Source organism: Ammospiza nelsoni, chromosome 8 (assembly GCF_027579445.1).
Source record: "Ammospiza nelsoni isolate bAmmNel1 chromosome 8, bAmmNel1.pri, whole genome shotgun sequence".
Taxonomy (NCBI): Eukaryota; Metazoa; Chordata; class Aves; order Passeriformes; family Passerellidae; genus Ammospiza; species Ammospiza nelsoni.
In genome coordinates this window covers 29,238,976-29,383,154 of record NC_080640.1, presented here as the reverse complement: position 1 = coordinate 29,383,154, position 144,179 = coordinate 29,238,976, and the positions used below count along the sequence as shown (strand labels likewise).

Here is a 144,179-nt window from a genome sequence, read left to right as displayed (position 1 = left end):
CTCTGGCACTGCACCAGGTGCTCTGGAGAAGCATGGGAGAAGGAAAGGTGGGGATTATGGTGTTGCCAATGCTTTTTTATACTAATGAGATGGATGGGTGTGACCCTTTCTTCCACTGACCAAAATATAAATAGTGAAAGTTTTCCACTCCCTGATGCTGAGTGAGCCATTCCCCGCTCCTTGCTGCAGTGACACCAAGGGGAGAGCAGGGCAGCTCAGAGATGCCCCCTGCCCCAGACATGTACCCTAAATCTGGATATTACCCACTCCACACGATGCAGTGGGTTCCTTCTCCACATCGCCAAGGTGTCCCTGGCGATATGAACAGAGGTGGCTGATGTCCCTGTGCTATGGCTGAATCCACCAGGAAAGGGCAAAGTGAGTCCCCTCATCCCACCTCGTGCAGGGCAGACAGCAGCCATGGCAAGCTGGCAGAGCTGGACCTAAGGAAACAAAATTAGATTTTTAGAAAAGGGCAATGTGTCTTGTATTGTCAATGTTAAAATTCCCACTGCTAGGACTGGGAACAGGATTGGGCCCAGGCTGCTTCCCCGTTCTTTCCCAGGCTCATGAAGATTTAAAATTCTAGATTTTAAATGGTAGTTTATTTCTGGCTGACCTGTTTGGCTTGAACTGTTACATGTTTTCAGCTTATTTTTATGCTCCTGTGCTAGTACACAAACCTAAGCAAGAACAAGAACAACACTGTTCAGCCTCCACTGGCTGCACAGGCTGAAGTCCCTCAAAACCATGGCAATCTCCCTGTCCAGCTCCTCTTGGACCATGTGAATTCCTCAAGGGGAGTGAAGGGGTGAAGGCCAGGGCTCATGGGCACATCCCTCCTCAGCAATGCCCCCTGCAGATCTGATACCTCACAAACCCCTGTGGGGTGACAGGGATGAACCGTGAATGGTGTGGGGCATGTTGGCCAAAGAAACCCCTCATGCACAGGTTTGGATCAGATCATGTCACTGGATGTCAGTGGCAAACTCTGTGACATTCCTCTGTGTTAATTTTTTCCCTTTCCCTGCTATTTGAAGGAGATTTTATCTTCCCTTCCCACACCCCTCCCATCACCCCATGCCTGTTTCACTAAAACCTGCCTTTCGGGTCAGCATGCTGGTAAGAGATTAATTTTACACTGCAAGGAACACCAAGCAGAGTATTTCAGCTTTGACATATGAGATGTCTGTTACCATACTGCAGTTTTTCTAAATTAAATATTAGGAAAAATTAAACCCAATTGTGGTCTGTGTTCTTATGGAAAATATTTCTCTTCCAAACAGTTCCTCCATGCTAAATGACTTAACTAACTGAAAACACAATAAATATGCAGCAAGTTAAAAATCTATATTATTCAGGTTTTAAGGCTTATAACTAAAAGTGGTTTAATGTTTCATGCCTAATAATAGATTACTCCTATCACATTTCTAACCTTTATTTCTACCAGCTTTGAAGTCCAGCCATATAAAGGCTGTTTGTAGAACCACACGAAAGTTAAAGCAAATATTACTCAGAGTGATTCATATGAACAAGAATTTGCAATGAAGGCAGAGGGTTTTTTGTGTCTGTATCAAAGGAAATGAAATGTTTGCAATATTTTCAGTTGATAAATGCATTAAAACATTTTAGCTGTGTAGTATGAACATTGCTGACATAAACAGACTTTGACCTGAAACAGATTGTATTAAGCTCTGTGGGAGAAGCAGCATTAAAAGAAATAAAAATAAAATTAAATAAAAAATAGACATTCCTAGATTTCAGAATCTGCCACAAGGTCACCGCAGTCCTTAATTAGCTGAATACATTAAGAGAAGGCTGGAACACAGATTCTGTAAAGAGAGCAAATGTATGTTTAATCCTCTGTTCTTTGCTTACAGATTACCCTTTCAGAATGAGTAACCTTATTTTCTTTTTAAATATCTATTTACCTTTTTGAGCTTTGCATAGCAAAGCAGGGTTTCTTTTTTTTATTTCCTTCCCACTGTTGCAAAAGAAATTAATTTGTTGCTAGTTGCTATGCATTGGCAGGATTTCTGCATAAAGAATGTAAGCCATCTATCTTTGTATTCAAGATATAGTTAATCTGGCAGTTAAAATACTTTGGAAACATTTTGATGACTTATCTGGAAAAGTAGCTTTGCATTTTCAAAGAAAACTCAGAACTGTATTGCAAGAGGAATATAAAAGATATATGAAGGGTTTGTTCCAAGCGATACTGTTCATTTAAAGATCAGAATGTAACCCCACCCAAGCAATTATTGTGGAAAAACAAGACAAAAATCCTTATACAGCTTTCTGACACGGTCTTTATTTGGGAAACAAAATAACTATATTACAGTTATAGCCTAATGGATTGCAAGCTGTTTTATTAGAGTCAGCTGAATCCTGTTTAGCATAAAAAAGAACTCTGTTTGCTATCAAGAACACATTTACATTAATATGACTTTGACAAAGTAAAATAAAATCGCATTAAGATGATGTAAGTAGATAAGACAATGAAATCTCTGTGAGATAGTTTTGGCACACCAATTAGAGTCAAGTCCCTACAGGAAAGAAACATATTTTTATACCAAGTATCCATGTGTTTTTAAGTCGTAGAGTGGCCAAAATTAATCCCATGCTTAAAATACTTCCAGCCAGGGAAAAGAGAAAGTTTATTATTATTATTTTTATTTTTCCCTTGAAAGGTAAAATTTCTGATAAACGACATTTTTATTTGCAATAATACAAACAAGTTTTGTTCTCTGCACTAGCCTGTAATCATCCTGATTATTGCAAGGGACTTTCCAATATAGAGCAGCTGAAAACAAGGTTTTGGATTACATGGTAATTTAGGAATGCATGAAAAGCCAAGCAGTCACCATAATAGAGCACTGCACAAACTTCATGGCTTTTACAGCAAAACATAACATATGTTTTGTGATTCATTTGAATGATTTTTCAAGTTTTTTGGTCAAAAAATATGTCGAGCTCTACTACTGGTCCTATATTTAGGGAATCTTACTCTTGAAAAACGACAACGACACCACCCCCCCACTTTGATGTTTCTCCTTTTAGTTTGGTCATTAAAGCTCGGCAGTGATGGATGGTGATAATGCTGTGGGGTTTATGAGTAATCAGGCCTTGGCAGCCACAATATTTCTTTTGTAGTGAAACTTTAATATTCCTTTGGCCGTGCATAAACTTTTTCTGCTTTTGGAATTATGCTGCATAAGCTACCCACTAGGCATTACAAAACAGATAATTGCCCAAAAGCTGGTGTTTTATTTAACACCTGACAGGGTGAAGCTTCCCCCCAGGACAAGAGCTGGGCTGTAGCAGCCTTTCTGTGGTCAAGGCAGGGCTATATTCACAGGGGGAGCCCCTGCAACCGGAGAGGAATTTTTTGGCTGTGTCCCAGGCAGGGCACCCCAGACAACCCTGCTCTCCTCCTCCCCTTTCACATATTTTTAGTGAACTTGCTGCAGCAAACACCAGGTGTCTCCACTTAGCTGGGCTACAGCTTAAAAAGGGGGCCTGCCACCAAAAAAAAAAAAAAAAAAAAAAATTTAGGGCTGTTCTTTCCTTCTTTCCATGGCTTCTATTGTGCTTGTTGCAATGCTGCATGTGAGGATGAGGACGTACAGACACGACATATTCATATTTTATTTTGTCACTCAAGACACCTCTGTCAGGCAAGGCAGGACTTTCCAGAGTTTGAAATAATCCAAATTCAATCACTTTAAAGCTGCTACAATATGCAAGTCCTGGCAGCCGTTTTAAATTAATGGAACATCAGATGTGCTCTGATCCTCTCAATTTCCTTAGGCAAGGGAAATTCTGCTGCGGTGGTAGCGGGAGGGGAAATATAGGGCTATCAGTAAAATAAATGTCAGCTTTTGTCTGCTGATAGAAAAATGCATGCAGCAAAAAAAGATACAGTATTTATTGCTCTGTAATTAAAATCTATTTCTATATGTGGTAAGGTTTATCTTAGTGGTTTGGACAAGTGAATTCTGTGCAGTCTGATCCACAGGAATGGACATTAAATAAAGCCAAAATACAAAATTGTTTTTTATTTGGCATTTTACAAATACAGCTCAGTATTTTGCCTGCATGTAGCTATTTATTTATTGTGCCTGCTCATGTTTTTATTAATAAAAACATTAACATTTCCATCTTGGAAGGACAGATTGGATTTTTGTGAGAACTGGGGGAAGGGCGCGGGGGGGGGGATAAAGGAGGGGGAGAGGAAGAGAGAGAAAATCTGAAAAAACTCGATAGCAAGATGCCAGCCTATGGTTTGGAGTTTACTTAGAAAGTGTAAACATTCATTGGGTTTGTCAAAAGGTTTGCAGACTTGAGAACCTTTTGATCAAACCTGGGCTGTGTTTTGAGGATACTTGCCCTGAAATGTGGTTTTCAATATGCAATTCAGTAGCTTTTGCTTTTGAAATACAAACAAGCCCAAAAATTCAAATTAAGGCTCTGAACCCTGCATAAAAGCACAGGCTTTTATGGTGCATGGTTTCTGCTGATCTGTAGGGCTAATCAGCCAGGGCTATGTCCTGGCTACAAGGGCCCACATTTCATAAAGTCTTTTTCCTGAAACAAAAATACAATACAAGCTGTCAGAGTTAAATTGAGGACAAGGTATTTCTTTAATTCAGATTTTTCAGTTATTTGATTTATATGAGGAGAACCTGGCTTCTTCCATGCTAAGTGGGACTCACATTGCCAGACAGTATGCTTAAAAGTTATTTTTAAAAATGCTGGGGTTTGAAGGCTCTTAAATCCTTTGATGTAAATGAAAATAAAATCATAGTCTGGAACCTAACAGAGACTTTTAATCTTGATCTTAAAAGCATGAATCATACTACAGCATAGAGTAAAACTATTTTCTGTCCTCTGCACTCACCTTCTCTACACATACTGATATTTGATATTTATAGGTGGCAATTAGAGGTACTCTCAGGTAGTCCCAGTGCCTCCTGCCAAGCTCTGTATGCAGTTCCTGCCTTGCAGTCTATGGCTGAGATTTCTACAGCCTTGCTGCTTTTCTCATTTCAATATGACATTTCAAGGAAGTCTGATTAAAACAAAGCAAAGTAGAAGCAAAATGTCTCAAATTCCAGGTGAGTAATGTTGTGGCAACAAAATGTACACCAATTACTGTCTCAGAGTAGGAAAACTAGTGGCAAGGCAGAGATGTTGCAATAAAATTACAGAAAAACTCTGAGAGCCACTGTGGAAAACCCAGCCACTGTTTTCTGGCAGATGTGGGGCAGAGCCCCAGTCCAGCCCATCTCCAAAAGCTGCTCTGCTGGGTCTCAGAAGTGCAGCCAGCACACAGATGCCAGGTTTCAAATACTGGATGAAGAAAGGCCAGCTGAAATATGGGTTTTAATCAGATTTTCATGTTGTAAAATTTCAGCTTGATGCTAAATGGAGAGCATCCCATCCCAGATCTGCCAGCAGAGGCTTTCCCTCTGCCTGCCTAGAGCACAGGTTAGTGTCTGCCAGGTTGCTCCCTCAGGATGGACACTAAGCAGGGAGAGAGGCACTGAAGCCCAGGGTGTCCTTCAGTGCTCCCACACAAATGCAGCAGTGAACTTGGCTGAGCATGCTCTCCTCAGCCCAAAGGGCTCCCTGAGATCTCCTGCCAAGCCCAGTGCCTGGCATCTGCAAGGGTGCAGCAGCAGCAGGGCTGTGGCAGCCACAAACCTCAGTCCTTCATCCCAGTGGTCATCCCAAGGGAGAGCTGTGGGAGGTGGGACACAGCCTGGCTGTGCCCCTGCTGGCGAGCAGACACGTGCTGTGGTGGCAAGGGGCACCATGGCCTTGAGGGGTGCCATGGATGTTACCACATCAGGCTTCTATTCTCCAAGATCCTGCCATGGTTTTTGTCCCAGAAAAGGCAGGGATCAGCAAGAAATAAATTCCAGATTTATTTACTTTCTACAGTCTTGTCCTGGTGAATCTGAAGGCAATGCAAGATGCTTCCCACAGTTATACCCACCATCAAATCATGACAGGAGAAACAACCAAGATGGAAGTTCATCCTACCTTTATGAACCAGGCATTGAATCCCCATGTCTGAATCTTTCTGCATTTGAAATTCTCCATTGCCTTCATTGTGTTTTAAGGCAAAGAATTTGAAGATTTGTCCCTAAATAAAAAGTACCAAATTAATATAACAGCATGGTGGAGTTTCCATTTAACTGCACGCAACAGTCAAGATATTCAGACTTATGGCTCCCACTGCAATTGTAATTCAGTTTCCTTGCTCATACATAATGCTTTTATCTACTCTGAATGAGGTTATTTTTAGTTCCTTAACAAGCCTATATAATTCAGCTGTCACAGCTTCCATAAGAACAATACCTTGGAATTTCCTGCCTTTAATTTGGACTAACTCCTGTCTATAAGCATCACATTAGCAATGTTTCCAACTTGTGTGGTGACTATGAAATCAATCATTACATACATTCACACTACATATATATTTGTAATGTTTGACTACCATTGGCAGAGGTAACATCTCAAAGTAATGTTAGGATATCCTCTGGATAAATGCACCAGCCCCAGCTGGGCTGCCTCCTCTCTGTTCCAGCCTTTGCAGCTGGGCTGTTGGCTGTGAAGAGAATTCTCCTGCCCATGCAGGAGGAGGCACCAGATATGAACCTGCCTCAAGTCCTTCCCTACCTTTTCTGCCCTGAGGACTTCTCCTGTTGTCTAACCAGAGGAAGATGATGGTCCTCAGGACAGAGATGCTTCTGTCACCCACAACAGGACCCCAGAAGTGCTGCAGAAGGGCACTGGGGGAGCTCACCCAGACACCCCATCACTCCGAGCTGTGCCCAGCCCATGAGGGGAGATTGCTACGGCCGCCCCCATTCCGTGACAAAACCAGGCAGGACGTTCAGCAGCTGAGCACTGAGGCTTCCCAATTAGCCATCCTGGTGTGTGCTGACAGATGGCTGGTTCTATTTTTGCCTCCCTTACTCCAGGCCCATTCATTCAGTGCACTCCTTTTGATTACACAGACCCATGTGCTGAAAACCTCATCCCCTTTCTCCTGAGCATGTCAGCTGGTCTGACAGGAGATGTTATCTTTCTCTAAACCACCACTCTTGATCTGCACCATTTGTTTTGTGTCGCAGAAGAACAAGTCCAGTTTGACTGTGCTCATACTTGGCAGTTTCTGTGAGCTTCAGACCAACAGCTGTTCACAGAAGTGCAAATTTTATCTCTCCCTTGCCCCAGGGCCACCCCTCCTACAGACCAGCAAAGCCAAGCTGGTGAGGAAGGGCATCAGGAGGCAACAAAAGGCAAGAAAGATTCTGCCCAAGATCTAATAAACATCCTTGTCTAGGTTTTCTCCCTCAAAAGCACAGGTCCCCAGAGTGCAATATTCAGCAAGGCCAAAACATGCATAGGCAGAGCAACCCAAGAGTGACAGGTTATTATATCCCTTCTCAACTGGCTCCACATTTTCTTCTCATCCCAAAAGTTTTCTAAAACTTTGCCTGTATTTTCAAATGGAGAATGTCCTAATTTATGGAATAAAGAGAACCAGGGTTCAAAAACAAGACCAACATAAGGCTGGGGTAGGTTATCTCCAGCATAGCTCTGGGGGACCAAGCTGTGCTCTGTGGGAAAGAGTGGTGGGAGACCAGCTGAGGGACTCAGGGCTACCTGAGCAGAGCCAGCACCACACACAGCCATTTCTGGAAGGATCTCAGCTGGAACCCTAAGTTGTTATGCTGCTTAGGAGAACAGCTCTCACATATATATCTCCTGCTCACTTGTGATCAATGGTTTCATGGAAAAACAGCATCAATAATGAGTACGTAGCAAAATATGTGCTCTACCTTTCCAGCCCTGGCCATTAACAAAGACTATCAGATGGTCCAAAATTACTTCACCTTAGTCATGTTGATTTTTACCAGCTGGGAATCTGGCTCAGGTTTCCTCTGGCTCCTCAGGGAAATAAACCATATACTATCATGGCTGAGCTGACAACACAGGTAGACCACAATTTCCACAAAATGAGGCTGGAGAGAGGATAAGGCTGTTTACATTGACCAGATGGCACAAGCACAGTTTAGCAAGTGAGGAAAAATCATCCAGCCACAGAGGGCTGCTGCTGGCTTGGTTGGGGCTCTGGCACCAACTCCCTGCACGAACCCCAGCTTTCTAGAGAGTCTGTGAGAAGATGCAGTCCAAGGTGGAGGAGGCAGTGCCAGTGACACAGTGGATGCATATGTTCCCAGGAATACTGAGGGGCAGCCTGGCACTCTGGCAGGGGCTGGAAGCTGCACAGCACATGCACATGCAGCCACAGCTATCATTAGAGTTTTGCTGCTTTGGCACATCTTCCTAATTTACTTAATTTCTATTTATGCCATTCTGTTTCTGTTTTGAGCCTTTATCAGATGCTGGCATGTTTTGTGCAGAGCCAAACTTTGAAAGAAGCAATTTTTAAGGGGAGGATAAAAATTGTCAGAGCACTGGGAAGGGCCATTCCCTAGAGAGGGGTGACTGCTGTAACTGCAATAAGGTAACTAGACCAGTCCCTAGGAGTAGGCCAGTGCTATCCTGCCTGGAAATGCAGATTTCTGAGGATTTGTGGAATGTACTTAGAGAGTCTGTGAAACTTAATGGGGGAAAAACCAACCTTGCTGACAGCAGTTTTCCACACCTGAGTCTAAACCTGCACTGGAAAATGGAGGGAAAGGTCTGCAAAGCAAGAGAGGTCAAAACCTGCAGCATAAGCATGTTGCAGCTCTGTTTCTGAGGCAGCCAGTAATTGTGTCCAATTTATGAGTACTTCTGAAATAAACCACTTCATTACTGCAGTCATTCTGCAAAGCACAGGCAGGGGTGGGGGGGAATACTCTCTTTTCCTTGCCTCCACCTGTGACCCAGTGATGTGCTTGGAGGGTGCACAGAGGGAGCTCCTGAGAAGCAGCTTCCAGGGAAGAGTTACACACAGCACCATGCCCGAGCAGTGCTGGTCAGCAGTGGTGGTTAAACTCTGAGAGCTCCAGTACAAGTAGCAGATGAGAAGAACACAGCTGTTGATGTTGACATGTTGCTGGCCTTATGGAAAGATGATAAACAGCCGGAAATGCACACAATGAACTGGGGAATAGGGATCTAGAGAAGAATTTCAGGCTCACTGGAACATCACAATTGAAAGGGCAATCAACTGAGGATGCTGAATTCTTCCTTTACAAATAATTTGTAGATCCTTTCACTGCTTCTTACTACAATGGGCACCAGTCCCCTGGCTTTTGGAATATACTCATGGCAGGGCTGCAGGCTTCCAGACTGACACTGTTTCTCTTAGTGAATGATGCAGAATAGATCCACAGATCTTCCTTCTTGGAGGAGCTTGCTTTCTTTCCTCCCCAAACAATTACATGGTGAGTGAGTGCTCTGCCCAGCAGCCCCAGGCTTCAGACCACACTGCTCCCTACACATTTCCAAGGCCAGGTGGGCACTGAGAGCTGTCGGATATCACTTCAAGTAATTTCCCAGTGGGACCAGCTACTGAAGGACTGAAAGCCCTTCTAGAGCTACCTTAAAACTGGAGAGCTTGTTTCTGTATTTCCATGGCACCGGTGTTGTACTCTGCCATCAGCTTTAATTGTTGCTGCTCTGAAGAAAGCCTTTGTTCAGTACAATTGCCTACTCCACAGTGACATCATCCAAGTCTGTGTAAAAAAAGCACAGCCTGGAGTAGTCAGCCATGTGATGATGTATAAATAGCACTGACAGAACAATATTATAAACTCTATTGGTACAGCTGAGATAAAGCTCACAAGTTGCTGATTCATCTAAGATACTGGCTTGAGGGATGGCATGAGGTTCAGCTACAATAAATGTTCTCAGCTAAAGGCATATTACTTCACCATGAATCAGCTGTTCAGATCTTTCATTCCTTTCAGAAAAGCACCTGTCTCTTCCTGCCTTGGTCCTCCATTACTGAATACATGAATTATAAGGCCTGATTTTATTTCTGCTTCCTTTATGCTGAAATATGCCACAATCAGAGAGTTCTCTAAGGTTTTATATACACACAGGAAAAGTAAAGCATTCCTAAAACTGCTTGCTGAGTGCTTGTATTTCAATAAACCTGGAAATACTGAACCATACTTCCAACATACCCTGAGTAGGTAATGACTAAGTCCTGTTATGGCTTTCAATTAGATCCATGAAAGGTCACCTACATGTCCATGCACAATGTGGTTTTAAAATGGACAAAGTGAAACCTCACACCTTCATGCTGGATCTCCATGGACCATGGGTGACAGAAATGAGCTCTACCAAATGTGATTACTTTGCAGTTTGGCACCCATGATTGCACTTACTGGTAACTTACTGAATTTCTGTTTGCCAGAAACTCAAGTCCATCCTGTGTTCCTCCACAGTACAATCCTACACCGTGATAATCACCCACATGAGCACCAACTACACAGACGTCCTGCCCCATTGGAGCAGCTTGCTCAGTACAGGCAGAACACTTCATCTGCTGCCTGAGTCTCACTTGCATCAGAGCTGCTCATTCAGGACCATTAAAATGAGCAAGGCTTATACAATTACAGAACTTTATATTAATTTTTAAAACTTGCAGATGTTGCAATCTGTACATATGGGAATAGTGCCAAATGTTATGATGACAGAAAAGAGTTTTATTGGCCAGGGTTTAAAAGTAAGGAAGCAGGAAAAGAAAAACTCACCCCACCACTATCAAGGCACTGCATGTATCTGGTTTTGCACACAGCTTCTGGTTAGCAGCTTTGCCTTTCTGATAGTGAGTTAATCAGCTAAAGTTTTTATGAGCACAAAACCAATAAAATGGTGTGGGGGAAAATGACAATAAAAATCCCTTATTTGCTTTAGATGTGCTTTTATGTCCACTAAATCCTTCTTGCTCTGTCCAGAGAAGACATTTCTGCATTGAGTTTCAAACAGCAATGCCAGCATATGATCCTACATATCTGCTGCTTGTGTCAACATCCTTTTCCAGGGTGTGCATCCTTTGGGATGCTGCTGTGCAGTGGCTCAGAGAATGTGCAGCTCTTGGGTTATTTTGGCTGAGGCTGCTGGAGGATCAACAGGCTGAGGTGCTTTGCAGAGAGCACTGAAGTGACGCTCAGTGATCTGCATAAGCAACATATGTTTTATATAATCAACATCCCCTTTGCATTCCAATTGCATGTCAGTACTGGTAGAGCCCACTGATGCAAAAGATCAGCTCCAGCTTTGAAGCTTGGGACAATAACAAAATAACCTATTTGTTTATGTTAGTAATAAAATCTACCATCAACTACTATTTGATTGTGGCCTCAACAAGAAACCTGGCCAAAGGAAACCTCCTCAGTGAGCAGGAGATGAAGGAAGTGGATGGGTTGACTGTGGATTTTCTAAATCTAGTCCAAGAAGCTGATGGTTATGCTTTAAGTTTTCAATTATTTTAGACCCCAGCTTTCCAAAAGACTGCTTGGAGGACTAAGAGAGATTGTAGCATTCACTTTGTTCCTGGATACAGGCTTTGAGAGATGGTGCAGAGCCAAACACACTTACAGTTTTTCTGAATCCATCAGAAGCAGCCAAGGAGCAAGGGCACTTGCAGTGCCTCAGCACAGCAGTCTCTCCCAGTTGCTGGCTTCCCCAGGCATCCCTCCCTGCCTCTCCTATGTCCCTGCCTCCACTCCTTCTGCCTCATGGTCAGCTGTGTGGGTTATCCTGTGCCTTGGGGCTGGGAGGATGTGTGCCCTTGTACTGTAGGAAGCCATCTGGGGGACTGCAGCTGCATGTGCATAATCACCAGACAGTTCTGAACTGACATTTGTGCCACTGCAACTATAGGCATGGTATGTGGGAAGAGATCAAAGGTACCTTTTGCACACAATCAGTTTTTATGCGTTAAGGTTACATTTCTGAGGTAGAAAAAAGCTGGTTTATAGAGCACACCTAAGCAGGCAATTTCAGCTCCTGGCATCTCTTCCCCAGTATCTCCACCACTGGTGAGCATGGGAAGGTAGTGTTGCCTCACCCAGCCACAGATTTTTCCACAGATCATTCCAGTAACACCATAGACTTCCAAAATAGCAGCCCAATTCATTCCCATGCCCAGTTCAATGGAACCTTTCTGATTATTTTCACAGCATTCTGCAAGGGCTGTTTCTTTTCCTGCTGCATGAAACAGAAAAGCTCCTCATGTGTTCCTGAAATGCCTTGTGAAGTTAACGTGACCTATTCCCTATCATCAAGAGAATGATACTGGAACGAAAGAAAGTGGTTTTTTTTTCCCTCCAGGTTTCTTAATATTCAGTCCTCATATGGCATAAGGCAGTAAACTCTCAATTACACGAAGGCAAATACCAAGAAATCTGTCAAAGCCAATAGAGTTATTCTGGACACCTGAATAATTTCTCCCTTGGTATGATTCAGTCTCCAAAATCCACTCTGAATATCCTTAATAACTGTTTGCTATTCACCTACATTTTTAGCTCTCTTATAATTCTAACGTTTTTCCATGTTTCACAAATAGCCGGAGTCAGTTTTTTTCAGATGATGCTGTTTCCCCAACTTGGCTTCCCTATGAATAACCTCCATCATCACTATGCTACTTTTGCTTGAATGTTTCATTTTTAACAATAAACATCTATCCCAGATGCCTTATTTTCAGCTTCATTAAACGTTTTACTAGTTCATCCTGAGTCATGTCAATATTTACCTTGGACAGGGCTCCGTATCCTTTCGTTTCTAAGACCAGAATTCACCAGACAAGCTTATTGTTCCTGGCTTGACTTCCACAAGTCACAGCTTAAAACTTTTTTTGATGTATTAAACAAGATGCAAATTCACGCAGCCATTCTCTTTGCTGTGTGCTGCCAGCTATGCCTATTCCAAACATCTCTGAGCTGATTCACTTCAACTTCTGTGTACACACAGGCCCCAAACCTGCACTCAGTCACTGTAAGGTAATTTCAAAGCCATTTAAAAGCAGCAATTAGCAGTAGAGAAAGCAGCAACCAGACATCAACCTTTTGGGCACAGAACCACAACAGACCATTTCCAGTGACCTTCTGCATTGTAGAAAAAGGTGTTAGGAAACAGAAGGGGTTGCCAGGCCCTGCAGGGCTGTGTTGGCCTTCACTGTACAAACCTGGATGTTCTCCTGGGAGATGGGACTGAACTTCCTCACTCCAGCTCTCTGTCCTGCTCCTGAGGAGCAGGGCTGACTTGTTCTGAGCCATGCAAGGGACACCTGAGGCATCCCAGCATGGTCAACCCCAAGCAACCCTGAGCTGCTGCCCACAGCCATCCACAGCCAGGCTGCTCCTCACTGCTGTCAGAGCTCCTCATGCTCTGAGGAGAACTTCAGGGAAGTTCTTTATTTACAAGACCACAAGGAGCAAATTTGATAAGTCGAATTTTCTTGATAATTTTCTGGATCTTTACACTGAGTTTACTTCAGGTCCTGTTTCAAAGCAGTAGCATAAAAAAGGTAGTTTGGGGTTCAATAAATTTCTATTTTAGATCCACATTATGTCCTGGAATATAACATTTTGAATTTTATATTGGATAGAAAAAAGTAAAGGTGTCAAGCTGGGAAAGTGCTTTGGAAATAACAAAGGACTTTATGTGGTCATTTTTGAGGTCATTTTTTATGTTGTTCCTGACTGTATTTAAAATACCTCCTTTCAGTTTGAATGTCTTTGTCACTCACTGAAATCAGCAGTGCAGACTGGCAGGGCAGCTGGGCATGCACCACAAAGGGATATACATGGAAAAAAGCACTCAGAGTTTTGGACACCTCCAAAGTGAATATTATACCTGTGCCATCAACCCACATTTGTCAAGAGGTGTCAACACAGCCTAGAGAAGCAGTGAGCCACATTCTTGTGAGAGGGGAGGCAATTTCACATCTTACCAACCTCCCTGAGCTAGGTACTCCTAAAAGCAGGTCAAGGAGATGGCTTTAGATGTTACTCCAGGTGTGCAACAGTTTTCATCAGAAATCCAGGATATGAGCTGAGTTCACAGTGCAACCATGTCAGTGACAGCAGATACATGGGGCTAGTTTAGAAATCCCTTGCCTGGGTGCTTTGGCAATAGCAGCACAAGTAAATAATTGCTGCAGCCAGCCCACATGCTGCTGCCAACATCCCAGAAAGAGCATGTCCACACAGGAAAATGAAGGTAATATTTCTGTACACCCCTGAGCCCACTCCAGCTCACACACTGCTCCCCCTGTGCTGTGACCCAAAGGGCTGTACTGCTGACAGGACAGCTGAGGGTTTATTTGGTTTGGAAAGAATTTGGTCAGCTCTAAAGAACAGGTGATCATTTTCCTCTTTTGGTCTAAGCTAAAATCAGAGAGATGAGCTTGAAACAGGGCTATTCAAATTCCCTTCTCTGACCTATGTCCCCTGCACATTCACTCCAGTGATTAAAAAGCAGCTTGAAGAACCACTGTCTCTCACAAACACATGGAGCTAGAAGATAAAAGGGAATGGTTGAATACTAGATTAAATGCAAGTTTCATGTTAATGATCACTAACAGAGACCTAATAAATGTTTCTGTGCAAGGTATTGTCAGAGGTTTTGCTCTGCCATTTTTTGTTTTGCACCTGTATTTAGGAGCTTTTTCCCCTTAGAGGATAATGTTCAGGTTTTAAAATTTATTTTAATCTCTCACTAAATTCATCTGTCACTCTTTGAAAAAGCTTCTTTTTTTAATAAAGTGTCTTTTCTTCTTTTTCATGTGCTGCTATATCAGAATGGAGTATTTAGGATAAGGCCTTTCCACAGCAGTGCTGCACAGGATGAGATGACATGTAGGAAGGCAGCTTTTTTATAGCATATGATCTCTTTTGACCCAAACAACTAATCAGAGTTTTAGAGGTTTTGTATTTACCCTGGCTGGGGACTGACAAAGGGTCTTCACTGCAAATCTCTCTGCTTCATTTCCAGAGCAAAGAACCCACAAGGGACAGAGGTTTTCCTGATAGACCCCCTGCAAAAGCTCTCTGTGTGGGAGTTTATTTGGGTTTTTTGTTGGTTTGGGTTTTTTCACTCTATTGGGCCTAGGGTGCTACTTCAAAAAAAAAAAAAACAACTAATGAATTGCTCCCTTCAGAGCAAAGGTGTTTGACAGGCTGTGCTGGGCATCATCAGGTGTCTTCTCCCAGCTCTCCATCCCACCTTCCAGCCAGAGGATACCCCAGGCAGCAAGTACCCAGCTCCACCTCCCTGTTGGGTGTGGCTGTGAGAATCCCCCTGCGAGGTGCAGCCCCAGCCTCCCACCTCTGCCTGGAATATGGACATGCTGAGTGTGCTCTTCCTTGTGACCCAACTGAAATGACCTCAGGTTACTGTGCCTGATCAACCAAGCAGTGTGTTTGCTCCCTCTGCTTCACTCTTTGCCTCTATACCTTCACTTATGTTATCCTATTATCCTCCATTGTTTTATTGTTTACATCAAAATACCAGTAACTTTTTCTTGCTGCTAAATATGAGCATTTTGGTTTTTAATACACTTGAGCTTTCCACATAGTATTTCACACAGGGCCCATGATTTCAGTGCTGACTGCAAGACAAAGCCATGCTATCCCACCTGTTTGAGTTCTGTTTTCTCCACAGCTCTGGGAATTTCCATTTCACTCATATTCACTCTCCCCAGCCATCCCGCATTTGGCCATATGATTGCTTTCCTCCTAGAACAGAGGGGACAGTCACTCAGCCTGCAGGTCATACCTAGATTATCTCTAATCACTGTGCAGCTTTGCTGACTGCAATCTCATTTCTTCTTTCAGAATGAGGGAAAAACCCTCAATGAAAAGACAGGCAGTCTTTTCATAGATACTTCTGAATTGGTCACAGAAAAAAAGGTTAAGGGCTCAATTCTTATTACCAGTCTCTCCAGTGGAAACACAGGGTGACTCCAGTAAAATCAGTGGGACTGCAGTGGTGTATCCAAGATCCAGAGCAAGACAGAGGTCTGGAAATAGGCTACTGTGAGCATTTCTTTTTATTAGACATCTCATCTCCTGCTTTATGAGTTATTTTGAAGGTTTACTGTATTCAAGCAGGAGTTCAGATTATGAACTTTAGTCGCTTATGGTTTATTCAATATTTTTAATAAAGTTTGAAAAGGTTCCCTTCCATCAAAGAATGTCCCCTTTGATAAATGAATTGAATTTGATTTTTTTTCATGGAGAATACAAACCAGTGTACTCCTTTGCCAGTTGTTTACAGGCAGCTTCATAGCACACAATAGAACAATTATTTTCTAAGTAAAAGAGCTGTGATCAGAAATGTTAATAAACTACTCAATACTGCAGAATCTTTTGCTTCCTTTAAAAAAAAAAAGCCACACAATAAAGACATATCAAGCCATTTTTAATATAATCTGCATACTTTCCAAATAACATAGTCAGTGAAACAGTTGTCTTAAATGGCCTTCTTCACATTTACAGCTGTAACAGCTGCAGTAGCAGCTCTGTCAGGCTTGATTTTATTCAGTGTGCAGGATCAACATAAAATCTAGGCTGAAAATTAAAGGAAGTAAATGTCCCCCTGACAATCAAGAGAATGATTTTGGACCAAGAGTATTTCTGACCACAAGTCACTTTCAAAAGCAACTTTGTCATTTGTGCCTGGCCTTATCCCAGTAAGAACTATCATGATTTATTACATTTTCTATAGAACCAGGAGACCATTTATTAGCCCCAAGGTATTGTATTGAGCTTCAATTATGTAATATACATTATTCCACTGAATATCCAAAGCTTTGTAGAAAGTTTTAGTTCTGGAAAGAAATGTACAAGGTTCTCAAATGATTTTGAGGAAGATCAAACTCCCCCTTTTTTTGCTAGTTGAAAGAGGAAAGGTTCCTTCTTGATAGAAATCATGAATAATTTGAATAGATTTTTTTCTAAAGGAAAAGACCTCTTTTTTCTTTGAAAGCCATTGATGGCTTGGGATTCAAGTAAAAAAAGAATAAAAGAAGAAATAATAGTTTCTTGCTAGGATAGAACGCGATAGGTATGCTGCCAAATTAGTGAGATTTTAATTTAATTATAACTGAGGAGTGCATATGTGATTTGCCTGCTTGTGAGTGAGGAATGGGGGTCTCCCACACGTGGCAGAGGAGGGGCAGGTCCTCAGCCCTGCTAAGGCCCCCTTGGGGCTGGGTTTGCAGCTGGTGCATGACGCCCCCAGCCTGACTTTCTGTTGAGTGCTCTTCATGATTCAACAACACACACAGACCACTGATACCTCATCCAATCCCAGCCATCTGCATCTCCCAGGTTAACTGCCACTGAAGAACTGGTTAACTAGTTACCTGGTTGCCATAAAATAACTATTACTGGACTGCCATAAAATAACTAATAGCCAGTTATCTAGCATCACCCTCCTTCTATCATCCCTTAAGAGTTTGTTTAAAAAAACCCATAGATTTTAAAAAGCACTGACACCTAAATAAAAATTGATCAGCTCCAAGCAATTTCACCCTTCACAAGCCATTTTACATGATGGAAGGCTTCAGCTCCCAGTTCTCAGAGGCTTCTCCAGCTCTCAATCATGTGTGAATTTTCCTCTGCTCTCTGTCAACAGCAAAACGCAACAGATCCTGTAACCACCAGGTGAAAGTCAGTCCAGCTGTTGCTTCTGATTTTTCTTCTTTTTAAACTAATAACAAATACCCTGCCCCACACAATGCAAATACAACACATACATGCAACAGCTGTTCTGCTTCAGAGCAGCAAAGCCAGTTACTCCAAGGTATTCTCAGGAAATAGAAAAGCAATATTCCTGAGGCTGACAGATTTCTGAAATGATCTTTAATGTATGCTCGGTTTAACTGGTATTTTAGTAAAATGACTCTTTATGCCAGCTGAGAAGAAAGTAGAAAGTAAATCAACAAGCCTTTTTTCAGATAGACTTCAGTATCTCAAAAATTCCAGTGGTAATGTGCTGCCAAGGTTGCCCCCCCTGCTCATTACAAACCCACTTCTATCACTGGGTGAGACTACAGCTGATGCATAGGTGTGCTTGCATCTATGTTTTGCCCTCTGTGAGAGCAAGGAAAGAAGGTGATGGACAATGCATTTTAACCATAAACATGCCATCCCATGGTTATTTTTGCAGTACAAATGGGCTATGTAGTGTTGAGCTGCATTTGCATGTCATTCACCAATTCCACTCAGAGAAGCAGTTAAGCACCCTTATTTTTCACAGTAAGACAAAAGAAGCTGGATTCCTAGTTTATCTTAAAAAACGTGAACTGAAGTAAAATTGCATGTGCAAGCAGCACATTTATTGCATCAAGGGAAATAAGGCATCAAGCCAGAACCTGATCTTGTTTGCCACTATGTAAACGATGAGTAAGTCTGCTAGGGTCAGCAGAGCAGCAGAGTCACATGAGTCACAGCACAGTGCTCTTTGGAAAGATTGCTCCATGGCTAAATATACCACTACAGTCGCTTCAAGAAAAGCTCTGCGTCAACTTCGAATAAATGCTGGCAGTGACATCGAGCTCTGGGCACTCACAGAGCCAAAAGAATGAACAGGAATAACAAGTGGCCTTAAAAACATATTTAAGGAATAGAAGTTTTGTCTGCACAAGAGCTGAAGGATCTGACCTTTGGTAGAGAAAATCATCATTAGTCACCTAATTTTTCTGCCACACACATTTAGCTATTCTTCCAGTGGGTCTGGGGGGACATAGAAAGGTAGAAAAGACCACTAAACTCAACAGACCAATTTCATGCAAGTTACCATTCAGCTCTGTGAAAACATGGAGATTGTTTCACTATATTTGTTACCAGGCTTGTCCCAGCAAATGATGACTTGTTCCTCCCAGGGAAATGCAATAATGAATCTATTGTTATCAGTGAGTATGGGCAGCCACACTGACAGAAGCCAACCCAACACCACGTCCCTGTAATTAAGCAAAACAGTAATTCCAATGAATACTTTTATATCTCCATCTGATACACTCAGTGCTGAATCTGGAAAAATAAGAGCTCAATAAACCATAAAAGAAATGGCCTTTGATCTTTTCTTTTTTCAGTGGGGCCATAATTTAGTGCTATTACAACAGTAGTTTCAAGTAACCACAATTGCTTATCAACTGAATGTTTCAAATGCATTCTGTATCAACAAAGTCCTGAATTAGAAGAGATTTCATAATTCCTTATGAATTGCTCTCCTACCCAGTCTTTCCACTGGAAGCCTGATTAAATGAGTATTATTTCTTCTTAAGTGGTTTTACAGGTCGTTTATCTTAGATTTATGAGTATCAACCTACTTTAGAAGGTATTAGACAGCTTTAACGTTTGACACGTATTCTCTAAATCATTTACAGTGCTCTCCATTTGCACTAGACGATTGGTAATCTTCTCAATATTAGGTTTTATTGACAATGCACCATACAGAGTCCTTATTATATGGTAATGATTTAAGATAGGTGCAGGATTGGGAACTAATAAATCCAAAAGCTCATTTTTGATTGTTGACACAGAGCTGAGGAATAATGTGCATCTGTCTAAATCACTCTGTTTCTCAATACCATCACACACACACACACATGTTTAACCTGCTCAGAATGCAATGCAGGGATGTGCAAACAGATCCCAATTCTTGCTTTGAGCCCAATGGATTCATGCTTAAAACCCTGTTTTTACTCAGAGAAGACCCCCAGCAGAAGTGAGGCTCCCCATGGTGTGGCAGCCACCTTTCAGCATGTGGGAGTAGCGGGGCTCATCCCGGCTGTCCTGGCTCCTGCCCAGCTCTCCCAGCTCCTCACTGGCTGCTGCTGCCCCAGCACAGCCCCAGCACACCTGAGTCACACCATGGTAAACATGGTGAGATCAAGCCTAGTGAGATCAAGCAGCATTTTGTCTGAGTAGGGATTTAGTAAAACTGAGATCACAGGCTTAAAAATCATCCTCATAATTTATATTTGGGAGACAGTACTGAAAGCTGACATATATAACAAAGACATACCTTCATGTAGCCCTACATAATAATAATTTCACAGAAATATTGGCATTGATAGTAACAGAATTCACTTGAATAATTGATCCCCCTACTTCAATAGAAGATCAGCCCCCATATCTATATTACTCACAGAAAATTAGAGTGGAAGATAAAAAAAATTAAAGTGAGAGGCTTTGGTAGCAAATGAACATATTTCCACTGAGTTGTACAGAATTAAAGTCTCATCTGCAACCCTGTCATCCAAAGGTATGCCTTTGAAATGCAGTCAGGAGATCTGTATCAGTCCTGCTTTTGTAGTATGTCACTGAAAATGGTTTCTGGGGCATCGGAACTGCATGATCCAGCAATTTGTTAAGTTGAAATGTGACATTTCAAAAGGAGGCTGGAATGGTCTCAGAGCAAAACCAACACAAAAATCTGCATCCCTCTCTTATCCAGACAGATGCCAGGTAAGAAAACTCTAATGAAACACTGGGGTTAGTGACAAAACTGCCCTGTGGCAGTTGCATACAGAAACTACCAACAGCAGTGAAGCACAGCAAAGGGGTGTCTTCCTCTCACCTTGTTCTTTCAGAAAACACCCCAAAATCCTCACTCAGGCTGGAGGCCTCTCAGGCTCACTCTTCTGTTTACAAATGAGTCAGTAACAGAGGAAGTGCTGCTATTAAACACTGAACCCCCCAAGCTCTAATCAATGTAAAATACCTCGTTTGAAGCAAAGCATTGCTGTTACCTTGTCTTACTTTGGCGAGAACAGGCACAGATTTACTGGAAAAATAAGGAGAAAAGAAAAATAAACCAAAACCAACATCCTCCCAAATCAGGGCTCCCTAGGGCCATACACACACTTCTGCCATCATCATAAGGGAGCACGTGCAGCCTCCCCACCTACCCATTAGCAGGCAATTTTCTAACACTCTGTCAAACAGCAGAATTATCACAAGTTTCATTTTCCTTACCAGTGGAGCTAACTGCATTTTGAAATGTGCTATCTACATATTTTTAAGCTTGTTTCATTCACTCTGTTCCTAAATCAGCAAAATTTAGCAATCTTCAACATCTCCCTGCCATGAGTGAAATTTCTTTTACTACTGGAAAGGAGGGAGAAGGTCAAGAAGGCTTGGGAAAATTTGTTAGCATGATCTGTAATATGAATTTGGCAGTAAAGAAATTGAGAACATTTCTTTGGAAAACAATCAAAGGGCAAAGTTTCCTCTCAGAGCTGCGTGGTAATTCATGACTTACATGCTCCAAGGAAACTTGCTGCTCTGATGATTAGAATAGCAAACTATTTGCTGTCTGCCTGACAGACCAAAGATGGTAATTTTTCCTCCATTTGTCAGTATCTTTCTGTCCAGGCAGGGCAACTTTGTGTGTCCCTTGACACACAGATGAACACTGAATGATGCATCTCTGCTCAGGAGGATTAATCCAAGTTACATATGGCACAAAAAGAAGTGACAAACAGTAACAGGGCATAAATGCTGGCTGAGTCTTGTAGAGACTGACAGATGCTTTCTCTTACCTGGGTCTCTGCTGCTCCTGCTGTATATGCAAAGTCAGTGTCTTCCTGGTTATCCACTCTCAGGACATACAAGCCACCAATACAGCTGAGGATCTTGAAAGCCACTGAGCTGAGGAAATTTGAGCCATTGGTATCCACTGCAGCTGGGGCTCACCAACAACACAAAAATGACAGTGAGAACTTATTGCCATTGAATAGTATTGTGGGCAGGAGCACAGCTGAGGACAAAAAAGGGCTGGACAAACTCCTTCCATTTCAACCCATGGGTGCATACTCTGGCTCCACAAGTTTCTAAAGCACCAGTCCATGGCAGGAGTATGCCCTTAGGATGCCCTGTTCCTATGCTCTTTGCTATGCATCTCCCACAGCCAACTCCAAAGGTAGCAGCTTGGGATACTTGGATCCTGCTCTACCCAGATAAGACATTTTATATGCTACAATCAATACAATCATAAAAATAGACAAGAAAATTGTCTTGGCTGAAATTTAAAACATGTAAGATTCAAATGTCAAGGAAATGTTGTATGAAAGATCTTCAGAAATGGCTGGAAAGAGAGAAATGAAAACTTTGAGATATTCATGTAGACCAACCTCAGTGAAGGGAGGCAAAATCCTGCTGCCACCTTTGCAGTCACCAGAGGAACAGGATCACCTTGAAAGTGCTGAAAACAACCTCCAGAGGCTCCCACCATGAATGACCATGCACATCAGCATCCTGAAGTGATACAGCTCCACCAGCCTTTTTCCAGTAACACAGAAGTACCATGCTTATTTAGGAGAACAACTTTTTTGGACCATTCTTCCTCACAGCCTCCTGATGTCAAGGCCACAGGTCTCCCCACTTGTTCCCTCTACCCTATCTGGTGGGGTGCTTGTAACAACTCACCTTTTCCTTTTCTGTTCTTTGAGACAGCTGCAGAAACATTCAAAAATGCATTAAAAATAAACAACTCCATCAGGCCTAGTGAATGAAGAATTGTGCATGAACAAACCTCCTGTTTAGTGCACCCTCTGTTGAGTCAAGGACAGCACAAGCTTTAGAGTAGCACTATTGCATTTAAAGCAGTTCACTGTGTAAAATGTCAGGTTGTTTCTACTCTGGAAATATTTTACATTCCGTTCTTTCTGCAGCATTACTAATCCCATGTCCTCTTTAAGCTCTGCATCTGAATGGGACTCGCAATTACATGAGTCACTGCAACTATCCTTTGAAATTTTTTTTTTGGTACATGTGATCTGAATCCACAACTGCTGGAGCCCAAAGCTTGCTCTGCACACTCAAAGTGCCACAACAAAATGGACTGAAATGCTCATTCCAAACGTTCAGTTTGGAGCTGCTTGTGGAAAGCAGTTCAGAGTTTTGTCACTGCTGTCACTTCCTTGTGAAGGATGGTGGAGAAGCAGAGGGCATTTCACCTTGAACACAGCCCTCTCTGGACTGCCAGCTGACAGAACTTGGTGGTTCTCTCTTCTACACCCTTCTGGGTCAGCCCAGGACCAAACCTGTACTCCAGAGGCTTTTCAGGTAAGTACAACACGCCCATCTGGATGAACATGTGTGAGTGGTCAGCTGGATCATGTGCTGAAGAGCCTGACTGAAACAGGCCAGTGCTGACTTTGCCCATGTTCTGTGGTCAGGTTGGCAGTGTAGGTTATTGAAGAAAATGTCTTATTCTCACTTATGAAAAACTGAATTTGAAGCCTACGCACAGTGGCTTTTCTAGGAAAACAATTTTTCCAGGAATGCCAGTTGCAATTTTAGGAAAGAAACAGTGTGGCAATTTTCAAATTCAAATCAAAATTCGGTGCAAAAGAAGAGAAGAAAAGCTTGAGAAGAAAAGGTCATGATAAAATACTATAAAACAGGTAAAAAACTGTCTTCTCTTTTTGTCTCCTCTCCCATCACTTTCAAGCCAGTTTCTTACTAGAAAAGCTGCTTTCCATCTAAACTTCCATCACACTGACAGTGTAATGAAGAAAAGCACTGCCTGAAAATAGAGCTTTTCTTTCACAGAGGATAATTACTAGTTGTGTGCTGTCTCATTATAAAATGCTAGTACAGACCAAGATTTTGCCATGAAGATGCTAAAAAGCATCAATATTATACCTTATATAGGAGAAACTATACTGTTTCATCTGTCCTCTGCCCCTGGAAAACCACCACTTCTCTGGCAGACAAGGTAGAACACAACATCTCTTCATTTCTACAAGATCTATCTGCTTTAAATTGAGAGCTCTGTAGGGTGGGAACCTGTTAAGAACTATGCTATGTATGTGCATTGTAAAGAACTTTGTTAGATCAACAGTGTGGCAAAAAACCCCAAAAAAACTCAAAGATAGTAATACCAAAGCCTCAAGTGTAGGTCCAAGGAATGACAGCATAATTATTTTTAGAGATGACTACAGCAGTAACTCAACATGACATGAGAGACTGGAGAAACAGCAAGCTTGATTTAAACCAATGGGAAAGCCAGGAATACAGAATGGAGACTGTTCCTAATGCACCATATTGCATCTGAACATTTTGTTCTTACCCATCTATCCAAAGCATGATGTTTTGCATTTCATATTAACATTCTGAAGACATTAAAGAATTCTTCAATTCGATGTTCATATGCTGTGTCAGAACTCACACTCTGACTGCTTAGAGAGATGCTATGTCTACCTTTTACTCATCTTCCCTCCCTCAGGCTCCTAACCATCCTCCTTCCCACTCCCAAAAAATCCCAGGGTCTGCTATTCTTTATTGGGAGCATTATTTAGTTGAGCAGAAAGTTGGTTACGAAAATGGTTTGTGGGATTTGGACTTCACTCTGGATTTCTGCACTACCTCAGCTGTTATGCATATGTACTAAGATTGACTGCTAACAAATCATCACAGTAATACTTGAGGTTCATATACTATTTTTCATCTTCAAAGCACTTTAAAATTTCCCAGAGGTTCGACAAAATCTGGGAGAGGGAGAAAGAGCTATGGGCAAAAGTCTTTGTTTAGCATTGGTCTTAATATAAACCATAGTTAGTCCCTTTCTGTTTAGCACTACAGCAGGAATGTTGCAGCCCTCAGATTTAGGTCTGAAGTGCTAAACAATGCTAAATTGCCAATAACACATTTTCACTAAAAAGTATTTTAAATACTCTTTGTCATATGGACAGCTCTCTTCAAAAGTTCTGTTCTCACCTTTGAGTTCAAAACTAGGGAAATGGTGACATTAGCATAATGTCTTGGGAGATGGATTTATATATCAAAATAAAGGACATTCTGATTTCAGAAACTTTCGTTAACAAAAAAATCATATTTCATAGGAATAAAATAACAAAGAACATAACCAGGAATCAAAATTTTTTTTGAAGACAAAACTAATAATGCTTCAATAATTCCTTCATTGTTCAAAGCAGAACAGTCAGCTTTTAACAGCTGAATGGAAGCTCTCACTAGTTTTCTGGCCAGCACTGGAAACAGCAATCAAGAGAACTTGGAAGTGAATCATTACAGGCCTTACTTCTCCTTATCACATACCAGGGGAAGAATTTTTCTTAGTGCATGAGACCAAGCAAAATGCTCTGTGCCTTCAACCAGTGAACCACTGGTTTGCAGGAGCTCTGTGCCCACACTGGGCACGCTCTCTGCAGAGCACACCCAGGCTCCTGGTGCCCAGGCACAGCTCCTGGGTGTTGTCTGCAGCTGTGGGACCACGTCCTGCTGGGCACATGGCAATGACCCTTCCAGCTGCACGCTCAGCCCTGTGCCCACCAGCCTTGAAAGTCAGGCAGCATCAAATCAGACCTTTTAGGAAAACTGCTACAAGCTGTTTTCTTCTTTGGACTGGCTGAGTCAGGCTTGCAAATTTTTTTCATTTACCACCATCAAAAAATGAGGATGAAATTAAACAAAATCTAACTTTCTACTTAGTGGTCAATAAATATGAAAATGCAATGAATAAAATACTCTGTTTCTCATGTATTCCACTAAACATGCAATCCAATCCAGCCTTTATGCTTCAAAGCATGACTTGTATTTCACATGCTTTCTAGGGCACAGAGTTCTGTGACACAACAAATACAGACTGCAAGTTTGAAACATAGATGTTCAACTGGTTCTTCTGAGGTCATTTATTTGGTTGGATTCCTTTTGAGCATGAAACATTTCTATAATGTCTGACAAAATATGGAAACATTCTCAGATGAAAGGATACATGCATTCCAGAAAATAATCCACTGAAATCTAAAGAACCTCTTCTTGGAATACTTAAGTGCAAACTCTTCAGTTATGCAATTTTAATATGGTGGAAAGAAAGAAGTGTAAGCTATTAAATTTTTTTTAAAGCATAGGAAGCAAATTAAAACAAAATAACATACATATTATTAATGAACAGCTACAGTGCAAGGTGCGTAATTACATGTTAATTAAATTCTCCCCTTATTATAGTTACAGTGCCTCAAAATAATGTTTTCCCTCTATGTATTTTCCTTGTAGCAACATTTCCTGAAAAAAACCATAGGTGTAAAGCAGAAACTGTTAAGTATTTCACAACTGGAAGATTAAAACTGCACCTTTTTTTTTTTTTTTAAGTCAGAATTTAAAACTGTATTCAGAAATAAACTGAACTTCAACGTGTTTTAATTACCTGCCCTTCTGTTTATAATCTTCAACTTAAGTCTAAACTAAACAACAACGCTGGCAGAACACCATAAATTTGAGGAACTGGGATGAAATACTTCAAAGTAAATGTTAACAGAACCATTTTCCTCTATACAAAAGTAATTTGATTCAGGTAGTGAGCCAGCCTTTGTATGTGCCATCCCCTACTGCCCAATTCCTGCAAAACCCAGCATCACCTTTCTTATCTGGCTATTTAGGACTTTTCAATTTTTCTCTTCACCAAGTCTAAGCTTCTTCCTGCATTTGCAGCTTTTCTTTTAAGTCTGCCTGTAAAGCAAATCAGAAGAAAGAAGAGGTTATGATGGAGCTATCTTAGGGTGCACATTGTCTTTGTGGTCTTGACACAGAGTGGAGCAGCAAGGCAGCCATTATCCTCCACACCTTCCTGTTTTGCAGACAGACCGGTGTTGCCGTCTGTCCTTAGGTGATAGCGCGTTATCACATTGCCCTGCACCATTCCGATGGATGGCACGGCTGCCATGAGCAGGAAGGGATCTGGGACAGCCATTCCTCACCTAACCTTGTCTTGGAGATAAGCTAATTTTCCTCTATTCCCAGACAGCCTTTACCAATAGACACCAAATCAGAAAAATTGCTTTGGGACCGGGCTGTTCCTAGTGTTTGCCTTTGCTGCAGATGTTTGTTCTCTAGTGTAATGTGTTTTATTGAAACAGTGCTGGAATTAAAAAGCATTACTGAAAATGAACAATAAAAAACCGTATTTCTGTGATGCTGCTTGTCTGTCTTAATTACAAACACAATTATGAATATGCATCTCATTCTGGAAATCCAAACTGCTGTAGACATTGAGTGTTTAATTTGCAATGTAACATTTGTGGGGAAGGTACAGGGGTTGTGATGTATTCTAATGAAATCTTTGGCAGTGATAATGCATAGCAACCTCTGATTGTAGAGCACTTGGAAATGTGGGATCACTGGAAAAAGGGGCCACAAACACTGGTGTTTTATGGGTAACTTGTATATTTTTCAGTATGAGAATTGCTCACTGCAAAAAGACAAGAGACATGGAAAGAGTGCAATGACAGTATTTCTAAGAGTCATAAAGTTTTGTTCAAACAACTGGGACAGGCTGACAGGTCTTTTACAGACTCTACATAAACTGCTCCAAAACTCAGAGTTACACTCTTAATGGAATTCAGGTAATTTTGATAAAGCAAATGGATTTGTACCAGAAGCATGGATTTGTACCAGAAGCACTTGCAGTAACTTGACATTTTAGGAACTTTTGTGGCTTGCCAGTCCTAGAAATCCCTGTTAGTGCTATTCTGCAATATATCAATGGGTAACCACAGCTGAAAGGTTTTCAAAGTTCTCAGTAGCTCAGATTAGAACCAAAAGGCTGGAATTTGTCTCTCAACTTTTAATCTTTGGAAATGGTCTTCACCATATTCAATTCAAGAATCTACAAATACGTCTTCATCCCTTTATGTGATGTGTATACTTGGTTGCTGGAACAATGATCCTCTAGGCTAACAAAGATCCTCAACTCCCAGCCACTCCAGATGCCTTTTCTTCTCCAGTTTTTACACACCTCTGGCTCTGGTCCTGCCTCTACTGAAAATCATCTGCCACCACACTTTGCTATGGCTGCTGCTGAGACCACTCAGTGTCAGCACTGTGATACCAGACCAAAAGTTATTTTCTAGACTCAATTAGTGCAACAGTTGCATTGTTAATGCCTATATTGAGACATAATGAAGATTGTGAAACTATATTTCACACATAACAAAGGACAGTATGAGTTTGATCATGAATCAGGTAAAAATCTAATTATAAGACTGCTTTGGAGGTCAAAAAACTGAGAAAACAGGTGAAAATGATACACTGGTGAAAGAATTAAAACCTGAGGGGAAATTATTTTTTTTGTATACAACCAGAGTTGCAAACAAACAAACAAACAAAAAAAAAACCAAAAAAAAAAAAAAAAGGCATTTTTCTCATCTGTGCAGTCTTGTAAAGAAAAAACCAAAAAACCTCCTAGCACTGATGTTAATGGCATGAAGGTCAAGTGAAAACCAGATATTTACTCTTTTCTATTGATAGGGACAGGAATGAGATAACACAGGCCAGAGATTCCCTCCCATTTCTAAAGACATGTTGAAATGGAATATGAACTCAAATAGGTTCATCTAATGATCTAATCTAGTCTAATTTATATAATAATTCATACAATTATTCTAATTCATATTTCCCACTGATGCATAGTACAAGCAAAGCAATTTACCAATACCATAGTATTTTCAGATAATATTAGGTATTTATTAAACTGCTGCTTAGTCAATAGTGTCTAATGTGCTGTATCTGAAGTTCAAAGTGCCCTATGCCACCTGGTTCTTGCCAGTAAGACCAAATTCCAGCAGCTCCTTGGTGCAAATCTGTCCTAGCAAATCTGTTCTTTGGCTTTCAATCATTTCCTGTTAATTCCAGTGACAGCAGCTTCCTTCTCTTCCATGAACCTCACAGAAAGAAATCATAGACTCCTCAGAGTCTGAAGACCACATACTGACAGCTGATCTGTTTCATTAAGGCAGCTCTTGTGTAGTCACACACCTACCAGACAAAGCCTAAAATTGGCATAAGTGAGTCATTTCTTACACAAATTGAAGGATGTGTGACATAGATGCATCTAACAATTTATATTAAGCACACATTGCATATACTCCAGTACAGCAGCTGGTCCTGAACCCCTAAGAAGGAATTTTATCACTGACATCACTGAGAGCAGGATTTGGCCTGTGTTTTTGACACATAGTAAGGCTGAAGATATATGTTGTCATATTACTGAGTATTTTTTATCTTATCATATGTAAGCTGACTAAACTAGGAGTTATTTATAGAGGCTAATTCCCATTTTTACAGCATATGGATGTGCTTTTTGCCAGCTTTAGCACAAACACAGTTTATATTCATTAAGACTGAGCTAGCTAATTAACCATAGACAGAATTAGTGAATAGCTTTCTAGTAATAGTACCTCAAGGTTGCCAATAATTTCATTTGGGATTTCACACACTGCAGACTTCTCCTCTTCAGCAGTGACACCAGCTACAGCCTCGGAAGATTCTGCCCCTGGACAGGGCTCTTGCAGGCAATCCCCCTGGTCAGTCCCCTAGCAGCAACCAGCCAGAGGAAACACTGAGTTAGAACATCCTCCTGTCCTCTCTGAGACCCAGCAGCACCAGCACGAAGAGAGGCAACAACACAGAGCTGCTTTTGGGAAGCACTGCCTTGACAGAGACCATCGTGGCTGTCTCACACTGCCCAGGCCAGCAGACACATCCTCCCACAGGGTGAGAGCCCAGATGGGCTCACTCAAATAAATGTTCTCTGCTGACTCATTATTGCATTAAATGTCTTTTCATTCAATCTTACAAGAGAATGCGTGCTATGTTCTAGAGAATAAATGCCATCAGTGACTGGGATCCAATGGAAATTCATAGAAAAACAGCTTAAACACACCCCTCCCCCCTTGCCCCCAATAAACTAAAAGGAACAAAACTGTACCTGAGATTCTGTTGCTGAAGCTGAGGGGGAAAGTGCAGGTCGGTCAAGTTCAATCTCATCCTGGTAGTATTAAATAGAAAAAAAAAAGAAAAAAGAAGAAAGTAATTTAAGTTTAATTATTGCTCAGAGGTTTCTTGCAGTTTTTTTAAATGGAAATGAAATGGTTGGCAAACAGCAAAAAACAATACCTTTTCTGTTACTATCCAGGTGCTCAGAACTGGAAAGCATTCTGAAAATGATTATAGATCAGCTTTAATTTCTAGTTGCATCTCAAGGGGCCCTCTTTATAATGCTTGGAAAGAACAGATGATTTTCATAATTTCATAACACTACAGCTTCTTACTCATGTGGATAATTACGTTTAGAAAACACAGTGCTTAGGTAACATTCTGTCTTCCCACTGCAAATTTGTCACTTCTGAATGGGGACACTGTTGCAGTTTGGAATTGCAGGGGAGTATCAAAGGAGTCAGTTGGAGTGAAGTTGCAGTGACACAAAATCAAATAAGGCCCTAAGGAAACTATTTTAATATGTAACTATAATTTAAGAGTTGCTAATGGTCCAAGTTTTGCTGCTTCTTCTTGTTGCTTTGCTGTGACCGTGGGAACCTCACTGCAGAGAGGGGGACCATGGGACCTGCAGCTCCAGGAATGCTCTGACAAGGGCATGGCTTTTCCCACCTGGAGCAGCTGGATGGAACACCAAGTCCACGCTCAGGTTCTCAGGAGTGATGCACAAGGCAGCCCTGTGTCCTCTAAAGGAAGAAGGTTTTGTGTCCTACTTTAAAAAAATGGATGACAGAAAACATATGTGCCAAATAGGGCGAAAAAAGGCATTAGTGGCCAAGCAAGGAGCAGGGTACAGCACTGAAATGGTGTGTCTGGGGCCTCTGCAGGGGAAGTGCCCATCGAGAATACGAGGCAGATGTTCCAGTTCTGAGTCAGCGATTACAAACAGGATTTTGCTTGGATGGTGTAAGTAAACGACATTAATTCACATCAGGGTAATTGCAATTCCCATAAATTAATTTCCTCATACTTTTGAAATTCTAGCTAGGTTGATATTTGGGTCATTTAGTTACTTGCTACAGTTAACACGCTGAAAATATTAAAGCTTCTATACATCTGCAGAAGTGATAGCAACAACTGAAAATACAAAGTTAGACCTAGCCACTTCATTACAATAAAAATCTCTTTTGTAGTCCTAAAAGCTTTTCAGAACTTCTGTTTGGACTCTGTCACTACCACCAAGGTTCCCTGTTATGTGTGAGCTCAGTAAAGTAGGTAGATAGCATTAGCCCGTGTTTATAAGAACCTAACAGGCTGACAGAAAGATTTACAGATTGTAACCGAGGAGAAAAACAGAGTTATAGAAGCATTTTCTTTTATCACTGTAATTCAAATTTTCAGCACTTTGTCAATGCCTACATACTCACAAAAGAAATAGTCAGAAAGTTTGTGCTTGGAATCAAAATGAAAAAACTGACTCAAACTGTATTTCTTTCAAAAACAAAGACACATTGTATTCAAATTCTAGTTTTTAAAAAACTAGAGCTTTTTTAATTTAGCAACTATCTCAATTTTCTTCCCTTATATTTTCTTATTAAAAATATTAGCTGAAGTGGATGACAATTCAAAATTACTTTCTGCTTCCTTAAAATAATATTTTTTGCTTAGTAACCTATTCACTAAAAATATATTTTTTATTTAGATTAAATTATCATTCCATTTATTTTCTCCAGTCCAAATTAAAAAAAAAATCAAATTATGTAATAAAAATAGACCATGTTTTTAGAATCAATTCCAAGCCAATCAAATACACTTTTGCTGCATGGATAAGATTTTTTAGAGGTTCTGTTTTTCTGAATAATATTTTTACTTCACTGCGTCTTTTTACAGAGAGCCATTCTTTACTCATCTGTTCCATGTCTAATAATAACTCTTGGATCATTAAGAAATAACTAAATTACAGCAGAACTAGTCTCTTTAATGAGCCATAATAGTCCCAACAGTCAGCCAAAAGTTTTTTTTAAAGACTGTGAAACTTCAATGTAGAATATGAAGCTTTTTGTTTAGTAATAACAAGTTTATGAGCAGGACTACAGTTTACAGCCAAAATATAGTGACCTAAAAATGCCATTCTGCATTGCTCCCTTCTATACATTGTGTCCTTAACAAGTCCAGAGGAAAATTAGAACGAATGAATTGTGGTGAGAGCCCGAAGCCAACAAACGTATTTAAATGAATCCTTCTGATGCAATACTTTCCTTTAAAAAATACAATTAAGTCTTTGTGTTTCCTTTGAACAAAACCTCATGTTTAATAGCACCAATGGCTCTGTAGTAAAATCTATTTAAAAACAGAGAAGCAGACACAGTAAGTTTTATACAGTTACAAAGGTTTTAAAAAAATGTTGCTAGTTTCTGAAGACTGAGTAAATTTATGGTGAATTACTTCCACTGACCTACATTAAAAACTTCACTCTCCTTTTTTTAATTCCTGAAGATTTGTCATTATGTGAGCATTATTCACTATGACAAAGATGTATTACTCAAAGTGTCCTCTTGAATCAATATAACTATCGAAATGTGAGGAACAGTTTGGCAAGATGATAATGCCTTAAAAATTAATTGGCAATATTTTCCTGCACACTGCGGTCCAGCAGGTCCACAGGAATTCAAACATCAAGACATTGTGAGGCAGTTGCACAAATGTAGCTGGCATATCAGTGTCAGCTGCTCTGAAAGAGACTGAAAGGACAATTAGGTGCACTATTCTTACCAGTTCTGGGGTGAGGTGGGGTGCCAGGAGGCCGCTGGGCCGGGAAGTCAGCACAGCTTGACATGGGCTGATGGGTCAGCAGCACCTCCCCAGCCCAGGGCACCAGCCTGGCTGAGAGCAGACACTGCTCTCAGAGCACAGCCCCGTGCCACAGCCCTGCTCTGCAATTCTTACTGCTACAAGTCTGCATACAGGCAGGTTTGTATAAAAAGCGCTGTGTTGTTCTGTACATAAACTCATACACTTTTCTTGTTGTTGAGAGGTAGCAAATTGCCTTTTTACAAATGTAGGCAGAGAAAAGACAGTAAGATAGTACAGAGGGAAATTTCTACAACAGAATAATAACAGGAAAGAAGATTGGTAAAGCGTTCTAATAGATGAATTCCACAGATGTGGTAGTTATAATAAAATTAGCTTTGCATAACTTACCAATATACCATTGCATTTTCTCCCTGATGTTATCTCTTACTTAAATTAATTTTTCTTAAGTTACTATTATTACAGATTTTATCCATTCTGTATTTTATTATTTAAAGTTTCTGTGGCATATAACAAGCCCTGGCTGATAGTGTTACTTTTAATAATACATATAAGAGGTTTTAGTATTATAGAAATGGCTGCTGGGAATATCTTAATAGTCATAGCACAGAATGTCTGCTCTCAAAATATTATGTAGATTAAAACTAGCTATTTACTTACACTCTAATTCAAGGCATTGAAAAGGTTTGCAGTATTTATGTATGTGGTATGAAGGGGAACAATCTACTCCAGGAATAAATATCAGAGTTTGGGAATTAGCAAAGCTAAGGTCAAGGTCAGTTTGGCTTTACTAACATGCTTACTGAAAATGAGAATTCAGAGTTTATGTTTACTTATTTCATAAACGAGAAAAAAGACTGAGGGGGTGATGCATTTGCCTCTTTGACAGAAAGCTTTTGTACCACAGAAATATTTTAAAACCAAATTCTCAGCTTGATATTACCTGAAATTCTTACTCCTTTCTACACAGTCTTAACATAAATTCTCTGCAGCTAAACTTACCAAACACAGGAAAAGAATTATTTATAAGGATTGGAAAAAAGATCCCACGTTCAACATGGACCATTTCTAAAGTCTCATAACATCTTTCCAAGCCTTTCAATGGATATAGGTTTGATTTATATGAAGGGCAGATGAATTTCAAAAAGGGAGTTCTTTGTGCATTATTCTTTATATTCAAATCACCTGTGCAGTTTTTACTTGTATGCCATGGGACCTTATCCTACCAGAGGCCTGCACAGATTTCTCTCATATGTATGTGAGCTTTGCTATCAAACAAACTCTGTAATACAGAGGATTTACAGAATTTACATTAGTTTGCTATTCATGCTAAACATGGTGGGCCCCACACCTACAAATGTGCTGAATTTCAGCTGCTGCAATAAAAGGCACTTACAAGAGGTGGTTTGTTGGATGCCTGTATTTCATGTGGTTGAATTTGAATGAATACCTAATGGACAGAGATGCACTGACTCAAACCAGCCTGCTTTTTTTAATCCCTCCCCTTTTACCTGCCAGCATATGCAAACACAACAAATCCACCCCACCTGCCTGCGGAGGCATCGCCCACGAGCGTTCCCACAGGAGGTTCCTGGGAGCTGCTGATAGCTCTACAAACACATCTGCCATCCTCTTCTGCAGCAACTGAGTACACGAGGTCCAAAGGATTTTACAAAGCACTCAAAAACTTAATCCAGATACCTGATCTCTGTGGTGTGACTGAGGTGGCGGAGCTTCCTCCTGCACACCCTCACTACACACATTTGTATTAATATTAAAAGTAGAATTAAGACCAATGAGGGCCTAAAACTCTGCCTCTGAAGGATGTCCCTGGCTGCTAATGATGCACATGGAAATTCTGTGTGCGTGTTCCTGGGCAAGAGTTTTCAAACCACTACTCCTAAAAGAAACAGGGGTTCAGTGAGTCAAAGGTAGGCTTTATGCTCTTATTCCTGCATTTCAAAAATCCAAGTCAATATGTTCTAAAAGAGTTTTCCATGTTTCTGATCTGTGATGTGAATCGACTTTGCTGACAATACATTAGTAAAGAATCTAGTCTAAAATAGCTATTTGAAGCAATTTGGTGCCTACATTGACAAAACAGGATCTCCTCCTCCCCCCAGGAAGCTGTAAATCAGTCAGTGACATCTGGCCTCAAGGACATCAGAGTCATCTGAAATGTGGTAATTTATATTAATGAACATCAATATTAATTTTTAAATAAAAAGAATTTGCTACTGCCATTATGTTTACATAAGAAATATTATTTATAGCTTGTGTTCCTCCTTTCCTACATTTCGCCCATAAATTACTGTAAGGAAACACAATGTCACAGTTATAAATATTTTTCCTTGGAGTTAAAGCTTTTACATATCCTCTTACTGTTTTCAGTAACTACATGAGGACAACCAGGATTTTCTTGCTACTCCAGGAGCTGCTGCCAATTTTAATGCTTGACTGAGTAGAAAAGGGTGCTTCTACAAAAACAACCAAAGCCTTCATCTCCAGAGATATCTTAATTCAGAGTGTCCTTAATGCCTAGATTCTGTAAGAATCTATCTTAACATACCAGGAAAAAAACCCAACAATAAAACCCCCTGATTTTACTAGGCTGCAGTTGTCTTCTACTGCTTTCACCAAGCTTCCAGTTATTGCTGCCAATTTGCAGATTATTTAGAAAGACAAAATAAAAGACAAAAATCCCAGCTGGCTTTAATGCTGAGGACACATCACTGAATGATTCACCTTGGAATGGTCACTCTAAATTCACATTGCATTTAGCATTGCCAAATCTCCCAGAGTTATGGGATTACAAGAGAATCTCAGCTTTCATTTAAAAATAAAGTTAGTTCTTATGGTTGCAGAGGAAAGATTGAAAACATGAATCTTAAAAGCTAAAAAACTAGACAGCAAGGAAAAAGAACCAAACAATTATTTTTAAGAAACTTATTATTTTTTGGGATACGTCTCATCATTCTAAATACTCAAGGCTAACATAACCCTTTAAAAAATATGTACAGATTTTCAGGAGGGGTGAACAATTTTGGTTTCTTTGTTCTTGAAAGTGCAACTCTTGCATGTCTGGAGTCTTCAAAGTATGAACTCCCCCCTTTCCACTTCAAGGGGCTATGGAACAAGCCATGGAAAGCAAAGAACAACCAGCTCCTATATTGGCCACACAATCATAATCAACAGGGATCTAAAGTAATTTAAAAAATAAACAAAAAAACACCACAAGCACCGTTCCCACAGGAACCACCTATCTAGAGCTACAAATGGTTTTTAAAAATGAAGGCCCTTTTATTACTCATATGATCACATCTGAAAACCACGAAAATAACTTCTGTTGAACCCAATGAAAAACAGGCAGTGGCATCCACCTTTATCAGGCTGGAGCTTTAAACTTGTTGTGCATCTTTTTTACCACATTACTTTATCAGTAAAGAACCAATATGAATGCTGAAAACATTATGATAAAAACGTGAAACAAAATTTGGCCAGGGGCATCTCTGCACCTCTTTCAGGGACCAGGCTTCAAACATTTTATAAATACTGCAATTCCATACTCTCAGAAAACCAATTTGCATGAGAGCACGTGCCTTTGGCAACGAAATGGCCTATAAGAATTAAATTGCTTGGGGGGCTGGTATTCATCACACCTGCTTTAGGGGCTCAGTCAACCCCCTAAACCTCTGCTTGCAGGAAGTGCAAAGACAATTGCCTCTCCTGAGAGACAGTCAACTAAGATAAATTAAGAACCTAAAAATTCCTTAATGTACCTGCCCTGGACTGCAGCAAGCACAGCCTGCTCTCTGGCCTTTTCCCAAGGGGAACCTAGGAAAGCTCACTCGGAGTCCCTGGTTTGCCTGGTGTAAGAAGCATGAAATATTCCCTTTTTTATTCAAATGGTCACTGTAGGAACTCAGAGATGATTACCAGCACCACGTGTTCCTCCTGCACCCTGAGTGTCTAGGGAAACAGTCAGACAGCTGTTGGCACTATCCTGGACTGTTATTTACAGGTGTTACATCCGAGATGCAGCAATATCTCACCAACTCTTACTGTTCCACAGGGCTTTAGGTCAGCCTCAGGACTTCCAAAAAAAGCCTGCTAATGTAGACATGCCTGTTTCCAGCATGTGTGAATCTCCAGTGTGTCTCAGGCTCTGCACACACCAGTTCAGAGCAGCCTGTGTGCCCCTGCAGCTGAGCACCACCAAACTTCTCTTAGTTCAGCAGGCACACACTTCAGGCTTTACCTAAACAGGAAAAAAAGGCACCAAGATTCCAAAAACCTAGGAAAACTAAATCCCTCCACTTTTTAGAACAAAAAGGGCTAGAGAAGAGCCCAGGGGCGCCTGCAGAGAGCAGAAAAATAGCATTTTGCTGTTGGCACAGTGAAGGGCAGTCACTGCCTGATGCTGGAAAGAGGTCCCACCTCCTGCCTTTGTCTGCCACTGCTCTTGTACAGCCTTCCCTTTCTACCCACTTCCTCTGAAATCAGCGTTTTCTCCACACAAGACTGGTCATGGACAAGCCCCTCACACAACTGTCCTGTGCTCTGCACGCTCTCTCAGCACCAAATGCCAGATGAACAAGCTCTCTCCAAACTCCTCTCAGTCATTAGGTGCATTAGATGTGGATAGGCTTGTCTGTATTGATTCACCCCCAGCTAATGCTACAGAAAATAGCTGCACTAACATTTAAAAGGTTGCTTTAAAAAAACCCCAAACCAACACAACCCAAGGAATATTGATCCAGTGCTAAAAGGGGGAAGAAACTGCTCACATAATTTCAAAAATACAATATAGATTTTTTTAAAGAAAAAATGCCACATTAGAAAACTGCAGAATATATGGCCACATAAAAATGGGGAGCTTGTGTTCTTTGTTATTAGACCTAAAACATAAGATCTTTGCCTGAGTGTGTAAGTTTCTGTTAAAACAACAATTTGTCCTGTGGACTGTAAATTCAATTACTGTTTTTATTGGAATCACATTTTGCTTTGGAAACAATCATGCAGAAAAACAACCAGTAACTTAGACATCTTAAAAACATCTCAGAACAGGCATGGCTCTGAGAACAGATCGGTTATGGTAATTCTTCCACTGTGAACTGCAAGGTTTTTTAAATCCATTTCCATATTTTTAATTAACACCTAGTTAAAAAAAATAATCTTACTGTAGGTCATTTTAATCACAAATGGGAAAACAAATTTGTTTTATCAGAAAATGGATTCAACACTATTTTAGGGACTTATTTTTCATGTTTTTATCATAAAAATTAAGCCATTAGCATATATTTCCCAATGTAGGAATGCAGAAGCAAGCCAGCTCTCTGAAATTTCAGAGTTACAGTTTTCAGTCACCTCTCTATGTGAAACTAGTCTATTTTAACACCAGAATATTTGATCAGCACACACAAACCCTCCACGTAAGTCTAAGGTATCGGTGCTTCTTTACAACTCTATTTCTATGGAATTTCAATCAGCAGAGTTGTAACCACGGCCTGTTAGTCTAAAGAAACCCTCCCTTCCTTATATGATTTTGTGCCCCAATATAAAGAGGTTCTCTCATTACATATGTGTTCATAAATCTGTTTATGCTGCATCTCCGTGTGTGTGCCTGTGTTTGTTTTAACTCTCCCTTAGAATCCTGTCATTCACGTTAGATAAAAACGCAGCTGTGGGTAAGGGCAGGGTTGGTCTGTGAATGCAGGAGTTAAACAAAGCCTTGCCTCAGCACAGCTTGGCTAGGTGGGTGATTTGAAATCTAGTAAAGCTTCCCCTTGGTAAACTGCCAAAGCCAACCACACCTTGGATGATGTGAGGTTGTTTTTGAGAAGGTAACTTCTCCTTGCAGATTATCTCCTCCCACTTCAACTTGGAAGGTTTCTGAGAACAGTCATTTCCATTTCTGTTGGGGCATGAAATGGTTTCTGCTGAAAAATAGCATAAATCTCATTCTGCTTTGACTTGTTAGGAAGCTCATGACAAATCACATAATCCAATGTGGATTTTTAGAATTTGTTTCAACAATGCATGGGAAGAAACAAACATTTCTACTGAATAATTTCTCTCCAATTAAAAAAACAAATTAAAAACAGTCTCTTAACTCCTTATCCCTTATAAACTCTGTTTACTACATCTTATAGAAAATCACCATACTCACAAGTAACAGAACTAACAAAAATCTAACATTTGGTCAAAGATTTCCACAATCATACAGAATTGTATCATCACTCAGAACAGAGAGCAAACACTTTCAGCTCTGGAGTGACAATCTAGAGCCAGCCATAGAATAAGTGAAGCTAAAGGGTATTGCATTGAGTTGTACACTGCAGCCTTTCCTCTCCTCCCCTTGTGCTTTGTCTCTCTGAGAAACTCTGTTCTACAAAAATAGGCAAAGAACACATGACCACAAAGTTTGCACGCAGTTTGCCTGATGAGATAAAGACAATGTGTCAGCTTTTGATGGGAAAAAATGAAGCAATGATGCCAAAGGGTTTTATTTATTCCTTTCAGCAGCACCTTTTCCTTGGCAGCTTTCCTAAATAGCAATGTCATAAATACCTAGAGGGAGCAAGCACCCAATGGCAGCATCTTCTCTTGAGAATGCAGAGCCATTCCCAGAAACATGACATCTCCTACTCTGAAGCTGCTGTCTTTTGATCTAACCCTTAGAAGAAAGCACTCAGCAGGAAAATCCAATGTTTCTGGATTGCCAATGAGAGAAGTGGAGGAGAAGATAGGAAAATCACTAATCGCTGGGAAGCTTGGCTAGCAGCACAGAGAAAGGCAGGCTGGATGAGGACACAGGACTTCATTTGGTGCTGTGGAAGAAAAGAGCAAGAGTGATGGGAAGCAGCAACCACATCCCATGGGCAGAGGAGAGGCAGTAAGGCTGAGCATAACCCAGAGATCAGATCAAAGGTCTCACACTGAAGACTCCTGGAGGTGGGCCCCATTAACTTCCTCACCTACATTAAGCTTCTTCCCTCCAATAGTCCCTTGCTCCATTGAGACAAAATGTCACATATCTCAGTCCTTCTATGATGCCATTTTCCATTTTGGTCTTAAAAATGGGCAGAATGTGAAGCAATTCTCACCACTGTCACTGGGTTTGTGCTTTTATGTTGGCCAGAAATATTGACCCCTGCATGGAAACACAGTCCACACACACACACACACACATATATACATATGTAACTGCTAATTTGCATATATATAGGAAAGGACTGAAAAATAAAATTACAAAAAGGCTTTTAAAGAGGGAGTCGATACCAAGAGCTGAAAACAAAAATGACAGTATTTCCACATTTATAGGACTGACTGGTTTAAGAGTTCTTTACAGGTGTCCATTGTATCATGTATACCCTTATAAGTCATACTGGATGCACAGCTCCATATGGAAGAAACAGAGTTGATAGGAGGTACCTTTGAAAAACTTGGCCCCAGAACCAGAGACAGGTTATTTTTCCATGACAACAAGTAATAGATATATTTCTCTCTCCGTGCTAAATTAGTCTCAAAGCAACACCCTCCATCAGAGAAAGACCTTGAGGTGCTCTTATAATACAAGTGAATGACAAATGGAGCACTTTAACTGGATTTTTAACAGCCCTAAAATTATTAAAATTGTGAACTTTAAATAATTATATTTCAACCAGTGTTTTACTAGTTCTCTCCCTACCTTCTCTGATTTTAATTTTCTCACTTGTCAGCGTGCCTTGGCAGTGAGAACAAGAAAGACCTCAAACCTTTGCTGATTGCCTTCCATACAATCTGATTTCTATAAATTAGAAGTTGCTGATGGGAAAGCAGACAGCACTACCCTTTGATCAAGATACACATCTTGATCTCTTTTATCATTTTTTAAAAAAACAATAATATTACAACAAAAAAAAAAATCATCATACAAGCTTTTCGATCAAAGTGTGTCACTGTCTGCTTCCCAGTCGACATACTGCCAGTAAATTGGCGCGGTGCCCGGAATGCGCAGGCAGCAGCTGGTGGGTTTGATTACCATCTGTATAGCCACTAGTGTAGAAAATATTATGTCTCCATCTAGTGGGCATCTGCAGTTTACAGGAAATTTCAAAATGGGTTGGAGCAGACTTCCGTGGGCGGCGGGAGCTTCACGCGACTCCCCAGCAGCAGAACTGGGCTATCTGAAACACGGAGGGCTTTGGAGCCCCGCCCCAGTTCCATCCCTCTGCTGGCACCTGTCCTTGAAATAATGTTTTCTGCAGAGGTATTCATAGAACAACTATTTCTGTTCTCACAACAAACCACCTCTTCCCAGTGCTCTGCAGCACCCTGGAAGCCTTGGTGGCCAAAATCTGAAATGTAAAAGAGGTTACAGGAAACGGAACGTGAGAGCAAGGATGCCATTAATGACCAGAACTCCTGAAATAAAAAATAAGGAATGAGATAAATATGCCTAGACAATGTTCCCCTTTATATTAAAATAATACAAACTGCCCCCCAACTACTTAATGGCAGAACAGGTAAAATGTCGATTAACTCTCTCGTATAGTTTCTGATAACATCCTTGACTGAAGAGCAATAGGGGTAACACAAGATACACAAGCCTGTTTATCAGGAGAGTGCCAAGGAAACAGTCTTGGAACACAGATTTTAGAATCCATGTGGCCACCCAAAGGAGAAACTGAGGCACGAGCCACACTACGACAGCTCTCACAACAGTCACAGGACTAGAACAAACAGTTAATAAAGATAAATTCTACTCCACTCATTACACCTTGCTCCTTTTCATCGATTTCCATCCTTTTTGACAACTACTCCACCAGCAATGTACTGACTGGGCATATTTTATGCACAGCCATCTACTGTGAAAACCGTATCCTAATGAAGAATATCAGTACAGCAAAATGAAATAAAAACCAACAAGATCATACTATTGATTTTCTCCATCCACACAGACCAGACCTAAATTCCCTTAGCTTGAGAAATCAGTTGAGATAACTCTCCAACACAGCATGATTACATTTCATTTAATGACTTTTCTGAATGCACGATAGGTCCTGTAACAACTCCTCTTGTTTTTCTGAGTATCTTTTAATAAAGTTGTCCTAAATGTGTTTTGATTTGACACTTAAACTGGTTACAGTAAAGCATTTTTTATTTTTATCATACATTTTGTTACATTAGAGGTGAGTATTACATTATAAATAATTCATTCAAAGGAGCTTCAGTTTAACAGCACCTAATAGACACAGTCACTTAAGGCAGCACACTGGCAAATTCCAGCTTTAAATCAGAAGCTGATCTTTCTTCACATAAAAAAATGAAACTTCTCAGAAGAAAGCATCAGTTTTAAGAAACTCAGGCGTAAGCACTTAAAAATGAAGTCAGTGTGTGCCAACTACTGACTTTTGTACTAATTTATTATATTGCTTGTTTGTGCAGGAAGGGGATGAGATTTGTTTCAACAGAAACTAGAAGAATTAGAAACGACTGTTGCTCCCTCAACAATTTGCTGTGATAGAAGCTTTATTTTTCAGGTCAGCGCTCTCCATTTTTGATTGCTCAATGGGAGTGCCACAATGGCTAAAAAAAGAATGCTCTGAAACTTCAGGAAATAGAAACTGCTGACTACCTGGTGAAGGAATAATGATTTATAATATATGAATAGGGGCAATAATTGGATAGCAGGCTGTACTCAAAGAAGCCTTAATTCACAGATCTGACATCAGAAAGTCATAATCCATCGATCTAGCATAAGAATGATGGATTATGACTTTTTGAGAACATGTAGATATGTCAGCTTCATGAGCATTCCGGGAACCGTAGTCCAAATTGTTTTACTGAGATCATTTGAACAACTGCAGCTTTTTCCAATAAAGCTGATGCACTAATATTTTGAAATATAAAAGTTCTGTTGTTTTTTTTTTTAATCCTAAAAATCCTCCAACTAAATATCACAGGTTGCCATAACTTGAGATTGAAGATTTCTTTTTTTTAATTGCTTAGAAGTTGTGTGATTTTCTAACAGACATGACAAGTAGTTTAAAACCTAATTGCTTTTTATGTCAAAAAAGTTTCCTATTCGAGTTTGGAGGCAAAATAAACAAGGTGTTTTCTTTCAGGAAAGAATTGACATATTCTATGCATGTTCCCCCCCGGTCTACTTTAGAAAAAGTTATTATGTGGAATTAGATAGAATCCTTTATGAAAAGAAATAATACTCTTGCAATACTTGAATACCTAGAGGTTGAAATATATTTTTTATAGAGAAGCTTTTGACATTTTAAATTTAAAAAAAGACAGTTGGAACTTCACTATCCTCATTAAAAAAAACAAAAAAACAAACATGGGCTAAGGTTATTGAATAAAATATTCACAAAAGTTCCAGAGATCATTTCCTTGAGCACTGCATACTTATTTAAACGTAAACCAAGATTTCATTCATAAAATTCCATTGCAAAATCTTCCACTGGCTTTTCCCCATTACAATTAAGTGAAAACACCTCTCAATTAACAACTGTGACATTAGACTAATTCAGGGCTCAGATGCGTAAGACCTCTTCCAAAAATGCTTTCTGCTTCAGTGAAGTGTTGAGAATAAAAAGAAATCTAAAACATTAAATCCAAAATATTACTAAGTATTTTCAATGTATACTCATATTAAAACTATAAAAAACCTGTGACTAAAACATCTTCCAAAGGTATAAGAACTTTATGTTATACAAGTAACAAGGGCTAAAGGGCAAAAGAAACAAACCAAACCAAGCCAGGGTTGCATATGCCCTTATTTTTTTTCTGGAAGTTCATTTGTCAAGGAGGTTGAGTTTCTCCTTCTCTAGTTTTTCTCACCTTATTTTCTTTCTTACTCACAAAATGTTCTAATGGGGGCTTATTAATAAAGGAACTACTTAGGTGAAGTTTTTATTTGATACCCCCTCCCCCTTTGATCTGTTACTGAATAAAGGTACCACAGAGAAAATGTCACAGGGCTCTTTTATAATGGCTGAAATAATTTCTTTCACTAAGTCCTATGTATACATTAAGTAAAGACATCCTGGGTCCAGTGTCAACCCAGATTTCAAAGCAAACAATAACAACAAGACCAAAGGAAGGGAAAAAGCTGCAGGAAAAAAGAATGCACTTTTTAGAGCAGACAGAAGTGATTTACTTCCTTTTGACAACTAAATATTAAATGGCTAATAAAAAAATCACTGCCATGTTCCACAAACTCCTTCCTCTAAACACACCTAACATTCATAAAAGTCTCACATAAAGGAATCACATCACTGAAAAGCAACTACTTCTTTAAAAGAGCCTTAAGCAACAATCACACTGCACAACTGACCAAAAGAGAGGGCACCTCATGCCATTAACTTTTCCGGGGAACTACCATTGGCAGGCTGTAATTACTCACTTGAAGGCAGTCATGAGGACACCATGCCCAACTGTTCTCTGCCTGTGATTTATATGCCTGAGGTAATGACCAGTGGCCAGAATATCAGTGTGGCAGTTCCCTTCAAAGAGCCCATTGTGCAGCACCAAACTGGTTCACTATTACTTCATCGCCAAACCATCTTCTACCTGCATTTTCCTTGGATCCTTTTCCACCTAAGTATTCATCCAGCTCAACTCATTAAGCTCATGCCATTGAATGAGATCAAGCAGGAGGATGGCTACAACCTTTCCAGACTGAAAAAGACTAAACCCTTTGGACTGCATGCAGGGGAAGACATTGAGCATCTCCCAATTCCTCCAAATATTTGGAAGTGTGCATTAGTCCTACCCCTTTCTCTTGTAATTAAACTGCTTGTTTCCTTTCTTCGTCTCCACTGACACCACTAACTCATTTAATGTATGTTATGAAGCACCAGTCAGATGTTAAGTTTCTGCCTTTAATGATGTGTGCTTGAACCAATGACCTTGAAGTGCAAGGCACAATAGCTCTTTACCATTCCCTCAACAGCCAGGCCTTTATTCATCAAGTTTATAAGCAAAACCTGTGTGCAAAAGGAACACTTACTCACTATTATGGTCATTCTGCTGGGGCTGTACATTGAACTGAAAGAATATGAGTTATAAAGTGCATGGGTTAGTAAAATTTAAATCAAGCAAATGTTTAATACTGAGCCATTTCATCTTTTTCCAAAGTTCAGCAAATTTAATACAAAGCATTGAAATTGCACTTCAAGCCCTAAGGCTTGCAATGTTGGAGCCTGCCTGATTAACATAATTAAAAGAATAGCATAACTCAAAATTTAGTAAATAATTAAATATGTGCAGACCTATTGTTTATTTCCAACTGATAGCATGCTTCTACCTAAAAAATTGCACTGCTTCATAGCTGACAAGTTGCTAGAGCACATCCCCTTTTTCTTGCTGTGCATATGATTCAAAAAGCAGAGGTTAAACACAGAAATTAAAAAAAAAGGGGGGGGAATTCTATTTTTGGTCACAGTGGTGCTTAGTTTTTTCCTCTCTTTTTTTTACAATAAGCAGGTGTTGCTGAAGAGGTGAAAAGACTCATGGTAGGAGGACATTGAGCTTGAGAAGGGTAGGAAAATGCTTCCTTGGAAAGAATTGTCCTCCCCTTCCACAATCACTACATATCTTGTATTGCATTTTCCTACCTTAGCCAAGATCCGGCTTGCAGGATAAGCCAAATTATATCCATTAGATAACTGGACGTACACAGCTTGTGAGACCTGATCCAGAGGACTGCTCAACAAGGGCAAAGCTGACAATTTTATGTGGCATAAAATTCCTGCCTTACACAGTGCTTGTGAGCCACACTCACACCTGCATGGCCACAGAGGGCTCCCAGAGGTCAGAGAGACAGATTTTATGGGATGGAAATCTTATTTTCTTGACCCTGAAACCACAGAAAAAGTGCTTACTTTTTCTGCAAATGTTGCCTGCTTATCTTCATTCTCTCCTGCAACAATTCTGCCTTCTCCTTCAACCACCACACTGATCAGCAGCCCCTCCCAACATATGAGGTGGAAAGCCAACGACAAAATTAAAACAAGTTGGCAAATGTACCTGTATATACATATTTCATGTTAGCACAGTTATGCTTCAGAAATTATGGCAACAGCAATAGAATTCTGCTGCTGTGATCATGGATAATCAAAGCAAGTGAAAAAAAAAGCCAGTGCTGAAATATTTTCAAAGGTATGAAAGTCTTTACTGTTGTGTAATTTAAATTTACTTGCCATCACTTGAAATTTCCTTTCGTCTGCGTGATTAGAATTTAAATGTTCCCAAAGTACATTAACAAATATAATTCCCGTTGTATTGCAGATATACTGCAGCAACCTCCTCTTAATGCTGAACACTAACTAGGCTCCTTAATTCACTACAGAAAACACAAAGCACAATTAGTTAAATGTTTTCAAATGAAGTCTTATTTGGGAATGACCCACAAGATGAACCAATACAGCATTTTCTACTCTACTTACACATACACACATACAACCACACATCACAAAGTTGTAGTAGTATTTTCTACAGCTGTAAATATGGGATGTTTGCATTAGGGAGAGTGTTTTTAATGTAACAGTTTTCAGTTTGAGGCCAAATTTTGCACATTACACACCATAGTAATATACTGTTTATTTTCCATACAATCCTAGCAGTTCCCCTGAAATTACTTGGGGCACAGTGTATTGAGGAAACATGAACTGAATGGTAAGTCTTAGAAGCTCACTCAAAATGTTATACTCGACAACAGTAACAGAAGGACAGACCTTACAGCAATGAGGTAATAGTAACAGAAGGACAGACCTTGCAAGCCTTCTCATGCAATATCGCATGAAAAATTTGTCTAAGTCACCATCCCAAATTCTTTAATTTTCGAATTCAAGATATTTTTGATGAATAGAAATTACTGTTCCCTGAAGACAGAGTTCCAGAGCACATTAATGTCACATCAAAGATTTTATGCAGCCTGAGTAAATTGGATCTTAACTGGGAAGTAGTTGACAGTCAACCTGAAAGCCAGGTAAACATGAAGCTGCAACACCCTGCTGAAACACAACTATTTATTGTAGCATTGGTCAAGTTCAGTGTACTTTTCATGAGCAGCTTTAATTTTTCCCCACCATACTGATCTTATCAGATGTAACAGGCAGAATCCTCTAAATAGCACAAATCTATAAAAATGACCTTTTATATAACTGAATTCCATAGAGCAGGGTTTAGTTTGTTAAGTCATGCTACCTTTTCATTACTCTTTGTCCATTCTTCTCCAATTGATTTGGTGGAAGGAGAAAATGAAAATTTAAAAAATCAAATTCTGTATGTCTGTATAGGTTAGAGCTATTGGTACCTATCTGATTGAGCAATTTATTTTGCTACTAAAATTGCTAGTATGTTAACAGATAAATGTTAAGGAAGAAAGCAGATTTGTCTTCTTAATTGTATTGGCTCACTACAAAATGAAACAAAACCAACTCATGTTATGGTCTGCAAAACCCTAAATGTATTAAAATGGCAATCAAGCTCTGAAAAACTTTAGGGCTTAATTCCCAATTCCTAGAGCAACTCAGTCCCCTGTGTAACACACAATGCCCTGTTGATCATTTAATGTATAACCTTTAAACTTTCCCATTTCCCAAACAACCTTCCTTACCACAGACTTCTACATTTTTTTCTAATGCATATGGTTTGCTGCTTATTATTTTTTGTAATGTTTCCACTACTAGGAAAGAAAGAAAAACCCCAGCAATCCAGGAGACAAAGTCTCATTTTATCTTAAATTTGTCAAATATTAAGATTCTCCTAGCCTGTCAGATTTCTAAGCTTGTCCAATGTCTTTCATTTGTATCCAAAAATTAATAAAGTCTATCCATGCTGTATGATTTTCCAGTTGCTCTGATTCTGATTATGCACAATAATTTGTAATTTAAATTCACAAAGATGTGCCAATGTAGCAATGTATTTATGTTGTCAGTTTTAAAGGCTTGGCCTTTTTGACTCTGATACCAAAGCCCTGTTCTTTCCACCCACTATAAAGTTCCAGTAATGCTTGGGCTGACCAATTACTGCTGGTAATTTGATTATATACTCTCTTTCTTTTATTATTTACCCATTTAACTGAGGATTGATCAGAACAAAGAGACAATTAAATATACTGCAATAAAACCAGTATGAATAACAAGAGTAGGAACTGAAGACAAACCAGCAGTAGTTCAGAAACACAGAGATAAGACTGAAATCCTGTCTTTAACTACTCCTATTGTGTTTGGCCATGTTAGGGTTGCAAAGAAAAGGATATTAATTTCATATTCAGTAATTCAGAGAGCTCTATTTGCAAGCAAGGAGGAAGGACAAAAGATAAAATCTGTGTCATGGTAAAATAAGTAACATTTGGCTCCTTATTTCCACCTTGACAATTTCTTGATTTCTCAAACAAAACATGATTATTAAACAGAAATTAATGGTTCAGTGCACAGTTCTAGGCATGCAGTATTGATAGACTCAAGGGGTCATTCTCAAAATTGACAGAAACATAATGACATTTTTAGAAATTCCACTGCAGGGCACCACAGTGAACCAATGGTAGGATTATTAAAAAAAAAAAAAAAAAAAGAGTAAAAAAAAGCCACACAAAAAACCAACCATCCCCTCCTACCCCCCTCCCCACCCCAAAGTCAGCTACCTAGGTTCTAGTCCTCACTTTCTTTTAATCTAGATCTGCCAGGACAACAGTAAGACTAAAAACTGACAATAGTTTATTATGAGAGTAACACTACTTCATTGGAAATCTGATCATTACAGGTAATTTAACATTTCTCCAAAAGTAAGTATTCAACTATATCCTAATTCCTGACGAATACAAAAAGCTGGCACATCTTTCTTAGAACAAAAGAAAATCATTAAGATCCTAAATGTATAACAGATAGAGACAAAAATGATAAATGGGCACCATGAATACAAAATGAATGCTAAGAAAAACGCTGAGGGAATGTAAAGTAGATATTCAAAGTAGAATAATCTCTAAGGAACATCCTTAGCACTCTTTCCTTTTATTATATAAGAGTACTATATGCATTGGTTGCAATGTATTGCAATCTTTTCACAACACACAACATCCAGTAAATCTAGAAATAGACCTGAATTCCAGCCTGTTAATGCCTGAAACTTGTCCACAGCCTTGATCAATGCAAAATTCAAGACATATTAAGCACAGGATTTTCTCACAACTCCGAGACCATATTTGGATGGCCTTCCTATAAATGAAGCATGCAACATTCATCTTTATCACTTAAAATCTATGTCATTTCCTTAGATTGTGTTCACAGGCCAAATTTGATATGCACAGTCAAAATAAATGACAGTGCAAGTGCACAGGAGATATTTTTCCTTACCTCGTATTATTTGAATAGAACAGAATCAACACATCAAGCACAGGAATTCTAACACTAAGAAAATAGTCATATGTGTATCAGAATGTAATTCATGCAGAATGACCTGTTCTGTGGGAGTAGTAACAATATTTTCTGCAATGTGTATTTACAATATTGTGGGATTCTTGTAGAACCAAGCAAGAAGTCAAAAGGACCACTTGTCATAAAAATGGAAAGCAGAATGTTGAGGTATTTCAGCCAAAAACATCTGTGTTTGTTTAGGACTTATCCTGGACACAACACCATCGGCAATGTAACCCTGCAGAACCTACATGGGCTCTAACATAGGCTTTGCAGTCAGAGGACAAAATATGAGGATGAAGTCAGCCTAAAAAAAAAAAAAAAGCTGAGCACTCACCATATAAGCACCTTAATGTCAGCCAAACAGTCTGCCCACTCTAACAAGTAGGAAAGAGCAAACAGTAAGAATAAACAATTAAGTATTTCTCCTCTTTGCTTTAAGTTGGCCAAGAAGAGATTCAGGATGAGTTCACTACCAAATTTTCAACAGCACACATGGAAATCCAAACCAAAAAATATTTTAGATAATAATCTTAACTGTGAAGAACACCAAAAGGCTCCAGCTGTTGTGATTTCAAGCCTATCTGATGTTTTCTGAGTGCTCAAAACACATAATGGAGTCTCAGCTTCCACACAAACACAGTGGACTTGTGGGAGACTCAGGCAGCACAAGGTTAGTTAAGGCTGATGGAAGAGGCAGATGGGAGCCCCTTTCCCAAATCAGAAGAGGAGAGAGTGAGGCTCAGTGGACTGGAGCTGGTGGGAGGTGGCCATCAGCCCACACTGAAGAAGGGATTGGAAGGACAGAATTTCCACCTTGCTCTGTCGCTAGCAGCCTGCAAATGACTGCGGCCTTGGGATCAAATGGTGGAGGAAACTGTGCAGACAGGAGAGAAAGGGGCCAGAGCCCTGCACTGCCACATCTGGGCTACCTCACCCTGATCTCTTTGCTCACCAGTGCAGGGGAAGGAGGGCATGGAGACCACACTACACCCAACATATTGGGTATGTACAGGCTCTCCTTCCAGTACCATTTGGCAGCTTATTCCCATATTTCTGGTGCCTTACAATATTGTTGCAGTATTGTATTCAGACTCTCGTGAAAGGATCGAACATTATGCTTTGGATAAACTCCATCCCTTTGCCAAATGTTTTCCTCATTTAAGCACTAATAAAAACATTTTGAATGATTACACTGAACCTAAACGGTGCTGAAGTCTTCCAAAAGTCTAGCAAGCTTCAAAGAACAAATAATAAAAATGCTGAAGAAAACAGTTGTTTTGTTAATATTCTATTTACACAGCTGGATCCTTAGGAATTTTATCCATCTGTATATTTAGTAAGCAAGGCAAATTAATGCTTAGAATTGCCATTTCCTCAGTGAAAAACAAACCATTAAAATGAAAAGGCTCCCCCACAATCTGTCTCTCTCTGCCCCATTCCAGATAGACATGCTCACCTCCCCCGTAGCCATGAACCACGAAGTAACTGGAGAGGATTCTTCACAGACAGATGTAATTTATAACAAAGGCAGGAAAAGGCAACCCTAACACAGAGCTTGCTGCCCTTCCTATAAAGTTCATATCCTTAGCAAGAAAAAGCAGAGAATAGTTTGTTTGGTTTCTGTACTCAACTCCTTTTTCTTTTATTGTGAAAAGTTTCCATTGTCCTTTTATGTTTTGATTATTGAGTAAGTTTAGAGACTTGCCAAATAGCCCTAGATTGTTAACAGACCACCACTATTTAGCTCTGAATGCTTTAACAAAATAAAGGCACAGTTCACATTAATATTCAATGCCCTCATTTTATTTATTATCTTTCCTTTGAAATTTAAACAATTTTCTTAGCTAAGGTTTATTAAATATAAACCTAAGTAGCAATATAAGTTACCTCAAATACCGAGACATCCTATAAAACTTAGCTTTCTAATGAGTAACACTACATTTTGCTGAGCTTAGCATATTTATAGGAAATCAAAATAATGTTTTATGAATTAATATTCAAATACATCAGATTCAATATTCAGTAAAAATACTTTATGTTGTATCTTATGACAAGTTGTAAAATTCAAGGTGGAATTAGAAGACACAACTTTCTGGTGCATTTTAAAAAGGAACTTTAAAGGATTGTAAAACTTGTCTGTTATTTAGACTTGGATTACATTTGTCCTCATAACATCAACTAAATGGATGAAAATTTATTAAAATGTATATTGATTATAAATCATCATGGTAAAGAAATGTCATGCTATTTATTTATATGAATAAGGTCAACAAGTTATTCATAACATAAGGTCACAAGATGTATGAATTTGATACTTAAATATTCACCCATGGGGATACATTCCCATGAAATATTACATCACTTGCCCATTCTACCGATACTTTTATGAATGCAATTTGATTTTCAAGATGATGAAAAGCTGCAGATAAAGGTAAGGGGTACAAAACAGTTGTTAATTGTACTTTAAGGTCATGGATCGCTGTCAGTCAATTACCAAATATTATGCAGGAAATCTTGGAAACAGGGCAACTGCTCTGGAAAACCAGTCTCCAGTAAGTCAAACTGTACAGGCACCAAAATGGTACCTTCTGGCAAACAACTTTAAAAAGGGCAGCTAAATTTGAACCACCAAATTATAAACAAAATGTGGCACATTCTTGAATAACTCCTTGATGTCTGCTACTTTACATGGAAGAATTTGACACTGAAAATAGCACTGTACTGCAGCAGACATAATGCATTGGGCTCAAAATAAAATGTGTCTCTACTTTTTTTCAGCAGATTCCTTTCAAGTTACGTTCTTTGAACTTCCTAAAGTTGAGTTATTGCGCGAATAACTTTCTGCCAATGTGCCAGCAGTGACCTACCTGGCTCTCACCAGCATATGTACAAAGCCCTTCCAATGTTTTCCACACTGGCTGATAAAGAATCCTGTTTTCTAGATTCCTGTCTCCCCAAGCAAGCTGAGGACCCCTAGACTGTGTGGGTCTTGTTCCAGCAGAGCCAACTATGCTGTATGGCACCATGATGGAGCTGGGGCTCTGAAATCACCTTCAAAAGCACTGCTTTTGTGTCAGGGAGTTTAAACACAGACATGTAAGAATAGCAATCCTCTTAAGTGTTTATTTTTTTGTTTTAAACTGGAATTAAATCAAACTTCAAAATTCTCAGATTCTCCTATGAAACAAAATTACCGATCTTTGCTCAGCTCCAAGTACTTTTTTCATGCTGGTCAAGTTAAACAATTAGAATTTGCAAAGGGCATCAACAGATTGAGGTATTCTGAAATACTAGAAAAGTAAAACATAATTCATATCCTAATAGTCTGTCCTCAGCTACTTTGCTTAACCACTTAAAAACGTCTCCAAGTCAATACATTTCTGCCACGCTCAATGTCTTCTATTAAAATTTACATCTTGATTGATAACCATTTTTAAATGTGCTGTAGTCTTCTGATAGAGCGCTTCATCATTTGGGTCATAGAACATTCTGATGAATAGCAGAAACAGGCTGTCATTAATGCACTGACTATCCTTCCAATCAAAGCCTACAATTCCTAGCTGACCTGTATTCCAGCAAATAAACAAGTCATTACTGCTCTTATCCCAACTATGTATGCTTACATACATTCAAACACATACACACACACATGATTCCATACATATGGAAATCAAGCAACTTTCTAAATAAATAATTAAAAACTCATAGAGCACATCTGTGTATATATTAATTCCTGCATAGTTCCAGAATTGTTTTTCTGCCAAGAATTGAGTTTTTTTTCCCCCTCTCTCTCTAACATCATACAGTCAAAAAATGTGATGCTTTGTCAGTTGTACAACTGAAGTAAATTGATCGTGAGCCTCTATTTTTTTCCTCTAATATATTTAGTTTTTCATCCTCCAGGGTGCTGAGCAATGTGACCTCAGTCACTTCTCAGTTTAATTCTGTGTATGTGAATAGGTCCATTGAAATTAAAGCTCCCAATTTTTTAAGACTGGCTGGGTCAGAACCATGGTGCTCAGCACACTGAAGGCACAGCCCATGTCAGTTATTTGGCACTTTTTCTGCCTGAATTCTTTTCTTTCGTGACTTCACGCATGTTACTGAGTTAAGAAGCAAGCTTGTTTTGTATTTGATGTTTCCTAAGAAAATAATTTAAAAAACGTTTTGTTAATCATTCTCTAAAGCCTTGTAAAAGTACTCAGCACTGGCTTATGAGTTCCACCAGCTCTCTGGAGCTCTCATCAGCTCTTAGGGCAGAGCAGTTCAGCTACCAAAACTCGGGAATGTTAAAAGTTCATTAGAAGATCATCAGCATGTGACCTACATGGAAATTAACTGCTAAGCATCAGTGTAGCTCCCCTACTGACAAATGAGTATACCAATAGAAGCTTTGGAAAACAAAGGCTGTTTCTACTAGACAACAGATGCTTAAATATTTGAAGTAGCACTGCATAAAATTCCAACAGACTCTACTTTTCATTCAGACTAATCACAAATCCTTCAAGATCTCCAGTTCAGCCATAGCAAGCCTCAAGATCAAAGAGCTGGATATCTGTGAATTTTGTCAAAAACCCACTGGCTCTCCAGCTGCTTTCTTCAGTAATCTGGACTTGGGTATGGCACACTTCTGTAATGGACATCAAAAATTTCCCTTCAGACATCAAAAGACTGAGTACCAGTTTTAAACATCCACAATCAGAAAATAATGAACCTACTCCTGGAGCTGTAGTTTTGATCTTCATAGCAGCAAAGGCTTGAGGAACATGTTTTGAAGGAAAAACTAAATAAGAGCATGGAAATTAAAGAGAAATGGAATGTAACACAACATCAATTTATCAAAGATACACGATGCCAGACTAATTTCATAGTAAATTAAATAAATAATTTTCTAGACAAAAGCAATGTGAGAGACATGATCAATTTGTGAGTAGACAGGAATACCACACAGATGGGACTGAACGCCCTTGAAGTCTATTCACTCTTGTATTCAATGACAAATTGGGAGGTGACATTGTGGGGACATCTTTTTTTTTTAAAGCCTATAGTGCACTGGGAGTATCTCAGCGAGAAAATACAATAACAAAGGAGAACTAGAATAGCAGATGTACAATGAGATAGGCACACGATACAGATATAAAACGCTTCTAGGACCTATCATGTAGGCTATTCCCAGCAGAGGAAAAGAAAGCACTATTGATATTTTACAAGGCCTTGCTTTTATCTCAGCAACAATATTATGTCAGTTTGGTCACTTATGTTCTAACAAAACTGATTTAAAGAGGAACAATTATAGAAGAAGGCCAACAGGATGACAAGAAGCTGGTATGGATGTAAGCACATGTGTATCAAAGTCTACCTTTAAAGCAAAGATAAGAGAAGGCTGGCTTTTCTAGTCTAGCTGAATGAAGGCTGACAATAAGATTGCTGTCTCTTTATGCACTAGAAAAATAAACACTGGGGATGGAACGAGAGCTAAAGGTCAATACCAGCACAAATTGTCACAAGGACAAATGCACATAAGCTTGTCATGAATACACCCTGACCAGGAATTGAGGTTTTATAACAATAACAGAAACCAGGCATCAGGGCACTTCCTAACTGAAGAGCAAAGAAAAAAAAAAGTTAACTTTTTAAACTGGAGTTTGACAGGTTTCTGAAGAGGATTATGAATGTTTCCCTAAGAGAAAGCAGCATGAGAGTTAACAATTGAAGACATCCCTTCCAGTCCTATGTTCTTCTTGATGTCTTTGCCATGGTGATATTTAGAAAACAAAGCTAGAAAACATCAACTCACTGGTTTTTAGGCACTAAAAATATCTGAAACCTCCAGGCTTTGAAAAGCACTCCATTAGCTGGGGAATGAATTTCTGTAGTGTGAACTGATATGCTTATGGAAATATTCTGGTTTGATACATCTCTAAAATGCAGTTCTCAAGAAGTCATGGATCAAATTCATTTAAACAATGATTGATTAACCAATCTAAATATGCAACACCTAATGAGGATTACGTATCAAAGTCAAGTCCCAGATTGTATGGCTTTTGCCATCAGAAGAACACAAAGCTTTATTAGCTTTCAAAAAGCATATTCTTCCTATCCATCTCCTTAAATTCAAACAAAGAAGGGATTTTGTTCTAACTTAAAAACAACCCCAGCCCATAACTGGATAGGGACCAGACATAGCCCAAATGCTTAATGCTTCAGAAAGTAGGGAGTACATAGAACGAAAGCATTAATGGAAACCAGTTTGGAACTCGAAGTACAGAGGATGATATCTAGTGACTGCTACAATACTGAATCTGCACTGCCATTAAATTTAATCTTTGATATTTTTATTGCAACCTGACCCACTATGACATCTCTAAAGAAAATTACATTGTACACTACTATTTCAAGAAGTCAAACTTAGCTAGTCATCTGGGCCATAAAATAGCAGATTACTCCATCAGGCTGGCTAAAGCAACTAGGAATAAAACTAGATTTACCAACCACATTATTTTTATTAGGAAATGTTTCAAAGCAGACATAATCCCAAAAGACCTTAGCCTTATACCATCCAAAAATACAAAACAGAGAGGAGCAAAAACCATGAACTGCAGAATAAGGTACAATTTGTAAATGAGAGAAAAAAATTTGCCAGATATTGTGTAATATCCTATCAAAGCAAAATATATTAACTAAATGTAGAAATAGAGAAGAATTAACTTCTACACAATTCACGTATTAACAATTTAAACCTTTGTTCTAAGATCTGACGTGTTAATAAGTATTGCTCCATTGACTCCCTGAACATCAATATTTAGTCTGTACTCCTTTTGCTTTCCTTGAAATTGCAGGCCAATATAGGTGTACTAAATCACAGCTAGAGAGCAAAATGTCCAGAACAGGCAGAAGGGAAAAAAACGGTATCTTTAACAGCAATATTCCTGAAGAACTCTGGTATGGCAGCACTGCTTGCATTTTATTTTGGATCACAGCCACAGAACAGCTAAAGCAGAGCTTCTTTTGTAATCATTCTAAATGGGGGGAACTGCTCCTAATAGTAACAGGAAAAAAAAGCAATGAATTTAATTGGCAATCTTAACACTTCTCAGCAATTCCTTGTACCGTCATGTTTTCTAACAGGTATTCATGCATACATAATATATAGGTCTTTGTAGATCTGGAATGAAGGAGAAGTAAGGGATTTGATAGCTAGAAAGGCAAGTTTTAAATTTTAAATACTGTCAAAGTAGGTTAGAAGTGTGATGTGTGTTTTATCATCTAATCAAGCATTCATGTCTTTCTGTTTTAACCTTTTTTTTTCCTAGGCAATATGATCACCTTAGGCAGTTTGAGGTTTAAAGGCTTTAGCCCATGCAAAAAAAAAATAAAAAAAATAAAATATATATTTAAATTAGCCTGCATTTTTAATCTTTTTTTAAGACTTGAACACTGTCTGTGTTTTACAGAGGTGGCTTTATTACGCTAGCTGCATCAAATGCAGAATATTAATCAGACTGTGAAGCTCCACTAATTATGTGCTACATTTAAATAACTTACATTTTGTTAAGTGGCACGACCACAGATATTGTATGCATAATCTGAGTTTTGAGTCATTTCCCTTTTCTTGTCTGATTTTATTCTACACAGGAAATGACAGGGTCATTTGAAAATAACTGCAGTGAAAGATCAAAAAGGAAACTTGATTGAGAACACTGTATAATTGCCTGTGCTAGAGAAAAAAAAATTCCAATGACTTTACAACCCATCGCTATAAGATTTCTTTGGAAAACACACACTGTGGTTTCCCTAAAAGGATATCCATTACAACACTGAGTACAGCTTTTATTTGTTGTAGCTGTATCTCTTTTAAAGCAGCAGATCTTCTCCTGAGGGTGCTGGGCTTTTATTCCGTAGGTAATTTTTTCGGTGCACATACTCGCTGAGCTAAAGCCATTTCAGTGGAAGCAAATCAATTCTGTTGAAGCAAGTAATTTCACTGACTCGTCTCAAAGTGTTCATTTGCAAAAGGAGATAATGCTGTAATTAAGCTCTTGGAACACTGCGCTTCTTGTTATTTGGGCAAATCTGGCCATTACAATTTAGAGTGTCCTGTTCCAAGAGAACAGGCTTTTATTGCTGGAGCTAAAGGAAAACTTCCTAGACGTTAGTTGCACTCAGCTTAGAGTCAGGATCAGATCCAGCTTTGGGCTGTCGTGTGTCTGCAAGGGCATTTTTTTTTTTAGTAAGACACTGGCCTACATAACAGGACAGCAGCCAAACTTTCAGCACATGGATTTCCCAGTTGATCTCCCATTCCCTGAGCAGATGCACTGCAGAGAAAGTGACCCCAGGTGTGTCCCTGCCACAGCCACACACACCAAACCACGGCAGCTCAAAAAACTGTTCATCTAAGGGACTGCAAAATAGAAGTAATGATCTCTTTTATGTATAAGAATTACTAAATAAAACAAAGTTACAGCAAAAGAACTTGAAGTCTATGCTGAGTTCACCTCTCCTCACATTTTAACACATAAAGCAAGTGCAAATAATGCCATAAATTTGTATGTGCAGCTTCAATACCTTAAACTTTTACTTATTGAAGAACAATGCATCACCCTATCAAAATGAACTCTAACAGAATATAAGTATTGATTTTCTTGGGTGTTGGAGTGTAGTTGGACAAATTAAAAGCTCTCTGCCATGTAGCTCAGAATACAAAACAGATGGATTGAAGTGAAGTGGCACCATAGGTAAGAGAAGGCCATAAAGGAGTTACAGTTAAAGATTGTCATGCAGGGTTTTGTGACAGTTGTAGCTGCAGACAGCACTTGTTGCTTGGATGGATCATCACTGAAGTCATTCCCTGAAATCCACTCCTACCATTGCCCAGAGGTGCTGGTACCCTCAGCAGAGGTGGTGCTCCTCCAGAGTCTGCCCAGGGCAAGCCCTGTCCTGTGGCTGGGACTGCACATGATGATCTCACCCATCCAGAAAGGTGACTTCAGAAAACCCAAACACATTTCCTTAAAGCTAGTCTGAAACCCTCTAAGATTCATGATTCAAGTTTACACAAGAATTACTTAATCAAAGCCCCATTAAAATCGATTTTACCAATTAAGAAGTGCTAACCACCCATTGATCTGATTACCTAACACAAAACCCCCACCCTAACATAGTAACGCTGAAGTTCTGCTCCACCTTTGTATTGACAGTTTTGTCACCAATTTCATCACAGTTGGAATTTTAACCCACCTTGCAAATGACAAGAATAATTTCCAAATATTTTTATCCATGTCAAGAAAAGTAATTTTATAATATGGCTACTTAAAAGCAACATGGAAAGCAATTATCTCATATCACCAGAGTCAAAATACCAGCTGAAAGTGCAAAGGAATTTTTCCAGTGCGCTAATTTTAACTTCATTGTGTACTGATAAGCTAAAATATAAGTACCATCAAAAATAATACACTACTGTGCCCCTCTGGGCCATCAGTTGGTTCCTAATAAAAATTTAAAATGGAAATATTTTTTAATGTATAATAACAAATATCCTCAAAAAGCTAAAGGAAGATTTATTTGATTAATTGAACCTGTCCATTTGATTAAAGGCCATGTTTTGCATCAACACATTCTTATGTAGTTTTTCACATGTAAGTTAGAACACATCACAAAGCTCATTGTGACGCCAACTCACTATTGTTAACTGAATTATTTCAAAATGCTCAGTTTCTAGCTTGTTTCTTTCTTTCTAGTCAGTATAATTAACTCTTGGTGGCTACAGAAGCATGTACAGAACTCTGTACATGCACACATGTCTATGAGGGCTGTGGTCAGACTAGCGTGGCACAGAGCATTTTCTGATTTTGATTGCTGATTTTAAAGCAGAGTCAGACTCACGTTGCTAATTCAAATTACATGCATCAACTTACAAATACCTACACAAAAGTGTTCCTGATTTAACACAACTAATGACTTAACCAAGCAATGCATTTACACTTTTTTGAGATCCCAAATTAATTTTGAATATGAGGATCAAAACATCTTAACTTGCGCTCTTTAATCAGCCATTTTACGTTAGTAATGCAGGGATGTTGACATGAAGTTGCTTTGAGCAATATAAAACATATGCCATGGTGCACTCGTTAAGGAACTCTGCATAATGAGTTCCATCTATATAAATGACTCACCTCATTACTTAGCACAAGATCTTCTCTACGAACGTGGAAGAGGTATTCATATGCTTTATAGTATTGGAATAAGCTGAAAAACAACATAACATAGACTATCAGAGCTGTAAGTTTTTGGAAAGGTAACAATATTACAAGTTTTCTTAAACCAAGAGGTACCCTCCAGCATGGTAACCGTCCAAATTTTAAAAAGAAACAGTTGTTTAACTTCAAAAACAACAAGCAGCATATTCAGTTTGCAGGATTTATTATCAGATGGCTGTAGAAAATACAGCATGTTACTTAAAAATACATCCACTTAGTCCTTATGAAATTGAACTCCGAGAAGACAAAGTTCTCCTCTGAAAAAAGTAATTCCTGAAACACTTATCACCAGGATACTTATGCCTTTATTATCAGCAATAGCAGACAAGAAGGAAACAAAGCCAAATCAGCTTTCAGATTCTGGGATGGGCTGCCAGTACAGGGAGAAAGTTTGGTCTTGGAACACCAAAACAATAAAGAATAGAAGTATTTATTCTCTCAAGGTCACTTTGCAAAATCAGTGTAGTATTTCCTCAAAGAAAAACTAAAAAAATAGATTAACACACAGCAGTTTTGTGTACTACAACAAAAGTAACTTTAAATAGACTTTGTCAATGGTCTAAAATATTCCTTCCTTAAACATGTATGGCTTTCCATTTCACATGTTTCAAATAATTTTGTTTCCTTTTCTAATGATCAATGATACAGCATTTGTTTAACCAAAAGTTTTGTTTGTCATAGTCTGTTACAATTAGTTCTTCTCTTACAATCATGATACAGAACTCCTGGCTTCTGTCACATCATTTTGACATATGATTTAAAATGTTGCTCTGTGATTTCATACCAAGTCCAGGCTGAAGAATGATTCCAGGACTTTACTGCTGTCCTGCCTGCTGTATCCATGAAAGGTACAGCAATATTTGCAGGGAACCTCTGTAACTGGTTCCTGTGCTTTCTGCCTAGGGACAGAACCCAGGCTCTTTTCTTGGGACCCCCATCAGTTGGGTCAGCAATACCTTTGGCTCGGTACTGGCAAGGCCCACATAAGAAGTCTGGCTGCCATCAGCTAGAGGCTGCCTTCCCCCAAACCCAAAGCACACAGGCAATTAAGTTCTAACAGTATTTGCAATTTCATTTAAGTACATTTTTATTGCAGCACTTCACCAAAGAATTCCTGACATGTTTCAGTGGAAACACAGAAATTATGTTTAAAGAGAGTTCAGGACTTAACCTGGAAATGACTCACACTGATTTATGTAAATATGTGTCCCCTTTCATACACACCTGTAATTTGGTAAAATTCTAATAGGGATTATTTGAAAAAAGACAAAAAATATTTTATGAACATCATAGACACACAGGGAATAAGACATATATCCTTCCAATTGGATTGGCAGAAATTAGTATTTCAAACTTGTTCTCTTATCCTAGTGTTTCTGAAATAAGCCAGATTTGCAGCACCTAAAAGTCAGGTATTTTCTTTCCCCTCCCCTCCAAATGTGTTATGATATTGTTCATGGACTATGCTACAGGTACATATAATTTAAAATATATACCCAAATGTATAAGTAATTATTTCTGGCATTTCTGAATTTTATGTCTTTATTTTTAAAAATATCTCTATTCAACCTGGCACCCCTAATCCTGTATGAAGGAAAAAATTTCTCCATTTAATGGTCTTGAAATCAAATTACATAAATCAGACATCAGCATTTATTTAGAAAAACAGTGTAATTTTCTTTTTTCTATCAGACATTATACAAAATGCCCCTTTTTGTTTCAATTTGCTGTGAACAATTTAAAAATTCCATACCAGTGTTTCTAGCAATTACCCAGAAATAATTTTACTTGTGTAAGTAATATTGTTAATAATAGCCCTCTTATGATGTCATATGAGAATCTGAAGGTGATTAACAATGACATATTTCCCCAGCTCCACTGCTTCCTGAAAAGAAAATGTCAGGAGCTACGTTGATGTGTGTTTGCCCAAGGAGACAAGATAAAAAGATGATAACTGTCACCTTCCACCAAACCTGAAGGTGTCATTATAGTTGCTGTACAGTTTGTGCCAATGTGGTTAAGCATTTGTCCCTGTTTCCATTATAAATCCCATGGGTTTACAGCTCATCTGTAAAAATGTGATCTGAACTACAACATGTCACACTATCTTGAGTAGAAAAAAATCTACAGGCTTATCATTTAAAATTAAACAAGAAAAAAAAATGTATTGAACTAATACATTAATTTGAATTGTAATAAAACTCAAAATATTTCTGAGTTAATAAAGTTTAAAATACACCCATTTAAGTGTGCAAATTCCATTCTTATTTAGAAAAAAAAATCCAGTAACTGAAATAATGGATGGCATAAACTGGACACATATGATACATTTTACTGTATGTGTGTACATCCATGGCATCGCCACAGCACCCATTTGTAATAAATTAAGCAGTTTGGACATAGAACCCATATCTGGTGGCCAAAATATCATTCTGCTGCAAAAGTTTTGCAGCCTGATTGTATTTCTGCCCAGCTAATACTTTGGTTCAAAGTAGGATGGAGCACCTAATCTCTTGGATGAAATTCTTCCGACTGTGAAGGAATTACTTCATGGACAAGATAGCTCTCAATGGATAATTTACACAAGAGTTATAGATGTGCTATTTGGAAAGAACATTTGTTCCATATAATACACAAAAGACAGACAGGAAGGCAGAAGTAAAAGGAGACATCTTAAATGCCAAGTTTCCTTTTAGTTTAGGGTTAGTACTTGGCAGGACATTATTTTGCCTGACTACAGAAATTTGAGATTTAAAGAGATGTTCCCATTTTTTATGAGAAGAATCTTAAGTGTTTTATATTTTCCATGAGAAAGAAACAAAAGAAAAAAATCAGAGAGTAGGAAAAAGAGACATATTTTATAGCCTGATTGTAAGAGAAATTGCCTGCAATGGGTTTAAATCCCCCTTTAAATCCAAGTACTTTAAACTGGAAGGCTAATGGCTACCCTAGTATTTTGCCTTCCCTCAAGAGAAAATACTTTTCTGCATTCAGGAAAACACCCTAAAAACTCCCACCTTGCTGTGTTACATTTTTCCTACAGAAAAGTCAGAAAATTCCCAGCAAATCTAGATATGGATCAGCCATGACCTTACTCAATTTTTATGCCCATCTGCCACAAATCCCTCCACCCCCACTTGGGTCAGAAAATGGGCTGAAGGGCTACAGCTGCAGTACAGTGGATATTCTACAGGAGTAACTTATCCATCTTCCATCTCCTTGCCCCTGACACTGATGAATGGTTGAACAGCTTGAGAACCGTTCTGTCCATCATGTGCTGCAAACAGGGGTATGTCAGTGCAGCCACTGCCTGAACCACAGCAGTGCAGTGGAAATGGGGTGTACACATGGCTACACAGTCACAACTTTATACAGGGGCATTACTGGTGCTAGCAGACTCAGTCTTTTTCTCAAACAAATAACGCATGTACAGCTGTTTGCATCTCTTTCTGTGTCTCTGTTTAAAAGCTGAGACCTGCCACAAAACCCTTTCACGTAAATACTGGACTTTTGCTGATTTTGAAATGCAACATTTTTATGACTCCTATATGACCAGAACCTCAATTCTGTAAGTACAAAACTTTAAATCACTTCAGTCCACAATAACTGTCAAGGCTATACAAATACTTAGAGTAACAGAATCAAGATAAGATCTAAATAAGATAAATAAGAGCTACAATTTTATTCAGATGGAATCTAAAAGTAGCTCTTAAAAGCAAAACAAGATTATTGCCCATGCATCACTTTGTTTTCTTTTAGCACATCAAACAAAACCCTAAAGGAATATTTTCAGCATAATCTTATATTTTTTATAAACTTCCAGTCCAAATTTATTTTTTGGACTTTCACATCTGAGGCCAGATCTTTACTGCTCCTTGCATATTTTTCTTTTTCATTATTTACAGTTTGGTGTTTGCAGTATGTTGGCACAGTAGGAAGATATCCAGTAAAATAAGAGCAAAATACTAGTAGTAGAAGTAGTGTAAATATAATAATAATTTAAAAATTGTTCATGTTGTTGTTCTTATTGTTGCTGTTATTTTATCAGTCATTTTCTCACTATATTATATTAATGAAATAAAAACAGATTCTGTAGAAATAAATACCTGGAAAACAAGAAATCAATGATTGCTTTGCCTTGGTCAACGCTGAATAAATTCACGTCACCTCCTTCTTCTGACTCAGTTTCTCTTATTCCAGTCACTGCTTTTTCAAGTTCTTTTACATTGTCTCCCAAGGTCATACGTCTGACTGCAAAGTAATCCCAAAGAACAAAAACCATGTATAAACATGACAAGTTGGGATGGGAGTTTTTGGTCCATTTTAATTATAAGACTTCTTGTAGTTTTAGTTATGACCTACCACTTAAAAGCCAACAGCAGTCAAATGCTTCTATTGCCATTATTCCCATCACTAAAGTGTCCATGAAAATTTCACTACAAAACCACCACTCTGCCTTCACAATGGAAGGATCACAATAATGGGTGTTCAAGATACTACAGCTTCACCTCTTACCTGTGCTGGGAGAAGCACAGGCAGAATAACATGCAAATTTGAGAGGCAGGGTATATTTTTCTTTAAAATAGACTACTTCTTATGAATTGTAAAAGATTATTCTTCGGACCATGCCCCTTGCAACATAAGCCATTAATACAGGAACAGATATTAAAAAGGGCGAAGAATATTTTAAAGTGTTTACAGTCATAATAGATTAAACATGAATATGCATAAGACCCTGCATGCATCATCAAACTTGGAGACATTTTTGCATCCTTCCAAACCAGATAATTACTTTACATTTTTACCCTGGAAATCAAAAACAAATGCCACAACAGGTCGGAATTAGAATTTAAATTCTGTTTGATAACTGTCCTTACAAAGAGGACAATCTGAAATTATCAGTGCTTGCTGAACCCATAAAAAGAAAGGATTCATCTTTATGATTTGCACACAGTGTCTGCCATCACTAGTACCATGGAAAGTTAAAAATAGAAAAGCTTCAAATACAATTTATTTTTTTCTTTTATGTCTAAAAAAATCTACAGAAAAAATGGGGAAATATCTGCCAGTGGTGAAATAGATTTATTTTCCTCATTGTTTTATGTCTCTACTGATACACTCCTTGGGTTTTTTGTACAGAAAACAAATTAAAATACTTAGAAGATTTCTTTATTTTTATAGTTTTGCCCTTTAGTGGTACAGTAATCAAAGGCTTGAAAATTCTACCTCACTTTTCAGTAAGAGAGGCAGCACAATATAAATAACCGTATGGGAAGGGACAAGAAAGAAACACAGAATGCAAAGGAAACAGAAGCCATAGGAAATGAGGAAAAGCAACAGAACCAGAAATACCCTTTGTAGGGAAGTGAAGGCACATAACAGATCACCCAGGCCCTGAGTCTGCTGCCAACTCATCCAAATTTTCTTTCTTCTGCACACCTGATTTTTAGTCCCAACCACCTGTCTCAGGAAGACTCATGCAGCACTTGTGTGAGGTAAGGAGTACTTTACCCTCGATGGATAGAGGAGAATCAAATCATGTAACTCATTCTGACTCCCCGTCAAGAAAGGCCTCCAGTTTTCCTTGCTGCTTTACCTGCCTTAAATGCATTTCCATTACCCTCCCTCTCTAAATCCATTCTTTCTGCTCAATGCTACTCTTGCTATTATGCCCAAGTCAGTTAAATTCTCCAGGCTAACTGGGTCCAGTGCAGGGAAAGGAAAAGAAAGTCATCAATATAAAAGACATTAGAATTTTGCTTTCAGTTGAAATGTTTGGTAATTACAAGAAAATTCATCTCAGCCCTGGGCTGTGAAGCAAATATAAGAAGTTTCCTGCAAGCATTTAAAAACTACATTTTCTTTCTCTAAAAACCATGTATATCTTAGCCAAATCTTAATGGATTTTCACAGGACAGCAAAAAGCAAATTCACAATATTTGCTTGCCAAATCTTTATCTTTACTTCAAAGCACCGGGGCATTTGACCTCTCAAAAAAAAAAAAAAAAGACACAAAATAGGTTTGTGGTTTTTTTTTTCCCCACAGTCTCTGTCTGCAAGCCCACTGAACTGTTTCACTTGCAATTTTATATATAAAAATTCACCAAACGCAGACAGGGCCATGGAAAATTTCTTAAGCTTAAAGAGTTAAAAGTTTGGCAAAGCTTATTGTAACTAAGATGACATTCCTGAAAAAGGTCAGTCAGTTTTAATAATGGTTGTGCTACCAGCCTGTTGTGTACACATGTATTACATGGTCTCATAAAGCTGATTTCTGACGGGTTCCCATTCTGCTCCATTGTTATAGTAATATAGTTAGCATATGTTAAGATACTTTCTCATTGGAGACAGGAAGGACAACTGGAATTCCAATGATCATAAAGCACGTACATATTCTGTCAAAATTCCAAGTCAGAAAGGTCCTTGAACTAAATTACAGTGAACAAGTGTAATAAATGTTATGAGTTTGATTTTAAAATATTTGCCTTCTCTTTTGAATGAAACTGCTGAATCCTTTCACTCTTCCTCTGGGATGGACTTTTCTGAACATAATCACCTTCAAAGTGAATGTTAAACAAGCATTAGAATCTCTGACAAAGAAGGTTTTAGAGGACAGTGCTACCATTTTTTTCTGGCTATTTCATTCCCGCTAGACCAAGCTTCATGCTTTGTGGCAAATTTCCTCATAGTCACAGGAGCTACAGTCCTTTGTCATTTTCATCTTCAGCAGCAATACCAGTTTACTTCCCTCACCAGTCCTTAGTTAACATAGATTCTGTGCCAGAAGTGCAGCATTTGCCATACAGGAAGCTGAGAGCTGACCTCTGAGGATAAAAAAAATGTAATTCACCTGCTATAACGCTACAGGATGTACTGAATATCTCAAACAGCAGAGAAATGTGCCCAAGGCTACAGTGAGTCAGTCACTGAGAAAGCTGGAATTGGAATTTAGGAGCTCCCTGCTCTCACTCTACTGTAATTATTATTTATTTTACCATAGCAAAGAAAAGGTCTCTTCAGGACTTGGGCCATTTGTACAACATATTGTACAAACAAAGGATGAGGAATATTCTACTCAAAAGACTTGAGATCTGCCAGTAAGAATTCTTTTCAGGCACAAGGTCTAACATAGCAACATTCAAGAGGAAAATAAATAATTTCAAAATTACATGTAATTAAATATCACTTTATTAAAATGACTAGGAAACATTCTTGCCTTCCACTTCAGATATTTATTTTACAATTCTTAATTATACTTACTGCTGAGGTTCTCCAAGGCGAAATTTAATAGACCCATGAATCCTGAGATCTGGATAAGACTGAAGTTCATTTCTTTAGCCCACCAAAATCCTGCAGTATAATAATCGAATAAAATAGTTTCTTTCAAAGATGTCTTTAGTTGTGTAAGATTCAGAAATTCTGCCATCTTCCTAAAAAAGTTGCAGAGTAAAACAATGAAATTAAAAAAATAAATTACAGATTCCAAAGTCTTACTTGGCCTGCATGCAGTTATAACCATAACATTTGTTTAGTTGCTACATTATTCATATGTGCATATGTACATCATTTCTTGAATTTAGCTACATCAATTCCTAGATTGCATTTATGATCAGAGGACATATCAAAAAGTAAACAATTACCTGCAGGCTTCACCAAAAACTATTGAAGTGTTAAGAACAAAAATCAGAGCATTACAAAACCAAAGAGAAATACATAGAAAATTCCAGAGGAAAAAAAGTTTTCATCAGGAATTGGTTTGTGGGATGAAATGATACACTTAGTCTCCACTTTCCACTATCATGCTTTCACTCAGATTTAGATAGTTTTACAGTATAATAAGGTCTTGTTTACATTTCAAGATTATTTTTCATGTGGCCTCTGATGAAAAATTACATCTGAAAATTAATGGAAATAATATAATACATAATTACTGAAAGTAGCTAAAATATTTAGAAGCTTAAATTGCACTTCCATAATGGTCAAAACATTTAAAAAGATGCTTATCCCATTTTACTGGCACACCATGAAAATTTTTCCACTCACTTTAACTCGCAAAATTTATGAAAAAATACACTCCCTTGTAGGAGGCCATACTGTTGCTGACACATTTATGTCTACTCTATCCAAACACAGAATTAGTTACATCTTTTATAATAACTGTGTGCTTTTTTCCACATGAAGAGACGGGACTGGGGCTAGGACTCGGTTTCAATTCTTCCAGTGTAACTTTGGCCATGTCTCAGGTACTTAAGTTTTACGTTAAAGCAATCCTTGGCTTCTCAACTACAGCTGAGGACACAGGTGCCAGTGAGCAGAGTTTCTACTCCTGTGGGAAAAAGCAAGGTCTTCCCCAGCCCTGCTGCCTTCTCATTCCTTCCTAAGAAGGACATTAATCCCAGACCTACTGACTGCAGCCATTAGAGTTTCAGGGCTTTACCCGACACAGTACAGATATGCTGTCAAAAGAGATGAGTTTCTTTCTTTAATTAAAGCCTCAATAGCTAACAGAGTAAAGCATATAATCCAATCAGTTTTGTTTAAAACATGTATTCCTTTGTTCTGCATGACAAATTTGTACGGCTGCACACATGCAAGTCGGTTAAAAACACTTAGCCTGTGTCCTGGAATAGAAGTGGAACATGGCCAGCTGAACTTTCCAAGGTTTGAAACAGTCCATATCCTCTCTCTCTGAAGCTTCTGCCAACTCTGCGTTTTCATAATCAGAGCTTCTCAGGGATTTAGATTTTCTCTGATTCTGCTAACAATGCCAGTGCTCATCTTTCCAATATTCTGTAAGGCATGTCACTGACAACAGTATCTGTACATGTTTGCGAAACGATGGGGCAGTTCGATTCCATAGTTACCCTCCCTGCTTTTTCTTTCTTCACAGGGCTCAAGTCTTACCAAGATGGATAGCAGTACAAAACTCCCTGATAGATGGGAATGCAGGATATCAAAACTATCAGACTCAGATCTATTCTGATTTTCTAACCCTAGCTGTGGCCCTCAAACTGCTCTTGTAAACTTCAATGCTGCTGTTAAACTGCTTAGTGTGCATAAAATACCCTGTAACTATGCTCCTTCCAGTCAGATGCAGTATATACTTTATATTCCCCCTGTACAGCATGTATATATAAATACATATGTGATCAGCTGAGACTAAAAGAGCATGTGATCTTTCAGTGCTTTTCTTTTTAATCTTGATGAGAAAGTTGCACAAAGAATTGTGCACATTAAGCACATTTTAGTCTCCATGAGTTGTACACTTCAGTCTCCTCTAAATTTAAAGGGGCCCATTGTGCAAGAGAACACAGGAAAGGAAAGAATTTTTTCTATTATTATTTGATGGCAGCAAATTTTCTTTCCAGTTTAAAAAAAAAAAAATCCCAGAAAAACTTTCTCTCCCTAGAATAGTGACAAATAGGAAAAACTGAATATGCTTCAAGAATATTTTAATCTCTGTTAAATGGTCACCTATTCAGAGGAACAAAGCTGGATTTTATACACCCCCACCTCTTCCTTCCCAAACCAGACCAGCGGCCCAGCCCTTTGCCTTTCAATTCCCTAAGAACTACTAGTTGACACAAACGCTCCTAAATAATTCTTGCACTTCTGAGAAGTCCAATCTTTCAAATATAAATCTGGAGTCTCAGATCAAACTTCTGGCCTCCTAAATTTAGCTGCTATTTAACACTAATAACAAGGGAGAGTGTTGGTACAGGAAAGACAAAGGCAGCCTGACATCAGAAGTCTTTGGCTGCCTCCCATTTCCCCAGAGCACCATAATGGCGACCTACTAATGCCTTCTTAAGCTTTCCATCCCTTGCTGAACTTTCAAGACCTTTTTGATTTTTTGGTAACTCATGTTACAGTACAGAATCTTGAATGTTTTAGCAAAAACAGTTACTCAGAGAGATTTACCAAAAAGAGCTCAGTATCAGCCTGTTCTTATTTTGTGTTTTGTTTACAGCCTATTTAAAGCTATTGTAAATTCAGAAACCACGACAAGGTGAAATTCAAGTGGAAAAAAAGGAGTCTAAGCAAAATTAAAATATATAGGAAAACCAGTAAACCAGGCTGGATCTGAGATCAAAAGTGTTTCTGCCATCTTTCATGAATAATACTAAATATCAATGATTTAACTGAACAATTAAAGACTAATGACATAACCATCACAAAAGAAATCTAACAATTTTTATTTTATTATTATATGGGTTCCAGCATTGCTGTCACTGCTACTTACTTTTCAACTCCTTCCAGATCTTCTTCTGACAAGGCAGTTACTTGGGAAAGAGAAAGAAATGTCCTATTGATAATCTTTGCTCCACCTAAATCACCCTGATCTCGGACTTCATCCTGATCGTGGACTTCATCCTGATCTCGGAATTCATCCTGCATACATGGACATAGGAATGTAATTTAAAAACTGTTTATTTTATTATGTCACTAACTTATCTAAATAACATTTTTATATTGAGGAGGTATGCAAGGGATTAATTCAACAAATGCCAAAAATGCAAGACAGCTGTAATTATACAGCAGTAACACAATACCTTAACACATTCTCACCAGAGAAAAGCTGGGCAGATACATGGGACATAGTATTTTTGTCATAAATTCATATGGGAACACACTGACATATTATGTGCTGCACAAGATTGAATTAACTTGCAAGTAAAAACAACAGAGATTTAAAGGTGCAAAAGAATCCATGAATCTAAATTTGACCAACATGATACTGTGTTGCACAATAATTAAATTTTAAAATTAACTTTCTTCTAAACATATTATGAGAATACATGAAAATTACTATGTTATTTGCTCTCCACCATGTACTTGATTGCATTTTCAAATTTACTGTCTACACTATCTCCTTCCCCTAGCCAAACAAAGGTCCAAGATGCTTGCTGCAACAGAATAATAGGGATCTGACACTACTGCTCCTAGGAAGGATGGACATAGTTTAGGGAAGAACAAACTGAGTATGAACTAACAATGCAATGGTCTTCAAAAAAACAGGAAAATTCAGTAAGAAATCTATGAAATGCAAAAACCAGTAGAATAAATCCCATAAAACTGTTTCACAATAGAATATGTAGATGACAAAGTGAGGTGTGAGATGAAGCAGCCCCTTCAGAGAGGTGCACTTCAGGGAAAAAGGGATAGTGGTCATGGGAGCGTGCTCCAGTGGAAGGGGATCCACAATGGGGCAGGATAAAGAAAAATATTTCAGTATGAAAATATTTCAGTATCTAGAATAGATAACCCAGAAAGGCAGAGGAATCTCCATCCTCGCAGGCTTTCAAGAGCAAACTGGACAAAGCCCTGCTGGGCACTGGGTGCTGGCCCAGCTCTGATCAAGAGCAAACCAGTCCCAAAATGCCTCCCAGCCTCCTGCTCTGGCCTGACCACACAAACCCCTGGCACAATTTGCTTGTAGCAGGTACACTTGTACATCTGCAGGATCTGGGGTTTAGAGAAGTGCAGCAAGGCAAAGCCTGCAGAATCCTGCTCCCAGCTCCTGCAGGGAGACCAATGCACAATTCCTGACACACACAGTTTTGAGCCTGACCAGCACTGCTCTGAGCAACTCACTCCAGCGCCGGACAAGGAGAGCCCCCAAGTAAAGCTACACTACTCCCCCTGCTGCTGCTGAGCTACAAGATGTACTGAAATCCTGGGACTAGCTGAAGAACCACCACAGACACGAGGGGCAAAACAAGACTGAGAGCTGTAAAGAACATTGATTCAGTGGACAGACTATTTCCTCCCCTCTAATTAAGTACTTGAGTACTTTCACATATACCTCAATAAGAAAAATTATTGTTCCCAACTGCAAACAAGTCAATCTCAGATACACTATCTCATAAGAACAGGAATGAAATAAGTGAAGGCTTCCTTCACATGGTTAAAAGCACGATGTTAGTTTGCTTTTATTAGCAGTAATTTAAGCAGCATAAAAAATACTCCTACAGTCAGTAATGCTGCTCTAATTGAAGCTGCAGGGAAAAAACAACAGCACTACCTGCTAATATACAATTATTGAAAGACATATTTCAGTAAGAAGAAAAAATATAAATGCTTTCCTGCAGTGGTGAAAAAGTCGTTGAACATGAGATTCTTTAGAAGCTGTAGGGGCTGAATTAAATTAATAACTGATATTAATGTTTTGGAAACAGAATTAAAGCTCCTCCCTCACTTTCTCTTAGGATGTTCAATACATAGAATACTTTATTATTTACAGTGACCACCACTATATAAATTACCTATGACTGGTCAGTCACTCAACATCTTACTGGGCACAATTGTTAGTAAGGCAAAATGCTAATATTTTACAAGCTGCAGTTTAAACTGAAAAGATTGGCAGCTGCTGTAACTAACTCAGAGTTGCAGATAAGGCTCCCTAATCTGCACATCAAACCAGAACAGTTTACAGGGCAAGGTGAGTGCTTCCCAAGATCCATTTCATCACCCGGGGGCTGGAACAACATTCCCAGCAGCAACATTCCCACCAATGCATTACTGGTTTTGGTAATGCTCATGATAAGATGGGGTTTGGGCACCACTGTCCACCATAACAAGCACAGGTATCAGATAAGAGATAGTGTCACAAATGACAGATTAGGAGCTATGGGACAGAAAGCACATGATTTAATTTTTTTTTAAATCAGCAATGTTTCTGTAATTTAAGAAAGTATTGAAGGTCCATAAATCATTTAAACAATCCTGTGTTTATAGACAGTTTCTGTTTGGGGTGAACCTACACACACACACCTGACTAAAACTTACAATTATTTTGATTGATTACTTTTGTCTCTTTAACCACTACTAAAAGTACCAGGAGATTATTTTCATATGTGCTCACTGGTGTCAAAGAATTTACTGTTCATTTTAGTATTAACTGCAGTGACTGACTGAGGTAATCCAAGGTGAGTTAATTCTAGTAATGCTGTTCATGTGTCAGGAAAAAACTCCTGAGACCAATCCTACCAATACCCACTCCCAGCAGCAAACTGCTTGTTTAAATACAGGCTGCTAGTAGAGAATTATTTGTTATGGTTTTATTTTCCTTTGAAGGATTTTTAACTGTTCTGAATGCATAATATGTTTCTGGCTGTTCAATACATTGCTCCAAATGCTGTGGGCATCCCTTGTTAACAGTATCAAATCAAAAACACCAAACCAGACATTCTAAAACAAAAAGTAAGATCTTTCTAAATCTCAGTCTCTTCACTGCCATGAAGCAGGAAATAGCAGCAGCAGCATGATAAACAGCAAATTGCAAAAAACATCCATGTTTACAGGGGTGGGAAAGAACTCTCAAAACCTCAAACCTGCACTGAGTCACCCCTGGCTAGGAAAAATGCCCCACTACCTGGGGTGTTGGTGAGGGCCTTTCCAGAGTGGCCAAACCCTGAAACACAGCAACTGAAATGAGCACCAGCATTCCTCAAGAAAAATAAGCTTGTCCTTTGGGATGAGCCTTCTGCAGTGGTTGAAGACAGCATTTGCATTTGTTTGACAATACACCACCATGCTTTGCAAAATGGCTTCCAAACACATAATACACAGGGAACAGCAAATCCCACCAAGTGTAGCGAATACTCAAAGCACACGGAACCCAAGATCCTGCTGTCCTCACCCTAGCAGGGAAATCACACTGGACTCAACTTTCCAGTAGCTCATGAAAAGCCAGCTCAGCTGCTCTGCCTGGGCTGACAGCACAGCAGATGTACCCTGGAAGAGCACTGTATATCAGTTACAACTTTAATCAAAATGGGAATGAAAAAAACCCCAACCAAACTACACCAGCAACACAGGCTGTTATTTGTATTATTATACACATTTTGTTATCAAGCTGTCAAATGCTTCAGTAGCAGCAGAAAATCCTGAAGCTTTCTACACAAATAGTTAAGGCAGAAACAGAAACACATTCACTGTTCCTGCTTGTTTTTAAAAGGCCCCACTTGTCCACTCCCACAATGGGAAGTTAAGATCAATAGTTGCTATTTTTAATCATAAACATTTCTTTTGTCATCAAACAAATGAGGAAATAAAAATAGCAGCACTAATTTCAACTACCTTCAAAAGGGAAATATGCAGATGTGTCAAATGCAAAACACAAAACCTATGGGCAAAGAAAGCTTTCAAGGAACACTATAAACATGATAGTGTCCTTTTAATAACAAAACATGTTTCAAAAATGTCACAGTCCATATATCATGATTTATGGTTGACCAAACGTATAATGACAATAAATTTTACTGATGTTTTCACAGCTGCAGACTACTTACGAGAAAAATGTGGTTAAAAATAAAGCAGCAGCAAGACTTGATAAGATCAGTATTCAGATTTTCTAACAGACCTTCGCTGAAAGTCATTACAAGCTGTAACAATTATAAAAATATTCAATTTAAATAAAAGGAATTGTCTCAAAATGTAAGAAATTATATAAAGAAACAGTACCAGAATAGTGATTCCTATACCTTATATATGGACCATGCTAAGCTACCTTCAGCCAAAACTAGGGACTACAGAATCATAAAAACACACAATTCCACATGGTTTCCAATAAAAACAAATCATAAAGGATAGACAGAAATATCACAAAGGTAAGCTACTGTGTGTAGAACAAACTTCAATACATGAGGAACAGAAAACACGTGGAAAAAAAAGTTTACTGAATTCCTCTAAAGATTCTTTTTATAAAGCCATGAAGTAAAATCGACAAAAATTTCAATGGTACATTTCAACCAGATGTACAATATATTTCTGACAGCCTGTCGTGTCCCATAGAGCACAGCCTGTATCCTTTTACTGCAATCTGACTGCATTACCCCAGTGTTACGCTGCTCCAATGCCAAAATATTTACAGAGAGCACTAACGGAGCTCTGTGAAAGGTGCATATATTTTTCATAAAGCATTTAGCATACTTAGCAACACATTTCACTGGAAAGAGGGTTTGTTTATTTATTTAAGGAAACCTAAATGGTGAGCTTTTGTACTGACAAAGACACAACCATGACACGGCTGAAGGTGCTTAATCACTCCCACAACAGTCACGGCGACTTCTTGGCCAGTGGAGACAACAAAGCAGCTCAAGCAGAAGAAAATTATCTTATAGTAGCTACAACTACATAGACAGGCTTGAGGGAGAAATTCTGAGTTGATGCAATACCTCATGCATTCTTGGGAGGAATGAATTTTATATCTCTTGACAAGCAGCATGAAATGAGTTGCCTGTCAGAAACCACACCTCTGTCAACCAAGTAAAAAAAGGAAACAGGAAAAAAACAGGGAGGAGGCCAAAGACAAGCAAATAAAGCAAATATTAATGCAAACACTGTGGATTTGTAAAATCCTCCAGAGGATAGCAAGATAAAGCAATGAAAGGTGAGAAATACAACTGTGATATTGCTGGAAGGAAAGTGTAAGCTTGCTTCTACTGCCCCAGTGCTCTTTAAAAGGAAACCACAAGCCTTTTCCTCAGCAACCAAAAATTAGGAGACTCCTACCACCACAAAAAAGCCCACTATAGTGGTTTGACCCAGGCTGGATGCCCAGGAGCTGACCACAGCCTCTCTGCCAGCCCCTTCCTCAGTCAAACAGGGGAGAGGAAATGTAACAAAAGGCTTGTGGGAAAAGGTGAGGACAGGGAAAGGTCACTGACCAATTACTGTCATGAGCAAAAGGGTCTTGGTTTGGGCAGAAAAATAATTCGTTACCAATGAAATCAGAGTAGAATAATGCAAAATAAAAACTTCATTTCAAAACACCTCTCTCCTCTTCCCAGACTCAACTTCACTCCCAATTTTCTCTACCAGTTCCCCCCAGGAGTACAGGGGGATGGGGTAAAGTGCTTGCAGCCATTTCAGCACGTGTTGCATCTGACCCTGCTGCCTCCTTATTCCCTTCCTTTCCTCAGGGAAGACTCCTCACACTCTAACTCTACTCCAGCATGGGGTGCCCCCCACCAGGGAGTCTACCGTGAACTGCTCCAACATGGGTGTCTCCTCCACCGTGACCTCCATGGGCCCAGGGGCACAGCTGTGTCACCATGGGCTGTGGGGAAACCTGCTCTGGCACCTGGAGCACATCCTGCCTCCCCTTCTCTGCTGGCCTTGGTGTTTGCAGCTATATTTGCATCCCCCTCTTCCAGCTGCTGTTGTATGGCCTCCTTCCTCCCGCTCCTAAAGCTGTTATCCCAGATCTCTGTCTGGTGAGGTCACCCTCGGCCAGCCGTGGGTGTGTCCTGGAGCTGGCTGGCATTGGCCCTAGTGGACATGGGAAAGCTTCCAGCAGCTTCTCGCAGAAACCACTCCTGTAGCTCCCTACGACCGAAGCCACACAAACCCAATATACCAAGAAATAACCATACATTTATAAAGAAGGGTCGATAACCGAGTGAAAGCTGGCGAGGCAGTGGGAGCTCAGAGGTGGAGCAGGCACACACGAGCAGCAGCTCTGTGCGAGGGACAGACCCGGCTGGGCTGTGCCAGCCCAGGCTCCGCAGTCTCTGCTGGAGGAGCTGCCGGGCCAGGCCCTGTCTCTCCATTGAACTGACTGGGTGACGATAGTGACACTGGAAACTGACACTGGGAAACTGACACCGGGAACTGAAAGTGACGACAGGTGTATTTTTATATGTACATATGCGTATTTACAGACACACAGCTTTTTTAACGCCACACTCTTTTCTACACAGAATTGTAAGGGTTGGCAGGGACCTGTGGAGGTAATACAGTCCATCCCCCAGCCGAGATAGGGTCACCCAGAGCAAGTGACAAAGGAACGTGTCCAGAGGGGTTTGCAATGTCTCCAAATGCCTCTCTCCAGAGATGGAGACTCCACAACCTCCTTGGGCGGCCCGTTCCAGTGCTCTGCCACCCTCTTCATGAAGAAGCTCTTCCTCATATTGAGGTGGAAATTTCTCTGTTGTGGTTTATGGCCCTTGCTCCTCCTGTCACCGGGCACTACTGAAAAGAGGCCGGCACCATCCTCCTAACCTTTGAGACATATATTGATAAAACCCCTCTCAATCTCCTCCAGACTAAACAGGCCCAGCTGCCGCAGTCTCTCGTCACAAGCGAGATGCTCCAGACCCCTCACCATCCTTGCGGCCCTTGGTGCAGCTCAGCACGGACAATTTACCACAAAGCGCTCCCACCCCGGCGGTACCTGCACGCCCTCCGCCATGGCCGCCGGGCCCGCCCCTAACGGCGCCCCGCCCGCGCTGCCCTCAGAGCCCGGCCCGGCCCTCACGGCCGCGCGGCCGGGCCCAGCGCGTGCCGCTTCTATTTAACGAACTCGGAACAGTAGCGAACTAAAACTACATCGAAACATTTTCCCTGTCAGCTATTGCGCGCAGCAACAGTAATTCAGAGTAATAGCATTTACCCGCAATATCAAATAAAATGCAAGCATTTGGTAGGTGAACAGTAATGAGAACAAAGAAAGAAGTAATTTACTTTGCAAAGTTTATGGATGTGCTGAGGGAGTTGGTATGACAAAACAACTTCCTTGCAGTGCCTCACATAAAGCAAAGGCCTCCCGGGATTTTCTGCAGCTGTTTCAGGCTGTGCCACTGCTTTGGAGCAGTTTGCCACCTTCAGAAGTTTGTCATCCGCAGTTTCTTAAAATGTGCAAACCACAAAGTACAGTACCTGTGTCCTAGCTGAGGCACAGGAGACAAGAACATGCCCATTACCCACTAAGGTTGTGATGTATAGTGCGAGATTCAACACGTCTGTAGCTCCTGTTCTGTTCAAACACCCTGACCCTCACTGACACAGGTAGACCAATCGCACTTCCAAAAGGAGTCAGAAATCTTTGAGGTTCAGAGAGCTGGATCCTGCAGTGTTTTGTAGAATTATTCATAGTATTTTAAAGAAATAGAGCCCACACTGTGAATTTAAAGAAATAGAGCCCACACTGAGAATTCCTACAATTTGTGCTGTGCTCTGTGGCTGATAGCTGCACAGCTGTGTTACTGCCCCTTTTACAGTGTATATAAATCTAACCAAATAAGAACATTATTCAGAGCTGCAAGCACTGCACGTAGTAAGGTGTTAAAACTGAGGAATTAAGTGGATGCAATGCAAGATTGTGTACATTCATTATTATGCTATCTAGTTGGTAACAGGTAGATTCTTGACTTAACCCTGCACTCCTCTGGAACTGAAAATGCCCATTGACTTCCATGAACATTTTCAATGTAAAAGACTTGGGGGCTTAAAGCCTTTAGAAAGAGCTAATTCTGTTTCTCAATATAAAAAGATTGAATTCTCTCTTACACAAAACCTGAACTGAGCAGGTGATTGAAGCTGAGTGCTGATTGAAGCTCAAACCACATTTCCAGTTGTGAGCTCCTAAACTTCCTACTTTTCAATTTAGATTTTTAGATAGTTGGTTTCAGAAGGCTTAGAAACAGAAAAAAGGATTCAACAGTTGCATCAAACCATGCCATCTAATTTCATGTGGATCCTTCATGTTTACAAAACCACATTCATGTGTATGTAAATATTTAAGGTGGCTTTTGATTTCCTTCAAATGCAAAACTTCTAAGTGCAACACAGAAATACTAAACTTAAAATGCTGACGGAGTCCTTTCCTACTACAGGTAGCCATGGTAGATTTTCATATGATTTCTAATCATCAAACAGACCCAGGTTAGAGAACAGCAGAGCTCCTTCTCCGCTGGTGCAGTTGTGTTAGATGTAAAGGTTTCCTGAAAGTGTCTGTTATTTAATATTTAAAATATGTCATTTAAGCAGAACATATTTGAAAGTCTGGCTTTACACCGTAAGTGCTCTTCTATTTGTCTGAGAAGCAATCAGAGCTAAGGTTTGGGAGAGGCTCTGCCAAGACTGGTGTCACTCAGAACATGAGCATCGTGGAAGGCACACTTCTTTATTGTCTCTCTTCGATTAAAGCTCTTTAGCTCATGGTGCCTAGGTCACCTCTAGCCTGTACAATATAACCACCACACAGCCCACTAACACTCAGCCCTGGCAGGGGCTGGGCAAAGAGCTGGTTGTTCCCCTTAATTTTCTTCAAGTTGCCAAATTTTCATTTTGCTAATTATGCACTGAAGCATCACCAATATAGCAATTCCACACTGCTCTCTGTACAATGAACTACAAAGCTATCTTTTTAAAAATACTTTCCTCTTCATCATGATACTCCATCTTTTGGGCAGGGAGCAGGTTCTCCTGCATCACACAAGTCCTTGTCAAAAAGGGAATAAAGGTCACAGCTGTAAGCAAAGCTTTGATAGTACAGGCCACCTGCAATTGAAACACATCCAGCAGCTGCAAGTGCTCCAAAATATTCCAACAAGCCTTCCAAAGTTTTAGTAGCCAAGGTGATTCAGTCTGATTTTGTTACTCATCACAGAGATCCTGGCATTTCAGGAGTAAATGAAGCGTATTAATTTAAGAAAAAGGAATGAATTTTCAGAAGTTGCCTTTTACAAAGCAAAGGTTTTGTAACAAAAAACAGGCCCACAAAACATCCTCCTATTGACAGAGATCCTATAAAAATGTTCAATTGCAAACACGTTTCCAGTCACTTTTAGTTAAGCATCACCAAGCAGAGTAATTAGCCATAGGCAAATTCAGGATGAAAAGCAGACAGAAATTCCTAGCAGAGCCTTGCTTGTTACATCAACATCAGATGGACATATAGCTCTTCTGGCTGCCAGCCCTTATGACAACAAATTGCTTATACTCATGCCCTGTGATACAAGAATTGAGAAGAAACCACAGGCATATGTGGAGGACTTGCACACAGTATTTGGGTTTGACCCTCCCAGTAACAAACGGGTAATTTGTGAAAGCAACAGGACATTAGCGCTATGTGACTCTTAATAAAGAGCCCTGCATTACTGTGCATAAGTGCATTAACACAGTAATTAATCATCCCCTCCTGGCTCCTTTATAACATTCTTTGCAGATATTCTATCCAGGGAACAGCATTCCCTCTAGGTAATGTTCTTCTGTTTTACATATATAGATACACACCTTCAGAAAAAAATTCTGGACATGATTATGTACTAGGAAATGAAAAACATAAATCCCAGGTTGTCAGGGAAACTTGTTTTTAAAACAAAAAGATAATTCTGCCATTTCTCAGGCAGTATCCAATTAAAATGAGATACAGGTATGAGAGGATAACTGGTGTATCAGCAGCAGGATAGACAGAGTTCTGAGTTACTTGGGGACAGATGCTGCTTCTTTTTTGCTCACTGTCAACACAATCCAGCTCAGTACCTCTCTGTGCCTGTATAATTAATAGGTAGGCAAAGTTTCCATGTGATTTGACAGTGATTTTGAGACTTGTAAAGTTAGTACTCTGCCCAGCAACAAATTCCAAGTTAAATGGAGCAAATCATAACTTTTCAATTATTCAAAACAATATGCATACAAAGAAATGAAAGTAGTAAAATTTGTATTCTATCAATGATTCCATTATCTTCTCATCATAAAGAGAAGTGGCTCAATGTAGGATAAAAGCAAATTTTAGATTGATTCTCTTCTTGATCATAGCCAGAAGACTGCTATATCTATTGCCAAGAAACTGAATTGAGTTCATAGAAATCCTAAAAATTAGATAGAAAAGACTTATAAGAACATGTAACCCATCTCCAGGGGACCTGTACTTTTTCCTGCCAACAAGAACTTCAAGCAGAAATAGGAATTTATTTAATCCAGTAGTTCAAGACACCTCCTTACTTGTATTAAACTGTAGAAATAATGTAAATGTGTGTATAACATTGCAGTTCACCATCAGTGTGAACTAAGAAAGCTTAGGTTTTTCTCCCCTCTAAACATCTCTTAGTACAAAAACCTAAACTATGACACCTGATGCATAAGATAAAGCAATATGGATAATTTAGAGCATAGCTATTTCAAACTACCTACCCTCAAGGTCATCAATTGATGAAACAAAACCTAAAATCTCTACAACTCAAGAACTCCTCATAGTTATTATTCAAACCAGAACAATCCACTCAGAAGTCCCAAATTCAAGAAAAGAGACAAAAAGAAGAGCCCATTGAATGACTATAAGTCCCCTAAGTCTTATACAGCCCCCTAAGTCTTATACAGCCATGAGTACATGGTGACAATGGACAAATAATTTATCATAAGGTTAGTGTAGGGTTTTGGGTTTGATGAGAGAATTGTTTCATTGGCAGAGAGCTGCATTCTTCAGGAGGACATGTTGTGCAGTACAGCATTTGCTAATTAATGTAGCGATGAAAATCACCAGAAAGAATAATTTAACGAGTTATAATTGCAAATAGAAATAATACTTGTAAAATACAGGAGTATGTATATTCATATTCTATATAAAATGTTACATATTAAACACATACTCAAGTATTGGTACTATATAATACACACGCATATATTCTCTCTTCAGACAGCCACTTCAGCTCAGATTCCCATCTACTCTGTATCTTTTCTAAAGACATAAACTACTGCTAATCTTGGCAAGTTCACAGGAACTGGAGGATATTTCACTCCATGAGAAAGATGAGACATTAATCTCCTGGGAAAACTCTCTTGAAATTTCATTTTGATAGACAAAACTTGACTTTTCCATTTGAACTGCTATTTCATTCTGTTGGCAGACCAAAGAAGATAGAAAGACACAACTACGTGAAGTATTACATCTTAGTAACACAGCAAAATCTACAGAAAAAATATAAATTCACTGATTCCATTGTCCTTGCCCTTTTGCCCCCAAATGGGAACATAATTTCTTTCATAGGTTTCATATTTTACTCCTTTCATGCCTTTGTTGTGAAGCTCTATTGATTTTTTGCCAACTTCTCCATGTGATGTTAACCAGCTTTTAGAATAACATATAACAATTTAGGGCAGCAAGTGAAAAAATACATCCAGCTGAAATTACAGGAGGATTTTAATAGAGAGACTAGTTACTCAAGACTTGACTTGTCTTGTATACTAAAGCTAACTGTATTTTTTGTTTATTTGTGAATTGTTTGTTTGCTGGACTACACAAACAGCTTCCAAGGTGTTTCAATATTTCTTTAGTTATTTAATAAGGACTGGCAAGCCTGAATTACTGGGACATAATTACATCATATTTAAGTGATGTCTTGGACTAGGATCCCACCTACAGCAGCAACACCTGGAGAGTCAGTATGGCAAATGAGTCTCCATTTTACAGAAAGAGGCCTGTCCAAGAGAGTGAAATGTGTCACTCTGCAGTTTGGCAATACATCCTATGTATCCCTGCCACCAGATCTAAGCAACAAAGTGGATCACGTGTCTTCTCCTTGTGTACTTGGAAACACAGAGTACAAATCCCAAGGAGTGGATGAGCACATTCAAGAAGAACGTGTCCATGTGGTCTCCTTAAATATGTAAGCATAAAGCTTATTTTGTGATCACTAGGCAATAGGGTTAAAATTACGATGAAGCTGTTTGTTATTGCCCTTCCCCTTTATTTCCCTGACTCATTTGAGGTTATGGACTCATCTTGGCAAAGTACATTAAAATAAAATGGTATATAACTCAGTAGTCAGTCCTGGGAGCACTTTCCTTCCTAGATTCTGAATTTGAAATATCTGCTATGCAAGCCTATGTTTACAGAGAGCTGCAAGGAGGAGTTAATGTCCATATTCACTCCAAAAAGATTATGTAGTTGCATGCAAAAAATGAATTCACAGAGCTCTAGAGAGCTTAAGTATATTACTTCTTGTAAAAATAAAAAGTCATTGAGCAGAGGATCCAAGGCCAGCACATATATTTGTGCTAAGAATATCACTTTAACTGCACATGAGCTCTGCATGTGATGTCATATAGAACATTATGGGTTTCTTCTAGAACAGGGGTCAAATATTTCCATAAGGTATTTATTAATGTAATTTATTGATTTAGATGAGGGAGAATTAGCCTGTTTAGAATGGAAAGCTGATTATTCTAACCCATTCTTGAGCTCAGTATCTTGGAACTCAAAATTCAAAGGAAGAGAAAGATGTGGCACAGCTCTCATATACTCTGCTGACACTTGTGACTTGGGTTATGGAGAATAGGGGTATTTTGGTACACAGGGAGCAGAGTTACCCACACACTTATCCTAGGAAATTTAGAAGGAGAATGAAAATACTGAGTGCACTGTTTGACAGTGTTCCTTGAACTGGAGCTTATGCTTTTCTCATTTACTTGAAATTTGAAAGACGATGATAGAAGTTAATGGAGTTTCATTATGGTAAAGCAATGTAAAAGGAATCATCTTCCTTGTTTTAACATCTGTGAACGCCGTCTTCCTCTTCCTCACAAACAAAACATATGAGATTCTGCTCAGTTTTAATGCTGTTTGGCATCTGTGCCTATACTGCCAGGGACATTCAGAACCGTTTACATTAACAGCAAATATTTTTACTCCAAAGAAGGAAACATATCCTTATTGATATTCAGCAAGTGGTGCGTTGTTGCAACCAAGATATAATTTACTCACTTGTCTGACTGGATTACATTACTCCATGCATTTTGTAGTTTCATCTGTGAAAAATTGAACTTTAGTTCTACAGCTGTCATTTCCCATAATTCTTTTAAAACAATCTGTGGCAAAAGGATAAAAAATAGCTCCAATAGAAACTGCTTCTGGGGATGGCATTTGAAAGGACATTATTTAGAGTTAATGAATTAGACTAAGAAGTTTGTCATATTCTTTACATGAGCTGTGAGTCAGACTTTGTATACAAGTATTTCTGCCACTTGAGTACTTTGTAAAGGCCACGACTCCCTTTGTTTCCTGGGAACCCTGCAGTGAAAACATTTGTCTTCAGAAGCACACGGCTTTGTTAGGCTGCCTGGGTAATAATATCTCCAGTTGTTCTGTTCAACCTTTTTGTGCGCTGGGAAGCAGCGCTGCACCCGCCCACTGCCGTCCTTGTCAGGGCTCCCCTACCTCAGCACTGCGGCCACCTGAGCAGGGCAGCAGCTCAGCCATCCACAGGCAAAGCCACGGGAGCTCAGCCAGAGCCAGGATGGGAGGACTGAGCCATTACTTATTTATAACACTTGCAGTTAAAACTCAGCTGCAGCAAAAATGGAAAGTCCCCAAAATGGAGGATCGGGATGCTCTTTCAGCTCTGATTTCTGCCTCTTTGCTTCCTCCGATGTAAATTTTCAAACTCCCCTTGATGAAAAGAAGATCAAGCTCCAAAACCAGACTAAGCTTCAAAAGACGATTATAGGTTTTCCTACACAAAACTGACTCAAAGTTTTATTTCCTGGGTTTATCACACACAATGTAATTTTTCTTCTACCTCTTGCTTTTACACTAGCACATGGATCACACGTTCCTTCTTGGTAACTACCTTTTGCATGTTACCCAAGCCAGACATTACTCTTGATAAATGACTATTTAAATTTTCACTGCCTCTGCTGCATTTCAAAATATTAACTGTAACTGAATGTTTTATATACATACCAGAGAAATATTTTTCTCACAGCCACAGTGAAAAGTTTTGTTGAAAATACAGAGAAATTAAATACAATCCAAATAAAGCATTTTTTACGTTGAACTCAACCATGTATATTTTTGGTGCCAAATAAGAATTAAAATCAGAGGCTGCAAGTAGGGAATTATAATGAAAACAATTTTTCCAGTGCTACCTACACCTTTTGCTGCTATGCATAAATCCTGCTATCACTCATGTAATAATGATAGAACAACCATAATTATTTCTGTATTAGACCAAAAAAATTCCCTGTATGATTTCATCTGATGGTAAAACATAAATCATTATACTAAATAGATACTTTTTGTCTACTTACAGAAAAAAATGGACTCAATCTTCTTTCTCTCCACCCTATATAATTAAAAAAAAAAAAACAGACACCAATTTTTAGCATTCATCAGAGTATGTATTGTTAACAGGTGTTGTGTATTACATTTCCCATGCACACAGTGTTGGAATGTAAAACTGTAATACTGCTCCTAGGAACAAGTAGCGTAATTAAAATTCTTTGTGAGTTTGATTTACTGGGTATTTTCTTCCTTTAAAATAACTACATTGCAAACAAGAGCCAATTTCTTAGATTTGATCTATGGGTTGTGCAGCTTATACTTCAGGTTCAAAATGGTGATTTAGACAATAACACATAACAGCTGAATAGTTATTTATAATGGCACAGCACCTGTGGCAGATTGTCAGCTGAAAAGGCAAATCTAAATGCTTTCAAATTCTCTTGTGTATTATAATGGCAGTAGTAGTGGCCACTATAGATACAATAGTTAGGCATGCAATGTAACTTTTTTTTCTGATTGCTTGCCATTTTCTCAGTTTTATTCCTTTAAGACTGTTCATACTTAGTGTCAGTCCATATGCATTTTAAAAAGCTCAGGCACAGTTTAGCTTTCTGTTAATTTTGGGGGCAGGAGGTGTCAATGAACTTAAATATTAAATAGGACATCAAACTCTTTTCTCATCACTTTAAGATTTTCCACATTTCCCAGACCATTACACATGCATAATTAACACAACTTAGGCTTTTTTCTTAAATCTTGATTAATGCTTCTAAGAACTCTGGAGAAATTTGATCTGAAACTGTAAATACATTTTTCTTACCTCAATATGTGCCAGGATTTTTCTATGAGCCTTTAGCAGCAGCTCCCATTTAAAAATCTGAACTCGTGCACACGCAGTTTCCTTTTACTTTTCGTTCCTTCCTGGACTGAACCCAGCATTGATCATTTGTGTGATGATGTGCTAATTCTGCATTGATGTGAAACACATGTTAGGGAGAAATATAACAGCTTGTTGCAGCAGACCCAGGCCCATACAAAACCATCAGTGCACTGATGTAACCTCCACCCACAACAGAAAGTCCATTTAGATGCACAGTCCACCAAGCAACACTCAGGTTTCTACCAGAAGGAACATCTGGGATGTGAATATGCAAGGATCATTCCCAAAAGGCAAGCACTCTAAACTCTAAACTAGAATTTTCTAGACAAGACAGAATTTGAAATCCTCTTGTCTATTAAATATCTATAAAATTACCTATATACTTTCTGAGTGTTGGGAGGCATAAGATGGGCCATAAGTGACAGACAGTCCAACAGTACATTTCTACCAGAATGACCAAAGTCAAATTAGGGAGTAACTATAAAAACATAAGCAAAAATAGCATTTGTCCCCAGATGAAAGGAAAATTAGTTTCCAATGAGCTAATTGCTTTAGTACACAAACAATAGATAGAAAAAGAAAATAAATTACTTGTCTGTAATAGAGATCCGTAACAGAGGCTGGGAACAATCCACTTGCTCTGGGGTAGATGGGATGATGCCATTGCCAAATAGCACGAGCACTTTGTTTTATAACATCCATTTACTCACTGTATGACCTTTTTTAGTGTACACCTCAAAATCATCTTTGGAGTACTTCCACTAGAGCCAAGGGAGTTAATCCATGAATTAGCTTGGTCACTGAAGTGACTCATATGCAACAGAAAGAGTTACAGAAACTTAGTCGGAAAAGAGTAATGGAGAGAGATTCATGCATGCTATAAATCTTCTTGGCTTTGTGCTAATGTTATTTATCTATTTGAGATAGCAAGGAGGTTTTATAATGTGTGCAATATGGGACAGTGGCTTTGCAATATAAACTGTCCATTAGTAATGCAAAGTAACTTATTTTCATCTGCTAGATCATTACTGTGAATTTTTCTCCCTAGTTTTGACATGTTATAAATCTTCATGAAGTCCACATTTGTTCTCTTTATCTTTTACTTCCATTTGATTCATTCTATTTTAAATGTATGTAAACACACTGTAAGACCACCAAGCTTTTTGTAATTTCAGGAGGGACGTGCTTCCACTCCTAGGTAGAAACTGATGCCCCACATCTCAGTCTGCTGGCCCAGCTGGGGCAGCTCAGACATTCCTGTGAGCATCCCTCACTTCACAGTGCCTGTGCCGCCATAAGACACAAAGGATTTAAATGGATTGAAGCACAGTTTGAGAGAGTTCAGCAGAGCTGTGGCACCAGCAGATGCCAGGGAACAAGGTGTAAGAGCTCCTCCAGCATCGCTCCCCAGCAGTAAGCAGGGTCTCCAAAGAGCTGTGTGCACCCCTCAAGTGCCTTGGCAGCAGCACTGAAGCTGCTTTGGCCGCTCGGAGGGCGGCTGGCTCGGGGCTGACTAACAACCCCTTCATCCTCCCAGCCTTCAGCTGTGTGAGCTCTCCTGGCACCGCTTCTGTCATTGTACCACTCCAGGATTGCTCACAGGACATGCAGCCCCATGCCAGCCGGTGACACCAGGCAAGATGTGACTCCTTCCACCAGCTCCCAGAACTGACCTCTCAAACAAGCTGCCACATGGTCCGTTTGGTACACCTGGGTTTACTTCATGCAGTCACAATATTTCCCATACTCTCCATCTGCCATTTAAGGAAAGATGGAATGCAAGAAGCAGTAGGCTGCTACTCACTCTGGAATGACTTCAGGTCTGCTGAGAACTGTTGGGATTTTTTTTTAACTCTGGCCTTCACAGCCTATGTAGTAGGGACAGATGTACTTACTTACTCATCAAGAGTCCTCCAGTTGCCTCTCATCAATAAACCTGTCTCACCTTGGTGCAGCAGAATCCACATTGTTGCACCCAAATCGTTCCCTAGAAGAGCAGTTGTATGCTAAAGGAATTCCAAGTTGTTCCAATACCAGAATTTTTTGCATACCTTTTATTATTCTGACTACCTTACAATAGAACATTTGAAGAAGTAATTGGGCTTTTGTAGGACACCTGTCCCATTCCCACTTCCCACTGCAGATCTGCAGCCACAGCCACTGACAACTCTTTGGTGCTACTGCAGTTTCTCTATAGTTTCAGTTGTTTTTATCTAGGTGCTACTGTAGCCTCTATCCCCAAAAATTCAAAGCAGGAGCAGGAGACATGAGCTTGCTGCTGGAGTTGGCTTTTTAGCTAACTTGGATGCAAAAGGTCCAGTGAGGTCTGTGATGTCTCATCATCACCCACAGACTCCATAGTGATATTTCACTGAATATTCCAAGCTGGACCTACTAGCATATCACAACATCTGTATATTTATGGAGTAAATAAAGCTGGAGCAAAGTCAGTCCAATGCACACAGGCTGGTTACAGCAGAGTAATTTAAAAAATGAAAATAAGTTCATTTCCAGCTCTTAAGTTCTCACTACTTTTTGTGGTTTTGATCAAGCCACTAATGTTTTTTAAAAATTATTTTCATATAAAACTAGGCACTCAAGATTTTCAATATCATCAAGACACTAATGTTTCAAAATGTTTTTAAAAATCACTAAAGATATGTATCAAAACCTTACAAGCAAACTTAAATTTTCTTTCAGGATTTGTCTCCACTTCCTTCAAACCCTTGATTTCATTATGTAATAATTGTACACACTTTCTAAATATTTTTTAAGTTCGCAAGGTTCTACTAAAAATTATTAATATTTATAAACTACAAGTAAAGCTGTAAAGCTTATTTTCCTACAATAAGAATGATACTTTTAGCATTGCATATTTTTTTTTTTTTTAGGAGGTATTTATTGGATTTAATAAGCACTATTCTGTGGGAAGCCAGCAAAAATTAAGATTTAGCTGACACTCCTTTATCCAGGAAATCCTGATTAGTGGAATCTTACATAATAAATACAGAAAAGTAATGCAGTTTTACATTCTCTTTAGGAATCAGCTCTGGGGATATGAATTTCCCTTCTTTGGACAAACACCTCCAGGGAATTTCAACCCAGGAATTAGAGACTTTTGCTTATTCCTTTCATTCTTTTTTGTGCCCATAAGCCATGTCTACTCTTTGAAGACAAATAGCTGGCGAGGAAATGTCCTTTATTGTTAAATAACACTTAGCTCTTTAAATAGTTCACTGACTAACAGTCACAGGTTAATAAGATAAAAGCATTAAACACATTGTCTGTGTGCACTTCACGTGATAGGAATTCCCAGACACTTCTTGCCATACATGAATGTTGTCATCTTATTGCAAAGCTCCCATACCTTCTTGATGATTCCTCATGGTCAGCTCCTCACAGCACTGACTCCTTCTTCACAGTACAACCAACAAACTCCATCTCTCTCCTCACCCAGCTAACCCACTCTTTTGTAGCACTCATCTTCTTACTGGACACAGCTGTGGCCTATTAAGGGCAGGCCTGTTCCCAATCTCTGGTGATGAGTACAGCTGCAACTCCTCAGGTGTGGGACCACCTTCTGCACTATCTTTATTTTCTTACATGCTATCCCTCCACACATGAATACAGCAATTTGCAGAATAACCAAACCAGAGCCATTGGGAACTGAGCTGACATCCCCTTGTTTCAGTTCCCAAGGGTTAGAAAGGCCTGTGCATGTATTCCAGCCATGCCTGTGTTACACACACTAAAATGAATCAGGGCTCTGTGTGCTCTAGTTCTGTTCACACTGGCTCCCAGACAGGCACAGCAGGGCTGCCTTGAGCCCAGGATGCTGCTGAGCTCCTTCCTGTGACCACATGGACATGGAGCAGGCACTTTTGTAATGCTTTGCTAGTTATCAACACCACTCCTTCTTGGCAGGAACCAGTGACACACCACAGCAGAACAGCCAGCAGACATGACCAGTTGCCAAGTTAACAAGAACGCAATTTTTGGCCTCAGGCTCCAGAAAATGTTAAACCCATCCCTCCCTTGCATCATCTCCCTTAGTCTGGTAGGCAGGAAATGCCTCTGCCCACATCTATGAGGGAAGGTTTGATAAAGATGACCCTATTACTATCAAGTATTTACCTTCAAGTGGCAGCAGCACATTGAGCTGCTATCCTGCACCATGTGATGGCAGCCCCTGTGCCACAAAAACCCTCTCTCAGGCCATCACTGTGAGCTTGACAAGCTGCCTAACAGCAAACCAGATACTCCAACAGCCTTGTTCACAGGGTATAAACTAAAGCAATACTAGCTCATAGGTTTTCTTTGACTATTGGAGATAAATTGTTTGTTAGCAATAATCCATCAAATTTCAACCCGTTTGGCAAAAGGCAGACAAATTCTTAAATGATGCTGTAATTATAAAGCTGAGTAATTTCTTTATTTTACCAGTATGGATTTTTAAGTGCCCTCTGGGAGCAAAAAGATGTTTGTAGAGATAAAGCTGTAGGGAGCAATACATTCGTGCTGACACATGTAGCTGAACCACCAATTTTGCATTATTAATTTAGTTGCTAGATTTGTTCCTGATATCTACAGAGGTATTATCAGCTCCTAGAGGTGGATCAGTGGGTGGAATGAGGTTGATTACAATTGATTTAGTAACCAAAGAGTAATTTTTTCCATTGTTTGTTCAGCACATTACTAAACATATGGCTTAATTACAGTTGCCTTGTGTTCTTTTCAGTGTGGTGTTGCTTATTTTACTGAGACACTGATTTATGCAAAATATTAATTGAAATAGAAAACAGACTTACTATGGGAGCTGACATCCATAAAAATATTAGTTGCTTATATTTTGCACTGAGCCTATTGGACTTCTCAGGGGAATCAGTGTTTACATTTTAATTTGGAGCAACAAGGGCTCCCTCCCTCCAGAAACAGTGGCAGAGCATGTACCACAGTCTGGAGCATGGGTAAAAAAATTTACTTTTACCAGCAGCTGCAAAGGGAAATCCTCAGAGTTCTTGAGCCAAAGTCTCAAAAATGTGCTGAAGTAGCTGTTCCATTTCCAGCATGATTGCAATAATTGTATGCAAATGTCTCATTAAAAGTAATTCAACTTTATATAGCTATAAATAAACTACTATGCTGTTGTAATGTGTTTCCAGGCCATTAAGTAGTATAATAAAGATACATGGATTCTCTCAATAGATTAGATAATCAAAAAACCACCCACCCCCACAATCAAGCAACTATACATTGGGAGATCTTGGAGGTTTTTTAGTCATATTTATAATTAATCTATTTGGAATAAATAATTCACCAAATATAAATATAAAATAATGTTCAGTCACAGAACTCATAACTCAAAATATCCAGGAGGAATGCTTTTATATTTCCTATTCAGGGTTTTAATTTGATGCATTGAATTTTGCTGCCTATTTCATAAACCAAATGTAATATACAATCAAGTTTATAACCAGATAGTCAGAATACAGAATTAAATAGTTTTGCAGAGGCACTCATAAAATCCTCCTAAACATTTTTAGGAGAGAGTATGAGAAGTTTGTAACCTTCACTACCCACTAATAGGATTCAGATATCCACTGTGAAATGATTCAAACATTTCCTGGGTAACAGCGTTTGCATTTATAATATTAATTTCAAAGGAAAAAAACCCCAAAAACTAATACACATATCTCTATACTGCTGTACAGAAATAGTTCTAGGAAGCAAGACTAGACAATAAGGGAAATAAAAAGTGAGCCACTATATCAAAGTCAGCAGGACTGGCAAAGAGAAGGGTTTGGATACCATCACTGAGACTACATCCAAGGACTGAAAAGAATAAAATCCTAGAGCAAACCCAAATTAAAGTTTGTCCTATGAGGAGGTGGAGATACTCACCCTCTCAGTGGGGTCATGAGCTGGAACACCCACACACAGCCAGTACAGAGTGTTAACCACAGTTACTGCCCCACACGGGCCCCTCTGCCTGCACCAGGCCGTGCCCTGATGGATTTCTTTTGTTTGGTCCTAAAAACGAAGAAAATTTAGATTGCCAAGAAAAACAACAATATTAGACATTGTTGTGGGACCATAAGGAGGCATTAAAATGGATGCATAATATGTTCTTGCCTTAGCGCAACCCCCAAAGATTTTCAAGGCTTGAGAAACTGAAGAAAATACATCTAAGGGGAAAAAAAAGGAGAGGGAGAGTAGAAGAAGAGTTGAAATTTTAGTGACTTCTTGTCATGGTTTGACACTGGCCCAATGCCAGGCACCCACCAGAGTCACTCATTCACTCACCCTCCCCTGCTACAGCTGGGCAGAGAAGAGGGAAAAAAGTAACAAACACTTCGTGAGATTAGGACAAGGAAAAATATTTCAAGGGGTAAAACAGGCTCAACTTAAGTTGCAAAGTGCATTTTATTGCTAACAGAATCAAAGGAGGATAATGAGAAGTAAAATAAGCCCTTTAAACACCTGTTGTCCCCCAGCCCCTCCCTCCTTCCACCAACAATGCAGGGAGACAGGGCTTGGGGGTTTTGGTCTTGTAATAAGAGTTTATTTTGATTCTCATTATCCTCCTTTGATTCTGTTAGCAATAAAATTCTCTTTGCTAATTAAGCTGAGCCTGTTTTTTCCCCTTGAAATATTTTTTCTGGTCCTTATCTCACTCATAAAGTGTTTATTAATTTTTTTTCCCTCTCCTCTGCCCAGCAGTAGCAGGGAAGGGTGAGTGAGTGACTCGAGTGGGTGCCTGGCATTGGGCCAGTGTCAAACCACAACACTTTTTAACAACAGTAACATAGGAAATGCTGATATTCCAAGGCTGTGGGGGCATCAGGAGAAAAAACTTTGGGAGTCATGGACAATATGCATACCCACACTGAAGTTAGCCAGGACAGGAAACGGCCACCTTCAGTGCAAGGTGCTTTTAGACCCGTGGTTACTCAGAAATGACAGCCACGTGCATTCTGTCCGGTTGGCTTCGGCCCCCTCACTGCCCAGCTGGCAGAGAAACAAACCAGAGACAATTGTTTCAAATCCTAAATGCTTTCAGTGGCAGTGCCAGGAGGTGCAATGTACCTGATGCCTGCACTGGTGCCTGCAGGGGCACACGGGACAGGCTGTAAAGTGAGGCAGGATCCTGGGAGCAGCACAAGCAGCTGCCACAGCCCCCAGCTCCCCCATTGCCACTCCTGGTCAGCTCCTACACATTCCCAAGCTCTTTGCCAATTGCAGAACTGCATTTTCCCCTCACTTCTGAGCCATTCTGGAGCTTTACTGGAGCACACCAGTGCTGGCCTTCTCTGAGAAGGGCTGACTGCAGCTGCAGTGCATTCACAGCTCAGGGCTCACCGCTGCTCCTGCGGTGGGAAGGAAAAGAAGGGCACAGAGCAGAAGTATCAAGGGTGGTCAGCTCAGAAAAGATGCCAGGCACAGGGCACAAGCCACCAGGTCTCCAGAAGAGGCATCTTGTTCTCCTCAGGAAGTTCTAAGCCAGGGAGCTACACCTGAGCAATTCCCAGTCAGTGCAGCTCCTAACGGAGCTCATGGGGAGAGGGCAGCACTGACGAGCAGGGTCTGGTGTAATAAAACCTTTGAATGCTGTTCAAAAATGCTTCAGCTGCTAAAGACTTCCCCCGATGATGTTCTTGCATCCTTCAAAGGCTTAGAGCAGTCCATTAAACATAGTATTAGTATGATACAGCCCTAAACTTTTCCTCCTCCTGAAACAGAATCACAGCAGGAGCCAAGATGCAATTCAGTGACACAACATGCATAGTGACAATTTTCCAGAATGTGATTATAGGAGGAAAAATTCCAAACCCATCACTATCACTCTCACAGAGTAGCTTGGAAACCTGAACCAACAGAAGAAAAATAAAGCAACAGAGAATGAAAAAGATATAAACAACTCCAAAATAAATTGTTAACTCAAGATTGCAATATAATCTGTATAAAATATTTAAGATGTTTTTCTATTTATTCCTGAACCTAGAGTGATTAAAATGCTGCCATAGTACACTGTATTGCTCTTTTTTTAATCACAAATGCAATTTTAAGCAAGTAGACAAACTCTAGGAAATTAAAGTGAATATTTATGTCCATATAAACTTCTTAATGGCAACATTCTTGCTGTGAGCACAGCAGCTGAAGAGGGTGGATTAAATTATTTTGGCCAGATCCTGTTACTATTGTTTTCACTGGCAAAATTCCCACTGACTTAATGGGAGCTGGATTAGATCCTGACTTGAGTTAAGTACAAATCTCAGATGCATATATAATATAATCACTGATATTCCAAGCATACACTCTAGTTGTCATGTCTGTTTTCCCTCTGTGAGTTTTACTGATGCTCTGAAAATACCAATCAGGTACACTATACACTAGTGATTAAAGCTGCACAGTCTTGTGTTTCCAGGTTTGGGAAATTTGTGGTTTACTCATATTTGAGATCAGAACCCACAGCCTGAATGACATTCAGCCTCTTGAGTACAAGGCTTCAAATCTTGGTATGTTCAGTTCCTCCTCTTGCAGGCTTTGCAATACATATGAACAGCATTTATTTAAAAGGCCAGAGAATTACAACACATTTGGCAGTCAACAGATGCTGTTGGTGTGATATTTTCGCTCCCTCTCCTGTTTCTATCATTTGGGAATATTCAAGAGCAACCTGGAAAAACCAGGAAGCTTTTGGGCTTCATTCCTTCTGTCTTGAATGATGATCTCATAAAAAGAGAACAAGCCTCCAGAAATTTTAGGAGGACATAGCTTCATCAGAGGTCTTACAAGAGCAGGAATTCCATCTCCCCCAGCAGGAATTCCATCTCTCCCAGCAGGAATTCCATCTCCCCCAGCAGGAATTCCATCTTCCTCAGCAGGGTTCTTCAACAACCAGTTCTTGGGGCCAGCCCTGCTCAGCTCCCTGTGGCATGTGGGACACCCCAGGCTGTGACACGGGCAGTTCCACCTTGTCCTGGCACATGCTCCTGGCTTTGGGGCTCTCACCAAGCCTCTGTCAAAGCTGGCTAAGAGTGTGCTAAGGGAGGAGTTTGCCTGGAGCACACAAGGAGTCTGAGGCCTGACTCCAGGTGACCACAGGGCTCCAAGAAAGGGAGAGAACAGCCCTGCAAGGAGGCTCAGTCAGGGCACCAAAGTGCAAGGTGTCCTTTCATGTATCGTATTAAAAATAAAAAATAAATTAGCTGAAGTGGTGATCCTGAAAGGTTCCCAGGATGCCCAAAGCTAATGGGAATTAGTTACTATATGCTCCATATGCTCTGAGACAGGCTCTGGTTTCACACACACACAGGGGAGTGGGTTTTCTAAACAAGTGCTCCAAGGCAGTGGAGATTTATCTGTGATTACTGTGGTCCATCATTGTTTCAGCTCAGGAAAGCAATGTTACTTATAAATGACAGTGTAATTTCCTATGCAGAGGCTGTTTCTCTGTATGACTCATCTGTGTATTGCATTCCAAGAGGTAAGTATGAATCATGGATAACTGATAGAAAAATGCAAATGAATCCATTAAATTTTATTTTTTCTTATTATGGTCTAAACAGAGCAACTTTTAAATTTTTCTCCTGACTGTGAAACTTATTGAAAATAAATTGTATCAAATCAAATTGAGAAATCTTTGCATTCTCCAAAGCCACAGATTTTCTTATTGCTGTTTCAGTAGGGCTGGGGGATGTGGGGGTGGTTGTTGATGCAGTTGATTTTCATTTCATTTTTTTGCACTAAGCTTACAGCTGGAGTTATATGGCCAATGGCAGCAGCAGTGATGAAGTTAACTTTTTTTTTGTTTTAAATGTAATAAGGGGGATGGAAAATTAACTGATGATGGTTATTATTAGGAATCAGAGAAATGGGCTGTAGGTGAGAATCTAAATCCAGTAATTCCAAGGTTAGTACCTGACACTTACAGAATGATTGTGAAGAGGTTTGAGAAGTTCACTGCAGACATGTTTTACAGAAAACAACCTGCTATAGCAGCTACAGCATAAGGGAGTAATTTAGTTATGAGAGTGGAGAAGTCACCTACCTTGGAGAGGAGCAGATTGTGAGCACCAGCACTTCTCAGGCAGTGAGTGCAAGAACCAGGCAGCCCAACATCAGGGATGCAGTGGAGCCCTGCAGGGAGAGCAGCAGGGGACACACAGCCCTGCAGAAGGGTTTGGGATCATGGCTTCAGTCTCCAGGGACACCTGTGCAGGAGAGGATGGTCACAGCTAAAGGAGGATGTGTGGCAGGGCTGGAACAATTAAGCTAACTCACTGATTTCTTTCCTGGACTGTGCCTACTCTTCCACACAACAGGGAAGATGTGTCATTTCAGAGACTACATAAATCCATTATTGAAGTGCTTTGATACCCAAATCTGTTTAGCCTCTGCACTGTCATTTGGTCTTAAACTGTGAATTGGCATCAACTATTCAGTTACATCAACTATTTAGGAGTGATTTGAACTCTAAGGAGTGCAAAACCAATTCCAAGGTGTAATGAAAACTGCCAGATTAACAGTATTAGATACAGAAACAAAGACCACCTGATTTTCAGGGCTGGAATTTTACCATAGTTTTATCTTGTCTTGGAGCTTTTGTCCATTACAGATATCCCAAATTAAAGGGCATGGATGTTTTCTATATACTGCAGTCTGCATGCTGCTACTTTTCCTATTTGAAACCCATAACACCAATTCAGAAAAGAGACTATTATGCCTGGCATAATGACCAAAACTGAAAATACCTTTTCCTGGAGTCCCTGAGGCAAAAAGACATTTATGCCTTTGATGAAATTAAACTGACAATGTCATCTTAATATTCTGCCATAAAGAGATTAGGATAGCTTATATTTAACTGTATTTTGGGATTCAGTACACATCTACCTGTCTGAACCTCTGCTTCGTGGAACTGCTAGATCTGATTCCTTACAAATAGAGGAATTTTAAAAGGAACTACCAAAGTAAGAAAATACAAAACTGAAATGCTGGCTGTAATATTTACTTTATGCTTTTTGAGACAATATGCCCTGAAATGAAAAACAAAATGTGAACTTTGCAAATCTCAAAATCTATAATTAAAAACAACACCTGAAAAGATAATTTTTTTCAGCTGACAAATAAATGTCACTTTTAAATGGATCTTCCACAAAGTGATAAAAACAAGCAAAGGGGCAAAAACTGTTCTGTTTTCATTGGCAGAAAACATGGAGGGGGTTTTTGCTAAGTACTTAAAATGACTGTGCTTTGACTTGGCAGCCACATCACAAGTGTGACAGACTTGATTCATGTTCCTGTGCAATACAAACAATGACACAGGGCTGGATCTGAGTGGCTCTCAGCAAGTAACTGAAGGGAGAACAAACAATTGTAAAGAACCAGTGGTGCACAGTTCTGCTGTTAATAAATAGAATCTGAGCTAGACATGCACCTTGTTATTTTATAGTATTCTCCAGTTATTTATTTAATTTAAAAAAGCCTTTTTTGCCTTGGGTCAGGGACTTTCAGAGATTAACTGGTCCAGTTACTCTGCAGAAAGCAGAAATCCCTGTCGCTGGTGGGGCAGTTTTGCACCACCTGTATGTGCTTACACAGGTGATCTGCCTCCTGCTGCTGCAGAAGTGAAGAAGTCTCTGCAAGGGAACGCATGGTGACCCCATGTATTTAAAGGCAGCAGAACTGGAATGCATCTTGCTTGATCAGCTATAGCTGCAGTGGTTCTTCTCTGGTTTTGGAGTACTGTTCTAAATAATACAGCGCAAGCAGTTCTGGTTTTATCTGCAATACTCTCTCCACTGGTACCAAGACAAATGAATCTGAAGTTACCAGCATCCTAGCAAACTACAGTAGGTCAATACATAATGCTTTTATTTGCCAGATGTCTGAATCCAAGCCATTTCCTAGAAAGATGTTAATGTTTACTCCAAATTAAAAATGCATTTTCTTGAGAAATCTTATGGAAAACCATGCTAGTCTATCATTCATTCCGAAGTCAGAGGCAAAATACATGTAAATGCAGGAAATTCAAGAGTACATGGAGTGGGGAAGAGGGGCTGAATCCAATGATAAAAACTAGTACTTTTTTATTCAACATTCTTAGCTTTGGCCTCTAAAGCATTATTATTTTTGTGCTCACCTTCAACATCTGTGATCATAACTTGTTTAGGTGAACTATTTTCTGCAGATGCTTGGGGAAGTAGAGAAAAGGAAGTCTTACTTGAAACAGAATATATTTGTAAGGTTAAGTGCTCTGAAGGCAGCACTGATTAGGAATATTAAATTGCAACTTCCTTGAAGTTCAAATATATTAAAATAGGCATTAAAGTAATTTTTAAAGCAAAAGAAAAAATAAATCAAAGCCTTATAAAAATCTTATGTTTAAGCTGTCTTTTCACCATGAAAGTGTGAGTTTTCACTAAACATACTAAGCAGCACAGAAAAGTTTCCCTTCACTAGAAAATATAGCCCAGGGCTGCACTTAAATAGATGAGGTTATATCGAATCTCTAATAGCCTACATCATCATTTTAAAGCCAAGACATCTTAGTTTCTCAATTTTTATTGAAATCAAAATTTCATCCAGGTGTTTTCTGCTCCTTTAGGAATTTTTATACTCATTTTCACTGAAAATTAGTTTAAGCAAGTCCCTGATTTAAGAGCTTCAACATTTTAATGAGTGAAGAACTCTTTCAGAGAGCCCATCCAGGAAAGAAAAGCAATAATCACATCTGGAGGCAAACAAAGCATAAATCACCGTGCTGGCAAACAGCCAAGACAGTAGGGGACAAGTGTAAAAATGTGACTGAAATGGCAGCATAATATTCTAACCACATGCTGTTAACAAGACAAACCAAGGTTGAACATTATATTTCTATTGTCACAGAACACTGCATATGAGAAGGAAAGAAGAATGGGGACTTGCAAACTGAGGGTCAAATTCACTTGTGGAATAACAGGGAGAAAGTCCTTTGAGAGACAATAGGAAAATAGCACTTCTTTAGATCAAACCACACTTAACCACAGATATTCCAGTTGGGAAGGGCTAAGCATTCAGAAATTGCTATTTCTAATAAGTGCTTTAATATTATATTATTAATTTTAAATGCAACCACACAGTTCAAAGCAAATCAGGCTGTAATGGTAGAGGGCATTTGGAATGCTACACACACCAGTGACAGTTTAGCTTGTCATCAAAAAGCAAATATTACTGCATGAGATGAATGCTAAAGCACTTCATTATGTAAAGGTTTACATGATGCATAAAATTATTATCAGCTCATGTTTAAATATGAGCAAGATTCCAGCCCAGCTCAAGGATGCAATTTTTTAGACATTGCTGAGGAATAAAAGGGGTACAGTCTGCCACAAAAAAAAGTTAAAATATTTAAAAAATATTAATTAGATTATCAATGTGGGTGCGTTCCCCTTTCAATCTGCAGTATCCAGTGCAATCTGACATCATATCCATTGCTACCCTCCATATAAAAAAACTCCTTATGATTGCAGCAGACAGGAAATCTTTGGCTTTCTGGAAGGGATGAGACCTCAAGTATGTGGCAGAGAACACAAGAAGTGATAAACTATTTCTAAACATTAAGTGACAATATATTATAGGCCTGGCAAGATTCATCTCCACATTTTGAGTCTGATGAAATGAAGCTGAATTTTTGCTTAAAACCTATTAATAACATTCTAGAGTATTTCAAATGCAAACAATAAACACAGCAAAAGGAAATCAGTCATTTGTTGAGCTTTCCACTGAAGGATGGAAGTCTGAGAGGATTTATGACTGACACCAGCTGTAATAAACTGGAATTGCAACCAAATATTGAAATTTTGCTCCAAGAGCTGATAGCATTTCTTTATATTCCTATGAAGGCAATGTGAGCCATAAGTTCAAATTCATTGAGAATGGGTACATTTGGTATACAGTGAAAGAGAAAAGAAGTTTTCTGTAAATGCAAAGAAAAAAAAAATTACAAGATAATGTGCAATGTCAGAAATAATAAAGATACTTGAAATATCATTATATAAATAATGTTTGCTATCAAAGGTCATGTAGAGCTACACCTACAGAAAGAGGCAGTCCTGGTTGCACAGAGAGGCACTGGATGCCAGCCAGCTCCAGCAGTCAATCTGCCTTGGTGCCAGGGCCATGGGGAGGAAGGCTGGCAGGGATTGCCAGGCTGGAAAGCATCAGCTTGGGTGCTGGGGAGAGGCACACAGGGCTACCTGTACCTGGCCACTGGATATGTACTGAGATGTCCAGCAGAGAGATCCCCACATGTACAGCCTATGCTGGGAAAAACCCAAACAATTACAGCACATTTCTGTGAAGGGGATAAACATTAAAACAAAAATCCCTGAGCTCAGAAGGCAGGAATGGCAGATTTGCACACAGAATTAAACAACCAGCTAACCAGGTACCAGGCCTCCTAATACCACAAAACAATTTAAAATCAATTAGCATAAATGAATCCAAACTGAGAGGACAATTTTGTGCTATTACCTTGCCTCCTAAACCCTCAGAACTACTTGGATGATACTATTTTCCTGAAAAAGATTCTTTTATTAAGGTTTGGAAGACACTTTTGCTCTTTCTTGCCAGGGCCAGTAATGTGTTTGGAAACTATTCTGCTGTACAGCAAGAAAGCACTGCTATGGGATAACTTTCAGTTGGGTGACCCCCTTGATCTCAAGCCCAGACTTTGAACAATAACACGCAACACAAATGTGAACAGATTTTCTACCTTCACATCGAAAGCACCTACTGATACCCAAGGGCTAACAGTCCCTGCAAAGCAGATCCCCCTATGCTGTAAATCCCATAAATCTGGTTACTGTAGAAGAAAAGCACCGTACAACATGCTCTTTGGAATAGGTCTGAGAGGAAGAGATAGAAGATTTAGAAACAAATCAAAAAGCCAGGGGAAAGAAAGCTTAAGAATTCTGATGAAACAGGATAAAAGCCCAACTGATGAGCCACATTACTCCTGTTCCTCTCAACTAAAAGAAATTTGCTGAAGCACGAAGTACATGTGGTTGGCAAAGGATGCATGCAGTTAACTGCCTGATGAGAAAGGGAGGCAGAACATTCATCCTTTCTACTGTTAGCCAGTAGTTAGCAGTGGTGAGACTTATTTAATCTTGTGTTTTCTCTGAGAGCAGATACAATGGAATGAAATTGTATTCTGTACTTCTACACCACACTTGTGGGACAGCACTAATAGGGAGCTGTCACTGCTTGGGGCAGCCGTGTTTCTGTGCTCGTGCTGGGGGGCTGCTCTCTCTGGGATCCTTATGGTTTTACAGCACTCAGAACAGAAGATGTAGTAAATTGTTGTGAACTGGCACGTGTGCACATGTCCTGATTTCAGCTTTACCAATACAAGATTTCTGTGTAAAGCAGACCATGTAAATTCTCCTCTAAATATCAACCCTCTCCTAATCATTTCCATCCCTGCTCCCTTTCTCTGAACTGCAGCAGGGGCTATGAGCATATCCTTTTCTGTTTCACCCAGAAACAAAACACTGTGTTTAAACATTGTCATTAACAACAGCCTCTTAAAAATTATTTTGGAAATATATTCTGATTTTCCAATACTTTGTCCCTTCCTAATTCTGCCATATCGCCCTTCCCCTACCACAACTTTATAAATCTGCTCACACTCACTTCCAGCTCTTTGTCTTGCAGCCAGCATTTGTCCATGATGTAGAGGATAAGGATTATTCACCAGAACACAGCAACCTCCACCCAGGCTCTTTACAGCAATTCAAGAAAGGTGTGAAGAAATTGTTCACCCTTAATATACAGTCACAGTTTAGAGTGAAAAATAAAACCTCCCTATAAACCAAAAGAATTGTTTAGAAAAATGTAATAAGAAAGGTTGGCTGGGAAGCATGTTTTCTTCCTTGTAGGCTTTATTTACTTTACCACAGCTGGGATGAAGCTCATGCAGGCAGGTGTTCCTCACACTGGGGGCACTGAGCAGAGCAGCCTCAGCACTGGGTCTGTAACTGCTGACAGCAGCAGGGAGGGGGCAATTCCTGGTGCCCAGTCTGAGCACCCACCACACTGACTGATGGCTCTGCCATGAGACTGTGGGGCTGCAGAGCTCAGAGTGCTCCGGAGCTGGGGATTGGGGTATGTCTCACCCCTGGTTTGGGGAACACCCATCCTCCATCTCTGGAAACAATTACTGAGGACCTTCAAGAAGATGAGAAGCACAGCAGGCTCAAGTCATCTTAGTTCTGCCCCCATCTTACCCCTATTTATCCCTCAGAATAGGTAGCAGTGGTTTTTTCTCACTGACATACTGCACAAGAGGATGAACCTGAACCTGTGCCTATCCTTTTCTCCTTTTCCTATGTCTAGAATAGTCCTCTGAGTGATCCACTTGGAATGTGATCATGCTGCTAATATTTGAGTGTGTTCATCAATCATAAAAAATAAACATGGTTACAAAGCCAGGTACATGTGACAAAAATGCCAAACCAATTAGATTCCAGACAGAACTTTGCCATATTTTATTATTTGACTTTGTTTTCCATACCTATTTTTGATCTTACGCCAGTTTTGCACTGGTACGACAAGTTTGACTTCAGTGGAGCTAATGCTGATTTATAGCAACAGGCAGTCAGAATAAGGCTCTTATATTTCTTTGGCAATGGGTCCCCTGAGAAAACTTGTCCATCTCCAACAGCTGTTGCTTTGCTACATCTGTCTAACTTTCATTTCTAATGTCCATTTATTCAAGTTTTTTTTAATGTCTATCAGCGTGAGATAACATCATTCAGTTTTTCCTTTTGCAATCAAATTTTAGCAATCACAGCCAGATGTTGTTTTCATTACAACACCAACCCCTTTTCAAAAAAGTTTCGATGTTTAACTCTCAGGAATACTTTTTATTTTCCTTTAAACTGCCAGATCTTCACGCTTTCAAAATAATCTATTTCACCCTGACATTCTGTCTACAAATATGGCACATTTGATCACCACTGAATGTTTGCCTTTGTGTTCTTTTCACTTTCTTTTCCTGTTCTGCAGAGTGTACTTTATCCTCAAAGCAGGTGAGTCCAAAATACTACAATGTATTTCTCTGTCTAAAGCTATTTTAGAGATCTTTAAGAAGCAGGTGGGGGAGGGCAGATGGAGGCAGATGAAAATTTATTGATTTCAGGATCTGAACGTTAAAGAACTGCTTGATCCTCTTCTTTCAAATTTCTGCACATATCGAGGAGAGACAGAGTTGATATATTCAGTATTATACTCTGTGTCTATGGGGATGAGTTCCTTCACAACCCAACCAGCATTTGATTGATGTCACAAAATTCAGACAGTTCCCCATCTAAGGAAATGTTTCTATAAGGGATGAAAAAAATAACATACTTAACACAAAATCATCACCTCCACAGTGCATTGCTCAGGGGCTTTGTGACCACACAGTTGTGCTAAAAAGAGGATACAATCTCACTCATGGAGGGAAGGAAGAACAGAAAGTTAAATTCCTCTCAGCAGAATGAGAGAATGAGGGGTTTCACATGTGCAGCCAAGGTATAAGGAACTCTAGCAGGCCTAGAACAGGCATGGTGAGCAAGTAAGCAGAAAAAACTTTGTCTGAATGAGTCCATTAACTGTGGACTTCTGTCTCAAGTTGCAGCCTAGGTTTTCCCTCACCATTTGTAAATCAAGGTGAGGAAAAGCCAGGGCCAAGCTTTTCCACTGTGTATTGACCAGCTCATAGGAACTGAGCAGTGACTCCTCTTTCCCAAAGCAGTTGCCTGGCTGTTAGACAGGTAGGTTAGTGTGTGTCAGATAGAAGAAAGGCTTCAGAGCTAATCCTGCATTCATTTTGATTGCAAGATTAATTCCCAAATGGTGCTATATATGAACAGATCTTCACCATACAATTTTTCCTCACTGCAGAATGCACAGGTTCTTATTAAGCCTCCAATCTTGCAAATCCAATCAACAATGGCAAGAGGATAAGCACCTACTTCCAATGAATTAATGATACAGGCTATATCCATATAGATAAGATTGAAGGACCAGACATATTCTGAAGGAAATTTATATTCCTTAAAAATAAACTTGAAAAGAATCAAAAATCAAACTCTAATCAGCACTGCACTTACTCTGGTTTGAACAATCTGGCATAACAAATCAGCCAGAAATAAGACAATGAAAGTATTTGTCATCACATACCTCATCATTATCTGCATTGTGCCAACTGCCAGAATGAATGGAAGGTGGCATAACAGCTGCTAAACAAAAAGCAGGCAAGTGTGGAATTACCTGGTTTAGAGCAAAGAGTTCTCCTAATCTTTTACTGCAGAAAGAAAATCCAACTTGTTAAATTAAAACACAGCTCAAGAGTACATCAGTCAACATGATTGAACAGCTAAGCACATTACTCAACTCTCCCTTTCAGAATTCCATTTCAACTTCTGTAGTTTCTTTGCTAAGAGCAATGACATTTAACAGAATTCTTTAGATCACTTCTGAAATGCAGTGCCCTAATTACAGTAAATGCTCTCTGTACTTTACCAGTAGCTTCATAAAATTGATTTGATTTTTCTTTTCATTAGGAAAGGAAACAAAAAAACTAAAACCATGGTTACAGACAGGTTGGAAAACAGTTGCATTATGCTTCACAAGTGCTACAAAGAGGAAAGGAAGTTGAAGAGAAAGAGAGGCCTGAAGAAATAAAGTATTTGTTGTTAGCACAACAGAAACACATTCCTACTCTGCTTCTAAAAATTTTTGGGTACCTATTAATATACTTAGAGCTTTCAGGAAAAAAACCCCAAGTGTTTAATAAAACCTATTTGAATGATGAGTATTCACATGTTTATACAGAAAAGACTCTGTAAAAACACTGGCTATGCAGTCAAATAGTCATAGGCCACAGGCCTCAAGGAGCTGGTGAGCCACCTCTCACAGCAGATTGATTAAAATGACAACAGGAAGGTTTTGGCCAGATTCTTTGCTCTGGAAGGTAAAAGGACCTCACAGTAGCAATTTCAAGAATTTTAGCAATGTGCAGAACACATTCCACTGGGGCTGCTTCATCTCTGCAGATGTGTCCTTGGGTGCAACACCTACATCAGCATTTTGGCCAAAGCTGACTGGAACATGAGCCTCAGTTCTGCACACTTGCACATGGCCAGGACAAGGTGACTCCTTCTCCTGTGCTGATGACAGTGGTTACTGAAGCACCAGGGCAGGTTTCTGATGTAGAGTCGATTAAGGTATGTTTTTAATACAATGGGCAGAAGAAAGAAAATGTTAGGAAAAATACTGGTCAGCAGGTGCTGCTGGGAAGAAAAGGTGTGCACTACTTGATTGTTACACTACATTTAGCTAAACTGGAAGGTTCCCAGTTTCATTCTGAGCCTTAAAAGCCAGAGACCTTACAGCCCCATTTGTCCATACCATCACCAGGCTCAATATTTACTTCTTAAAGTAATGTTGATGTGCTGGTGGCTTTGTGTCCCACATCACCAATGGCCAACCAGCTTCCCCCACCTAACAGAGAGAAGATCCTCCTACAACAGTGAAAATCACAGCCCCTTTACAGACAATGGAAGGAAAGACAGGCTTCTCAGCAGCTCTTAGCTGAGAAAAATAAGCAAGGCATTTCATTTCCTCTCTCTCCCTCTACCCCACCCAGTTAGCAGGGTTGAAAATTTTCTCATCTCAGGGTGCTGCTATTGTGAAAATAAAGTCACTCTGTGCTCACGAGGCGTTCAGTCACTGCAGAGACAATGCCATATGTTAGATAAGGGCTTTCTGTGAGAAAGTAGTTTTTAAATTGTGGAACCCAAACAACTACTGAGCTAGGAATAAAGAAGCAGGATAAGATAATTTCTCTACTATCACATTTTTGAGTGTTACAGTTAGGAGGAAAAAAAAGTCACTCAACTCTAACATATGACAAGTATGTATTGCTCAATTATCACTAGAAACACTTCTCATTTCACTCTTTTCTTTCCCTTACAAGGTCTAAACTTGCAAACTTTCCTCCAGCACATTTGGCTCTACAGGATAACTGTGTTTTGTTGATTTCAAGTCATGGGCACTGTGGTCATATGAATGAGGAATAAAGTGCAGTAAATAAATGAGTTCAAGACACAAAGTAAAACACATCTTATATTCCATTCCACCCTGCAATTTGCTGCTTACTTAAGCAGGACCAGATCAAGACAGATTATATTAATTTCTAATGCAGAAAGATCCTAATGTAGAAAGAAAGAAAATAAGTTTAAAAAGTTGGCTTTTTTCTTCTCTTTAGTATATTGTGCTATTTAGATTGATTAATGAGACCAAATACCAATTTCATTCATGTATCCAGATGATGTCCAGAATTGTCAAAAATTTACCCAATGCCTGAGTGATATATTAGGACTTTTATTTCTGATGATATTGAACATGCAGCCAAAAAAATCCTATTGGTCAAACATCTGAGGAGAGTCAAGAGGGCAAGATATTCTAGCTAAATGCAGAAATAACTTAATCTAACTTCCTCTTTCCCTCCTCAACAATACTGCAACAAGTAAGCCTGCAAGCAGAAAAGGCATCTCAAAGGGCTTCTGCCCTCTCCATCCTATGCAGGAGCATAAATGTAAAGCAAGACAACAGGGATTCAGGGATACAGCTTTTTAGGTTGAAAACCATTGGAAACTGATGCTGTACTTGCTCTGGAGCTTAATTCATCTTGCCATGGAGGGAAGATAAATATGAGCTCATTTCCTATTGAAGTACAAAAAATGTGAAATAAATATTGCCATATATGCAGAGGATTTAATTTCCTGTAACAGCATTCAAGCACCCTCACCAATGTTTACCTCACTACACAAACTCAATTTTGAGTAATGGAGTCAGGTGATCAATTTTACAGGATATTCTCCCAATGAGCTGTCAGATATATGCCAAGATATTTCATGTGGCATTACCAAGCTGTTTGCTGGCCTGCCTAAGCTGCAGCGTGTGAAACACAAGCTAGGATAACTAGTTCAGCATGGTGCTCCCTACCCAAATACAGACTGTCTTAAACCAAAAGTATTGGGGTATTTGCTTAAATACCACATTTCCATGAGCTGGTTTTTCTGTTACTGAACATCTTGAGGCAACAATTGGTAACTTTGGCCTACATTCTCCTCCTGCACACACACAGCCCCATTTTCCTCTGCATTTGGCAGGATTTGGTATCTCTCAGCTTGTTTCCTGTCCTGAGTGCTCTGCCTGCCCTCCTACAGCAGCCCCCATTCCCTCCAAAGCACATGACTCAAATGGCCCACAGAGTCTGGAGGAAGCAAAATCTGCTACTTGTGCAATTAAAGGCTGCCAGAGAAATGGGCAGCTTGGTATCCTTACCCCTAGCTCTGCTCAAAAAAAAAAAAAAAAGAAATCAAAGATGAGGGAGCAAGAAGAGGCTTTTGCTGGATCTTGAGATGAAATGGCAGGTCACAGATCTGAACCACTGCTGTTCTTATCTTCTATAATCATTCAGCTGCTTTGCACCCGCTCTGCCTCTCTGTAAAATCAGGCTATGTTAAGCAGTGCATTTGGCCCCACACTATTACTTTGTTTCAATTCCTTTCCCAAAGAAAATTTGCTCCAAAAATGAATAATTTTTTAAAGAATAGATGATATTAGCTGCTTCCTGCAGATAAGACTTCTGACTTTTAAAGTTCTCTGTTTTCATTCTAATACTTTGATTAAAGGTATAAAGAGATTCAATTCAGTCATTTTAGCTTCTTTTCTCTGGAAAGTAGTAAAGGCTAGGGTGAAAAAAAAAGGCTGCAAAAAGAAATTCCTGAAACACGACTTCCATCCCACTTTTCTGTGTTATATATAGTAAAATTTCACTCTCTAGAAGAAAAGTGGGATGATAGCATACTAGGTAACCCACATTCATCCTGTTTGAGTCTTGAGGAGCAGCCTGCACATGGGAAGATACAGGTCACAGTTCAGTTGAAGTACTGGAACAGTACTGGTTCAAATCTGGAATGGCCAATAACCTAATATGGAAACTTTTGTCGGGCTTGAACTGTTGGTAGGACGACAGCAAAAGAAAAACAAACCTCAAAAAAAAAGCCCTAAAAAAGCTATCACACTGTGTGGGGAAAAATTCAGCAACTTGTCAGGGGAGGGAGAGGAAATATCAGGTTATGGGGTCAGCTGTGTGCAAAGACAGTTTGGTGTGTCCAGCCCTGCACTACCCCTGTGGGAACAAAGCAATTGCAAAGGGTGCAAAACAAATTGGCCATTCTTGCCATGAACCCATAGAGAATCCAGCTGAGTGTTTCACATGCATATTACTATTCTGCTTCTCTTCACAGCCTTAAGGGTTGGGTGGCACCTCCCAGTTTCATTTTATATAGCTTCCCTGGTTTCTGGAGTATTAAACTTATCTCTGATAGTAATCAGTGTATGTGGAGTTCATGCATGAAAGCTTGTCCTGAGCAATGCTGGATTTAGCAAAGCCTGCCTTCACACCCCAGCATAAAAACATCTTAGCAAAACTTGCTATAGAGGATAAAGAAGGAGATTGGAATGAAATTATCTTTAAAAGCATCTATTGGAAATGCTTTGCTTAAAGTAATGTAAATTGATCTATAAATGTTATTTCACAGCTTGCCAACAATAGCAGATATAACGTGCTCCCCTGTTGGAGTAAGACATAATAGCTGAAACATTTTTTGTTTGTTTGGGTTGGATTTAAAGAGCCAATAACAGCAGCTACTACTTAGTTCTAATGCAGATGTGGTTTTCCTTTCCTTGATCACAATGTTTGTTCCTGCAATGAAAAACAGCTCATCACTTAGTTTCACATCAAGTAAATATCTAAATAACCTCTGGCCGACAAATGAAAATTCACTGTGAAACATAAAAAAATAATGCATTTTTAACATTCCACACCAAAGATTTTTTGGATCTGATATTTTAAATAAGATGCTTTTTGAAAAATTCAAATACCACTGCTATACAAAACAAAAGCATCTTTTGAGAAGCCTATTGTATATACTTTCTTCTACAGCTTCTATAAGTACTTTATTCTTTAAATTTTATTTACCTTGTGACATTTATTTAACAACTTTAAAGGGTTCAAAAGATGCTGTTTCCTTCCACAGCAAACAAGTTTGCTGTCTAGTAGATGGCAAGATACCTTCTACAAATTCATATCCAACATTGTCTACAGGAAACTGGAGTACTTGCATTTAACCTGGAAATCCTCTTTAATCACTGCCATTCAAACAGTACCTTCATTTGGGAAGTGAGAAACACATGTATATTATGTTTTCTGGTTCAGCTGCTCTAATTCACTATTCCCACACACAACCACCTGTCAGACACTTACCCTCTTTCCCCAGCCCTGCCTACCTCCCCTTTCAAGATGTTTTCATTTCAGGCCTTCTTGTTTATGCTTTATCTCATTTGCATAGTAAAACAAAACATTTCATTATATTCCAGCTTTGCTACTGCCCCAGCAGCTACATCATTTACTGCTTGTTTCATGTGTGTAACCAACTATTTCACCTCTCTGCTTGTTTTTTTTCTCTTCTGATTCACAGGAGGAGACGTGAGATTTCTTAGGCCACCAGGGAAAGCAGAATCCACCAGAGCAAAAGGAAGAGGTTACAAGCATAAGGCAGAGCTGCCACCCTAAGCTTGAAGAATTACCATTGTTCTCCATTGGTGACACGGACAACTTTACTTTGTTAGTGTAGCAGTGTACTTAATGTTTAGCTGAGTCTTTAATTTGGCTTAGCAATAAATATTCTTCATTTACATTTTTATGATGCAAAAGCTACATGATGATCAGAAAGGTTTGATTTTTATTCTGGTAACTTCATAATGGATTTTTGCCCTCTTTAAACCCTATTCACTAAATGCTCTTTTTATTTCCTTTAAATTCTGTTCACTTTCACTTAACACTTTCATTGCTAAAAAGTTTCTGGGTATGTTGGTGTAAATAAGCATTTATATTAAGCCTTAATAGTTACTTAGTTGAGAGTTTCCTCTTATGTTGAACACTGTTTCCAAACTATATTCAGATTTTCCAAGGTCTGCATATTTCATGGGTTTTTTGGGACAGTCCCTGCTGGTTTGACTCATATATCTCACACATATCTATCCTTGCAGCTATGTTCTTCTACAGTTCAAACTATTATTCCTAGTGAAGATATCAAACTCTGCTATCACTGAAGACCTGGCAAAACAGCTGCTTTGATCTGCACATAGATGCCCCTTCTGCACTTCTGTTTTTCACCATTTCTCTACCAGACCTTGATTTTGCTCTTCACTCATAAAGACAGCATAGTTTGTTTCTCAGCTTGGAGTTTGGCTAAGAGTCTGCCAAAGGATATTCATCCACTCACGTTCTCTGAGAAAACTGCCAGTGATTTTATTCCCATCTGAACTGGTCGCTTAGTCGATTATGCTGCATAATGAGTGACAGACCAAGCCACACATGATAAATTGCATTCCCCAGTTACTCAGCATCAAGTCTTTCAGTCTCTTTTCAAAGCTTATAGAAAAAACACCCCCAAAAGCTCCACTCCATCAAAGGTCCCTTTAGGCCAAGATGAAAAGCAGATTCACATTTATCAATCCTTGAACAAGAAAACTATCAATCACTGAAAATACTTAATGCAAACCAGTAAAGAATGTTTGCTGAAGGCAAACAGCACAGAGCTACTCAGGAATAAGGGTAAAGTCAAGTAGTGATTGTTTCTGCAGATATGCACAACCTATACATGACACAAAGACACTCTGCCCTTTGCCTACACAAACCAAGATCTATAAATCATGCCAGCACTCACTACAGTTTACCTTTCATCTGAGCAATTACAGCATTCTTGCTGTTTATAGCTTGCAGGGTGCAGTGGGATAAAGTTTGTCCTTGTGAATTTAACCATTTCCAGGGTATTTTCAGAGGTCTGGCACTATCAGTGAGCTGTAAGCAGTGATGATGTAGTGTTGCATGGCATGCACTGCAATCCTTACTGCTGCAACACAGCGCTTCCCATTCCTGCCTGGCCAGCCAGCAAAGGCAGAGCGGAGACTGCCTGCTTGCACACAGCAACATATTGCTCCAGAAGAGTTGGCCATATTGACTCTCACCAGCCAATTTGTACTGAAAAATGGTGCAAAGCAATTACTTAGCACTTGCATTTGTGCAACTGAAACAACTTTTTCAAGAAGGGAATAGAGTCAGTCACGTCTAACTAGGTCTGTGCCCATAACCTAATTTAATTTCTTTTGTGAGGTTCCTAAGATGACCATTATAGTGATACTCAGTTTTGGGTTTCAGTTATTTCCTGCATTCAAAGAAAGCAGACTTTTATTTACTAAACTAATCTCAGAGCAGGAAACTCAATGTATTACTAGAACAAAGGTCCCCAGACAATTAGCATGAGCCACATTTACTCAGTGAGTCACGTACTTCAGCCTCTGCAGTGTCACTGAGGGCTTTGAAATGTGCCCTGACTATAACAGTATTTGAAAGATCTCCTCAAATTCCCACAAATTTTGACAAAGTGAAACTGAGCAACAGACAATCATCAAGAGACTTTCTGTAAAAAACAACTTTTTGACAATTAAATTATCACAGGAAAAAGATCAGAAAGGGTAGAATTGTGAAACTAATTCATTCAGCCCCAAGGAAAACTAGCAGGGTAACAGACAAATTTCTTTAAGGTTTGGTGTGCTGCAATTGATTGGCTTCAATATCTTTGGCTGTAGATTCTCCTACTTTTCTGTGACTTTCCATAGCATCTATCAAGCGACATGATAGCTTTTTTCCTAGTTGGCAAAACACGTAGAAACTTGATAATCTCCAACTTCTATGATGTCATTAAATTGAGGCAAAATGAGCTAACAGTGATTTGGTACAGAACAATAAAAAACAGACAGACTTGCTTGTATAAATCTAAACCTGATCCAAATAGCAATGCAATTTTTGAAGGAATTCCAAATGTTAGATTTACAAAGTGTTAACACACATATGCACGCATATATACACACACGCATATATTAGGAGTAATCTTCACTAAAGTGAAGTACAACCATTTTTCCTTGATACTGAGTAAGCAGAAGAGTTTGCTCATGGTCCTTGCTGGTTTGGACCCATGCTCCTCAGCAGATTGGGTTGGAGCAGTCTAGCACACAGATGGGCTGTTCTGGCCTCTGCCAAGGGGCTCTGATGTGAATGCACTGCCAGGAGCTGAGCACCAGAACTGCCTCTGATTCCAGTTGCATTCCTATCAGAGCTCGAAATGGAGGTGCTGGTGTAGCCTCAGGAGAGGGGATCCCTTGGTCTGCTGGGGGAGCACAAGATCTCACTCACCTGCTTGCTGCAAGATCACTGAACAAGAAAAGCATTGGCATATAAAGTTGTTTTTTGGGTATGTTCCTACCAAGGTTTATGTTGATTTTTCCCCTGAATATGAATCACACACACTAACATACACACAAAGTAAAGCACAGCTCACGTTCTAGTACTGCATTTTGGGCACAGTTCTCATGTACAATTTTCCAAATGAGCTACGGGCATAATTCAAATGCAGCCACATGGCAGCACAGTTTAAAAAGAGAAGCCTACACTAATCAAAATGCAGGGAATTAGCTTACTGAAGTGAGAGCAGCTGCATTCTTTGGTCTAAAAACTAAAATAACATGAAGTTGTATTACAAATTGTTGGGGAAATATTTAAGATACTTGTTTGTTTGGTAAAGTGTTGGTAAGTTTGTTTGGTAAAGTGGCAGTATTACAAGATCAGGATTTGTAGCAGAACTTTCAGCCAAGTCCAAATGGGGAAATGCTGAAACTCTCATGAGAGACATTTACTCTTGTGACACCTCCTTCCTTATGTTTAAAAGAAAAAGAACTGAACAGGCTAAAACTAAATATTTGATGATTTGTGTGAATATAGAGAAGCAGAGAGAGAAAAGTGCTACACAGTGGTCACTGGAGTTCTCAACTGTTTTCCTCATTATTTGCTCCCCAACTAGGCCAAGCAAAGTGCCAAAGGGGATGCCTAGCAGGAGTGTTTGAAACCTCAGCTCCCTGGTGACCTAGATATCCTTGTGTGGTTACATGCTCCACTCGTGTCAATCACTGCAGCTTCTTTAGAGTCAGTGCTGCTGTGCTCAGCACCTGTCCCAGGGATTTAGGATTCGTTTTCCTCTTCTGAGCAAAGCCAGGACCCCATTTCTTTTATTATAGTGTGGCAGCAGCTTCAGGTGAGTAAGAATTATGGCGATAGTCACTTATCATGACCAAAGCTATTTCTTACTTGCACCATTGTGCAAATATGAGTGGGATCCAAGGTAAATTGAAGGAGACAAGGGGATCGTTCTTAGGCTTCAGCACTGTGTCATACATAACCAGCTTCATTTGTGCAAGCTCTGCAGAGAGAGTGAGCTCCATACAGGGAGAGGAAGGCAGAAAACAAGAGCCTGAGGCTACTGAAAAGAAGGCGGTAGGCAAACAGCCACCTTGTACAAATGGCTCATTTAAAAACCAAAAATTCAGTGTGTCTTATGCTTGATAAGGTAGAAGATGAGAAAATTTTCATCTGTCAAAAGTACCTCACTTTTAAGGTGGAAAGTAAGAAAACAACAGCAAGACAAACTACAAAAATCTTTAGGATTTTGAGCATGATCATAATTAGATGCTTTGTAATTTTCATTGCTGTTGGCTCAAACTATACTTTTGGCCCATTTATCAATTATAGAAGAAATTATCTAATGACTACTGCATTTCCTGAGAGTGTTGCGGGTGACTCCCTCACTGTGCTTCTGCATTACACGTCCACCACCTCTGTTCTGATGACTGCCAGCCCTCCCCCACAGGGCTCCACTTTGCACCTCCATGGTTCACATGCCTCAGTCGAAGCTCTCAGTAAAACACTTTCATTTAGAATAACTTCTATAACTGTATTATGGAATAACTGAAAATTGTGCATATATATTATCAGAACATGCCAAATGCCTCACATAAGGATGGTATTTGCCTTCACTTTCCTTCATGAAATGTAGGAATTAATCACAAAGGAGAGTTCACTTCACCAGGGCATGGAATCCCAATGCTCCCAGTGAGGGGCACTCTGTGGAGAGGCAGTGAGCCTGGCTCACCAAGAGCTCCCAGGAGGAATTTCCACAGCACCAGGTGAAGTAGCCTGATTGCAACATCTAGGACAAAGGCTATTATTATCTCATTTATTATGTGATTAAGCTTGAGAACATTTCAGGTGCTAGGTTAAGTGACAGCTACATGTTTTCTGCTGCTCCTGTGTTGTCTCCATTTGGGTACTAAGTAATTGAAGCAATATTTACCTGCACTACCTGTTCAACAGCACTATAATGAAACCCATAGACTTAACTGACAGGTACATTTTATGCTAGGAAGCTAAAGGGTTATTAGAAAGTGGTTCATCCTTACAGCTCAGATGATCTGGGAATGAGAAAAGTCTTTCACCCATACCATCTCCCTTTATATCTCTCAGGCATGTCAAGAATATCTAGCTTTTGGATTTTTGCTTCCCCTGCTGGCTGATTTCCAACCTCATTTTTTTCCAGCTTTGTAAAATCTTAATTTCTGACAGTTTTCACAAGCTGCACTTTAGAATTATTCCATCCATGTAGTGACTTCATCTCAGAAAGCCAAGATAAACAATTCTAGCTATTTTGATTTTGAACTCTTGATCAGTTCCAGATTTTTGTATATTTCTTAGGAATCTGTTAACATAGTACCATACATTTTGGCAACCTGCTGTTGTTTCACTCAACAGCAGTAATGCTGTGCTCTCTGGTTTAGATTTTTTCAATTCACATTAGAGCTGCAATGCCTCTGATTACACAGGACTGAAAGCACCCCTGAACTGGCAAAATTTAACATCTACTCCAATCCCCAGTTAATGTAAAGAAAAATGCCTCAAATAACATCATTTATTGAACCATTAATTAGTATTCTACTTCACTGATCTTTTCAGAATGCCTAGGACCCATGAAAACAGAGACTTCTTGAGAAACAAAATACTAAAACATCCCCCTTAGTTACACTCCAGTGTTGTAATACTCCCTCACATGTTAATTGATATATTGAAAAAGAAGCAGGACAACACTGTACCACAAAGCTGGAACAAACAGGTAAGTTCAGGCAATGATGATAACACTAAATATCTTTCCAGATGTCAAATATCAGTATCCTCAGATGAGGGAATTACCCTGTACCCAGTACTCAAAAGAACTAACAGAGTCATTGATTTAGTTGCCCAGCATTTAGGAGTCTGAGTTTAGAGTCCATTTTGAAACAGAAAAGAGGAAAAAGAAATCCACGGTAAAACCAATTTTCTGTTACACAGTTCACACTCTGCAAGTCTCTGACTTATCTAAATCTGAGAACAGATGCTACCAGCCAAGTAGGACAAAAAAATTCCAACTGATACCAAGTACATTAGTGTAATTTGTGCATTCATAAAACTGATAGACACATTTCTGAAAGTCTTTAAAGTAGAAGTAATAATGGAGCTAGTCAGCAATTTACAACTAGCAATTAATCACTCTTACAATATTCACAACATTCAGTTTTGTTCTTGTTATTTGAGGAGGTAATGATTAATTGATAAAAGTTTAGCAAGTGCACTAATAGCAGGTGCTCCTAATTGCAAACTCTTAGGGATAATTTGGTCTGAACTACTTTATGCTAATTTGTACAGCATTAGTCATAACAGTCTGTAATTTCACTTTTAGAACAACTTTTTCCTACAGTCACTATAATCTAATTAAGAATTTTATCTAGTTATTTGTATGAGGAACACTGCTGAATTGTAAATGTGGGAGCCTGATTACCATAAAAGATTAAAGAAGAGGTCCTTAAAAATATGCCCCCACCAATTAAAAGCCCTTGGTAATTAGTTTCAGAGAAAACTGTTTTAAAGTACCTTTAATGACATCATTTACCCTAATCTCATGTAGTTTGAAGCTCAACCCCAATATCTATATCGCCCATTTTTTCTGAACTTTCCTTCTAGCAGCAAGTACTTCTCTTGGAGGCATCAGTGGGAGATGCTGCATTCAGGTACCTGTTCTCCATTTCTGCAGTTTTTAGCCACTAAGCTGACAATTATTTGTCAATAGAAAGGCTCACTGAGGTAAATGAGCTCAAGCTGCTGGGTGAACAAGAGTTAGCAAAAAACCAGAAAAACAAGCATGATCTTACAACAGCCAAAGAAATGGACAGTGGAATTTTTTACCGAGCTGCTCTTTGGGCAAATCTGCTATATCAACTCCTATTCTTCTAAAAAAATCTCAGCTCCCCATTCATTCCACAAACCATTTAATGCTGTGCTTTTCAAGAAAACTGTGGTGTATGCCAGGATCTAGAAAATCCCTTGATCATGTGGCAAGCCCTCATAGATGTGATAACAAGGTAAAATCAAAATATATACTGCAACAAGTCCTTTTCTCCAAAGCCATTTTACAGACATAACTCTACAAAAAACAAATGCAAATAGCAACAAATACTGTAATATTCTATGTGGAGCATGTAGCTTTTTTGCAAGGCATTTAAATAAGTACTTTAATGTTTCTTGGACCACAGAAATCCTCAGGGCTCTTCCATGATACTGGATGAGGTCTTATCTCCCCAAAACCTGAAAACAAGTTTTCAAACACATTGGAAACACTTTCTGCATATATTCAGTTTTCTTACAGAAATCCACATTGTGGATTATCTAACAGCTAAAAAGCCACGCTTGGTGGGTGCTCTACATTACTGGTTGCCCCACTGCTAAGCTGATCACACAACACAACTGGAAGAAAGGCACAGCTAACTTCTCTCATCTGCAGCTCTCAGTAACTGAGGAGGTTTGACTTGAAACCAGAAGCAGCTGCCAAACAGATGTTCTTGCTGAGGCATGCAAAACTGTGTGCTGTATGTCTCTGACTAAAATGACAGTTGAAATCTGCTCGCTAGTAGTTAAGCCATCATCTTTCACAAGGCTTTGGGAAAGAGAGATGCCTTATGGACTTGGTTGTACACAAGAATTGCTGAGCCTTGTGACTAGGAAGGAAAGTTCCCTTTGGGATGCTAAGGAACTTGCCTGTATTTGCATTCATCCAGGTGGTGTCCAATGACTGTAGGATCAGGTGAAAATTACAGGCTCTGAGCTCCTCCCTGACAAGGGTCATGCCATGCGTGCAACAGCTAGAATTTAATATCTGAAACTAGTGTTTAGCTGGGAGCCCAGATCTGTCTTTTGTAGAACAGCTTAATAAATATTCGTCTCTTCTGCAGAAGCAGCACTTCAACTTAATGCTTTTTCCCTCTGCATTATGGTTATCAAAATAGATACATGCACAATAGAGGCCCATTAGCATCTTTATCAACACAGCAAGTGGGCCAGGGAAGAACATGAGAGACTCACATCAGTAGATCATTGAATTTGCTTTTCCCCTTCACACGCACACACTTCTCATACCTCACCATTATGGGCCGGATTTCAAGTTCCCTTGAACTTAAATGATTTATTACTAATGCACTGATATAGGGCAGAAAAATAACTCATTTTTCTCCCTGATTCCTGTCCTTCACATGGCTTGAAAATAATTGTCAACTTAGCGGCTAAAAACCTGAAAGCCAGTGATTAACTTTAAATACCAACATAAGCTCCAATTGCATTATTCTAAAACTTCTTATGCTATAAACATCTCTGTGGCACCCAAGTGCCTTCCAGTAGTGTACAAAGCGACCATGACTAACATCTGTCATGTGTCATTAGTACTCTCATCCCTCAAGGGGGAAAGCATTTGCAGTGAAGTATTTTGTTTTGGTAGGAAATTAAAAGAAAAAAAAACCTGCACCCAGCTACGTGTTTATCTTAGAGGAAGCAAGACCAAGGAGATGTATTTTACATGTGGAACAGGGGCACTGACCTCTTGATCATAAGGATGCTCCATCAGGTCTGAAGAGAAAGATGTCAAACCCAAAGCAGTCAGCTGCCTTGTAGCAGGCCTGAGCCTAAGTCATGGGTCTCTGAATAGAAGGACTGAGGAGCTGAACTTGATTCAATGCCAAGTAATAAGTCAGCAGAATGAAAAAAGGCTTGATGGGCTCTGGGAACTCCTGGGGTGAGGAGACTCCTGTGCTCTTTGGAGTTTCCAAGACTCACAAGATTTTATGGTGAGGTACTGCTGAGCTTATTACAAGGGCATTTAGAAATTCCCCTGCTGGCTGACTGGAGTCCCTGCCACCCATCTCTGGTTTACCCTCTCCCATCTGCTGTCCATCACCACTGACTGTGCTGTGCTGCAGGGGCATGGCAGGGTAGTGGGACACCAGGTTTGGTCACATGGAGGAAGAGACAAGCAGTGAGTGCAACCTTCACAGCACTTCGCCATCCAGGGCTCTGCAGGCAGCAGCTGGACAAGAACTGGAATGGAAAGAGTTTGCTCTTCTTTGAAGTACAGCTCTCACCAGTGCTCACCAAGACCACCTCAGAGCAGCTGAATTGGTTAAGCTTGGTGAGTGCTCCTCAAAGTCCAGGATTCTTCTAGGGCTGCAATATGAAACTTCAATTACATTATCTAAAACTTGGCCAGGAGTATTTTTTAAGGAAGTGTCTAAGAACTGGTGTCTGGCTTAGCAATGCAGGCTCAGCCTATGATTTTACACTGACGAATCACTTCATTACATGTAACATTGGCTTACAGGACTGTCCTGTAGACCTGGAGTGATACAGCATCATCCATGGCAAGGAGAAAAGCCACCCCAGATGCTTTTTTCCTTTTGCTCCAAACACTCAGGGATTTCCTGGCTGACATCTCAAGAGCCAGAAGAAGGTTTTGATTCATCAACATATTTTTAGTCTGACCTTTAGCTTCCTTCAGCAATGGCTCCAGACAGAAACACAGCAACGCATCGGGCCACTTTTAACCCAGTAGCCAGCATCAGAACTCAACAGTGCCTTATCTGCCCAAGCTTTAGCACACAGCTGATTTGCCTGTGCTGATAGCTTTGCTCACATAGACATCATGTCTAGAAGAGGTCCCTGAGAACACCCAAGAGTCAGCTCAGCCCACCCTGCTGCAAAGGCTCAAACCTGCTGATGTGCAAGTACAAGAGAGGTCAAAATTCCATTAAAAGCTTGCTCTTGGAGGCTAATGCAAGAAATGGAATGAACCCATTCAAAATCCTAATTTAAGTGCCTGCAAGTTTGTCACAGACACAGACTATTTTAAAGCATGTTTTATACAATAAATACATTGCAAAAGAAAAATGCATACTTTTTTGTGTGCTATTATTTGGTATTTTTTACTTAGCTATTTTATCACACATGAACATTTTACAGTTGCACCTGTGGATGGTATATAGTTACTGTAGTGACAGAAGTACTAAAATACCTTTAAATACCTCCATGGAGACATCTTTTTCCACCTCTTTGGTACAGCTGTATTTATAGCAATAGCAGTTGCCAGTTTTTCAAGACCAGTTACTTTGACTTATGATATTTTCCATATTCCATGAAATGTCCCTTATTTAATATGCTTTACTGAGACATTTTTCCTCTTCCAAATGTTTTTGGTGTACAATATATGGATGACAGAGCATAAATATCTTATTCTTAAAATAAAGAAAATCTTGTTCTTGGAATGCAATAATCCTGCAAATTAAGAGCTAAAAGGCATCAATGGTAAGTGTGCACATAACCTCCTCCCCCCTCACAAAGTTTTGGTCATGACAGACTGACGAAGCCAGGTGCACTAAGAAAGTAACTTTTCTTTTTAAAAAGCTGACACTAAAAAAGCTATTTATATTTCTGAGAAGAAAGCTGGAAAAGGATGAGTTTGAAAGCCTGCACAAACCTGCAGCACAGCTGCTAGCAAACAACAACCAACCAACAAAACACTAAACCACCATCAAATACCAATCCTGCCACTCCAGCTGAGTTTGTAAAACCTCTCTGCTGCCACTGAATCAGTAATCCTATGATTTCTCTATTTTGTTTGGGTAGCTTCCTCAAAATAAAAATGGAAGAGCCAGTGACTCCAGATTATAAGAAACAAATTCTTTCTACTCGATTTTACTCTGCTCTGATTGTAATCATATTTATGTACAGCATAATGCAGCTCTGGTTTCAGTTCCCAAATGCCTCATTTTTTAAATGTTCAGTTTTGTAACCTTGGTGTGTAGGACTTCAAAACTGAAGAGCTTGCCAAGAATGGGTGGACAGTTCATCCACATCCTCCAGAGTATGCTCTATGTCCCTTTAGGACACTGCACAATGTGCTACATTTATTACTAGCTATATTAACTCATGCTTCACTACTGACATCATACCATACAATGCTGCCCTCTCTCAGTCCCTGCTGCATTTTTAAATCTGCCCTCCAACATTTCCAGCACAGCTTCAACTCTGCCTTATCTGAAATCTCAGCTGCATCTTGCCTTTCTGGTTCCTCATCAGGCTCAGGAACTGACTGTTATTACAAGTTCAGGAATGCATGTCCAGTCAGCACACTGGAAGATTCTTGAACTTGGAGCACCAGCAGATGAGTCATTTTATGAGGAAGTCTGGAGAGGGACTTTTTAACAAGAGCATGCTGTAATAGGACAAGAGGGAATGGCTTGAAACTGAAGTGAGGTAGATTTAGACCAGACATTAAGAAGAAATTCTTCCCTGAGAGGGTGGTGAGGCCCTGGCACAGGTTCCCCAGAGAAACTGCAGATGCCCATCCCTGGCAGGGTCCAAGGCCAGGCTGGACGGGGCAGTCAGCAGCCTGGTCTATGGGAAAGCGTCCAGCCTGTGGTGGTGGGCTGGTGACCAAATGATCTTTAAGGTCCCTTCCAACTCAAATCATTCTATGATTTCAAAGTCTAGTTCTCATTGTCCAGGCTCAATTCTTCCTTTACAGATGCCTCTTTCAACTTGTGCCTATTTTGATTATCCTAATTTACCTCTAGGTGACCTCTCATTACACACTAACACCACCTAACTTCTGCATTTGGTACACCAACTTTCTCCCTGGCTTCTTGGAGTCCATAGCAACACACAAAAGGTTTATTCAACTTTGCACCTTATTTTCCAGTCAAATCCCAGTCCCCACTACCTTTCAATCCTTTGAATGGACGATCAATTTGGATTAAGTTTCATTAAACATACTGTGCAGAAATAAATGGTGCCACAGGAAAGCTCTTAACATACAATGACAAAAAAAGAGAATCATAAATGTGTATACCTGGATACTCCTCATACTATCATCCTATCCATGTAATAAACATGCTCATAAATAATTAAAACAAGAAATAAAAAAAACAAACAAACATGTCTCTTTCTGGTTGAACTTTTCCTGTTCCAGAAATGCATATTTGGAAATAATCTGTTTCCTTTGTGTGTGACAGCTCACAGACTTGCAGCTCATTGTTGCCATCAAACATGTATAAGACAGTTAAGAGAAAAAGAACTGTCAAGGCAAAGATTAGTTAAAGAGTTAAATCTTTTTATAAAGTTTATGCAGAAACTGGACCCAGTCCAGAGCTACTATATTGCAACATCAGTATCTCACAATATGGACAGGATTCACATGTATTACATTTCCTCAAAGTATGATTTCCTCAAAGTATGATCTAAAAATTATGATTTTTATGCTCATGTGCCATTCTGTCACACTGGTGCTTCAGGTTTGGCACACTGAGGGCAGTTTCCAGTTCTGGAGAGCCACTGGGTCACTTTGGTCAGTACTTCTCTGCATCTACCACTGCAGAGTAAGTGTTACGTGACTTCTACAACAGCCATGGCATTCCAGAGTCACACAAGGCAACATTCCTTGCAACAATTGGGAGCCACATGTTCTGTGAATTCAAAGAATAAAGATTTCTGAATATCTGACTTGCAAAGGCCTCTCCTGCCAGTATTAGACAAACTTTAAGAAAAGCCCAAGATTTCAAAATATGGTCAAGAAAAGTACTAAATATTTCCTGACTCACCACGGAAATGAAAGAATTGGCAAAATGTCTTTAGCCCAGAGTGCTGTAAATCAGGATCCTGAGCTTCTGAGCATTTTGGGCTTCAGTTCACACTAACATACCTTACCATGATTTATACTACCTCTGTGTAATGAAAGTAGTTTGGGACAGCTTGATCAGCCCCCCACCATCCTTGCTCACCTCTCTTTCCCTGGTTCCTACTCTCACCAAATAAACACACACCCCAAAACCCCCTTCTGATATACCTAAAACAAACCCCTGAAACTCAAACCACTCAGACTAGCTGCAATTACTAACACAAGGGTTTTTGATGTAACACTAATTGTGGTCCATTTCTGTAGCACTTGTGAATGTAGCAGCTTTGTCTTTGGGCTGTCATCTACAATGAGATGGGCTTCTTCTAAAAGATTTTGGTTTTACTTGGTGCAGTCAAAACTAATAAAAAAGTTCCTTCTGTGAAGAAGATACCTCCCTCAGTTCTTTCAACACTCTTCCAAGCACATTAAGGACCATGTTGTCTGTCCTTGAGACCCTGAAAGGGACTTTGAAGTAAAGAACTGAAAGGATCTTATGAATCCAATTTTAGAAGAGCCTCTGTTTTCCAATTCAGTTGCTGACAAAAAGAATACACTCTTTCTAAAAATATATTACATTTGGATAAACTTTGATTGCTACAAAGTTAAAGTAAGAACACTAGATGAGTAGATCCCAATCAGACCCCCAGAACACAGAGCTACTGGAGAATATTGATCTGCCAAGGTTTTTTAAAGAGCAACAGGACTATCTCGCCTCACTGTGAAACTTCACAGAAGATGGTATAACTAAAATACTGCAGTGGGATAAAAATAGTTAATTTTTACTCTTGGAAAAAAAACAACCCAAAACTGAATCCCCACTACTACCATAAAAAAACCTCCAAAAAACCTGAGCTTGATGCCCCATGACTGTTATTTAGCGGGGTAAATACTTGGATATAGTGCTAAACTTTTCTGTGAAGGAGTCTGAGGATAAAGCTGCCATAAACACAAGCCAGACCTATCACTACAGACCCTTTCTTTTGCCATCTCATTTGAACCCTGTAATGTTGTTACTAGTATATAGTAAACAGGAAAAAGTCAGCAACTAGTTACAAAACTAAGTCTAAAACATCTCATTATTTCTTGCCAGATGCTGAAGATTCTCCTGTCAAGTAAAATTTTGCTATTTCAAACACTGTTTTATCAGACTTAGCACATCCACAAGAATTAGTAGCCGTTCTCTGGGATCATTAGTTGGTTTTTTTTTGGTGGTAGGGTTTTGGATTTTCTTAAGTGGCTTTTCCCATCAGCAGTACTCAGAATTGACATCTGACTTCAAAGCAGTTTAAAGACCATTAGGACCACACTGTGACATTGCTGAGTCTAAATTCCAGAACACATTTGGATGTGCCTATTACACGATACAAGCTCTCTTTATTCCCATCCTCTCAAGTCATTATGCAAACCAGGACCAGCAGAGACAGATGTCTCAAATAAAGGATGAGGGAAGTATAGTCAGTGGGATAAAACACTCCAGAGAAGACAACAGATGACATTATTTATAAACAAACTGGCATTGTGAGCTGTACGGTGGGGGTGATCAGAAACAAGGCTCACTCATTTTTGGATATTGTCAGACAAGTCAGCAATATTGTTTTACTCAACAAAAAAGTTTGAAGCTCTCTGTGGGTGTCAGATAAGTATTAATAACTTATGGGTAAACATCACAGGAAAAAAAAATTCTGGCACTCAGCCTCTCTTTTTGCCAGGATAGAAAATGATTGAACAGATGGTTTGTTCAGAAGCTGCAGCCTTTAGGAAGAAGCTTGTTTGTAAAACTGAATATGTTTTGCAACCAACAAAGATGTGGAAATTTTTGTCCTTAGGAAGTTTTCACGGATAACAAGAGGACAGGAAAAGTCAGCACACTATTCTGGTTCAAAAGGAGTATCTACTCTAACTACTTTTTTTTTTCCTCTTAGCAGGTTGTGGCAGTCCAGTGCAGCAGACCATAATTAAGCAGCTTGACACGTTTATGGAAGCCTTGCTCTCAGACAAAAACCCATGTCATCATATTCCTACTGCAGTGATGATGAATATGATTAGCAGGGTTTTTTGCAGATGGGAGAGTTGTTTTCTTTACATGCTCCCCCTACCCCTGGCTACATTTGTGAAGTAATTTCCCAATCTGCCAACCTGTATTTTGTGGTACAGTCCTGTTTTTCAGCCCCTTCCAGCACAGAGATTAATATCAGCTTAACTAATTAGCTTGTAAAAATATTATGGAGTTTTGCACACAGCTTCATGACTATTTTCTTCAGTAAATTCTGAAAATGTGTCAGGGGACTGACAAAATCTATATAGGTATATAAAAATACACATAAAATATACATGCAGATGATCATCACTGGATCCCCATATCAGCAGGGAAGAAAGTGGCTTGCTAGGACCATAGCCAAGTACCATTGTTCAACTGTTCTGAGCACAGATCACAGCAAAGACCTACACACAACATCATTGAAAATAAAAAAAAAAAAATCAAAAAAAAAGACATTTTATCAGGCACAGATAAGAACAGAAACCAGTGTCCTTTCATGAGTCTCCTGATGAGATACAGCATGGCTTTGTGAGAGCTGACGCAATACAGGTACCCAGGTACTAAGCCCAAATATTACAGGTTTGGGGATTTTCTTTTTATATATATTTTTTCATACCTCTTACTTATGACTTGAGTTTATCAGAGGTATATGATTATAATTAGCAGCACACCACACCCAAGAAATCAAGTTGCAGTGAGACTCAGGTTGTATTGGCTTGACTTCAGACTCATTAGCTTAGGCTGGGTGCCATAATAAACACTTTTATAGGAATTCCAGTAAAATCAGACCATGGAGGAAAAACTGATTTGTTAAGACTATGCAGAGGGTAAACAAAAACAGTGCCACCAGTTTTCAGCTTACAGCTTATCTTGACAACCATTGTCTAAACCTCTGTTCCATCTGTGAGAGGAGCTTGGCCTTTTCACTGGCAATTGCTCTACCAGGAACCTGTGCCCAGCCTCCATTTATTTGTGCCCCAAACACAATAACAATGTCATTCCACTCAGTTCATTACATTATCCTTACACTGGAAAACAGGACAGAACAACTTGGAAGACAATTCAAGGATTCCTAGCCAAAAATTAAAAGTTTTTCTCTTTGCTGAGGACAAATGTTACAGTTTTTCACTGTAACTTCAGGTCTTCCACTTCAGTCATGTTGAAACAGTGCCTGCAGAACAAGGTTGCTTCTATTCTTCTTTGAAATATACAGTGCTGCAGAACTACTCTGTGTTCCCAGAAATAGAACCCAGGCTGAAGGAGGAATTACAAATCCTAATAAAATACCTGAAACCTTTTCTTTTTTTCTTTCTGTTCTTCAAGAAAAAGATGGTCTTCCAGAGGGCTTTTTTTTTTTTTTTCTGAACTATGAAACCAACAGAAAAGATGTATACCTGTAGGGAGCTATAAACTGCTGACATGCTTTCCCCCAGCTTTAATCAGAGGGGAAAACCCTCTTTGCTTTACTTTGGGGCTGCAGAAGTTTGGATGTCTGGAGCTCTGCCAGCTCATAGCACCTCACACTCCAGCCAGGGCCTGGTGTTTGTGGCAGACCCGTGGGCCACTCATAACTGTCCTGCCAAGCAGACAGAGCTTCCACCTTCCTTTCTGAAAGTCTGCACTCACAGTGTGCTAAAAACGAGCTGAAGTCTGTGCTAAGCTCCCCCTCCTTTATCAGATCTGAGGCTTGGAAGGCAGTGGCCCACAACAGGTGGGAGCTATCCAAAACAACCAACCATTTGATGGGTCCTCCCCTCCTAGGAAAGGGTACAGAGGAGAAGAGAAAGGGCTACAAGCACAAGAAGAGATGCTGCAAGCATGGAGAAATGTAAGAGCAGGCTGGCAACTGGAAACCTTTTGCTTTGTTGCTTCATAGGTGCATGTTTGCTTTGGATGATAAGCTTACACAAGAATATTTTGAGACTGGATTCTGCAGTTGCTGGCTTCAGTATGGGGGGGAACTTGGACCATGCCTTGTAAACTCTTATAGGATGCCTTGTAAGCTCTTATAAACTAAAGGGCAAATAGAAAGGTACCTGAAAATACTGGGGGTTTGATTTTCAGATGAGAGTGTTTTTAGATGCCTCCTTTTCTCTGAACAGAACAGGGTACCCTGCTAAATTGGAGACTGAGCATTTTACTTCTTTTAAATGAAAGGAGGGAGCAGCAGAAGCATGCTTATAGGAGAACAGACAGGATTTGTGATGTTCATAAAGCCAAAAGCTAGGAAATTAGATAAAAGAAAACTATCAGGGTTATATTCTTATGAAGACTGAAACTGAGATTGAGAAGTTCTCTAAGTGAATTATGATTTACTGGATAACAGATACAGAAAAATTTCACTACCACTACCTATAAAACTGCATTGGTTTTTTATCAAGTAGCTCTGTTTTAGCCCATCTAGTTGATGAACATTCTTCTCAACTAGCAAATATAAATGACTTATGGGGATAATATTTCAATATATGATGACATTGCTATACCTCGGATTCTTTTAAGATCTGGGTTATTAAATATTAAATATCAAAGCTGTAAATTATTGTAGCAGCTTTATACAACTAAATTAAATTCAAACAAAACCTAATTTCCTTAATCATTGACTGTAATCCTCCAGGAACATATGCTATTAACTCAGCTACAAATGGCATAGAAATTGTATGACTTCAGTTAAATTATTTTATATCAAATTCTAATCCAGGGCAGAGTCTTCAGTAAATCTCCTGCAGGGATTTTAATGCTTCTGCAATCATATTGGCTCTTTACTAGAGAGCTAATCTTTTTATACTCTGTTTTTTTCATTCCTTTATCCATTTCCTTCACACCCTTACTGAGCTATAGCTAGTACCTTCTATCACATATCATATTTTGAAAGATTTGGCTTTCCCCTCCTGCATTTGATCAGCAATAGTTAAGCTTTCACTTAAGACAGTATTGGAAAAGTTTTTTGTTTCACATTATGACTAAATCATTCTCATTTGTTTCAACATGTATGTTAATTGCCACTTGTGGTGATCTCTTTATAAGGCTGTCATAATTATTCACAGTTTGCAGTCAAGCATTGAGAAAGCAGAACAATTTCCTCTTCTTTAAGAACCCTATGCAAGTAAAACTAAACAGAATTAATTTAAGCAAGAAACTTCCTTAGAGACTCAAGACAATGACTAGATAATAAAGAAACAAACCTTAGAGCCCTAGGAGGTAAAAGACTTGAAAAAACCTCCAGAGATGATCTAGTCAGCCCTCTATCCCAAGTGATCAACTAAACTGCTGTCATCCCTGACAGATGTTTCCCTAATCTGTGCTTAAAAGCCTGCAACTTGGACATATCTCTTCACAATCTATTTCAGTGCTTCACTGTCCCTCCTAGCAAGATATGTCTCCAGACATCTAATTGCATATTTTTTTCCTTTTTTCCTCTTTAAGCCTTTTACTTCCTTCCCTCTGCTTTGGGCCTGGTGAACAGGCAATTCCTAAACACATGGCCACTTCCATCTCTCCTCAGTTTTCTTTTCTTTACACTAAATGATGGTATCTTATTCTTTCCTCAGCAGCCTTGTCCATCTCTGGACATTCTATCCTGTCAGCTCTCCCTTGGAAAAGCATCACTAGAATTAGGGTAGTTTAGTGAGGTTTTTCCCAGCACCAAGGAAGGCAGAAGAAATAACTGAAATTTGGCATGTTACAGGTCTGTTTACACATCCCAGTGTGCCTCCTTCACAGCAGAACAATGCTGCTGACTCACACTGAATTTATGACCCATTCTCATCCCTGGTCTCCTCCAGCTTAATACCCTATAATTATTTATTTATGAATATTGTAAATCACATCTTCAAAATCTCTTGAACCAAAGGCAACTAGCCATTAGCCCTAAATTTCACTGCCTAAAACATCCCATTTTGTAAGCAAGTCTGAGGCTCTTTGTTCAGAGCTCCCATGAAAAGAAAAAAAACCCACCCTAAAAAAGAACAAAACCCCACTGCATATTATCACAAAATCTCACAGAACTTTAGTTCTGGAATTCCTCCTCACAGGATTTCCTAAGCCCTGCACTCCAGCTCAAACTGGAGTCTGTCCAGCTGCTTGAACAGGGGTCTTGTGATTCTATGAGTACTTCAACCTGAAAAGGATGTCACTAACTGTCTGAAACAGAACCATTTGTTTAAGTAAGTAATTTCCTCCTGCCCTTCCCCACTGGTTCCTCCCTCACTGAGCCAAGGTAGGGCAGCACTTGAGCTAAGGCCCTCCTAAGCACACCAGATGGACACTGGCATGTTTCAGCTCGGCATCTACCTGCCAGCGTGGCCCTCCATCACTGCTGACTCACGTTCAGCTAGAGAACCACCTCCAAGCCTAGTTTGTTTCTGCAAACTGGTGCAATTCCACATTTCTGAAAGTTATGGGGTCTGCTTAGTGCAATCATCAGAGTGACTTGGCCTAAAGGCAGGAATTATTCAATTTAAGCACAGAGATCCTGTGGCACAGTGTTTAAAGTGCCAGATTCCCTATTCCTGCAAAAAGAAGGTCACTTCTGGTGGTGGGGGCACAGTAAGGTTTAACATTTCCCCAATGCATCAAACATGCTGCAATTGGCTGTTATGTGGCAAAGCTGTGCAGCAGATCTTGCCAAGGTGTCTTGGATGAAAATCCCACGCAGTGTGATGCATGTTCACACCACTGTGTCCAGGCTTTGCCAGAGTACAGCAGCTCCTGCAAACATTAACTCTCAAGGGTTCCCAGACACAGAACAGAGTTTCCAGAAAAAGAAGAAAAAAAGAAAGAAAGAAAAAACCTAGGGAAAAGGATATATCATTAGTACAGCCCTCTATACAGACAGACACAAGTCTTGCTTTCAGTTTGGATTCAACACTACAACCCACTCTGGATCAATTTCTTCAGACATCAAAAAGTCTCTACTAAAGCAGCCATTTCAGGTCAGAGTAAAGGTCCATCTAATTCCACTGTATGCATCCAGCCTTAGACCTAACTCCATCCTCAGGGAAAGAGTACAAAACCAAGGTAAACAAAGTTTCTCCCTCAAGAATTCTCTAGCCCATGATCAACTAGCCAGACAAGTCTAAGATGCAGATGGAACTATGCAGATGCAGTAGAAACGATGAAAGAATTTAAATGACAGAACACTAGCACATACAGAGTCCTAGAGAAAAAAAAATCCTAAAAAACCCCTTCTATAAGGTTCTGTGCAGAAGTCAGTTCTTTCCCATACTACAGTGTACATCTGTACTCATGCTGGGACTCCACTCCCCCCAGCAACAGCACCACCTGAGGGCTTCTGTGCCACCTGGCTGTCCACTGACCAAACAATTCCCTGGAAGACTTCCTAGTCACGACATGTTTGAACAGATAACAGACATTTTAGCTACCATGTTTTATTGCTAATTGTCCCTCACACTCCTTCAGTCGGCCGTATCATGTTTGTCCATGCTAGAATTCATAATTTTTTCAGTTTTCTTCAGCTGGACAGCATTTCAGCTTCTTGAAGGATGCCTTCTTGCTCCTGCAGTCTCACTTACCCTGCAAATGCCGGCTTCTTCTCACTCTTTCTCAAGTTTCCCTTGATGCACAGTTATTATCTCTGCACTCCCCATGTGATTTACAGAAGCAATATCCACACTCCCTGCAAAGACTTAGGTGTTCCATCTGTCTTATTTTCAACATGCCTGCTGATCTGCGTCTAGTTTTCCTTTTTGAAGATGAGCAGAGCAATGGTAGAGAGCTCTGGCTTGTCTTACTCCTGCCAGGATGACAAATCTAAGCACATTAAGATCCTCCTTTCAGATGACCTCTTCAGCTGTTACTTCCTACATCATATCCCATAAACCACTCAGGATTCAAGTCAAGCACTGACTTCATTGGTTCTTGAACCAGCTGCTCCACAAAACAGCCACTGAAACACCTAAAAATGCACTCTGTCAAGTCTGCATGCAATATTTGCCTCTTCTAGGCCAAAGAAATGAAGCTGTCCATGAGTACTTGCCCCTCTACTCAGGCTGTTGTGCTGCCATCGTGGTCCACCACTGAGTAGGCAGAGTCAATATTGTATCTTCTTCCTACTTAAGTCTAGGACTTCCACTGATTGAGGTTTGGATTGTTCATTGATGAAATTACCTTGTTAAGCAGTTCAGCTCCCGCATGTCCTCAATATACAGAATCACTTAGCTCTCAGCAAAGCTCTCTGCATCCTTCCTGAGCATGAGAATGTTGCACTGATCATCTTTCCAAGTTTTGTGACATCTGTCTGCCCTGGAAGGATCTCCATGAACAATAGGACATACCAGCTCCCCAAGTCATTTGACATTAAGCACTCCCACGGAGGAATATCTTGTTTAAACAATCTCTTCAATCTGTCTGCTCCCGGTTTCCTCTTTAACTACATTTGACCTTAACACCAGCGGAAGGGCTGTGAACCAGCAGCACCCCAGGCATGATACGGCAGGGTGGCTATTGGCAGAAACTATCTGTAGCAGGTCCTTGACTTGAATTCATTTTCCTCTGAGCGTGAGGAGCTTGATTTTTGTTCCTTCAAAAAGGCATGCCACACAGTCCATTTATTTATTCAGGCATTTCCCAAGCGAGTCATCTCTACTGTGGAATGGATTTTTGTTTTCCTTTTTTTTTCTGGGCAGGGTTAAAGTAAAGTAGTCTTCCCTTATCCCCCACCCCCAAGGATATCAGCTGGCCAGCATCAGCACTTCATAAAGGAAGAGGCTTGGCTTTGCAGTAAGGAAAATTTGGATCTTAGCAATTGAGGAAAAATACCTTCTTAGAAAGTTCACAACTCTCAGAAGAATACCTAGGAAATTAGGACCTCTGCAACACCACAGTACTTCACATGGACTTGATTCTCCACTTGCATTTTACAGTCGGCTATCTCAATTTAAGCGCTTTGGCAGTAAATTAACACACAACTAGAACAACACAGTGCCAATTTTGATCAAGAAGATATTTCTCTTTGGTAGAGAAAAGTTTAAATTTGTATACAATTTATAATCTCTATGAGAAACATTAAGGCAATTTTAAAACAAATTCTGTACTTCATCCACCTTCCCACAGGATACAAAAAGTCCCTCTGGAGGTAACTGACCTAACAGTCAAACTTAAGTGTATTTTTTTGTATATGCCTCTGTTGATCAATTCAGTAAAATTAGTGTTAGCCCAGATTTCATCCCTGTTTCTGGAGTTCTGGCCCTGGCCTGCTTTAGTCCTGAAGCACGGGGTAGATCATACAATAGAGTGGTTTGACTAGATTTCAGATTCTGACTTCTGCTGCACGAGGGATTCCAGTATTGAACTAAGCATACAAGTTCTGCTTTCTATATTGCCACATTAAACAATTATAAAAGCTCCCAATCATGAATTCTCTTTCAGGAAGAGCAGAAAGAGGGGTTTGGTTTGCACTCTCAGAAATGCAGTGGAGCTTTCAGCAAAGTGCCTTTCATTGTGTCTTTGCTGGAGATGCACGAGGCGAGAGCAGCAAGTGGGGCTGCAGGGCGATGGTAACTGGGCGAGAGGGAAAACCTCGCCGTGCTCGGTCCTTGAGCGATGATAGAGGAGACAGAAACAACGCTCCCCACCCCTGCCTTGCGCCGGCCAGGGCTGTTCCGAGCCTGCAAACCACTGCAGCATGGAAGCGTGTTTTTTTTGTTTTTTTTTTTTTTTTTCCCCTTCAAAAAGTTTTCAGGAAGTCTGGGGGAGGGGCGATGCTGTTTCTTTTTTGTTATAATGGGCCCCTTTGTGGAGATGGAGGAGGAGAAGCGGTCTGTGTGCCGGCGAGGCGCAGGCTCCCCGCTGCCTGCCAAGGTAACTCGCCAGGGCTCCTGAGCGCGGCGCGGGGCAGGGCGGCGGGCGGCATGGAGCTGATGGTGCTGCTCAATGCCCTGGTCACCCGCCTGCTCTTCGTGCTGCACTCGCTCATCGGGGTCTGGAGAGTGACCGCCGTGAAGAAGGAACCCAAGTACTGGCTGCTGGCGCTGCTCAATCTTCTCCTGTGCCTGGAGACAGGGCTCACCCTCAAGTTTAAGCAAGGCAGAGGCTACAAATGGTGAGCATATTCCGCCGGAGCCCCGCTCGCTTCTTTGCATGTTCCTTGCTGCAGATAGGAAGCTGCCCCCCGAGAGCAGGGGCTGCCCTGGCCCAGGCGCCCGGGGATCGCGGGAGGCAGGGATGGAGGGCTGGTAGAGTTTGGCTAATCTGCTGCCAGGCAGAGGGCTTTCAGGAGGGGCAGTGGTACAGCAGACTACGCGGGAGGCACTCCGTGCGGCTGTGTGTGTCTCTTGCTGCAGTCAAAGCGGCGGATGCTGTGGGGCTGCAGCGGGCTGGGGGCACCGGGCACCTCCTGAGCCCTGCAGGGGCACAGGGTGAGGAGGGCCCCTGCACATGCCCTGCATGTACACCCATCCTGCCGTGCCCTGCATTGCTCATCCTGCCCTAGGACTGTATGCCCCTGCTCTCCGCCGTGCAACAGCGCTAACGCCACGCTACGGCATGAACCTAAACTTCGTAAAAAAATAAAAGATGAGTTGCAACTGTTTTGATACAGCAAGAGTGGCTTAACTACTTGGATTTGAGAGGAACTTTCATGCGTGAAAGGCTGCCCGAGAAATGAACAAAAAAGTTAGTCATAGCAGAGCTTGGCCAAGCACATGGGGTTTTACATGCATCTAAAGAATTACTGCTGTCATCTACAGCTCATCAGTGCTCAGGCAGCCAAAACAAAATGCTCTGTGAAAAGGAGGCGGTCACATAACTAATTGTCAAGATTTCACTAGGACCTTTTATTGTTAAAAACTCAAACTGCAGGCAGGCCTTCAGAAAAATAGAGTACTAGAGAGCCCTGGAGTATTTCCATGTTCTTAAAATCCTGCCCATTGCAACCTGTGAAAGTCATTATAACAGAAGAAGTGTTGTGTGACAATTCACACAAGAGTTCCATGCTCTAAATTTGAATGTAATAAAAGCAGTGATAAAGTCTGGGACACTGGAAAATTGAGCAACAGCAGAGCCCTAAATGCAGTTATGAGACAGGCAGATTGAACAGTACCAGTTATTTTGGGAGAGGAGGCAGCAGAATCTTCATGAAGGAAGACTTGCTAATGGAGCTTTTAAAAAATCCAAACAAAAATAGATACCAAAAGCAGATCCATGTTAGATGCATACATAGAAGACTGGACTAAATTTATCTAGAAGAAAATTTTGAAAATGGATGTGGTGCAACACTTTAAGCAGCAAAATAAAAGTACATATATAGATGAGTACTGTAGACAAATGGCCAGCATCTATTTGCATCAGGATAATTTTCTGCTCCAGTGGAAAACAGTCACAGAACAAACATCATCAGTGTTTGTAGAAACAACTCCACAGAAAATCACCAATCCAGGCAAGGGGCAGGCTATGCAGCAGGACTCCTGCCTCCAACACCCTGATATTCTCTGTTCATTATTGACAGAGGACTGTTACTTATTACACCAGCCTAAAACATTTAATGGCACATGTGGAAAAAAAGTCTTCTTGTGAGCCTGGCCATGTAATATTTCCTCTAGATTGCTCCTTCTGAAAGAAAGGCAGGGTTAAAGCCCCTGAAGTCTCTTGGCCTGATGTGATATCATTAGCTCAGTATTGCTAACCTGCCAGCTGGATGGATTTTTTGTGTGCTGAAGTCCTACAGGAAATACTGTAAAATGTTAGTTCTTCCATTCAAATGAGAGGTGTGTTCTCTCCCAAAATAACCAGGCTAAAAACCCACACAATCACTAGCCCCCCTTTTTTTTTTTTTTAGGAGAAAAAAAAAAAAGCTAACAACAGCAACAAAACCCACTGCCAAAAAAACCAACACCCCCTCAATCCTGAAAAACTAAAAAACACAATTAAAACCAAACTATCTTAGAGGGAATAGTTTGAAACATTTCAGAGCAGTTTAGCAACCCAGTAATTTCCCTAAGCACCAGGATATTTTGTTTTTCCTCAGTACTTAATCTTCACTGGAAAAGTCATGATTACTAAAATAAAGATACGTTCAACATAGGGACAAACAGTAAATGCAATGATATTTGGCCAAAATATTGCTGCAGTTGCTTACTTATAAGCAGTTTAAATTCATTGCAGAATGTGCCAGAGGCAGAGTAGAAGGAACCAAGCAAATGTCCCAAGGTGGACCCACCCCTAGTCCCAGGGCATTGCAGCAATGCCCAGTCTATACTGTAGCATGCAGAGCTAGATACAAAATTTGTGGCATTGCACCTCATTCCTACTCCAGAAGTACAAAATTACCAAAAAAACCCCCACCTCAATCAAATGTCACGTGTTTAATAAGAAAACAGCAGCAACTCACTCTCACAAGAATCACTACTTGTAGGAGTTACGAAATCTCTCTGTTACTTCTGAATAAACCCAGCTAAAGAAGCTGAAGATAACAAAGCTTCATCAACATCAGTTATTGTGCTGATTTTGGTTGAATAAATGATTTTCGTGGGTGCACTGGCATTCAGCCAGCACCAACCCATCACAGTTATATAGAACACTGGCAGGGAGAAAAGAACTAGAAAATTCTACCACTGTTAGCACAAGTGGGGAAACAAGGCCAAGATCCATTTTTATGAACCCATTTTAAATGCACAGCTTGCATCTAAAAGATCTACTGAAGCAGTGCTTGTTTTAGGCAAACTGATGCTATTTCTACCTTTCCTGTGTCAATGCACAGGATTGTGAGTAACCTTTATCTCAGCATCACTCAGTGAAGTGACTCAATGTATTAATTCACTCTTCATGAAATCAGAAAGAGCATGTTAGCTACAGGCTTTTTAAATACAGAAAATGCTGTGATAGAAATACCAACAGCAAAGTGCCTCTGGTCAGCTCTTAAAAAAGAAATTTTTAATAAATTTCCATATATGACCTTAGATGGATGTACAGATAAAACCTGTTTATAATACTCCCACAGCGCAAGCAAACCAGCAAGAATAGCAATTCTTATTTGCAGTTACCCTATTTCTTAATATCCCATATGGCAGAGGCACAAAATACAATATATCCAAACATTATCTGCATTGGAAAGTATTTATGATGTATCATAATACCAAGATATCTTTTCTTTTCCTTCACAGGTTTTCACCAGCAATATTTTTATATCTGATTTGCATAGTACCATCACTATGGCTACTAGAAATTCATCATGGGACTCAGGTATTTAATATGAGACAAGATGGAATAGTTTGAAATTGATGCATTATTTGATGGGTTGGCTTCAGGCATGCAGTCAGAAGTCTGCAAAGTCTTGTTCCAGTTCTCTCTTTCATATTGGTGGGTGTCCCAGTCTAGCTACAGCTATATTATGACTATTGTGCACTTCCTAATTATCAGATAATGAGACTCTTTCCTAGCTAAAAATGAGACCATGTATCTGTATTTATCTGAGGAACTGAGGACTACAGGTTTGAAAAACACAGCCTTTCACCCCCAGGTTACCAGCATGAATCTTGCTCAGTAGGGTAAAAGAATGCCATTGCTTTAGAGGTCTTTGCAAAATAAAGTGAGTTTGACAGTCTTTAAAAGCAAATGCCACAACTTCAAGCAAGTCAAAATTGAGACAGGTATCAGTGAAAGGGGTCTTAAACTCACATTGTCTCATGTTTGCTACAACATAGGAGAGCACACAGAGTGTTACCACAGCTGGAAATACATCTGAAAATGTTTATATCCTTCCTTTCTTTGTGTTGCATAATCATCTAGGAGAGAGAGGAGCTGGATTCCAATTCAGGACTAAAGCATATGGTAAAATTTTTAAGGGCAAGTGTTCTGGGGTCAGTTAGGGCCAGAACAGAGCCACTTCACCCAACAGGTCTCACTGAGTCAAGCTCATGCAGGCTTGTTTCAAGTCCCTATAGCACTTCCATGCAGTGAAAAGGAAGTTTTGTCTGTGCCTGTATTTGCACATATGCAGTGCCCTACATCCATAGCAGTAAAGGTTCTGATTGGAACAAGAACAAAAAGTAACAGAAGAAAATACATAAATTAGACTAAGCAGACCTAGTGCCTCATTTTCTCCTTTGAAACATTGTTAGACTCCACAGAAGCATAATCAAATATTCAAAATTGTGTTTACACTAAAAATGCCTCAGGCATTTTCTAAATACAACAGCAGGAATTTATTGTCTTCTTGTTTTCCCAAATCTCCTTAAACAGTCACAGACAGGTAATGTGGATATTGAGAACATTTGTCATAGTTAAATCTGGTCCAAGAAACAGGCTAATTCTGTAGTCAAAGGCAGCAGTTTATTTCCCAAAATGATGTTAGAACATGGCATACTTTGTTCTTATTGATATACTGCTATGGTGAATTAAAGAGGGAGTATATCAAGTTAACAGCTTAGTTTATACCTGGAGAGATAGGATAGAGAGTTCTGGAAACACACAATCTAACAGATTCAAAAACAATACCTCCAGAAGGGGAGTAGCTTTCCTAACAATTAATCTCAAACACAGCACTCAGACTAGCACTACTCTCCAAACTGATGTATTCCTGGGATTTCATTATTTAAATGCAAACAGAATGGGTAATTATACGGTCACTAGATCCACACTTTTAATATATACACTATGAAAACAGTGTGTGGTCTTTAAGGCAGTAGAACTTTGATCTTGTGTTGAATCCTTACCAGGAAGCATCAGCTGCTCATGTCAGTGCTATTATTTAATGCAGGTGCTAATAGGCATCTCTCTTCCTGAAGACAGAGGCAATTCTGCCTCTGCGTACTGCAGAACTGGACATATAATGCCATTCATATATCAGAGGTGAAATACTGACTGCATAGAAACTACTGCTTTCTGGTAATGTATTTGGGGGTGAAATATATGTTTGGAAGAGATTATAAAGTCAATTGAACTGTACAGAGTGAAAAAATTGCTGTCTGCTGTCAAGCAAATTGAAACCATTTAATCCATTAAAAAACCCAAACATTCTTTCAGGATTTCAGGGCTCTGTTACCTTTGCTGATGCCTGGTGTGCCACTGCCACAGAAAGCAGTAACTGAGCACCTTTTGTAGGGCTTACCCAACTACCAGGGCTCTAGCTGATGCAGGCTTCCAGTCAGGAATAAGACAGACACTGGGTAAACCTTGTAATTATTTTTAACCACCTTAACTTGAACACTCTGGGGATATAGTGAATATCACTGTCCATTCCCTCAGCCTCATTCTGAGGTGGGATTCTCTTACCAGCTAAAACTATACCATAATGAGCTCCTCAAAGTGATCTTACATCTTTCACCACTCCTTCCTTGCCGTACCCATTATATTCCTCAATTTGGAAAACAACTTAGATAATCTTTGTTTCATGTTTTACATTTCAGCTTTCCTGTATGAGCAAAATGAAGCAGTCAGGGGTGCTTTGAATTTCTGATATCACATGTGTTTCCATAGTGACAGCCACACTGTTTGCAGCAAAGCACAGACAGCAAGCCAGGTACCTGTTGCTTGGCAGAGGGCCTGCTCCAGGGAAGGGCTGGACTCTTCCAAAATGTCCTCAGACTGACAGCCTCCATGCACATTAATAGGTTGAGGGTACTCCACCCTAATATTCAAGTTGCAATTTTACACCCCAGTGCTGGCCCCATTATGAAAAGTTTTAGCTAACCTCAGTTATATTTGAAAACAATAGATTGTGAATGAGGTGCAAGCAGAAATTGGCTGAATTAGTTTGGTGTTTCAGGTGTCCCCCATGCACTGGCAGTGAGTTTCTCTGCAGGCCATCACCATGTCATGCAACAGCATTTCCGTTTTGATTAGATGGCTTATGAATCGGTAAGCTTCATCTCACAAGAAACAAAAGAAAGTAAGCCAAGTCAGAGTTGATACAAAATGTGTATAGCCTCTTCCTTTTATCTTTGCGCAGAAAAAACCTGAAAACAAACCCATTTTTATTTAGCTTGGTGCACAGTCAACATTTAGGACTTACTGGGGTCTAAAATAAAAAGGCAAATCATGTTTATCAAATGCCCATGAAACAGTAAAACAGTATTCACTTTCTTATTGTCACATTCCCATTTAGTCACTGCACATCCATAAATCAATAAGTAAATATGCCTAGCACCAGCAGTCCTATTTACATGCATATACATGATGTAAAAAAAGGCTCTTCTCCAGATTTTCAAAGATCATTTCACAATCACCACTTATTAAATATTCAGAGAAGCACAAACCCAAACAAGATATGAACATACTTAAATGAAAAAACAGAAACCTGCTTTAAAAAAAAAAACAAAAACAGGAGACTGGCTTTGCAGATGCAGATTTCCATTTCTTGTCTGGAAGCAATTGAGAAGAGCTGTGGACTGGCCTGAGCTTGCCAATCAGTCCAAGATCACTGAGCCTTGTTCTGAAATAGTAACACACCTCTCAGCTGAAAGTACTCACAAAAATGACATAGAAGGAAAGACACCTACCAAAGACACCAATAATGTGAATTAATTTTTTAGAGGTATTTCCTGCAACTTTGTGCACTAGAACAACATTAAAAGAGCTCCCCTGCAAGCCAAGGCATGGTTTCTTCTGCCTCCTTCTAGCAGTCAAGCTGCTGAGTCCTGCAGCTCCTCAGCCTTGGATGTGAAGTTCTGTGCAGGTTCGTGGCTGCTTTCCTATTACCATGCCAGACCAGGCAAGGGGCCAGAGAGGTGAGCTTAAATGCAGACTTAATGACAAACCAAAGGCTGTCAGAGTCGGCCTTCCTCCTCCTGCACAGGTTAGTCATCCCTTTTCCCTACCCAGGCTACTTGTTGATCTTCACTTCTTAGTATTCTAGGGTGGTTAGGACACTTGTGCAGTATTTTCAGGTTGTGGTCTCCTCAGCTGTGTCACACAGCCAGTGGAAGTAACTCAGCCTGACTTTGACCTTGGGGTGGGTCTCCTTAGACTTTAGGGTTTTTCTGTAGGCAGCAGATACAGATGCCTCTTCAGAGCACCAATTAAGTTACATTTCCAAAGCATCCTCTGAACAAGCCGTTCCCTCTCTCTCCTTTAGTTGAAGGGCAAACCCAGGGAAATTAGCCCTACAAGGCTGTAGCCAGGCAGAGAGTACCAGCCCCTCCATCTCACTGTTTCCATGCCCAGAACTTGAGACTAAATGGAAACATCATCTTCCCCACATCTGTGTGTCAATCTTTCAAGACTCTCACACCCACTGTTCAAATAAAACAAGCATTCAGCTTAAGACTCTTTAGCGCCAACTCTAAAAGCAACAAGCACTGACATTTTTTCCAGTTTTTTCCAGGCACAGGAAATTTATCTACCATAAGGTCAGACAAGAGGCAGCATTTACCCAGATACTGAACAACATCAGAGACCAAGAAAAGTATCAAAGTAGAATCTGAAATTTCCTGAAAAACATTGCTCTGATATTGGCAGGCTTTATGCTGAACACAACTACTCAGTATGCTCTCGAACACATTCCAATTGTTGCAGAAAATCAATCCCCATGCAAAAAAATGGTGGGGGCCCAGTGGGGAAATGCAAATCATCTGCAATTCTCTGGCGAAAATAGGACAGGTTGTAAATAGTAACAGCATGGTTTGATTTTCTAATTATCCTCTTTTTATTGCAATGGAGAGAGATGTTATGGATTGTTATGAAGACAGATCTTGGAGCCGTGCCCCCCAGCTGCTCCTGGGCCAACCTTGGGTGTGAAGGTAGAAAGGCAGGACAGTGCTGCAGACACCACTGTTGTACTGTAGTTGGAGTAACAATATGTTTTGGCAACACTCAATTTCCCAGATCACTGTGTACTTGTAGGAAGTAAAAATATCCTTTATTCTATTTCAAAGGGATAGGCAAAAAATACAGGTCTAGTTCTCTTAAATACTCCTTTATTTCACCTCTCACCCTATGAATTTCCATACAAAATAAGGCACAGCAGGGGCAGGAGAGGTGGAAGATACAACTCATATATCCTACCTAATTTTCAGCCTTGAGGGAAGTCATACAAATAAATAAAAGTGACATTTTCAGAGAACTTTTCCTGGATAGTAGAAAACAGAAGCAGATATTTTGAGAACAAATTTTTGTTGAAGGCCACTCCATTGGCCTTTGAATTTGCATGCTCTTCTGGAGTACAACCCTGTACTTTCTTAGGAACCTACCAACACATTCCTCCTGTCCTCATGAGAGGAATTCCTCCCTTCTGAAGAAGAGGGGAATTACATTAAGAGCGAGGACCTTTGCAAACATCAGATACCCTCTGCAGTTCAGCAAAACAGGACACAGCCATAGAGCACATCTGCTCCTGGGTGGGATGTTTACACGTGTGTCATGTTTTTGTTCACAACAGTACTGTGGCAATGAGCCTGGGGCTGTTCAGGTCAATGTCAGCAATCAAGACTTCAATCAATCCAGAGAGAGCAGTCATGGAAGTGAGGGAACAGATCACCACATCATTCAGACGGTAGGGCACCTTTTCTGGTTTCTGGTAGAGATCTTATGACAATTAGAGATAAGCACCTTGTGAGTAAAACAAAATAACAAAACAAAAAACCAAAAAAAAAAAAAAAAAAAAAAAAGGCAAACAACCCAGGACATGTATATTATATATATTTGTAGTTTAGAAAACCACATTGTGAAAATACAGCATGCTACTGTTGCTAAGACCAGTCTCTGTGTAAAGAAGAGGTGACCCTACCATTCTCTTGTGAATCTCAGTAACTGAATTTAGAAAGTGCCTGGGTAACAAGTCTGCAAAGCACAATGCTCAATTGAAAAATGAGAACAGGAGGAGTAGTACACAGAGAAAGATTTGATATTCATTATCCAAAGTTTGTATTAAAGTGCCTTTTAAAACCAGGCCTGCCAGATGGAAATTATTTGTTCTCATACAATGTGAAAGAGAACAAAAGCAGGCTCTAAGACAAATACAGTCTCTGACAGTATCTCTAACATCAGTCTCCTGAAGTTACAGTACATTATTGTTGTCTTTTAAACAGGCTAAAGTCTTTGTCAATCAGCTCTCCACAATCTGTGAGACTGTATGGACACTGGCTCTCCACCAGACTTTTCTACTGCTGCTAGTAGTTGGGAGATGGCTTCTCCCCATTGGAGTTGAAATCACCCGGGATCAATTGTCTCAGCTGCTTCTCATGTTTGTGGGAACAGCAGCAGATATACTTGAATTTGCTAGTGAGACCTTGGACATTGAGGATGTTCGGTAAGGATTTTTTGCTGATGATATTTGTGTAATGTGCAGTGTTCAGACTGATAAAATTGCATTTCCCATAGAAAGCAGAAGGCTGCATTCAAGGGCTCTGTGTGCCTGCTCTTGCCTTTCCCCCGTGAAAGTCCTGTGAGCTTTGTTGGGGATTACTCATGTGTTGCCAGCAGAGAAGCATGTCACATCATCACAATGAAAGGGTTCAGGGAGCCAAGCAAGCAGCCTGACTGCCAGGAGTTCTTACAGCTACAGGAGCTGAAACACTGGATACACAGTAAGCCTCCTTCAGGTTAATGAATTGTTTCAGATGGGCAGGGAAGCAACTAGAGCTGGCTTAAGTGACTCATTATCCAAGTTGCTTCTTTGGTTATCTCATGGTAGAGTGACAAAGTGTTCAAAGATAAGAAGAAAGGGAATGGCAGAGTCTGGTGTGAATTTTCAACACTGATCTCTCCCCGAGAAAGTAAGCTCACCTCCCCCTCACACTGCTGAGAGATGAGCTGTGAACATCCATCATAAGGAAAGAGTCACAGAAGATGTTCATCTTCTCTAACAAATACTATTTTATTTTTTGTAAGTATCATAGCAAGGCTTTTAGAGCAGGAAAACAGTCCTTCCCACTTGGCAGAGAAGCTTCAGGCTTGCAAAGAATGTGTAATCACTACAAGGGTAAAGATATCCCCTCTGAGCCACAGAGTCTATTGTCATATGCTTATTATTATAACATTAGCTTCAGATATTTAGTGTAATTACACAGCTGGAACATGTAAGCCTTAACAGCAAAAACTCCATACAAAAAGGTGCTTCTGTTTTCCTTAGTGTTGCATTGTAAAAGCACATATAAATAAACCAATCACTGTTTCACTCAGCTACCCTTTAAATTATTACAAACACTACAGGAAACTTTTTTGTGATCTCATAAGGAAACTGCATCTTCATTGTTACCACTTTTTCCCCTCCCACAGGAAGAATTACGCTCTCATAAATGCAATTCTTGCTGTATGGACCTGGAGTATGTTACAGTTTCCACTTGATCTTGCAGGTTAGTACTTGCACACAAACAAGAAAAGAGAAAAATGCCCTTAAGTTTTTGCTGGTACATCTTGTGGTTGTGCACACACTACATACAGGCTGTACTAAGGACTTCTGATGGAGAGGAATTCATACTCAGCAGCTTTTGAAGAAAGCTCATTGTGGTTTCTTTTGAGGAAATACTTGTTTCTGGCTAACCTCTGATCTCTCTCATTGAGCTGTCTACTTTCAGGAAAAGGAAAAAATGATTGCACTATTGTGTTGCTCCAGTTGCCTATTACTGCCTTAAACTTCACTATGTGAGCTCTCACGTTAGAGCTGGTCTATTATGCCTCAAATTTGGTTAGGTCCTAGACCCTACAGAGAGGCAGGCACTTGTGAACCACAGAACAGCGCAGCCAAAAGCACAGGAGAAATTACCTATTCACTGGAGACCTAAAGGACCATATGATGTTGGGACTGTATGATGTTATCCTAATCCAAAAGGGCCAGCTATTCAGCCAGCTCAGGGCTGTGTTTGCTCCTGGGCAGAAAGGGCTTCTCCCTGTCCAAAAAGAACAATGAAAGCTGTATGGAGCATCATCTGTTCCAACCATTTTGGCCTCCAATCACAACAAGTTTGCAACAACCATAGCAGTCCAAAAATGCATTATCCTCAGTACCATCTATACAAAATAGATTTCTAGGCTAACACGCTGACTAGAATAATAAATTAAAAATTCCTTAAATATTATTTTGTTCATTAGTCTTTTCTTCATGGATGCTGCTAGGCTTTGTTTCCAACAGGGAAGTTATGAAAATATTTCAGCCTTTCAGCTCAGCAGCTCACCTCCTAAAAAATCAGATGCAATCACATTTCAGCTTTATCATAGCTAAAATTCCTGCTACTGCTAAAATATATTCTATTAAAGATGCACAGCAGTCAGGTTTAAAAAACCTCAACCAACCAAATAAAAAGCATCCTACATACATCACCACCACACAAAAAAATTCAGATAGCACTTAAACAATCTGTTCATTTTTTTCATCTAGCCGTTGCTTTTCCATTTATTTAATTACATCTACCAGTTAAAATTAAATTACTGAACACCTATTTCCCTGAAATTACTATGGGTACAGTTCATTTTAGGTAGTTCTATACAGTTGCACAGATAGTACTTTTTGTTCAAGCATCAGAATGTTTATTCATACAAACATGACGTAAAAGAAATTTTTAGGCATTTATTATTAGACTACAGCAGTGCAGTTAGGACTATTAAACAGCAATGGCACAGAAGCACATTAAAAAATTAGCTGCTGCTGAAGCTTTGCCTAATGGATTCAGCAAATTTCTATATTTTACAACTCATTTTCCATTTGAGTCTCATCTCTTTCTCCCCCCACCCCAGCATTGACTCAAACAATAGAATTCTTTTGGCAAGCTGCAATTTTTGGCAGTTGTTACCGCATCACAAGTAGCGATGTTTTTTTAAACCAATGAAATCTCCCTGTCCAAGAGACAGGTTAATTAAGCTTCATGTATTTCTGTGAGACACAGCCAAATTTCCCCACACAAACCCTTCTGATGCTCCTTCTCTGGACACTACACCATAGAGGGCATTTGAGCCCACCATCACCTTTACAGCCAAGGGGAACCCATGTATGCAAGTTCCAGCAGTTGTGTGATATTGATACCCACAAGGCTAAAAACAAGTATCTGTGCCTCAAGTCTTACATGGCAGACAGAAACCACAAAGTGCTTAATATTGCCTGGCACTGACAGACCTTTTTCTTACTATGACACGTGAGAAAGGCAATGGTTATCTAGTGAATATTTTAAAAGCAGTGTCTTAGCATGGAAGAAAGTGAACTGCTACAGCACTGGCTGTTCCTTTTCAGCACAGTTTTTTTCTTAAGGATGCATATGGGTCTGGCCTGTTGATTTACCAAATAAAAGGTCTGGGGAAGTTGTAAAGAATCATTAGGTGGTCTCTTTCTGCTTTTTGTCATAGAAGGGTATAAATACTGGGAGGTTTGAGGCATACAAAAGGGGAAGTGGTTTTTAATCCTGTTTGTCAGACCACATAAGTGCCTCAGGTGAGTTCAGCGTGTTTTGCTGAAAAACATCCCAGAAACTGGATATGCTATATGTTGCACAGTTTACAGGTGAATGTATTTATAATCCAGAGTACTCTGTATTGTGAGTGCCCTTTAGGCCAACCCTGGCTCCACTTCACAAAATTGTTTTAACATGACTGTTTTCCTTGCAGTACAGCATATTGGCTGCAAACCAAGCGCGTCGGCCAGGCGGATCCCCAGCCTGCTGCTGTGCAGGTACAGTGCGGAACTGTGGAACATTGGTGTCAGTCTTTTCATACAGGATGGCCCCTTCTTCATTGTGCGTTCAATTCTCATGGGCCACTTCAGAATATTCAATCAGATGCTGGTGTTTTTTACAGCTAAGAATATCTTAGTTGTCACTCTGCAGTTGTACCGCCTGGCAGTGATAACCTTAGACTTCCGTAGCACCGTTCTGCAGAAGAGCAGGAAAGGAGAAGTCTGTTGCTGCCCATGTGAGCCTTATGAAGCTCATGCTCATGCTACTGGTCGCCAAGAGAATGAAATGAAAGAGTTTGTTGCTGTTCCTCCAAAAGAGGAATCCCAAGCTCCCTCAGAAGATCACTGAGCAATTACTGACTTGGAAGAGGTTGCATTTCCCACAGCTTCTTCAGAAGGGCTGTGTCAGTTTCTGTGATCAAATACATCTTGAGTGCCTAAGTCATCTTTTCCATCAAGAGAACATTCATTTCTTCTAAACTGTAGGGGAACTTTTCTCAAGCAAATTGTTAGCAATGGGACCTTTTTAAAATCCATTTGTATGGTGCGTTTTGACTAGTTCCATATTATATTATTCACAGGGATTTTGTAGCCATAGTTTGTAGTATCAAGAAAGGTTGGGAGCA

General features: G+C 39.7%; 2 protein-coding genes and 1 long non-coding RNA gene across 3 annotated transcripts in view; 1 reads left to right on the top strand and 2 right to left on the bottom strand.

Annotated features, from left to right (window-relative positions):
- Positions 1 to 25,618: 25,618 nt before the first annotated feature.
- CABCOCO1 (ciliary associated calcium binding coiled-coil 1) lies at positions 25,619 to 76,414 on the bottom strand. The gene is made up of 9 exons (XM_059477666.1): positions 76,397 to 76,414; positions 75,700 to 75,834; positions 69,461 to 69,609; positions 66,478 to 66,647; positions 63,324 to 63,468; positions 59,134 to 59,206; positions 29,722 to 29,781; positions 29,192 to 29,326; positions 25,619 to 26,465 (listed from the first exon to the last, which is right to left on the bottom strand). The coding sequence occupies exons 1-9, from the start codon at positions 76,412 to 76,414 to the stop codon at positions 26,424 to 26,426; spliced, it is 927 nt and encodes a 308-aa protein (XP_059333649.1). The 3' UTR covers positions 25,619 to 26,423.
- Positions 76,415 to 81,975: 5,561 nt separating this feature from the next.
- On the bottom strand, positions 81,976 to 88,309 carry LOC132076300 (uncharacterized). Its single transcript, XR_009418882.1, has 4 exons — positions 88,255 to 88,309; positions 84,828 to 84,974; positions 84,034 to 84,068; positions 81,976 to 83,392 (listed from the first exon to the last, which is right to left on the bottom strand). It is a non-coding gene; the product is annotated as an uncharacterized LOC132076300 (long non-coding RNA).
- A 42,463-nt stretch (positions 88,310 to 130,772) lies between these two features.
- Positions 130,773 to 144,179, top strand: part of TMEM26 (transmembrane protein 26) — a 16,400-nt gene continuing 2,993 nt past the window's right edge. Inside the window, exons 1-6 of the mRNA XM_059477180.1 lie at positions 130,773 to 131,061; positions 134,120 to 134,198; positions 139,333 to 139,446; positions 139,982 to 140,202; positions 141,171 to 141,247; positions 143,487 to 144,179. The exon at positions 143,487 to 144,179 is cut by the window's right edge and continues 2,993 nt beyond it. Coding sequence (XP_059333163.1) covers positions 130,871 to 131,061; positions 134,120 to 134,198; positions 139,333 to 139,446; positions 139,982 to 140,202; positions 141,171 to 141,247; positions 143,487 to 143,902 — 1,098 coding nt within the window. The 5' untranslated portion in view covers positions 130,773 to 130,870 and the 3' untranslated portion in view covers positions 143,903 to 144,179. The remainder of the gene's footprint in view (positions 131,062 to 134,119; positions 134,199 to 139,332; positions 139,447 to 139,981; positions 140,203 to 141,170; positions 141,248 to 143,486) is intronic.

Excerpts from the sequence above, each read along its gene's own strand:
- CABCOCO1 (XM_059477666.1), bottom strand. Across the intron at positions 66,648-69,460 it reads GATCTGGAAGGAGTTGAAAA|GAAGATGGCAGAATTTCTGA; the intron begins GTAAGTAGCAGT and ends CAACTTTTTTAG. Across the intron at positions 26,466-29,191 it reads AAATTATTGGCAACCTTGAG|GCAGACTTAAAAGAAAAGCT; the intron begins GTACTATTACTA and ends TTTGCTTTACAG.